This window comes from Lissotriton vulgaris, chromosome 2_1 (genome assembly GCF_964263255.1).
Source record: "Lissotriton vulgaris chromosome 2_1, aLisVul1.2, whole genome shotgun sequence".
Taxonomy (NCBI): domain Eukaryota; kingdom Metazoa; phylum Chordata; class Amphibia; order Caudata; family Salamandridae; genus Lissotriton; species Lissotriton vulgaris.
Genome location: NC_141687.1, coordinates 184,581,230 through 184,725,408, shown reverse-complemented (window position 1 = coordinate 184,725,408; position 144,179 = coordinate 184,581,230). Strand labels below are relative to the sequence as shown.

Here is a 144,179-nt window from a genome sequence, read left to right as displayed (position 1 = left end):
GCCCCATATAATGCAATAGAGACACTCCTTGCCTTATAGATCTGCATCATATCCTTGATGCACCTATCACCGATCTTGGAGGCGAATTTAAATATGCCATAGGCGCTTTTTACCATCTTAGACCTAACACTTACTAAATCCTGGTACCAACTACCGTCATGTGAAAAAATAACACCCAAATAACAACATTTTTCCACCTGCTGGACTTTCACCCCTTCTATAAAAAAGGCGTGATTTTTGTTAGTTCTAGCCCCACAGATCATAATATGGGTTTTACTCTTATTGATCAGCAACTTCCTCTCCTTTATAAAATCAGAGAACCTATCCATCAGGCGCTTTAAACCTAGAGGGGTTCGTGAGAGGAGCACAGCGTCATCTGCATAAAGCAGAACTGGCACACTGGACCCATCAACCTGGGGGGCATCGGCCTTAACTGTCTTCAAGGCGGAATCTACGGCATTACTAAAAAGGGAAAACAACAACGGGGCGAGCACACAGCCCTGTCTTATTCCGCGCTTTACATTAAAATTTGGGGTACACTCTCCACTTGTCCCATAGCGTACACAGGCCTGCATCTTATAATATAATCTAGCTACAAGGTAGATAATTTCTTCTGGTGCACCAAGCTCTAACAAAACTGGCCATAGAAGGGAGTGGTCGACCAGATCAAATGCACTGCTTAAATCGGCAAAGCAGAGATATAAATTACCAGGCTTAGCCTTGGTATACTTGCCAATTAATTGATCTAAATTCAGGCATTGGTCTAGTCTCCCACGACCATTTCTGAAGCCGTATTGGGAATTCACAAGGATCCCCTTCTCATCGGCCCAGTCTTCCAATCTAGACCGCAGCACTCTGCTCATAATTTTCACAGATGAGTCGAGCAGGCTAATTGGTCGATAGTTACATGCTGCTGTCTTGTCCCCCTTTTTTATGAATTGGGACAATAATCGAGTCTCCCCAAGTAGGTGGGATTGCTGCTGTTACTGCTGCATTGAGGACTAAGGTTAGTATAGGTCCCCACATCAGCGGGAGGGCCTTGTAGACATCAATGGGGACTCCATCAGGCCCCTGTGCCTTTCCCCCCCTTACTAGCTTTTATACTACGCTCAACCTCGTCTAAGGTGATGTTTAGTGGGGCTACAGGCCAGTTCCTTTCCTCAACATTATTCGGTCCATTAGCTTGGAATATGACTGAAAAATGGGAAACCCAAGCATCGATACTGACATTAGATGAAAGCTGCAGAATTTTATCGTCTTTAAGAAAGGTGGAGTTAATGGTAGACCAAAACAGGCAGCTAACAGTAGAATTTCTGCTGTCTCTAGTCTATGGATGTGGGTTGCGGAAATTAAAAATATAGTCAAGGCGGGAGAATGACTCATGGACACCGAAGAAATATGTGAATTCTTGGTCAGTTGGGTTAAGTCTCCTCCAGGTGTCCACCCACCCCACTCGAACAGAGAATACTGGATTTTATGATTCTGAAAGCAGGGTTTGGCTTCCACAAAGGATTGCTGGCGTTGATGGACCAGCCTTGTGTAGTCCGGAAAGATCATAATATGGCGTGAGGTGTATGTGAGAGCCTTCTTAAGCCTGGCTTGTTGTAGGATGCCTCTGTCTTTGTAATTTAGAAATCTAACGATAATTGGCCTGGGACGGGCTGCGAGTGGTGGCTTCTGTAGGAGGGTTCGATGCGCACTCTAGTTTATAAAGCAGGAGGAAATTACATTGGGTGGAAGCCATCCTGTCAACCATTTGATTATGAAGTCCTCCATGTTACTACCCTCACAATCCTAAGGGAATCCCATGAAGCGGAGGTTGTTCCTATGGGCACTTCCCTCCGCATCCTCCAATCGTGTTGCCAGGCCCTTTGTTAGTGTCTCTAAAGTGGATACTTTCTTTTGAAGAGTGTTCACCATATCTTTCACCATCGAAATGTTGGTCTCTGATTCAGTAATACGTTGCACTGCATTAGGGAGATCTTGTCTGAGTAGCATGACATCAGAGCCATCTGCTCCAATTTTGGCCTCCAGCATATCCCTAGATTACGTGATAGCTGCTAATATGGCGCATTATCTGGCACGGGCGCTGCCAGGTCTCCTGGACTACGTGCCTGAGCTGTAGCGCCAGTGTATTTGTCCATAGTGCTTTGTTTGGTGGTGGCAGTGGGCAGTTTGTCCTTAGTCATTTTGTAGGCTGGTAGAGGGGCCACCGCTGGTTGCGTGCCGAAGTGTAAGTCAATGCCTAAGGCCGCGAGTCCCACTGGATCAGATTGATGTGTTGGCAATAGGTATTATTAGGGAGGGGGCCCCCCCACAATCATAAGCCGTACCAAGGCTTAGTCCGGCCACCTCCGCAACCGGGCACAACCGGCTCTCGCAGCAGGTATCTTCACACCCCGATGCCCCTGCACAACAATGACTGGATCTGTGACGTGGGGAACCACAAGTTCCAATCTCCGTTGGTCGGGGCATCCAATCGGTGGCGCCATTAAATGAGGCAATGTTTGGTCACGGCACGCGAGATGGGCCGTTGTTTAAAATTTATTTATATTTATTTATTTATAGTTTTATAGAGCGCGTAGTCACCCCATGGGTATCCCAGCGCTGAACCATGTTACTCACTGAGGGTGTAGTCAGGGGGATGCAAGATTAGGGAAAGAGTTGGGTTTTGAGTGCTTTTCTGAATCGAAGGAGGTTGGGTTCTGTTCTGATGCTCAGGGGGAGAGCGTTCCACTTCTTGCCAGTATTAACTGAGAAGCGGCGGCCACCCATGCGGGCCTTTTTCACCTTCGGGATCATAATGAGGTTTCCATGCTCCGAGCGAAGCGCTCTCGTAGGTCTGTAGGGCCTGATCCATTTGTTAAGTATGGGCGGGCCGGTATTGTGGAGAACCTTGTGGGCAAGACAGAGGGCCTTGAAAGCGACCCTTTCCCTAATAGGGAGCCAGTGCAGCTTCCTAAGGGCGGGTCTGGCAGATGATCTGGCCGGGGTGTTTGTTAGGAGTCGGGCTGCGGCGTTTTGGGCTTTTTGCAGGGTTTGAAAGGTGGATTCAGGGGCGCCCAGGTAGATGGCATTGCTGTAATCCAGCCTAGATAAAACTAGGCCCTGGATCAGCATGAGACGCGACTGGAAGGGTAGTAGTGGAAAAGGTTGATCGATTTTGTGGCAAGCGGTTCATGTCGCCTTCCGGTGTTGGTCTGGCAGCTTATACGACCTCGCAGAGGCTGTATATTGCTGTGGTGACCTTATTAATTTGGACTGTGTAGGGCTGCACATCACGGACAGCATACTCGTTGTAGCGGCCTGGGGCAAGCTGTGCTAGTCACCCTACGATTATCAATCTCTGCTCACAAGGCCGTAAAGCTGGAGCAGAATATTGTAGGGGAGGCATTTTATATCCTGTTCTGTGGGGCCCAGAGCCGTAAGAACCATGCCACCCCACTCCTCTAAGGGTAGCCCAGGCACGGCCCGATCTCAACCAAGGAGGAGCGATAGAGGAAGTGGGGGGAAGGGGGGCATCACTGGTACCGTTGTTATCCAAGCCTGACCATGTCCCTCTGCCTGTGCCAATCTGGAGTTCTTACAGGGTGTGAATCACGCCTCCCTCGGGCGAGTGCCCTCGACACCAGCGCCACGGCCGATATGGCCGCCGAGTAGTGTAGGGCGTCGCTCAGAGCAGGTGGAGATATCACCTCATGCCCACCCACTTGTAGTCCCCTACAGGCACAGGATCCTGCATGTCAGGGGGGGCTACACGGCAGACGAGCCCCCGGCCGAAGGATTGAAATAAGGGCACCATCTCAGCCACTCCGAGCATCGCGGGCCGAGTCAGTCACACCACGGCCCGGAATGGCCGTCGAGGTTTGAGAGCAGTACAACAGACCGGGCACCACCGGTCGCGTCCCAGTGCACTCAGCCGCACGTTACCTCCGCCGGATGCCTTTCTTCAACGGCAACTTCCGGTAGTAGTGCTGCCTCTCTGGAGTACGCTGCAGCTCTTGTTCAACGGCTTGCCGGCCACTCTGGCGCACCTTCTCCTTGATGGCCGGGGATCACCAGGCATTGGCTTCACCCTTGTCGCAGGCCGCCTTCCTCCTCACCCTGATGGGCGACCTCGAGGGGTAGTCCAGGCTGCAGCGGGACAGGGCAGTAGCCTTGGAGGGTCGGGAGAGCAAATGTGAAAGCCGATACGGCAGGATAAATGAAAGATTTGTGGAGGGTTACAGGAGCCTCGCTTGTTGGTAAAGACTTGCTTTTCAAGGGCAAAAAAATAGTGGTCTTGGAAGAGAATACTGAAACTCTAATCAGAACTCATGAACTGTTTCTAAGACCCAAGCTTCTTGTGTTAGTTTGCACCAGTTGTGAACAAAGCGATGGACTCTGCCTCCCACTGCAGGTTGAGATGAATGAGATTTAGCTGTAAAGCCTGCAATGGGGTTGAGAGGCAAGCCACCTCTGTTGCCACCTCTGCCATATCGGTCTCTGCTTCTTCTTAATCTGGATGGAAAAAATGCCTTCCTCAGGAGCTGTCAAACCATCCACCCCTTCCTGGTTTAAAATAACCTCGCTGGGAAACTTAAGAAAAGGGCTGCCCTGTGAAGAAGGGTAGGCCTGACAATTATCCTCTTTTTGACTGTTGCGGAAAGGGTTCCCCATTCCTGATCTTGCCCTTACAAAAATGCTAGGAAAAACCTTCTTAAAGAGTTGGTTCTAATTCAAGGCCCTGAAAGTCTTGACAAACCTTCCTATGTCCTTCACAATGTCACCAAATAAAAGGCCTCCTGCAATGGGACCAGCTTCAGCCAAATTCATCCAGTTAAATTTGGGGTCAATGCACTCGGCCAAGATGGCGCAATACAAATTCCCTAATAAACAAATAGCCCGTTAGGCCCAGCTGGTGAGAATGTCTGGATGAGTATTGCATTCCTGCTCATTGGTGTAAAATGCCATTTCCAAAATCTTTGTGAAAGGGCCCACCAGGAGCTTTCTAATACCTTCTTGGGATCAGAAGTTAATTTCCTCATGAATGTGATCATATTCAGATCTACATCTTTGGTCTCAGACACCTTGCCAAATAAAGATAGCCTCAGACATTCCACCAGCAGGTGATTCCCCACCGCTTTTTCAAAACCTTCCTGATGCTAAGATTGTATGAGACACGTAACGTCACCCGACTGACGAGCCCCAATCAAGCCAAACAGGTCCTTGGTTGCTTGTGTTTTGGTTCAGGGAGGACCTGGCCTGGCAGTTTAGGCTGGACTGGAGCAGGGTCAACACTGATTTACATATGGCTGAGTCTAAACTTAGGTGGCATGGTGGGATGGTAGGCAAAATATACAATGGGTGTGCAGGGCCAGACTGGGATCCAAAACCGGCCCTGGCAAAATGCTTGACCGGCACTCCCTCCCCCCCGGGGGGTTGTGGGTGCCGCCAAGCTCTTTGCCAGGGCCGGTTTTCGGTCAATTTTGTTACAGGGCCGATTTGCTGCAAAAACAGCCCTGTAACAAAAACGGGCCCCCAGGGACCCAAACCGGCCACCACCCGTGCGGCCCACCGGGCGATTGCCCGGTGCCCGCTATCGCCTGTGGCCTGTGGGTTTGAATGCTACTCCAAGCTACTCCAAGCAATTGGCAGTGGTTAGACTTATTGTAAACATTCCTCCCATCACTTCTTGTGTGTTTGGTCTATCCTATTTGGGCACTCTGGAGGACGGACAATGGTGGACTGAACTGCATATCTTTTCCCCTAATGTTAATGGAACTTATGGTTGATATTATATTGTTTTCATTAGCTGCTGTTTGAGTACGGGAAAGAAAGAGAAGCATAATTTGCGCCTCCAATCCTGACATAAAATTGACACATCACACTAATGAACAGCTTCAGATGACTCTGGGGAAGCTGTACACTCCTCTCGCAAAGTCAGAACATGCAACAGATATGAAGGCAGATGACGCCTGATCAGGAACTGTTGGAAACAGCTAGTTTATCTAAAGGAACTGATAAGCTTTGAAATTACAGAGTACTCCAGCAAAACAGTGAAATAAAACAACAAAAACCTTTTTCAAGTACAGTCTTACCAGGAGTTGCAGTTGTCTACTTTTTAAGCTTGAATTAGATCACCTATGTGATCTGCTGAAGGACAGAATGTCATCTCTTGCTACAGAACTAAACAGCATAATTCAGTAGGAGACTATTTCGATCTGAGCAAATTTGCATCTAAAATTGAGGAGAGGAAGCAGTTTTTTTGTCATGCTCTCAGCATTCTTTGTGGTGTAGGTATTGTAAAGTGACATTAGGTGATTTTAAGGGACGGTAGCCTGATACTATCAGACTGCTATCAGGATCTTCAGCAGAGCACATGGTTATAAGGACTTCTATAAGGACTACTTGAGATCTGCCAACCTGGCCTTTTGCACTGTACCCCGGTTCAATCTGTCCCGGTTGGGATGGCATTCTTTCGCATTGTTGGCTCCGAGACTGTGGAACTCCCTTCCCAAATCCCTCAGGGAATACTTTTGTGTTTGTGTTCCACAAAGTCTTGAAGACATGGCTATATTAAGCTACATTAAGTTGACAAACTGGTTTCTTTATTATGCTTAGGGATGGGAAACCCTTTTTGGGTAGCTGTGCACTTTACAAGACTATAAAATTAAAAAATTAAAATATTAAACTCAATAATCATAAGGACCATGGACTGGGTGTGAATTAATCATTTTTTGGAAAATCGATGCCGGTGAGGCCAGGACAGTGACATGGGTATTGCACCTTTTGATTACTATTCCAGGGCAAGCTTTTGAACTTGACAAGAAAAACGTCATAGAACGTGCGTCTGCAGTCTTCAAATCACTATTGAAAGTACAGGATTGAACCAGCCATGGAAAAACTCATAAAAGCATTCCCTATGTTGTAATAAATAGTTTAAGTTATGGACACGTGTTTATGAATATCTATTTTTTATTGTGATGGAGACAGTATTGGAATCTTCATCTCATCTCTACAACTGTGGCACATTATACATGCGCAGTGGCGGTAAAACAAAATACAGCTATTTATTTGAAATTCTAAATGGTGTTTTAAAACAACTGTTAAACATTTTTTTTTTACAGAGGAAGCTTTGGGTGTTTCATGAAAAATGTCACCGACTTCACGAAAATGTAATGAGCTGTACTTCTAGCACAAGTCTGTGATGATTTTAGTGTACATAGACACACGTCTCAAAGAAGCAGGTGATGGACCACAGTCTCCTTACGTTCTTTCCCACCCCTCCATGTAGACAGAAGCGCTTGGTGGACTTAAGGGGCAAAAGCGACGACTGGGTTTAAGGGTCTACTGGTATTCCCTGACAGGAATCGAGAGAAGGGGGCAACGTTGCAGGGACAGAAGGAGATCAAGGCTTTCATCATCAGACTGTTGCTTCCATTTCATCTGGCAAGTATCATGTATTGCAGTTGACTAAGACACTCCCACCTGTACATCATGGTACTGTGTGAGGTGTAACTCCCTAGCCTACAATGCTCTGCAATCCTTGGCCAGCACAGAATGATGAACGGGAACAGCATGAAATCATAAGCTCTCCCTCGGGCTAAGCGTCCCTCTACCCACTTCTCTCACTACATCTTTCCATCTTTTCTCCAATATCTCCTCCCTATCGGAAAGCCCAGCTCGGGCCTGCAGTTTGTTTTGTCCTACGCAGGACGTGCTGATACTTCGAGGTAACATCATTCTTGAGCAGTTGGGAGTTGAGCTGCAGCATGACAGATTGGACGAGCACGTGGTTCAGCAGCCCGTCAGCCCTGCTGTAGCAGCATGCCCACTTCTTCTAGCATGGTTGCCACTGACTGCTTGCACGACAAGGCCTCCCAAGAGGGAGCGTCCTGCTAGTGTCAACCTGTGATGGAATGGGAATATCCCCTGTGTGAAGTGGCATGAATACTTTCGCTGAGACCTGTTCCTGGTAATACTGAGGTCCTCTGTTCTGTAACTTGGAGGGGTTCACTCCCTTATGCACATAACCTGGGTGAAACTTATACATCGGTGTTGGCAGCATACAAAGTTTTGTGAATTATTAGTGTGACCAGACTTTTTCTCTTGGTCACGGAGAGTGTGGTCTCCTGACCACTCTAATGTAAAGTTTGGTTGTGACCCCAGATCTTTGAGCTGTCATTCTGTGTGCATGTTGAATGTATGTATTTATAGAGTGTGAGACAAATGAGTGGTAGTAGGAGTTTGTGTGTGCTAAGAGTCTGAGTACTGGGACCATAGAGTCTATTTTTGATGTCCCTGGTTGGGGATGACACAAGATGGAGGATGGACATTGCTTCCCCAGAGAGTGGACTTACATTGACTACATTCCTGTACCTGGAGGGTGGAGTCCCAGACATTGAGGTGAAGTCGATAAGATAGGCTTCCCTTTAGCAATTCAAAGAGGACCTTATTAACAAAGGGCAATTGATTAGTTCTTCCTTAGCACTGCCATTTGTTAGATGGTAGGGGTCAGGACTGCAGTTTCCGTTGCTCAAGCTGAGGACGTTTCTAGACAGGGGCCTGTTCTTTTGTCTGCCCCTGATTACTGCTTCAGGAAGGCTGATGACTGCCTTGTGCCGAGATGTTACACTTTATTATGCCATTGTTTTGAATATTCTGCTTGAAGATATCAAGCATGCACTCAAAATCTGATTCCAGCAGTTGAAGAGGAATGGATACAGCTGTCGCATAGTTGCAATTGCACAATAAGTCATGTCCTTATGATTCTAAGCAACACAGCAAATGCATCTTTCCAAATACAAACATTATCAGTGGTTCAAAATCTACAGATCAGGATTTATTTGACCATGACCTGCCAAAGGGCAAGTTTTACAGTTCTTTCTTCCGTGCACACACAGCTTTGTATTCATGTGAAGGACAACCACTTAGCACTCCCCAGCTGCCTAATACGTCTGTCTTTATTTCCAGCCTATGTGGAGCAAAAACAGCAACCCTATTAAGAAATACACTAAATTTGCAAAAGCTGCAGGAATTTATTCTAAGAGCTCCATAATTGTATCAGTTTTGTCATTCAGTGTCTAAGGGAGTGGTGCTGCTATTACTGTCCATTCAGCCAGGAGTATGTGTTTCAGCCAAATCTGTGTTCTTGTCGGATTTATGGGTCTAGGATGGTGAGAAACATTGCTTTTAAAATGGGTTCTCAACAGGCACAGATGACAGTTAGCCTGCTAACCTATGTAGTATGTGGAAAACCAAGAACACATTATTTTTAGGGGAAGCTCTTTGCAGAAACACATAGGGCCTGATTACCATGCCGATCGGAAAGCCTCCGACCGCTGGTCGGAGGCTTTCCCACCGACATGGTAGGTTTAAAGTCAGACTGCCGTATTATGATTATGGTGGTCAGAGTTTAAACCCGCCGGGGAACCGGAAGCGGTTCAGATGGGCTCAAGGAGGCCACTCGGAAAACCCTCATAATCCCAGCATTTCTGCCACCAGGATTATGATGTCGGTTTCCAACAGCCAATCCATGTTGACCTTTCTGATATAGATTGACTGTCAGAAACTGACTCTGGGGTCCCCCTGGCCCTCCGTATTTGACCTATGGTCGGGCGATTCCTTTACACGAGCTGAAAATTCCCCCTTTGCTTTTAAACCAACTAATCCTCCTACACAGCGAGACATGGGTGCAAGTTAGGCTGGGCACAGGCGATTACCTAACAAGGAAGATTCCAACAAACACAGGTTTAAAACAGGGCTTTGTACTTGCCCCAATACTTTTTAATCTTTTTATGGGAGAGCTATCTACGTTGTTGAATGAATGCAACTCGCATGCACCAAAGCTAGGGGGCTCACAGATCTCAAATGTATTCTACGCAGACGACTTGTTACTCATCAGCCGGACCACTGTTGGCCTCCAGCGGCTGCTGGACATTACCTCAAGATATTGCGCTGCTAACAGGCTTACTATCAACCGTGAAAAATCAAAAGTTATGTGCATTAACCTTCCTAAAAGGAAAGCAACACGAAACTGGCTATTGTCATCCAGAAAGCTGGAAATGGTCTGTGAATATCGATATCTGGGGGTCATCATAGACCGCAAGGGCAATTTCACGCCGCAATTTGAAGCCATAAAAAGCAGAGGGTTAACCATTGCGGCGGCACTTAGAAACTTAAAAAACACGGTTTCTGGCCCAAGCTTACTTCCTCTCATAAAGGTGATACAGGCAACGTTAATCCCAGCCATCACTTACGGCAGCGAATCTACGAGAGGGAGGGGCGCTTCTTTAGTAGACAGAACAGTAGAAAAGGCGCTTCGTATGATCTTCGGCCTTCCAAGGTATACATCGCCTGCCCAAATGAGATTAGAATTTGGGTTACAAAAAGAAGAGCTGGCATGCAAGGGAGCCTACATAAAAACCTGGCATAAAGTAGGCAGGGGAGACCGGAAAACCCTAAATGCTCTCCTGTTGAAGGAACTTCAAAATAAAGAAACTTGTCCGGCAAGGTGGTATTTGGAGGCCCCCATCGAGGACCTTGGCTTACAGCAACTTTGGGAACTTCCAGGCTCCACAGCAGTCTTCAAAAAGGTGGTCAACAAGACAGTTCGCTAGGAATCACTGCTGAAGGACAAAGCCATCCTATCAGAGCGGGCTCACGGCTGGCTTACAGTCAGAGGCGTAGCTAGAGCTTGTGGCGCCCGGGGCTATCCTTTAGATTGCCGCCCCCCCCTGGGGAGGTGTTGGGGAAAATGGACGGCGAGCACCTGAAAGAGGTCTGAGAAACAGGTAGTATCGCCGCTAAAGTTACCTCAATCATGCAAGTTACATGCACATACATGACACGGTGCAGGTCTAGACAGCCCCCGTCCTCAAAATAGTGCCGCCTGGGGTGAACCGCCCCCGCCTAGCTACGCAGCTGAAGGAAAAGCAGAAGAAAACCCAAAACATACATCGGTTCTACCTACCCTGTTTGTGACATCTCACGCATAACATCACATCTTGTGCAGAACCCTTGTCCCCTGTCTGCCCCGCCCATGATCTCAGCAATGTCTGCAGACCAGTCCACCACACTGGGTTTGACCACGATTCCTCTGGCAGCACCTTCAGGATACTACAGGTGAGTCCAATGCAGCTGATCACTAGACTAACTTGAGTTCTGCAGTTGGGGCAGTACAAGGCCGGATGAGGGAGAAAGAGGGTTGGGAGGGGCAGTAAGGTAAAAACAAAGCTGGAAGGACAAAATATGTTTATTCTGGCCCAAGTTTCGACTGTCTTCACCCCTAGTTAACTATATAAAATAAAGGCACACTGTATGTTCAAAGATAAATCCAAGTTAAAGTAATTGGTAGGAAATGCATTTGTTTGCATTATGATATTTTATTGATTAATTCAGTCACTACAGATGAGTGTAACCAGACAGTAAAGGAATAGATTCCTGGTGGTGGTGGGTAAGGAGTAGTGGTTAACGACTTCTGTATTTAAAGTGCTACGATGTCCCAGCCTATGACTTAAAGCACAATGAATATGCAACTCATTATTTTAACACAGTATACAATGTTTTTTAAGTGTCACATTTCGCTGTGGAATGTCTTTCATAAGTCACTGCATCAATGGAAATGTCACATTAGCAATGCAAATACTTGGCAGCTATGATATTAACCACCTGCGCTACCTCACACAAATGAAACCTGCCACTAGATGAAACTCCCATCTCTCTCCAGCAGGTAAATTAATCACAGGTCAGGTTCAGTAGCAAAAATGTGCCCTGGGCTGCGAAGGCCGCTAAGATCCTTAGGTTGGCATAGCTGCCAAGGTTTCAGATTGCCTATGTGGGACATTTTCTTATTTGTAATGTAATTATGAGTGACATTTAACGACTAGGAGTGACACTTTCTCGTGAGCAAAGTCAAGCAATAAAGACGAGGGAAACGCATACATATCAGAAATTACAACCATTTGAGCAACAAGAAACTCTAAGAAAATCTTATAACGGCTACAATGCACCAGGAATGGAAGGGCACTCTGAGAACCAACTGTATCAAACAGGACGGTGAAGCCAGACTGCCTGCAAACGAGCCTCATGTTCAATAACGCCCACATCTGCGTAGTTTTCAGATTGCTTATGTGTGACATTTCAGTGGTACCAGTGTACCTATGAGATTCAACTGCCAAATGTGTGATATTTAAGTGACACTTTTGCATGAGTAAAATCAATCCCTGAAGTGCACGGAGAGACATAAAGATCAGAAATTAGACTTTTGAAAAATGAGAATTTCTAACAGCAGCTTAACCCCGCTCCCACACTCTCACAGACAATGTCCCCATTGCACAGATTAGTAAATGCTCTCTCGCTGGACTCACCTTTCCTATGAGAAGTCTTACCTGCAGTGCAAGACTGAGGCAGAGAGCTTCTTTGGTCTGTGAATTTGGACCGGAGCGCAAGAGTGCTTGCTGGCAGTGCTCCTGTCCTGTGTAAGTGGTGGCAGCTCGCAGTCTCTGGTTTGGTACTTTGCGTTTACTTTCAAAACCAAACAACTTGCCCAAGTGTTATTCCAGCAAGTGGAAGTAGAGCCTCAACATGGACTTTGTTGTCCCTATCAGCATTAATGATATAAGTCCATTATGGTTCATTTATCCCTGTCCCCCCCCCCACACCCCTAGCTACTCCGATGCTTACAGTTCAATCGTATACCATGCCCTCGCCTCAAACTTATCTGCAGATAGGCTTTACTAAAAAAATAAAAGAAGTTCCTGAAATTTCGCCTAGGGCTACTGCTGTCACCGGCCCACTTACCTCCATGGTTACGGCCACACCTACCAACAACATGCGGACTTTGTGGGAATGGCAAAGAAAACACAGTCCATTTGATCACTATTTGTAGCAAACTCATCCAAGAACAACGCTTCTTCTTGCGACCACTTTTTAACATCCGTAAGATACGGACCTGCAGGCAAGCAGTGCTCGCCTGCTTCAAAGGAGATGATATCCAACTGAGCTGCCGAATGGTAGAATTCCTTGAAACAGCTGAGGCCCGCTTCAAAACCTTGAAGGAAACAAACAAAATCTAGTAGTGGCGTAAAAGGACTAAAGGATGAGCCCTACGGTACCCCTGAAGACCAAGCTCTAGCGCGACACCTTGACTCTCCCTTACATCGACTATCACGGACTACACAACAGGGACATCCCGAACTGTTATTATAATTTAACCATTCTCTCTTGCACACTGGCACGCATCAAGGAAGAATCTATTGCATAACTTTTTATGATAAACAGGACGTTCAACATGATGTTAAGCTTATTTTAATTGTGTTGCTGCTACCTCACCATGTTTTTTTTTTTATGGACGGAACCTTTGTTTTAACACGCTCAAATTTGACTCATGTTTTATTAACCAAATTTTCTTTCTCCTATATTATAAAGGTTTTAAATAACCATGCACAATAAAGTATCTCTCTCTCCTTCCACAAAACGGTGCCTCCAGCCGATATTGTAATTAGGCCCATAGTCTGAATTCTCTATTACAGCAATTGACACTCAGCATAGACATACAAACTACAGCTAGCTTGTTTGTAGGGTACCTTCACGCATTGCTTTTACACATTCTAAATCAATTTTATACATAAACCCATTTTTTATTTTTATCATAGCCATTACCATTCTAATACACTATTCTTTCTCCAACAATGCAGTTTTTATTTTCATTCTGTTCTTCCTGACTTTTTCTGATATATTTTTATCATCATTACTATAATAAAAAGACACAGTGCTCCAGTACAGAGCTTGCCATTTTCAATGTACCCATCAGGTATGGTGAAGTGATAGGCTTTGTGAGCCAATCGTACCACTTTTTGAATGCTTTTTATGTCGAGCCTGGGCAGTGCATGCGCTGCTGCGAGGCATGGGGTACTCAGGTATGGACTTGAAGCTCTGCCAACTCTCAGGCAATATCTGCCATTGGCTTGTGTCATTCCCCTATTTACAGCATGTGAGCACTATTTTTTTAATGAGTTTCTGCTTTTGTAGAAACATGCTTTTGCACAGTGGCACCATCTTTTCTTGCACCACTCGTGGGATGCTGCTTGTTTTCTTTTGTTTCTGGAGGCAGCATAGGAAGGTTCTGGTTGCACAGCTGCTCCCACTGGCTTTCGATTTCAAGCGCATTGAAAACAGGACAATTATTTAAAATAGTTAAATATATAAATAAATATAATTTAATGTTAAAAATATGACAAATAAAATATTTATTTAAGTATAAAATATTTTAACAACTTTTTTAAAATGTAAAAATTAACATGATTACATTTCTATTAAAATATAACTAAACTACTTTTAATTATATAATTACTTTGATTATTAGGGCATAGTATTTTTTTTACAGTAAGTGAGAATTAATTTTTTTTAAATTACATTTTAGAAAAAGAAAGAATTTTAATTATTTTTTCAGATTAAAGATTGAATTCAAAATTAAGTTAGTAGTGTTGTATTATTTCTTTATTTTGTTATACAGTTACATTAAAAATTATAAAATTATTTGACAGTAATATTTTATGAAAATATTATTACACATTTTTTGAGAGATAAAAAACTATTTTACTTTTATTCTTACTTTGCCATAGAGAGATTCTGCAGTTGGGGTAGAGATCTCTGTATACTAAAGTATAGGAAAAACGAAAAATGTTTATTAGGCTTGGTAAAATATTATTATGTTAAATATTATTATAAATTAATTTTATACATGTTAAAGGTCTAGTGTCTAGCAAGTGAAGCTTCAATAAATCCTGTCAAATGCCTTCTCTGCATCTAGTGAGAGAAGGATCATCTGGGTATTGTCCCAAGTACCACTATCCAGTATATTAAAAATCAAGATAGTCTCGTACCTGGTTGGTCAGCCTTTGATGAATCTTGTTTGATACAGTGAGATGATGGTCAACCAGATAGACATCTGTGAGCATGGTAGTAGGAATTTTTGTGCAAATTGGGAGACCACACTTTAAAAGAGCTCCCAGCTGGTTGAAGCAAAACAACTGGGGCTCTATTTTGGGTTCCTCATTTCTAGGTGTATCTGCGCCTGTAGAAGAAGTTGAAACCTCTAGCCATATGAAAACCAATATGTCACAGAACACTTTAAGAAAGAAAGGCGGGAACCCATTCTCTCATGCGCATTATCATTTTTGAGGTTTTCAACAACAGTCCTGACCACTCTTTCTGAAAAATTGTTGTCAAGTCCCTCTAGCATCTCTGGTGGGATTGTGGGGAAGCTAAAGCCCATCAGATGCGTGCCATGGAAAGCAGAGTTGTGGAGTTCTTATTGATAGAGGGAGGAGAACACTTAAAGAAAAAGTTCATTACACCCTGATCAAAAGAATGGACTGTCTGATAAGCATCTTGGACAAATTGTATGTATTTGAAGGACTTGTCTAATCTTATTTGTTAGTCTGTTTTACACCCCTATTCATTTTATTTCCGTTTTTTTTGTTCCAGGGCTTTTGTGCTGACTCCTTAGTGAAACGGGCTTCTGATTTCATGACAAGACCGGAGGCTAGTAATATGCATATTACTTTTATTGCCAGCTCCTTGCAGCACTTCAAAGTATTACACCACTAACATCAAAATTCTGGAACTTTAGAATGTCCAACAACATATATAAACCCTGTCACAGCAGCCATCTTCCTCTTATCTGCAATAAGGTAAGGATGCTGTTCAGAGAGTATTTTTAAAATTTGCATTTAATTATTGTGGATTTGAGTGATGAGGTGTTATGTGTTTAATTTGTATGATAAGCTAAGAATGTTATTGATGTGAAAGGATTGAAAGAGGTATTTGTTTGTCTTTTCATATTGTAATTTGTGTTAAATTAAGGTTTTAGTATACCTAATTTATGGGTTATGGTTAATTGTCAGGTAAGTGCAGTTTTTTTCAATATTAGCTTAGTTCATAAAAAAAACGGAGTTAAGTTACCATTGCGCCGCAAGCGAGCGTTGTGCTTCAGCTCGCGTAGTGGAGACGGTCTGTGCATGAAGAGCAGGCAAAGTTCTATCTCGGGCAGCTCTGAGTTGTGTGGCGGTAGAGTAACTATAGGGTATAGAGCTTATTTGGCTATATAATTCTTGAGTGGCTTGTGTACAATAGTAATTGACAGTGAATTACGGAAGCTAGTTTGTTCATGTTCTAATATCACATGGGTTGTATGACAGGTCCATCCAGAGTCAATAGTATCATGACTGGTCCAAAGTCTGAGATGATTTTGGTGCCAGTATTCACAGTTGTAACATAATGCACCAGTGCTGACATGATGAAAAAAAGTAAACAGTGGGGGCGGGCGGATTAGGGGCACTTAAAGGCATTCAGAAGGCATGCCTAGTCCCTCTCTCCAGAATGGGTTGAGGGCCATATGTCAGAAAGGTTCAAGGCAATCGGGCCGACCAAAAGTGATGGTGAGTCCACGGTCCAACGAGTAATGTCATGTGAGTGAGGATGTATGGTTAAATTGAAATTTAACACTATTATGTCTTCTGCAAATCATGCTGATGAAATGCCAGTAAAAACATATTTATTATCATTATCATATATAAAGAAGATCGCATAGGCTCTGTGCTTTGGTCAATGTGGCCTCCAGTCCTACACCCAATATTCTCCCATCTCTATCCTCATTTGTGGCCTCTACTGTGACATGAGTACCAACACTCTTGCCTTGAACTGTGCCATGGAATGATGATGTGGAGGGCAAAGCTTTAACTTGAACCTAACAGCATCAGGGGCAAGTAGGTATGTTTCAGAAGCAGCACCGTTACCACCCCTTTGGTATACAGCCTAATTAGTGACCGCTTTCTCTTAATGAGAGAGGACAGGCAAGGGATGGTATGCAGGGCCCCACAGCACATGTGGTGTGCGGCTGCCCAGGGACTGGAGGGGGCTTAGAAGCGCCCATGCAATGCCAGTAAGATCTAACAAAATAAAGTAAAGCTACTCCTGCTGCCTGTCAAAAGCAATGTGATGGGCGGGGCCAAGAGGTGGGGGAGGTACTAAAAATGAGGTATGTATTTATACATGGTTTAGGAACCATACAATGCTCTTACAGTATCATTTTATTCTACTACTAGCAGCCCGCCCCGGCGTTGCCCGGGGGCAGAAGGGGGCTGGGGGCTGCATTTGGAGTGTTTGTGTAATCCCGGCCGGGCCCCCCGCCCGCCCCGACATTGGTTGTACCACTGCCCGCCCGCCTGCCTCTCTGCCGCCTCCAGACCGCCCCAGCATTGCCCGGGGGCAGAAGGGGGCTGGGGGCTGCATTTTGAGGATTTCTTTAGTCCCGGCCGGGCCTCCCGCCTGCCTCACGCCCGCCTCACGCCTTACATCAGCAAAACTCCGGACTTAGCCCCCACTCCCGGGCCCCCGCCCGCCCCGACATTGCCTTGCCTGGACCGCCTCCCGCCTCGCCTTACCTGAGCCGCCGCGCCACTCGTCACTCCTCGCCGCACGTCGGCCCTCGTCCCGCTCCTCCCCGCGCGTCATCACGCAGGTGTACGTCGCGGCCAGCGCTTGTTTTAGGGGACTACTTTTTAAAAAAACTTTATTTTTTTAATTTACGTTTATTTTTTAATTTTTGCAGCCTATGTCCATCTACACACCCTGTGGTTTACAACAATGTATTGGGTGTGTGGATTGACGCTGTGGTTCCCGAGTTTACCTTGCCACAAGGTTTCTGTTCTCTCTTTATAATAGTAGTATAGATTTATACTGTACGCATTATATTTTACAAACAGTTTTACTATTGTAGCCGTTAATTTCTTATGTTTGAGAAAGAAGACTGTTCAATAAAACCTTTTATTGAAAACGCCCGTCTTTCTACTTTCTCTGCACCTCTAGTGAAACTAAGCATGCACGATTGACTGAGTGAAATATCTATCTATTGTTTCCACGACTCTGAAGATACGTTTTATCTTGGGAAAACAAAGTTGTCATGTTTATGCGATTGTCAGAGACTAATCCCTTCTTGTGAATTCGAGAAAGTTTCTAGTGACCTCTGAGCTAGCTGGCACACACAATTAAGTCTAGTATATTCGTTAGAGACCTAGTCGACCTCAGTCGACTAGGTCTCTAATCTCTAATCTAATCCCAAATCTATAGGATATATTATTCCAATGCGCAGAGCCTATTGGGAATATAGGAAGTACACTACATGGCGCCCAACGTTTGGTAAGGCACTAATTTAACGCTAGATACTAGAGTAACTCAGTCTGGCTTTTCACAGAGATCCCTTTATCCCGTAAAAACTCCAATAGACGTCTGGAGTGGGTTAAAGGATAAAATATCCACCATTAAACTGAGTAGGACAAAAAATCCTATGTATCCGTTTTTGGTTTTGTTCAACGTTGAAGGATACAGTGTTCCAAAATATTGTGCACCTTATCTTTATTTCCTTGATAGCTTCTCTGCAAAACTTGCAACAAAAATGCAAGATAGCGACGAAGAGAGCAGTGGAGCTGCAAGAACTGCAGCCCAACCGATTTTAGACGTTACATGTCTCCAACAAAATGACCCGGATGCTATAATCATCCCGGAAAACGTGAGAAAAACCATAGCTATAAAGCTTATAGAAAATGGCCTTTCACAGAGAGGTGGTACAGTTATATTTGTCATAGAGGCACATGAATATCGGCAGACAGAGGTATTCTATTCATGGATTGTCTTTCCACAGGCAAATCCAACAACTCATGTGTTCCTCTTCTACAAGATGGAGGAACATCCAACGGAATACGTTCCTTTCAAGGACGTTGACATTCCACTAACTTACCAAGAGCATCAGCTCTGGTTTAATGGCGCCCTACAACATCAAAATCACATTACCAGGCTCGGTCCACTAGGTAGACCAGGAGCTACATGTCCGGTACTAGCCAGCTATACACCACATCCTAACATTGAAAGAATGACAGATGTCGTTTTTTTAAAAACAAATAAAAACATGTACTTGTGACACAGGATAGCCGCCGCATCTCCTCCGTCCTCTTCTTCCTGACTCCAGTCCAGCAGCAGGATGCAGGAAGCACCCGGCTCCCAGCCTCTCGATAGCCAATGACAACGCTGAAATGCAGCGTTGTGATTGTTTGAGCGCCGTGAATTGACACTCAGCCAGGGAATGAGGGCTGGGGCACATTCTCTACGCAGGCTGTAATGCAGTCTCCATGGAGAAGATGCGAAGTGCGCATGAATGTTGTGTATCATTTTAGGACCCTATTGTAAGTTTTCCGATTCATGCCCTTATATAGGTATAAATCACCATATCCTTATATAGGCATAGAAATCATAACCATATTTAGGCATAGCTCATGCAGTCCAAATACGGCAGGGCTACTTCCACTAGTTCCGAAAATCCACAACGATTTCTTGGAAAAACCCGCCTTTAGCAGTGAGGGACTTCCCCTTGTTTGAGTATTGATTTATCCAAGAACTGATGGATTTTTCAAAGAACTGAGACTCTTTGATGACGTTATTATGTCAAACTGTACGTCAAAGTTGGCACCTTCAAGGTATAAATATGCCCACACTCGCCCAAGCAAACACACAGTGGTTTGGAGCAGTTCGACTATCTACTTGCCCGATGCCCCCTGCTACAGCAAGTGCCGAAGGAAGCCGACCCTCCAGCAGACGCACTGAGAGAGAAGCTGTCTTTTCTCCTGCCGAGAAATCCAGCTCCAGTGTTCCCAAGCTACCCTTGTGGGTTGTTGGGAAATCGAGTCCTGAGCCTGACCTTCTCCATTCTAAACTAAGGTACGGAGCTGATTAGACCCTTAGAGAAATCTTGAGCAGATTCTTGGCAAAAGAATACTACATTTATGCTACACCTCACTTACATCTTCCCTCGTACTAAGCTTAGGTTAGGTACCCCGAGGTAGGCGTATTTTAGAAGCACCAGTTGAGTACTTTTAGCCTCTGTTATGTATGTATGTATTTATATATGGTTTAGGAACTATACAATGCTCTTACAGTATCATTTTATTCTACTATTTATAATGTACTAATATTTTACAAACAGTTTTACTATTGTAGCCGTTAATTTCTTATACTTGAGAAAGAAGACTGTTCAATATAACCTTTTATTGAAAACGCCCGTCTTTCTACTTTCTCTGCACCTCTAGTGAAACGAAGCATGCACGATTGACTGAGTGAAATACTCTGAAGATACGTTTTATCTTGGGGAAACAAAGTCGTCATGTTTATGCAATTGTCAGAGACTAATCCCTTCTTGTGAATTCTAGAAAGTTTCTAGTGACCTCTGAGCTAGCTGGCACACACAATTAAATCTAGTATATTCGTTAGAGACCTAGTCGACCTCAGTCATACGTCTAATCTATAGGATATATTATTCCAATGCGCAGAGCCTATTGGTAATATAGGAAGTACACTACATGGCGCCCAACGTTTGGTAAGGCACTAATTTAACGCTAGATACTAGAGTAACTCAGTCGTGCTTTTCACAGAGACCCCTTTATCCCGTAAAAACTCCAATAGACATCTGGAGTGGGTTAAAGGATAAAATATCCGCCATTAAACTGAGTAGGACAAAAAATCTTATGTATTCGTTTTTGGTGTTGTTCAACGTTGAAGGATACAGTGTTCCAAAATATTGTACACCTTATCTTTATTTTCTTGAAAGCTTCTCTGCAAAACTTGCAACAAAAATGCAAGATAGCAGTGGAGCTGCAAGAACTGCAGCCCAACCGGTTTTAGACGTTACTGGTCTCCAACAAAATGACCCGGATGCTATAATCATCCCGGAAAACGTGAGAAAAACCATAGCTATAACGCTTATAGAAAATGGCCTTTCACAGAGAGGTGGTACAGTTATATTTGTCATACAGGCACATGAATATCGGCAGACAGAGGTATTCTATTCATGGATTGTCTTTCCACAGGCAAATCCAACAACTCATGTGTTCCTCTTCTACAAGATGGAGGAACATCCAGCGGAATACGTTCCTTTCAAGGACGTTGAAATTCCACTAACTTACCAAGAGCATCAGCTCTGGTTTAATGGCGCCCTACAACATCAAAATCACATTACCAGGCTCGGTCCACTAGGTAGACCAGGAGCTACATGTCCGGTACTAACCAGCTATAAACCACATCCTAACATTGAAAGAATGTCAGATGTAGAACTGTTAGCTCAGCTAAAACAATTAATTAAAATACATAGACAATTTGTACAATATGTCATGTGGACTTTAACAGTCCAGCCTGCTATAAGAATTCCATAGCACACCTCTCATCAGAGGAACACAAACAAAATCACACCACAGACTATACAGTCAGTAATCGGTAAGTTGCCCGCAAAAAGGGAACAAATTCCATTCTGGTTAGCCCAGAAAATTACTCAAGTAGAGGCAGTATTTCCCGATAGTGCACCTCATGAGAAACACAGGATTCTAAAAATCTGTTTACCAATGGGGATTGCACCACACGTAGAGGACTGTGACACTTGGGGTACAGTCTTGGCCTCAATCTACACAAAAACACATGGTGTCCCGTCTATGGCGGTAATACCAGACGTTCTGAGACAGATTCAAAATGAATACGGTCCAGAACCAGCCTTGAATCTTGGCATGAAATTACTGAAATATTTCAAACAGGTCTCAGCTATCTTATTAGCTAACATTAAAGGTGAAGCAGCATCAGTGGCAATCCGCCAAAAATTAAAAGAACTCGATATTACTGAGCAATCATATGAACTTGCCAGAATTATTGAAAAATGCTATGAAGAACTCGGAAGAGATAGTTCAGGAGGGAAACCTGTAAAGCCTGAACTAACAGAAAAACCTGAAAAAGTTTTTATCAAAAACAATCTAACTATTCCTAAAAAGAAATGGGAAAATAGTAGACAGTCACTTCCTAACGAGAAGCGCTCTCAGTCAGGAGGTAGATCTCCTCAAAAGGAACACTCTGAAAAGAGATATAACCTTAGAAATAGGGATAACATAAGAAAACCTGATAGATATCAAGATACTGTTACACAATCCTCTCGTACCTTTCAGACTTCCTCGCAGAAATCCAAAAGAAGAGGACGATCAGAACAAAAAGAAGAACGCGTGAAGTCCAGAGACGATCAACACGTCTCAAACAATAAGAAAACTCAATTCTCCAAAAAGAAGGTAGCAAGTATTAAAATCAGACATGCCGAGGATCTTGAGGACACAATTCAAAAAGGGGGGAGTGGGCCCAGACAATGCTGGACAGCGCAGCATAGGTCACCATAGCTCGCAGGATTCTGAAAGATCATCTGGAGACAGTGGATCTGAATGAATGCATTCAGGTTGAAACTGCTGACACCAGGGTTAGTGTACCCCATAAGTTATTTGAAGTAACACTCCGAATAGAGGGGGATATAACTAGGAAGATAAAAGCACTCTTTTGGGAAAAATTATCTAAAGGTTATGACATCCTCTAGCTGAAAAAGACTGGCCACCTGAATTTGTCAGGGAGTGCCCACATGGCAAAGAGATCATTATGCCAGCCTTCTCTAATCATATTCCTATTCATAAAAAATACACCTATGCCAGAAAATGGGCTGTGGCCCAGGCTCCAGCATTATATAAAAATCATGTGGGACAAGATGAGGATTCTCCTCACCATAAAATCCAGTTGAAAAATCAACCTACTGCTCAAAGGCAGTATCCAGTAAAGCAGGAAGCTAAAAAACAAGTCAGGGAGATCTTAGATCAACTTGAATACCAAGGGGTGATTGAAACATGCACCTTGTCAATGAACAATCCTTTGTTTCCTGTCTCCAAACCATATTGTTTAGATTACAGACATTTAAACTCTTGTTGCAAAACTTTTGCAGTACAAAATGCACACAGTGCAGCACTAATGAATAATATAGGTCTGAAGAAATATAAAACTACTTTAGATATTTCAAACGGTTTCTTCTGTCAAAACATTGCACCAGAAAATAAGGTTTTACAAAAACCATGCCACAACAAGTCACGTATTGCCAAAGCTAAAACGTTGACCACCATTTCAGACCTACTGGCTTTGCCAATGCTTGTTGATTATTATTATGTTCCCAGCATCTTATTGAAACTGGTTACACTGATTTTCTAATATGAATATTTTGGCAAAATACTAGCATGCATCAACACATTTTACTAAATGATGCTGCAAAGAAATGGTACCTGACATTTTACAGTAGTTGAGCAAAACATATTTTTTCCTACTTTCATTTTTTAGGGACATTTCATATTGAAAGCAAAGAATCATTAATCTTGCTTTCAGGCTTCTGAAAATATGTGCATCTAATCAGAGAGCATTCTGGGATCATTATGCATAGCCTCATATTGCTAAACTTTGAAACCATGTGTGCACATTTTTATACTGGAACCACTGTCAGTAGTGCAGTCAGAACTTACATTTACTGAGATTGCTCAGCCTAATAATAAAGGCTCTCAATTATTGAACCATAAATACAAGTTTGAACAGCATTAACATATGCACACAAATATTAACTTAACTGCAGGAAGTGCCCTTCCTTGAGCCTTAATGTGGTACTGCAAACTGGCAGCCAAAGGGTCTGTGCTTCAGGGGGTTGGGCCTGCTTGTCCCAAGGACAAAATGCACATTAAAACTTGTTCCCCTTGACCCCAAACAATATGTCCTGGGCGTCGGGCTATAGGAATTCCACATCCCTGACTGTGACATGACTACCAACACTCTTGCCTTGGACTGTGCCATGAAATGATACTGTGGAGGGCGAAGCTTTAACTTGAACCTAACAGCATCAGGGGCAAGTAGGTATGTTTCAGAAGCAGCACCGTTACCACCCCTTTGGTATACAGCCTAATTAGGGACCGCTTTCTCTTAATGAGGGAGTAGAGGCAAGGGATGGTACGTAGGGCCCCACGGCATATGTGGATTGAGGCTGCCCAAGGACTGGGGGGGGGGGGCATAGAAGTGCCCATGCAATGCCAGTAACATCTGGCAAAATAAAGTAAAGCTACTCCTGCTGCCTGTCAAAAGCAAGGTGGTGGGCGGGGCCAAGGGATGGGGGAGGGACTAAAAAACATATAAAAACACGTACTTATGACGCAGGGTAGCCACCGCATCTCCTCCGTCCTCTTCTTCCTGACTCCAGTCCAGCAGCAGGATGCAGGAAGTAGCAGGAAGCACCCTGCTCCCAGCATCCCGATAGCCAATGACAACGCTGAAATGCAGCGTTTTGATTGTCTGAGCGCCGTGAATTGACACTCAGCCAGGGAATGGGGGCCGGGGGCATTTTCTCCACGTAGGCTGTAATGCAGTCTCCATGGAGAAGATACAAAGTGCGCATCAATGTTTGGCCAGACCAAGAGGTTCGGCCAAAATGTCAAGTGCACTTAAGAGTGGGCAAATCACTCCTCCCCTGCTCCTCTGTCATCGTAGCAGTCCACCCCAAACGCAAAGCTGCAACAGAAGGCAACATACAATAATAATGCAAATTTATAATTTTATGTTTCCTTTACTACACTGCTGCGAAGCAGTGGGCGACGCTCCTCTGCCGTAGCGGAGGAGCCGTTACGGAGTTCTGGATTAAGAAATAGGCAAAGAAGGCTGCAGCATATGGGCCCCACTCCCTTTAGGGTGCAGCAGAATGCTGAGACAGCGACGTGGACCTTCCTGATTTAAATATTGTTCTGTTCCCCTGAATTATTACATTATCATTGCAGGGACTCCTCAATGGACTTTCATCCTAATGCCTATTGCATTTATGTATCAGTCTCACTGATGTTTCCTTGCAATATGAGGACCATTCCCTCTGCATAACTATTTCTTCTTGAGGGACCGGTTCGCGTCTATGTATTCACTATTTTTTACACTTCGAAATGTCTGATTTGAATGAATGTATGAGTATGTGTGGTTATGAACCTGAATGCCTGACGTGGTCAGCGTGTGTGGTCTTGGGATGTGTTCTGAATATGATTTTATTAAGCAAAATTTAAATTGTCTAACAAATAAATGTTAAAACAACAATAAAAACTTTTTTTGATACTAAAATTTGAATGTTGTTTTGTTTTGGTCATATGTTAGGGCATGGTTTGTTAGTTGACTTGTAATCAGTAACTTATTAAAAATTTTTTACCATGCAGGTAGCGAGTTTTGTCCTTTTGAGGGCACTGCATCACTTCCAGGTAACCCATAGACGTTTGTGACCCAAGATTTAAGACCCAAGTCTATCGCAGAGTTACATGGCACAACATCACACTCAATAATATTGACCCACACATATCCCAACTCCACAATATCCTACATATCAGCAAGGTAACCGTATGTAAGGAGGCATAGATTTACTATACTTAACTCTATACATACCTAATTTGTTACCATGTTGGTAGTCAATAGAAGTGCAGGGGCCTATTAGAAATGTCATTAAATATGACTGAGCACCATTCTCGGCTTGTTGTTGCAGCAGACTTCTGTGAATGATGTCTCTGATATGCATTTTGCAAAATGCACAGATGCTAGTGCACACATGCCCTTTCTTGACCACTTCCTCTGCCTCCTCTTGCATTCAGTCTGGGCAAGTTGCTGTCTAATGAAGTCTCTCGTACCCAACTCCATGACAGCTACATATAGAGCAGATGTTTCCATTTTTTCTATGTTCTGTACCTCTGAAATATTTAAGGTAATTAGTAGAAATCCACAGATATATTCTTACACTTCCCAAATAATGAAAGAAGAATAAATAAATATGTTACAGTGACAAAATATAAGCTCATTTGTTTTACAAATATGAAGTTTAAGAACATGGGACTACATTTACGAAGCATTTTTGGGGGTGCAAACAGCCCTATTTACAAAATCAGGCCATTATTTTGCAATCACAAAAATGCCTTTTCTTATGTAAACGATTCAGTAACAAGTTACAAGTAACAAGTCACCAAATCGCAATTGGGGTTTGCAGTGCAATACTGATTCGGTATTTGGAAGGGGGTGTTTAGGGCGTCCCTTCAAAATAATGAATCCCAGTGGTATGTATTAATAATTTGCACCGAATTCTGGTCACAAAACAATTTTGTACCACCGCCTCAAAAGAGGTGATAAAACATTCTCAGATGGGAGCGGTCAGAAATGGAGCCCTTTCACTTTTAGAATGCTGACAAAAGCATTTTTAAAGAGTCACTGCCTACTCTTAAACGCAAGTTACACTTTTAATTTTTTTAACGCATCTCATTTTCTTTAACCCCTTCGACGCTGATGACGAGCTGGGCTCGTCATGGCGTAGCCTCCTCGCACGCTGATGACGAGCCCAGCTCGTCACGTAAAGTGCGTTTTTTAAAAACCCAGCGTGCGAGCGGAATTCCGCTAGCGCGCATGCGGTTAAAGGAAAACGGGTTGCATTTAACCACATGCGCGCTGCTCTGATTCTTCTGGAATGCTGACTTTTTAAAAAACCCATTGTTCATGACGAGCTGGGCTCGTCATCAGTGTTTGAGGAGGCTACACCATGACGAGCCCAGCTCGTCATCAGCCTCGAAGGGGTTAAAAAATGGCTTTATTTAAAAGCAATCATACATATGGTGATCTGCTGATCTCAGCAGGCTTGCATTCCTGTGATGGATTTCATTCCTAGTGGGTTGCAATTTGCAAACTACCTTGTTAATGTTCATGAGGAAGGTCGAATTGTGATCCACTAGGAATCAGTAATAATATGCAAACAGATCAATTAGTACATAGATTCTTTTGCAAATTACCTCAGGGTTCTCAAAAATATTGCCTACAAATTGCAACCAGTATTTTGTGACCAGTTCTTCGTACAACTGGCCCATGAAGAATACAAGCATGCCTCATGCTGGTGCTGAAAAGCCGACATCGAATTCCACTGTACCCTTTTCCATACTGTAGTGGACTGGTCCCACTTGTTCTGGTGCCATAAGTAGATGCTGTAGACGTGAACAGGTAAAAGCAGAAGTAGTTTTATTAAGTTGTTAGATGTAGATTCAATAAGCCCCACCAGGAGCAGCCTCCTAGCTGGTCAGCCTATCCTCAACAGACAGCACTCAAGAACCCAAGCATTCCACTCACACTAACATTCTAACCGGAACACTCACACTGGCTGAGCAGCTAGATGCAGAGGAGTAAAGGAACATATATATAACCTGAGGATACTACACATACACTAAGGATTAATTGATAATATTTAATACTATGGTTTAATCCATCCTCTCTCTACAGTAGTCTTAAATTGATCTTGTGTTGCTGATATTATTTTGTGTATAATCTATATAAATAGAAATGCTGCCTACCCAAATATCAAATACATTTATAAAAACTGAGTTGTGCTTCCATTTATTTCATGCAGGCAGTACTTATTTCAAAGCTGTATTTCTATTTCCGATGTAATTTTTTATTCAGACGCACAACCTGATGTTTTTGGTTTGAAAGAGGCCCACACATGACGATAATATTACTTTCCATTTTTACAAACATACTCGGTTATATATCATGCTATAATTTTCAGTCCTGATTTTCAAACTAGTATTGCAAGATTTAACAGATGAATGTTATCATCAGTATGCATGTGTTAGTATTTCAGGCCAGAAAAATTCTCCATGAACATCCAGTTTGCAGGACAAAATGTGAAACTAAGGATACATGTAGAACTTTGGAAAGATGCAAATCTTCTATTTGATTGGACCATGTACAATAAGCCCTGATGGTAAATGAGAGTTTCCTTTAGAGATGTATAGACTTTTGAAGTTTGTGATTTGCTATGTTGCAGAACAAATTAAAAAGTGTTATGCCCTGCATAATTGATTAGCATAAAAAATGGTGTAGAGTAGTCTGGGGCTTTATACTCAGATACTTTGGGGACTGGTTCTTTAAAAAAGGACTACCTTGGTAGAGGTATACAGTCAAAATATAGAGTTGTTATTATCGATTTGCATTAATATCGATTAAAAAATATAGAATGGACAGAATTTCGACTGGACAGAATATAGACTACAAAAATATTGAATAGGATAGCATTAATATCGAATTAAAAAATACAGAATGGACATAATAGCGAATGGACAGAATAAAGACTACAAAAATATAGAATGGACAGAATATAGACTACAATTTTTAAAGTGTTTTTTATGTTAGTATATGTTTGAAAAGTGTATATTTACTTTATTATTTATATTAATTTATTTTTATGGTATTTAATTTTTGCGTAATATAATTCTGTAGCGGGTTGTGGGTTTATAGGGGAATAGGGTGGGAAGTAATTTAATTATAATTAATTAAATATGTTAATTTATTTATTGGTATTTATTTTGAATTAATTGTTAATTAATTATTAATTGGTAAATAATTAAAATATAATTGGTATTTTTTTAATTAATTGATTAATTGATAATTATGTTAATTTTAGTAATTTATTTTCTGTAGCGGGTTGTGGCTTTATAGGGGAATAGGGTGGGAAGTAATTTAATTATAATTAATTAAATATGTTAATTTATTTACTGGTATTTATATTGAATTAATTATTAATTAATTATTGGCAATTAATTAAAATATAATTGGTAATTAATTAAAATTAATAGATTCATTGATAAATATGTTAATTTTATTAATTTATTTTCAGTAGCGGTTTGTGGGTTTATAGGGGAATAGGGTGGGAACTTATTTAATGATAAATAATTAAATATGTTAATTTATTTATTTGTATTTATTGTGAAATAATAGTTAATTAATTATTAATTGGTAATTAATTGAAATATAATGGGTAATTAATTTTAATTAATTTATTAATTGATAATTATGTTAATTTTATTCATTTAGTTTATGTAGTGGGTTGTGGGTTTATAGGGGAATAGGATGGGGAGTAATTTAATTGTAAGCAATTCTATTTTTTAATTATTTTTTTATTTTATCAAATTTTTTATTATTTTCTAATTGTTAATTAATTTATTATTAATTGGTAATTAATTTGTATTAGTAGGTAATTATTTGTATTAATTAATTTTTATTTGCATTTTTAATTGATTAATTAATATATTATATAAAGGTGTTAAGTATTTTAATTAATTTGTAATTGGTATTATTATCTATTTTATTTTTATATGAAGTATTTACTTTCCCTACTGTTGCACTCACTGGAGTGGGAATAGTAATTTTTAACCTCCTGCTATCCAATGCTTTCCCTACTGTTGCACTCACTGGAGTGGGAACAGTAATTTTTATACCTACGCTAACCAACGCTTTCCCTACTGTTGCACTCTCTGGAGTGGGAATAGTAATTTTTATCCCTATGCTATCCAATGCTTTCCCTACTGTTGCACTCTCTGGAGTGGGAATAGTAATTTTTACCTCTACGCTATCCAACGCTTTCCCTACTGTTGCACTCTCTGGAGTGGGAATAGTCATTTTTACCCCTACGCTATCCAACGCTTTCCCTACTGTTGCACTCTCTGGAGTGGGAATAGTCATTTTTACCCCTACGCTATCCAACGCTTTCCCTACTGTTGCACTCTCTGGAGTGGGAATAGTAATTTTTACCTCTACGCTATCCAACGCTTTCCCTACTGTTGCACTCTCTGGAGTGGTAATAGTAATTTTTACCCCTACGCTATCCAACGCTTTCCCTACTGTTGCACTCTCTGGAGTGGGACTAGTCATTTTTACCCCTACGCTATCCAACGCTTTCCCTACTGTTGCACTCTCTGGAGTGGGAATAGTAATTTTTACCCCTACGCTATCCAGCGCTTTCCCTACTGTTGCACTCTCTGGGGTTGGAATAGTAATTTTCTACACCTACGCTATCCAACGCTTTCCCTACTGTTGCACTCTCTGGAGTGGGAATAGTAATTTTTACCCCTACGCTATCCAGCGCTTTCCCTACTGTTGCACTCTCTGGGGTTGGAATAGTAATTTTCTACACCTACGCTATCCAACGCTTTCCCTACTGTTGCACTCTCTGGAGTTGGAATAGTAATTTTTACCCCTACGCTATCCAATGCTTTCCCTACTGTTGCACTCTCTGGAGTGGGAATAGTAATTTTTACCTCTACACTATCCAACGCTTTCCCTACTGTTGCACTCTCTGGAGTGGGAATAGTAATTTTTACCACTACGCTATCCAACGCTTTCCCTACTGTTGCACTCTCTGGAGTGGGAATAGTCATTTTTACCCCTACACTATCCAGCGCTTTCCCTACTGTTGCAGTCTCTGGAGTTGGAATAGTATTTTTTACCTCTACGCTATCCAACGCTTTCCCTACTGTTGCACTCTCTGGAGTGGGAATAGTAATTTTTACCCCTACGCTATCCAACGCTTTCCCTACTGTTGCACTCACTGGAGTGGTAATAGTAAATTTTACCCTTTCTGCTAACCTACGATAAAAATATTGTAATTTTTTTATTAATATTACGTATATATATATATATATATATATATATTAACAAATCAATTTGTAGGTTTTTATTTTTACTTACATTAATTATTTATTAATTTTAAGGTTATTTAAGTATGTTTAAGTTCATTATATTTATTATTTCATTAATTTTTAATGAATTTAAAGCATTTAAAAAAATTCGATATTTTGACTAACTATATTTTTTACATCAATATTTTTGATTCGATATTTTTGTACTTACCTGTTTGGAGATAGGAGGTCGATATTTTGGCATTCTATATTTTTACCTCGATATTTTGGTCTGTCGATATTTTGGCATTCTATATTATGTCAGTGATCCCTTTGCTTTTCCCAGAATGTTCTAACTCCCTTCGTTCCACCAAGTAAAATATCCATACTTTTAGAATGAACCTGGGATCATTTACAGGACAATAAGCTGGATAAAACTTGCAAAACACTTCACATTTCTCCAAAAGGTTATACATAGCAAATAGCAATGAATTAAAACTGGGGCCGTGATTATGAATAGAATGGAGCGGTATAGAGAGGTATCAACAAGTGGAATACAACTCCGACCAGGTACAACTGGCCCAGTTTTCCTGCACCTGGATTTCCCAGGCGCCACAGCACTGGCCACAATATTACTAGCTGGAAAATCCAGACGGTAAAAGGGCAACAAGATCAGTCTGGTTTATAGCAGACGGTACAAGTGAAGTTATCGTCTCTGGAATTGCAACTCCACATGCAGAAAATGATCTGCATGTGATTCCCCATCCTAGGGACAACAACTCAGAATAGGAATATTTAAGTATAGACATACCAGCCAGAATTATTAGTTCCGGCCACTGAGTATTCCTGCACATAAATCCGCCTTACTCGTAATTGGGACCATAATGTTTATCTACTGGTTTCCTAAATATGTCCTTGGACAATGTAAATTAATTTTCTTATCAATGGTCTATTGCAGATTTTCCCAGGAATTCAGTACACGGTCAAGAAATCAGACAGATCATATGTTCTGATGAAAATAAATGGAAAGCATGCGTTTATTTTATTTAGCCGAAATCCAGAGTTTCAACTGGTTTAACGTCTGTGTCGAACATCATAGTGATCTAATGAATCCCTAAACTCTTATTCAAACTTTCTTCTGCTACCCAACCAGGAATCCTAAATCTATACGAAACACCATTCTCTCTTCTGACATTCTGGGAAGCTATGGAGATCCGCCTTTCAAAATCACATCTAACACTATTTCTCAAATGTTCTCTTAACGCCATCTTGTTATTGCTTAGGTTTTATTCTCTAAGTTTATTGTACAATGCTCAATTGCTTTCCTACTATAGACGTTCTCCAGTCGTATATACACAAATAATCACAGATAAAGGTCAGTGATTTCATTTGGGACAAACTTTGACTCCAATAACCTTTGACTGAAATTCATCATTAGACAAGACAGACATCACATTGGTAAATAATCTTTATTTTTAAATGCTTTTTTTGAGTCTTATCACAAGGATTATGAAGATAGGAATCTCTTTAATGCCTTCTGTACATCCCCTGTGAAGACAAATAGAGTGCCCCCTCTTCTGGTCTTTCAAACAAAGAGCATATATTTCACACCGAGGCCTGTGTAATTTCAATTTTTTTTATTAAAAGTAAATGGGACCCATATTGCATTGGAATTTTAAGGAAGTCATATTCATCTATGACCCTTAGTTTATTCTGCTATTCAAGGGGAGCTACTACAACACCTCTGATCTGCAATAGGTAGTCCAACAAGAGAGGGGGACTAAGGGCTTTTAGGGAGGTCCAGCATACATGCCCTGGTTAGACGTCCAAAGAAAAGGGTATGCAGTTCCTGTTGTGGGAAGTATGAGGAGCAGGACAAGGGACTGGAGAGATCCCTGACTACACTCTGGTAGTGTTAATGGGAAAGGGGAGGGACTGGCAAGTACTTCCTTTCAGAATGAGGGCCCTCACCCACCCAACCTGCTGGGTGTCATGCTTCATCAGCTGGTCGGCGCTGTAATACACGACGGGGACCCTATGCAGGAGCTCTTTGGCGGAGATCTTTTATTCTTTGCCGTATGGGGCAGTGGGTTTAAGGGGCCTTTAAAGTGTAGGAGTGCAAAAAGGCGTTGGTGACTCACTTCAATAATGCTGCAGAGTGTTGCGCTCAATCTCAAGTGGTCGAATTGTTTCTTGCCAGTTTAGTCAGGATGATCTAGCGGCAACTCCTCAGGACCTAAAAAAATAGTAACTCTACACTCAAAATGTAATAGCACGGTGTTGTTCTAGCCTATTGAAAACAACAAGTGGCACCAAGAGGTAAAGTACCTGTTGATGCGGCAGCCAATCTGAAATGAAAAACAAAGAAATGAAAGCAGGAACTGCATACCCTTTTCTTTTGACTGCAATAGGTAGTGCCACTGCACTGCTATGTCATGATCCATCTGTGGATAAGAAACATTTATTCAAGATAGGCAGTGTGCATTACACTGCAATTGTCATTCCTGCCAATTACTGTTCCACTGCTGGAGTATGCATTTCTTAAGAGCAGAGTTCAATCCAGGCTGAGATTCAGTACAGTACACAGTGTCATGGACAGTGTTAACAATCTTTTTAAAGGCATGGGCTGCTCCTCATGCAGAGGACAGGGTGAGAGGAAGAGTGTTTGTGCCCCGCTCTTGCCAACAGGCATCTAGGAGGGGGAACAACTTGCCTTGGAACTCTGCCTGGAAGGTGTAGATGTGTATAAGCTCATGGGGACTGTTAGCATTGTAGAAGGACAGCTCTCCCCTCTCATAATCGAGGAAGATTCCCACGCGATGTGGCCGGCTTGTGAGGGGCAGCGTGACACGGGGATTGGTGAAGGCCTCATAAATCTTGCCTTCCTTTAGGCCAATGACCCAGATGCCATTCTCAGGAGACTTTACTAGCTTGCCTTTGCGGCTAGTGGTGCCCTTCATGATGCCTAAGCGCCACTTCTGCTTGGCGCCCACAATCACTTCCCAGTAGTGCTTGCCTGTGGAAAAGCCTTTATTGGCCAAGACGCAGTTGCTATAGTCAAAGCGCTCAGGGTTGCTGTCCCGTCGATTGTAAAGGAGTCTGCATTGCACCACAGTGTCCCCCTTAGAAAGGTCAAGAACTGGATGGGCCGTCATAGGATCCAGCTTAAGCACCTCTGGAGCTGTGGAAATATAAATTAATGGGCATCATTAAAAGGGGTCAAATAATACATTTAGGTCAAATAATACAAATATATGTTATATTGTTTAGCATATGCACTATGTACGGACTCACAAAGCCTATTTGTATATAAATTATGAATTCATGACAAGAATGAAATAGTTTATTTCATGATAGGTACATACATTTCTCATCCCACCTGTAGTATGGCTTGCACCATTGGGGGTCTTACAAGAAGTCCTCACATCCAACATTTCCCATAACAAGGCATCGTAAAGTATAGAATTTATTGTGTGCCTGCTTGCACTAAGCCTGTGCTCTAATTTATGCATGCAAAAGCAGAGACGATTGACTGCATGCATTGTTCTAGTCCATCTAATGCTTCCTGTTAGCTGGGCTGTGGATAACTCTTCTAGGGAGTGCTATCTGAATGTTATGTAATATGTTCTGCTAACATGATATCAAGCTAGTGGCAGCCGACACATACACAAAGTGGAGGGGTGGGGAAGAGGGACGAAGCATGGGTGGGAGTGCGAGAGAGTGTGCGGGGGAGGGCGGGGGAACATAATAAGAATAAGAATAATAAAACATTTTTAAAAAGTTAAACTTACCTGCAGTCAAGCGCCTCCTGCGTCGCGCCTTGGTGCTGCATCGCGCCTTGGCCCAGCAGACACTGCAGGCTAGTCACAGACTCCCTGTCCAATCACGGGGATTGGCCTGAACAGGCAAGAAAGATACCCTGCTCAGACCAGGGAGTCTGTGGGGTTTCTCTAACTCGGCTGTTCAATAGAGCCGGTTGGAGAAACCTAAGTACGCCTGTGAGTTTTGGTAGGCCTGAGACGACCGGCCAAACACACATGAGCACTTAGGGAGAGCACTAACGCTCGTCCTCCCCTCCCATGCCTCAGCCCTGGCCCTCCCTGCAAACGCTGGCTGCAGTGGCTTAAAAAATAAAATGATACTGAAATATCGTTTCATTTTTTTTGCTGCTGGCTCTGACGCAGTGGTGCGACGCTCCTCTGCCATTACGGAGGAGCCTCCCCTGTATCTGGCAGTCAGCCAATGCTGCCAGAGCCGACCTAAAAAGCGTTAACAAAAAATCATACTTTTAGCAGAATCTCATGAACGAAATTGGAAAGTTACACACATTCTTGCCTTGACTGAACTTTTGTTAATAAGCAGAATGTGTGAGATGGAAAATATTGTTTGAAGTAGATGCTACCTTAAAGTAAAATAAACTAAGATGAAAAGCAAGAAGATATAAATTAATTTACAGAAGAATAACAAACCAGAATTCCAAGTACTCTGGAGCTTGTTTGTGATATTGTGTTTTTTTTAACTCTTTCGTAAGGAACGTATTTTAAGAAAGTAGGCTGTCTCTGCCATAAACACTCAGAAGTCCATGACTTTCCCCAGGCCATGCCTCGGCAACTGGAAAGCACAGGAGAGAGAGTTCCCAGGAATGGGGAGCTGTCAGTCAGCACCTGTGCTACACTTTGAATTTCAGTGTCTGCTCGGGGGAGCCCTCGCAAGCCCACAGCAAGATGGCCACACTCTAGTGCAGCTCTGCTGGCCTGGACCCCAACCCGTCAAGAATCCAGGCACAAACGTGAAATCCCTATATGGGAGCGGGCGGCAGAACTCTGTAAATGAGTCTGGCACCTCTGTAGGTGGAAAAATGACCGGAGAACATCCGGAAAAGTGTCAAAAGATGACACAACAACAAGCAATGTGGTCTCCCAAAATAGCGGCTGCTAAACGAATCCCGCAGTGAAGAAGTTGAAAGGGACCTGGCCGAGCGGGGTGAGCTGTGGTGATGAGATGCAGAGGAGCTGGCTGTCCGAGCTGCCCTGCTAGCGTGGCCATAGCCAGACGTGTGAAAGCTGCAGTGGTGCAGGAGAACCTGCATTGTAGACGAAGGAGGCCGCCCTGAGTAACGCCGGGACGCGGCCGAAGACCACAGCCAAACGAAGACGGCAAAACCCACTCCTGGTGAGCGGCGAAGCAGCGAAGACTTACAATGTGAGCGCTGCACCGGGCTGGTGGTGAGGCAGAGAATGTGCAGCTGCTAACTTACTGCGGCTACAGTAAATGTAGCGCCCGGGGTGGATTCCCAACCACTGTACCTTCACTGCGACAGCTGGCACTGACGGGTTAGCCTCCATGGGGGCCGCCGGAACTGTGACCCAGGAGGAGGCCTGGAGCCCAGGTACGCAGCACACTTGGCTGGCACTGGCAGGGAGGTGAGGGTTGTGGAAGTGGCGGTCTTGGGGGGTGCTCTCTGCTAGAAGGGCGCTTTGAACACCGGCCCGGTCCCCAGAGAGGTGAGGGGAAGCTGGACTCCTTCCTGTAGGGCACGGGCCAGAGGCCTTGTGGCAGACACCGCAGAAGCTGCACCGCTGGGTCCCATTGCTCAGAATTAAAGCACACCAGCGAGCCAGCAGGAGTGAACCCCAAGTTGGTGCCTAGAGAATCGTGGATGTGGCACACCCTTGTCTGAGGCAGAATGCTGCCTTTCTACATCAATTCCACACTACAGTGAAGTGTTCCACAAAGCAGGAAGAGGGGTAGGGATATCCTACCAACCATGGTATTGGCTGCTAAATACCATAGGAAAAACGGACTGCCAGCAGTCTCAACTCACATTTGAGGCGAAGAAAATACCTAAACATACACAGCACGCACATTTGACTCGGAGCAGGAACTACCCTCAAAGCCTGGGACAAATCTGGAGGCGACTCTGCTAGCTATGCAGCAAAGCTTACAGTCCATAGACGGCAAAATTGATGTACTGAACGCACGCATGGACAACATGGCTTCTAAGCTCGATAAACAGGCCGCATGTCTTACGGAACAACGCATCTCGGGGGCTGAAGACGATATTCAAGAGCTAAACATGTAAACAGCTAAACATGGATAAAGTTCTAGCCACCATCCAAGCATAAAACGAAGATCTGGAGGCAAGATCACGGCACAATAATCCGAATAACAGGCATCACGGAGTCCACTAATACAGGCTGCCTGGAAAACTACATCGAAGGTATGCTAAGAGACATTTTTTGAGCTGTCAGCGCTATTAATAGTGGAGCGAGCCCACAGACCGCTGCAGGCGTGCCTGCTTATGGCCCCCCCAACCCTAGAGGCCGATTATTGCCAAACTCCTGAATTACAGAGACCGGGACATGGTGCTCCGCCTTTACAATGGCAGTACAGGCAGTGAGGAGAGAGCTTGGCCCAGCGAAGAAAAAACTATAAGCCTTGGGCCTCCAGTATGCCATGCTGAATGTGGAACATGACGGCCGTCACACTATGCTAGCTTCGCCCAAAGCATCTATGGACTTCATTAAAAGCATTGGATGTCTTTGTCCTGAAACCATAAGTAGTGGGGCAATCACGACGGACACCGTAACCTTACAATAATTTACAGACTGTAGTGGTGGTCTTAACCCGGTTACCGTGGCGATTATTTCACCACAGTGCGGGCGTTCAATGGAGTAGGCGGGGCCGCATCGGCTGTTGGCCATTCGCAACACCAGTGAGGTAGTGCTCGCGACTGCCAACGGCCGACGGGAGCACGGAAGGGGTTAATGGTAGCACATCACTCCTTGTATATAATAAGAATTGAAATACAGTATTGGTGCCCCTCAAGGTTAAGAACATACACCCCACTACCTCAGGTGTCAGCCCACTGTGGTTCAAATGAACCCAGTGTAAGTGTCAAACATGAGAATAAACCTCAGCACTCTAATCAGTTCAATATTAATTCCTGAATAGTTCTCCTATTCATACGCAGATCAATTTAGGCAAAAAACAGTATTTGACTGGCTATTCAATTTAATACATATGTGAAAAACACAAATTTGGCAACCAATTTAGATGCAGAAAATTACAGTAACATTATATTTCAAAGATGGAGGGCATAATGCAGTGATCCTCCTGTAGAGCGTTGAACCGGACACCGAAACCTAGCGGCTGGGTCGCGAGGCAAGAGAAACATGCACAGAAAACGGCTCACGAAGCTGAGTCTGGAACTGAAATCCCCGGTGTTGGACACTGACTGTGCAAGCATAGAAAAAAACAGTAGCAGAGCAAAAAAGCTCAGGATGGCCGTCCAAGAAGATGGAGAGAGGACATACAGTAAGACCTACCGCATGCTATCACTCACAGACTATCAATTAATCAATCAATATTTGCTTTATTCGATTCAAGTATTAAATCATAAAAGCACAAAAAGTATCATTAAACATTTAAAAATAAGCATTGGATCATATACAAGTTTATGAAGCTAATAGCTGATTAAAATCCATTACAGTTGCCATAGATATGAAATAACAGCCAGATTACAAAGTGTTAGCCGCATGCTCAAATAGTAACAAAATCATCATGTGAGTAAGATAGTTTCAACAGGAGTTGGACCTTGCATCAATGACCTTGTTCTGACCACCCTTTTCAGATATTTTACAATGTGACTAGTGACATTTTCATCAGCTAGCGATTGAAGCCTTCTGAGTGCGGGTCGACATTGCCTCAAACCTAGCATCTTCAAATAAGGCACAATCCATCTTCTCCTAACCACAGTATAAAATCTCTGCCTGTAACCTACGCTACCCCCAAACTGCAGTGTGCCTGTCGCCCTAACTAATCTAAGAAACCCCCCCCCCAAAGAAGGAAAACGGAGGAGGACACCAGGTCAGGCCCCCGGCCCGCCCCACCCCCCGCCACATAGGTTCCCTGTGTCCACACAAATTACAGAGTTTTAATATCAAAATCGTCCGATTAGTGGAATCATTATTCGCCAACTTGCCTTCCGTACCCCAGTAACATAAGTGAAAATCCCGCACAGGCACCAGACGGAACAATCATGCAATTCTCAACCCAGACCCGCCCGATCTAGTGTATGGATGCGATCCGTTTCATTTACTGCAGCTGTAAGCAAGTCAAAGTACCAAACTGGGTCGAGGAAGTCATTCTGGAGTCCGGCAGCATACAACAAAGCACTGTGAAGCCCATCACCACCGACATATCCAAGAGCCATCAGGAAACCCAGTTGTTGTCGCACGGTCGATAGCACAGGGTCTGGGAGAAATAAGAGAGACGTGTCCTGGCTCCACCGCAGCTCCTCGTCAGAGGTCGGAGGGGGGACAACACTGATTAATATTCCCGAAATTAATGCCTCCATCCGACCCTCTGGTTCCGCCATGGACACCGGGCGCCGCTCGTTATGCTGTGTGCCTGGCTATCTTGGGCAAACAAGCCGCTTCTTACATACTCCCGCACCGTGAACTCCAGGGGATATTCGGCAGCCATCTGCCAGTCCGCATCATGACCCACAGCCGCCGAAGACCCATCTACAGTAGTGAGGTCTGCCTTGCATAAACCTATCCCCGACACAACCACATCAAAGCCGCACTCCAGGGCTTTCATCTTCCGACACAAGAAGGAGTGTAGTTCCACAATAGCCACCATGATATCGCCCAACTTTATTTCCGTTTTCTCTCCCCCATTAGTGGCCCCCTTCGCGTCCGTCGGAGCTCCATCATAAGAGACAGATCTGTCCGGAGCATCAAATCGGACCATGGTGTTGTCTCCGGCGGGTCGAGTCATGATCGTAGCTGGGCCCCCTTCAAACGCCATTGCATGCATTACCGCTCGTATTGTAGTATGGAAGAGATTTTTGATGATGTTTTACTTAATTAGATTGTATTTTAATGGATTCATCAGCAGTCACATACAAAAATCTATAATGAAAATATTGCTTACAGTTTATTCAAAAGTCTAATCTCTCACTTTCTGAAGTGTTAATTGCTAAATCGATCTTGTCACTACTTTCAAACGTTGTAGTGTTGCAGATCAAAGCTGACTGGATGAAAGGGGAGTAGCACAGGTACAGTTGCTGAGTGATGTTGCAGCAATGAGGTACACCGATACCAGTAATGTGCCTCTTCTGAGTGTGGGATGTCCCTTTATTACTACTGTGTTTGTAAGGAACATATGTTCAGGGCTGCTCTGTGTTTGGGTATCCCATGGGATCAAAAGCATTCGAGGCACAAGAACATGGTCCCCTGAAACATCTTTTTGACAAATACCTTGTTGCTTCCCAAACACCAATGGGTAAGTAAAACACTTACTAAATAAAAGGGTTTATCTTGTCCATTTTTCATCACCATCATTGCTAACTGCGTTTTAGCCTTGTTCAAGAGCCATAATGGAAAATAAAATGCTCTTCGCCCATCCTATGTTGGTCTCTTTCGAAGGTTCCTCCCCTTTCTGCCACCATAAAAGGCTCCTATATGCCACCCCTATCCTGAGTTGCTCCAAGCTCCATGTGGTCGAAACTTATGGAGTCGGAACAGATTGAATTTAGGATTGTGATGAGGAAGACCAACTTGGAGTATTGAAGATTACCTAAGTCAGTGTGATCACTGACAGTTCCCATTCAGACTTATTTATTTCCATCATTTTGCCCTTTCAGACTCTGCTAATTCCATTCACTGTCTTGATCAACTTTTTCTATTTTTTTATAGAAAGTGTAAAGCATTTTAGCTTGTGTAGAAATGCTAGAAATGTCTCCATCGTACGCCCCTCCTTTATCAAATGATAATCGAGCTGATGCATTTGTCCCTTGACTTTTTATCTTATTTCTGCTAGTCCAAATATTGTTTTCAAAATGTAAGATAATCAGACCTTTTAAAACCCAGGTATTTTAGAGCGGAATTTTGCAACAGGACTATCAAAGCAAAGTCCACAACAGTTTGCAGCATTAATTTTCATTGGAAGTGACATCAAAGAGAAGTGGTATATCTAAATCCCGTGCACACATACATTAAACAAGCTATAGAAGTGTTATTCAAAAGCAAATTGTACAGTATTCTTCGGGATGTCTTATTTCTTCATTCTGTTGGAAAATGCAGCCAGCCGACACATGTTTCATCAGGGAAAAGTGGTCCCCAACTCTTCAGGGCTGAATGGATTTGCCAGAATTCTGTGATGTCCCATGGCCGATGATAATTCCAACCCAGTAGGGCACGAGTACAAGATCTATTTTGGATTCCAAGATGATAAGACGTCAAGGGGCCCATTAGGATGGCGGGCGGATTGCCCCCGCCAGGCTGGCGGTAGCCACCGCCGGCCAGGCGGGGGTAATCCGCCCACAATCCTCACTGAAATGACCCCCTCGCCACATTAGGATGGCTGGGGGGTCCGAGGCGGACAGAAAGACCATCCGTCGCTTTTCGACCGGGGCGGAAAGGGTTTAATATGGTGGCGGTGTCTGTTTGACACCGCCAGCCATATTAGTATGGGCCCAATCTGATGCCTTTCTGTGGCAGACAGGCGGTCTTCACTTTGGGGTTCCCTTGCGGGCACCCGGAGTGAAGGCGAGGTGGGGGGTGCACACGGGGGGTACCTGTGGTACCCCCCAGCATTTGCATACACAAAGCGGCATGTACCGCAGGCACCGCAGGCACCGCATTTTTAGCATTGTGGCGGGCAGTGCTGAGAGCACCACCCGCCACAATGTTAAAAATGCTGGATGCCCCCGCCACTGTGGCATGCGCATCCTAATACCCCCTACGGGACCCCCGCCCTTATGGCGGGTGGTCCCATTGTCTGATAGGATGGCGGGGGAATAAGTCCGCCCGCCATCCTAATGACCCCCCAAGTGTCTGGAAGGTGGATCAGCAATGTGGCGTAATCAGAGAGCCCGTGATACATCTAACCCGGCGAAGCTCAATCTTGGTCAATTATGCGTAGTGAGTGTCCATAAACAATCTAAATAGGTATGCGAAACAGCCAGGCCCGCCAGTAAGTAGTAAAAGTAAACCAAAGTCCTTAGAGTCTATGAGCATGATTAATTCCCCTATTGGGTGGACAAGGTACAGTTCAGGCCGAACACGTGTATGTGTTTGCCATATCCATTTGGAAAGAGAGAAATGAAGGCGTCCTGGCGGCACCGGTTCCTTCGTCATAGAGAAGTGGCTTTCAGAAGGTCACTGTTTATGGTCCAGCCTCTTACAAGCTGCAATTTTTGCCATTTCAGAATAAGAACACAGGTACCCTGGTCAAACAATCTCTGACGTGTGAGAAGAAAATACGTTCAACGCTGCTGTTGTTATGGTTTTCTTTGTTCTTACATTTGCCATCTGTTTAAAAGCCCAAGATGAACAAGCCCAAGATGAACAAACGGTAAAGGACTTTGCATCATGTCACGATAATAACACACTGCTATTGTGATGTAATCTCTGTAATCTGTAATATGAATTACATAACAAAATCAACCTTGCTCCTGCGCATGCAATGCTCTTAACATTTAAGGTATGACCAGTATGCATGCAAAACTCCCAAATCAATCAATCAATCAATCATGGAAATTTGTATCGCGCGCTACTCACCCGAAAGGGTCTCAAGGCGCTGGGGGGGAGGGGTCCGTTACTGCTCGAAGAGCCAGGTCTTGAGGAGCTTCCTGAAGGAGAGGTGATCCTGGGTCAGTCGAAGGTGGATGGGGAGGGAATTCCATGTCTTGGCTGCTAGGTAGGAGAAAGATCTTCCTCCGGCGGTGACCTTGCGGATGCGCGGTACGGTGGCGAGGGCGAGGCTGGTTGATCATAGCTGGCGGGTGGGGGCGTAGAAGGTCAGGCGGTTGTTGAGGTAGTTGGGGCCCAGGTCGTGGAGGGCCTTGTGTGCATGGGTGAGGAGCCTGAACGTGATCCTCTTGCTGACTGGGAGCCAGTGCAGGTCTCTCAGGTGGTCGAAGATGTGGCTGTGTCGGGGGACGTCCAGGGCGAGTCGTGCGGAGGCATTCTGGATGCGCTCGAGTCTTTTCTGAAGTTTGGCTGTGGTTCCGGCGTAGAGGGTGTTTCCGTAGTCCAGTCGGCTGGTGACGAGTGCCTGGGTGACCGTCTTCCTGGTTTCGGTGGGTATCCATCGGAAGACCTTGCGGAGCATGCGCAGGGTGTTGAAGCATGATGATGAGACAGCGTTGACTTGTCTGGTCATCGAGAGGGAGGAGTCCAGGACGAAACCCAGGTTGCGTGCGTGGTCCGTTGGTTTGGGAGTGGTGCCCAGGGCAGGGGGCCACCAGGCGTCGTTCCAGGCGGAGGGTGATGATCCCAGGATGAGGACTTCCGTCTTGTCTGAGTTCAGTTTCAGGCGGCTGTTCTTCATCCCCTCGGGGACGTCTTTCATCCCTGGGTGCAGGCTGGTTCTGGCGGTGGCGGGGTCGTTGGTGAGGGAGAGGATCAGCTGGGTGTTGTCGGCGTAGGAGATTATGTTGAGGTTGTGTTTGCGTGCAATGGCTGCGAGAGGGCTCATGTAGATGTTGAAGAGGGTTGGGCTGAGTGATGATCCTTGTGGTACGCCGCAGATGACTTCGGTGGCCTCGGATCTGAACGGGGGGAGTCGGACTCTCTGGGTTCTTCCGGCGAGGAACGAGATGATCCACTGCAGTGCCTTCTCTTGGACTCCGGTATTGCTGAGGCACTGCACTAGGGTGCGGTGGCAGACAGTGTCAAATGCTGCGGAGAGGTCCAGGAGGATAAGGGCCGCCGTTTCCCAGTTGACGAGCAAGGATCTGATGTCGTCAGTGGCTGCGATGAGGGCGGTCTCGGTGCTGTGGTTGGCTCGGAAGCTGGACTGCGAGGGGTTGAGGGATCCGTTCGTCCCAAGAAAGACGGCCAGCTGTCTGTTGACGGTCTTCTCGATGACTTTGGCAGGAAAATGGAGGAGCGAGATGGGGCGGTAGTTCTTGAGGTCGGTGGGGTCTGCAGTTGGTTTCTTCAGGAGGGCGCTGAGCTCGGCGTGCTTCCAGGTCTCCGGGAAGGTGGCGGTGTTGAAGGAGGTGTTGATGACGACTCGGAGTTGGGGTGCGATGATGGAGTCGGCCTTGTTGAAGACGTGGTGGGGGCATGGGTCGGTTCGTGATCCGCAGACAGTATATACCCCACTGTTTGCGGGTGATCTTATGCACTACTCTACAGCTACATATAAGTTGCCTGTTATAACTATGGAACATTGAAACCAATAAAAACAGATTTGAACAAAAAATAAATGTGAGAAGAAAATACGTTACTTATCTGTAGCTTTAGTTCCCCAGTATTGGCATGTTTCATAGATTCACATGTTTGAATCATTTCCCGTCGTCGAACCCAAAAATGTCCACGGACTTGATAATTCTCGCCTTGATGCCTATTCTAATCATGGGGTCCCACGCTGCAACTCTGAGCAATAGCTGCTTAATCTCCACTACGGCGGCCCACCCACTGCGGGAAGCCTGGCTTTCACCTTGGGGATGCCCAGTAGGGGTTATCTCACAGGGAAAAGCCAGGACGGGTTCCCAAGGCAAGCGCCTTGATGCCTTTGGGTGATACGTGTGCTATATAAGTCGCAATACATTTACATTTTACATACAGTAAATATGTAAAGCTTTACAACATATATTAAATAGCCTATAATGGCTAGAAAACATTCACTTCATTAACTTATTTACATCATTTATAAAGAACCAAAAATCAGCAGATCCGGTGAAAACACCCTCTATAACTCTCTCCACAGAGGCATAATTAACTTTAAGACCCTTACGAGGATTCCCATATGCTGTGAGCAGTTGGTCTGTTTTCCTGATTTGTTTAGTTCAGTGCAGACAGAGCTTAAGATCCAATGTATGCAACAATCTTTCAGCTGCTGTTTGCAGATTCGGAAAGAATGTCCTCAGGACAATAGGCTCCTTTCAATGAATATCCATCTGGATAAATTTGGGATTGATCCTGAGATCCACACTATTATCCTTGAACTACAGAATAGATTGGTATCACACTAACTCTTCTTGCTGATGTAATGCTGGTGGTGTTGTCTGTGTGACTCTATACTGAAGACCCTCTTATCCGGGGTAGGAATACTAGGAGACTCAATGAAATGGCTTTAGGTTCTAACAAACATATATGCATTAATTTTATGCAAATCCTGTAGGTGAGCGCCCCACCCCTCTAGGGAAGTATCTGTGGTAATAACGAATTTGGATATCTGAGGTAGGAACGTTAATCCTGTCAACAGATTGGCATCCCTCGAACTCCAAGATAAAGTTTCTGACATGTGCGGAGTGATCTGAATTACGTCATCGAATGATCCCAACGTTTGAATCCATTGCTTGTCTAACTCTTGCTGTAGAGGCAATTCTGAGCCAGCCAAATGGTATTAGGGAAATGGCAGAGGACATCATACCTAGAAGTGATTTGAATAGGCAAACCGAAAAGCAGACTTCCTTTTCAGTAGCCTCTGCCTCATTAGTTTGAGTCTTATTTGCCTTTCCTGAGATAAGTATGCTTTGTCTCGAATTATAGGAAGAAATGCTCTCAGGAACATTATTTTCGCTGAAGGATTTAGCGACTATTTTTGGTGATTGATGGTAAGACCTATGTTGTTGACCAATGCTAGACAGGCTTATGTTGCTTTTATCGCCTGCTAAGAAGTTGGTGCCTTTATCATCCAACTGTTGAGGTATGGAAATACCTGGAAACACATCTGCCTCGGATGAGCTGCAAAAGGAGCTAAACATTTTGTAAAAATATGGGGAGCTGATTTCAGCCCAAAAGGGAAAACTTTGAATTAGTAATGAGTGCGGGACACTCTGAATCTAAAGAAGTTGTGATGTCTTGGGTGAATGGGAATATGAAAGTAGCCATTCTGTAGATCCAAAGTTGACATGTTATGTCCATGATTGAGAACACGCAGGATGCCCTGAAGAGTTACCATGCGGAAGGATTTTTTCTCTGGTACTTTAGCTTCTTCAGGTCCAAAATTGATTTCTTCTTCTTTCCTATTGAGAAGAATCAGGACCAGAACCAATTTCTTTCTGGGAGTGAGACACTTACTCTATCGCTCCTTTTTTGAGCATGGTCAGTCCTTTCCATCGGAGCAGATGTAGATGAGGTAGGGGTGCTCCTTTTGGCGCACTCTAAGGAATGACCGTAGGTAATTAAGTCCAGAACCAACCTGTCTGATGTTATCTATTTCCATTGGTGTAAATAATTTTGAAATTTTGGCACTAATTTGTTGATGGGATGGAGACGATGTAACAAGCACCCTCAGATTGTCACAGTTTTCGATCAGTGTCTCTGTCTTGAGAAGTTTGCTTCCTTCTTGGAGCTTATTTCGTATAAGCTGCTGTTGCTGGTTGTCTAAATTGCTGTTGCGGATATGAATGCAGATATTGTTGTTGAAAGGGCTTATATTGTCGATATCTATATGTTTAATATCCTCATCTATATGGAATTACCCATCTTCAATCAATCAATCAATCAACAAAATTTGTATAGCGCGCTACTCACCCGTTAGGGTCTCAAGGGGCTGAGGGGGGGGGGGGCGGGGGAACGCTACTGCTCGAACAGCCAGGTCTTGAGTTGTTTCCTGAAGGAGAGATGGTCCAGGGTCAGCCGTAGGTGAGTGGGGAGGGAGTTCCATGTCTTGGCTGTCAGGTAGGAGAAGGATCTTCCTCCGACGGTGGATTTGCGGATTCGTGGGACGGAGGAGAGGGCGAGGCTGGCGGAACGGAGTTGGCAGGTGGGTGTGTAGAACGTGAGTCGGCTGTTGAGGTACTTCGGGCCCGTGTTGTGGAGAGCCTTGTGTGCGTGGCTGAGGAGTCTGAACGTGATCCTCTTGCACCTCGAAAAGGAATCTTTCTCATCTGTAGAGTACCTAAAGATTTTGCAGTATTCTTTTCTGCTTTTCAAACAATGCTTTGTCATCATATGGCATGTCCATTATTTTGATCAGAACTTCCGGCCTGAATGATGTGACTTTTTAGTTCAAGTTTTTTTATTAGTTAAAATTGAAAAAGAAGCAAAAATTCTGAAATATAAACGATACAAGCAAAATCCAAGCAATGCAAGATACACATGAAATACAGCTGATTACTGCTAGTTGGCGCACCGTGTTGATGCGATATCCATAGCACAGTCTATCATTACTATCATTTCTAAGGAAGTTCTTTCTCCTTCCTGAAAATCTTCTTTGCTTCTCCTCTTACATCTTCTGGCAAGAGAACTATACTTTGTATTTATTGTTCGCTGTACAATTAATTAAAATCATTACAGTAAAAGCAATCAAAATTTTACAGTAAATAGAAAACATTGACATTTTTTGGTAAAAAGAATTTGCCGCCCGTCCCCAGTTCTACCACAATCAGCTTTCCCCAGGATTTATAGATGCTGAGATGTGGTTTTTTTGGCAGTTCGAAAGCTCACATTGTTCTATAAGGATGGATAACATTGTGCAACTGTAGCAGATGCCCATTGACCTTAGGACCATATTCCTGTGAGGCTCTGTACTTGGGGGGAGGGAGGGGGTGATCGAAGTCCGGAAAAGCGTCAATGCAGATTCGAGACCACCTCGTCATCGTTCCTTGGGTTTGTAGAACATTGCTCCAGAGTTTTGCTTCGCTCATAAGCCGTTTTAAGGCGATCCTGATGCTGTAGATCAATTTCCCCAGTCTTGCTAGGGTCAGTGTGCTAGACTTGGAAAAGCACATAGCCGACGCTTCGCTATAGGATTTTATTCCATAGATGGTACAGATTGGACGCAGTAGTCGCCTTTGATCGTCGTTGAAATACGGGCAGCAGCATAAGAGGTGCAGCCACGATTCCTTCTTATATAGACAGAGTCTGCAGTTTGTGGCATCTCCCCTTCACGCCCATGCCGCATTGAAGACCACAATTCCTAGAGTGATTAGTCTCATGGACAAGATTTTACTTCGGGTTGATGGAGTGAGAGCATCACTTAGGTAAGCCTAAGCTTTGCCTGCTATATAGGAGCTGGTCAGTGGGTTGAGGTGTGGACTTGAACGGAGGGATTTACAATCGAGGTCGAATGAGATTTTGCACACTTGTTTATTTATAGCTCTTTTCCAGGTGATCATTGGAATTTCAGGCTTCGATATGCTCTCTTCCACTATGTTCAATGCCTTGATTGCTTTATGCAGGGCGATGTGCCAGAGCGTTCGTGACTCTTCGAAGATAGCTCACAGTTGGTGTTTTAGTGAATTCGCTGGGGCCCTTAAAATCCTGAGCTAAAGTTTTATAAAGGCCCCCTGGCACATCAAGTCGGGCTTTGCCATGCCTAGTTCCAGCCTTAGCCTTGCATTCCTTGCTGACCTCGGAATTTGGAGCACAGTTGTATATACTTTAGATTGTGTTGAGTTTAAGCTAGTATGCTGTGACCCGGGAAGGCAAGGTGGCCATAACTGATTGCTGGTAGAAGTTTCGCTTTAGAGCTTTCAGTATTGGGCCGGCAGTAGGGCTGATCAGGTGGTGGTTTAATTGCCTGAGAAGATGTATCACCATGTTGGCCTTAATACCCTGGTGTTTCAAGTGGGCCTTCGCATTCACCCGTTCCGTCAGCCAGACACCCAGGTATTTGTATGACTCTACTGTATTGATATGCAAATTGCCCATTTGCCATTGCGCTTTCTTTTTCTGATGGGAAGTCCCGAAGATGACAACCTTGTTCTTTCCTTGGTTCACTGTCAGATTATTGATTCTGTTGAAGTGATTTAGTGCAGTTTAGTGCACCTTCGTGTGGTCCATTATGGCTGTGTCATCGGCGTGTTGGAGCACCGGCAACCTCAAGTTACCTAGTCTTGGTGCTACTAAGCAGGCTCCTTTTAGAGCGTCCCCCAGATCCGCCGTGTATAGGTTAAACAAAATGGGTGCCAGCACGCACCCTTGCTTCAGCCCATTCTCTGTGAATATTTTCGAGGACCCTGTGCTGGTGCTGGTTTTAACCCTTACTGTGGTTCTGTGGTTCGCGAACTGGGTTCGATGGTTCCGAACCCGTTCAACAAAGATTGTCGGAAATAGACGATTTTGGTGTCAGCAGACCGCAAATGGTGAGTGTTTTCGTATGAATCGATATAGGAGAACACTCTGTATTCGAGGATTTAGTTTGAACCCTCGGGTTCCATTTTGTATATGGCAGCCATTTTATGTGGTTGCCCTAACATAGGCCCGATGACTGTGGCCGAACGAGTCCTTGAGACACGTACGCCTTAGCTGACTTTTGGGTGACCTGGCCGAACTGACTCCTTACCCGAGGCTGACCTCGCTGAGCCAGTTCCTTGTTCAGCAGCTGGCCTAATAAAAATCAAAGAGCAGGACATGCCCGAGTTTATGGTACACTGCTCCCACCTTTCTATCTCCTTTCCAAAATCACATAATCATTGATTTGGGTTGAAGGCTTTATGATGGGTTTGTCCGGCTTGATCGAACAGGAAACTTGGGAATGTGCGTGGTCACTTCTGGTGGGCTGGACAACGGAAAATGGGATTGTCTGAGATTGTCGTCATTTGCTACTTTCGAAATGTTACTCTGTCATTGGTCAGTTCGTATGCACCGAATGTTAATTAGAAATGTTGCCTGAGGCTTGATTTTTGACATAAAAGACCATGCTTCGCTTATTGAATTTGTGCAGTCTCTGTCGAACCACCCGTGTGTGCTTCGTAGATCTCTGTTCCTGGTTGCCGCCAATAAACTTTGGTCTTTGACGTCATCAAGAAGTATCCCGTGTCTCTGTTTGCCAAGACAGGGGAACTCGAAGGTTTCAGGCGTTCTCCCTGACGCCGCTGGGTTCTAAAAACCCGGTCCTTCAGTTGGCGCCCAACGTCGGGCGACTTCAGCGGTACCGGTCCAAGCCAGAGGTTCGTGAGAAGCTTTGTGTGAAAATTCTGGAGGAAGGCAAGCCACTTCATCGACCCCTGTATGTCGTCGTGGTCTGAAAGTCTTTGCTGCAAGGTTTCCCGCTTTCCGACGGCTACGAAGGACTGCTGCCCTGACTGTCGCCCTGTTTTGGAGCCTTAGACATTTGTAGAGCGAGACGATTGATGGATCTTCTGGTGACGCCATCGACATTTCAGTTAAGTATAAGCGGAGCGTCTCCTAGTCCTTAGTTTGTTTGGTATCCTTTAGTGGATCGCTTTGATTTGGTACCTGCAGGCCCCAAAGCCAAGGGATTCGTGTATTCACAAGACTATCATTTTTCCCTTGTTGTTTGAAGCTAGACTAGTGAGCAAGATGCCTGGTTTTAGCAGTTTCAGACATTTGTTTAGTTGTGGTATATCGAGGGATTCCCGGTTAGAGGATTCGTATCCGGTTCCTCCGATCGGAACTCCTACATACGAATTGTATGTGAAACATGGTGTGGGCCCTATTAGTTATAATGAGATTTGGGTAAAATATACGAAGAGCGACGCTGTCCTACAGTGGCCCCATTACGGTAGTTTTGAAACTGAGATTCTAGATAACCTCGAGGTGAAATTGTTCAAGAAGAAAGCCAAACAGAAAGAGATGAAATTAGTGAAAAAGAACAAGGGAGAACGAGGTATGTCAATGGTGCAAGCTGCCATTGCGTATAGAGATAATGAAGAAGAACAGGAAAGTGAACAGATGCTTAGAGTGAAGAAGTTAGCGGTAGATAGATGCTACCCAGTCTTGCCGCCTAAAGAGCAGAAAGACGAGTTAGATCTTGTGAAAGATCTTTTGATGTCGCATCTGTTAAATTCACCTCCACCCTATGCGCAGAATGCTACGGCACCACCACCACCAGTATTGGCTGTGCAACTGCCGGGTATTTTGCCTCCTGCGATTCCTCTACAGCCAGCTCTTCCGTTGGCTACTGTTCCTGTGGCGCAGCCTCCTCATGGGCCGCCACCTTTGCCCTTTTCTACGACTACTACTCCTATGCCTGTCCCTAATACTTCTTCAGTTCCGACTTTGGATTCTTCTTCTACTGTTTCGTCTTCCCTTATTCTTCCGACTACTCCTTCTCCTAGACAGCGGATGACTGCTGCCTTTTCTGGTTTCCTAACTCCTTGGTTGGGACAATTGGGTATGTCTCCTATGAGTGAGCGTAGACAGTCGCGTAGTCAGTTGCCTGATACTGATGAGCGAGTGGTTTTGGATCACATGGCACGTAGATGGGTTATGTACACGTCTCAGTACGATCTTGAGGGTATCATGGATGCTTTTTGGCAATGGGAACCACCTAAGCAACGGTATGTTTTTGAGATCATGTGTGCGTTTCTCCATGACCAATGGATGAGTGATGTGGGTAAACCCCCTGAAGAGTTGTTTCGATTGCGTTCTGAGTTCGCGAAAGGGACGATTGTGAGTTTCCTCGACATCGAGAGAGCGGTGTCAACGTTGTTGTCATTTCGCAATAATGCTTCTCCTGAACGGCTGTTAGAGTCTGATTCGTTAGTTGAGAGGAAAGCGCGCCAGTATCCGATGCGAGAGGTTCCTCCGGTTTGGAGACCTGCTGATGCAAATGCTCATCCACCTGTTGTTGCGCACTTTCAGCGAGTGTGGGTACATGTTCCTTGGAAGCGTGCTGAAGTTTTAGCACTTAAGCAGACTTTGTTTGATCGTGGAAAAATCCAGGGGGATATTATAAGGAGCTTACGCAAACTGTGAGTTCGTGCATCATGAATTTGGCGGACATAGATATGTTGTTTGGGAATGTTGTTCCACAGCCCATCTGGAATGTCATTCGACATACGGATCATGATAATGAATTGGGTGATTCGTGGGTTAATCTTGTTGCTGCGAATGATAGACAAGTTGGAGGTGCCAAGCCCGAAAATATTATTACAGAGCTCCCTGGTAGGATAATTAATTTTATGAAGACTTTGATGCCCGAAGTACGTGTTAATTGGGACAAGTTGTCTGCGTGTAAGCAGAAGAAAGATGAGACTGTGTCAGATTTTTTCACGCGTTTCGAAGAAACGTTTGTCGATCATAGTGGGCAGGATATGGCTACTGAGGGTGGCCAGAGGTTGTTCGTTCACAAATTTGTGCACAATCTTCTTCCTGAGTTATGCACTAAATTGAAGGATTCTGAGAGTGCTTGGCTTGTTTCTACATCGGCGCAGATTTTAGCTACGGCCCAGTACTATGAGAATAGACGTAAGGACGAGTTAGAGAAAGCGGATAAGAAGACTAAGGAATTGAAGACTAAAGTTCTTCTACATCAAGCTTATCCACCCTGTGTTAATAATCAGCGTGATTATCAGTAGCCTCAACAGTATTCAAGAAACTCGCAAAGACAGGAGTTTTCTCAACAGCGTTTTCCGTATGGGCCTAATCAGTGTGCCTATTGTAAAGAAGAGGGCCATTACAAGAATAGTTGTCCGGTTTTGCTACAACGACTGAATAGTGCTCCTGGTGTGGGTGATAGAGGTGCACAGCAAGCGCCTAGAGGTAGAGGTCGCGGACAGAATGTGCGTCTTTTGCCTCCGCAGAATTCGATGAATAGTTTTGATCAACAGCAGAATTCGTCTGGTAGGACAGCACAGTACTACGTAGATGATTATTATGTTGAAGGTGACGAAGCAAATGGTAGTGATTGTTAGGACAGCCATGGACAAAGTGAGGGAGTTGTTTCAGTTCTAGTAGATCAGAGTGGACCCTATGTTGAAGTGATTGCATCAAGTGTGTCAGAGCCTTTTCTGCTAGACACTGGTGCTACGAAGAGTTCTATTATGCATTCTAAACTCCCTGGCGCACCTTTGTCTGGCTTTAATAATGTTTCTGTAAGTTTTTGTGGCGCACCCGTTATGAATCCGATTTCTGTTCCATTGCCCATTTCTGTTGGTCCTCGTAAGTTTGAAGCACCCCTTCTTTTGACTACAGGTTGTAATGAGAATTTGTTGGGATTGGATTTGTTGAAGAGATTGTATGCAACTTTGTATTGTTCTCCGGCAGGAGTACATCTTACCTTGGGTGAGAATGTGATCTCTCCGATGTATGTATCGAAAGATTGTCTTCCATCGGAATTGTCTTTGTTACCAGATTCACTGTGGGCTACGGGTCCGAATGATGTGGGCCTGTTAGATATTCCCCCATATGTTGTGACGCTGAAGGCGAATGCTAAGTTACTGCGCATTCCGCAATATCGTATCTCAAGTGATGGTGAACGTGCACTTTTGGCGATCATTTATGATCTGATCGACAAGGGCGTGATTGAAGAAACGCGAGGTAATGTGTGTAATAGTCCTGTTTTGCCTGTCGTAAAGAGAACTGATCCTTCACAGCCTCCTGTATATAGATTTGTCATCGATCTTCGTGAAGTGAACAAAATTGTTGTTCCACAATTTCCTGTTGTGCCTGATATCACCGCTTTGTTAACTTTGATTCCGGCTACAGCCACGTGGTTTTCGGTGATCGATTTGAAGAATGCTTTCTTCAGCATCCCGATTGCCATGGAGAGTAGGGATATCTTTGGATTCAGTTTAGGAGGATGAAGTTTCCGTTTTAAGCGCGCTCCTCAAGGCTATTGCGAGAGTCCATCGATTTACAGTCAAGCTTTAAAGACACAACTTGATCTGTTGGTTCTACCTGAAGGTGCAGCCCTCATTCAGTATGTTGATGATTTGTTGGTCGCTGCCGATACTGAGGAGATTTGTAAGGATGCCACTTTGTCATTATTATGACATTTATCTGATTGTCATCACAAAGTTTCTCTCTCGAAATTACAATTCTGTCGACAAGAAGTTACCACCTATGTCACCTCTTATCGAAGGAGGGAAGGAAACTGACCCCAGAAAGAATTCAGGCTATTGCGAAATTGAGTAATCCTACGACACAGAGAGAAGTACGTGTGTTTTTGGGTATCACGTCGTATTGTAGACAGTGGATTCTTAATTTTTCTTTACTAGCGAAGCCTTTGATAGCTCTTACTGTCAAGGATACTCCAAATCCTATTCCTTGGACTGATGAATGTCAGCAAAGTTTCTTTGAATTACGCAATGCGTTGTGTTCAGCTCCTGTGTTTGGTACTCCCGACTACAGTAAGCCTTTCACATTGTATGTCCACGAGAAAGAGGGATGTGCATTGTCGGTTTTGACTCAGCACTTTGGCGATAACGCCCATGTGCGTACTTTTCGTCGACTTTGGATCCTGTAGCTAGAGCGTTGCAGAGTTGTTTGAGAGCCACAGCAGCAGCGGCTGTTTCAATTCGACAGTCTGCTGGTTTGGTTATGGATAACCCGTTAGTGGTTATGGTTCCACATGCAGTGGATACCTTGTTGAATCGTACCAAGACACAGCACTTAACTAGTGCTCAGTTGTCAGGGTATGAGCTTACACTGTTAGCGAGTCATGTGCACATCAGAAGGTGTAATACCTTATTCCAGCTACATTGTTGCTGATTTCGCTTGAGACAGATGATGATAGTGAAAAGCACCATGATTGTTTTCTAAGAACCGAAGAAGAGACAAAAGGGAGAGTGGACCTTCGGAATACTCCTCTTCCTGATTGTGATGATGCTTTGTGGGTTGATGGTTCGTGCTTCAAGTTGCCGAATGGTGATATGACTGCAGCATATGCTGTGACGACTTTGCATACGATTGTTGAAGCTGCACGTATCCCACATAACTCTGCACAAGCGGCTGAATTGATTGCACTTACGAGAGCATGTGTGTTGGCGAAAGGAAAACGAGTGAATGTGTACACGGATAGTCAGTATGCGTTTGGCGTGGCTCATAGCTTTGGACGTTTGTGGCGTGAACGTGGATTTTTGACATCGCATGGGACGAAGATCCAGCATGGGCAACTGGTGAATGAACTTCTTGAATCTCTTACGTTACCATTGCAAGTAGCGATTGTGAAATGTAGTGCCCATAAAAAGGTTTCGGATGATGTTGGTCGTGGTAATGCGTTTGCGGATGAAGTTGCGAAAGAAACTGCTAGAAATATGATGAGTCGAATCTATGTTGCGGGTCCAGCGAGATGGGTTTCAGAAAAGAGTATGTGTGAAGATACCATTGAGAGCGTGAAATCGATACAAGGTGAAGCCACAGAGAAAGAGTTGAATGAATGGAGAGAAAGCAAGGGTAGATTGGATTTGAATGGTTGTTGGACTGATTTGTCAGAGCATCAGAGATGGTTGTTGCCTAACGCGTATGTGCTTCCAGTTGTTACAATGGCTCATGGAATGGCACATATTAGTGTGAAAGGGATTTGCAAGTTGTTGGCCCCTGTTTGGCAGAATGTTGGAATTCCCAAATGTGCAGAAAATTTGGTCAAGAATTGTATGGTGTGTTTGATGCATAATCTTGGTAAGGGAACTCCAACACCAGCTGGTCATTTTGCTCCTCCTACGTACCCGTTTGAGGCTTTGCAGCTAGATTTTATCCATATGGAGAGATGCAACAACTTGAAATATGTGTTAGTGGTTGTTTGTTCCTTTTCTAGATGGGTAGAAGCTTACCCCCTTAAGGACAATACTCCCTTGTCCACAGCAAAGGTCTTGATAAAAGAATTTTTCCCCGAGATTTGGAATGCGAGATTTGTCTGGAGTGATAACGGGAGTGAATTTGTGGGTCAAATTATGAAGAGAGTGTGTGAGGGTCTCGGGATTAGGCAGAAATTCCACGCTGCAAATCACCCCCAATCAGCTGGTTTTGTCGAATGCTATAATGGCACTCTTAAGTTAAAATTGGCCAAAATCCAAGAGAGCACTGGTTTACAATGGCCAGATGCCTTGCCATTAGCACTTTTGTCCACAAGAATGACTGTGCCTTCGCGAATGGGTTTGAGTCCGTATGAGGTTGTGTTTGGTCGCCCGGCAAACATTTGGGGCCTACCAAGACCAACGAGGTTCAGTGACCTCGAGCATCCTGTATTGCTTGACTATTTGCGTGAACTGACAACTAAAATGAGTGTTTTACGCCACTAGGTGCATGACAGTCTTCCACAAGCTGCAGAAGATCCAGGACACTCTATTGAACCTGGGTCTTGGGTATTTGTACGTAACTTTCAGCGGACCAAGAACGAACAGCCACGTTGGACAGGGCCCTACCAGGTGCTCCTGTCAACAAGATCTGTGGTCCGAGTACAAGGCAAACGCAACTGGATCTACGGATCTCACACTAAGAGGGCACCTTTGCCTTTGCCATACGATAAGTGGGTCCAGGAGGGACTTGCAGATTCTGAAACAGAAGTTGTCCCACGGTTCGTACCTTTTCAGCGATGCTCGACTGATTGGAACAAACTCAGAGAAAGAGAGCGACAGGATTTTGCAAGCATCAGTACCTCCTGCAGATCGATTGGACACTACAGAGCCTCACCTATTGTTCGCTGATCAAGAATTAGCTGGAAAGAGCCGCTATAATTTGAGACCGAGAGTTACGGACAAATAAATAAAGACTAATAAAGTTTGATGATTTTTTTTTGTTTGCAGGTTAACTCTCCACCAAGGATCTACTCATTTTTGTTTTTCTTGAACCGCCATCCGGTTCTGGCTGCTAGGGTCGCGGTTCCTACCAGTCTTGGGAGTGCAAGCCTGAGACACTAGGTTGAGGGTTCTGTTGGCTCAGGGCAGCCTTCCTGGGTTAGCAGAGGCATTCCTGAGCAGAATCAACATACCACCGCGGGCAGCACATTTAGTTCAGGATGGATTTCTTTGATTTGGAGAGACCTGTACAGACACTGATTTTTAGAATGCGAATATGTAAAATAATATCGAAGAAAAGTTTTTTGATACCATGTGTATTTTTACTATTGAGTTTAATGATATTTATAGCTGGTTATGTAACATTTGCTTTTAAAATGACGTTTAATCCCACTGTGCAACCTACACCTTCACCTACTATTTCTTCTCATTCTTTTCATCCTTTGCCTGACCACGAGGTAGTTAGACGATTGGAATTTGCTAACAATTCTTTCATCCAACTTTTGCATCAACATCAGTTAGTGATGAACATGACAAACTGTTGGATTTGTGGTTTGATGCCTCATACAACCGATAAGGGTATTCCTTATTTAGTTTTGCCCTTTAGCCTTAATGGTTCGATTTGGGCTTATAGAACGATATTTATCTATGCCCATAGCGTATATCCCCTACGTTCACCGAAAGACAATCCGAAGAATAGTGCTTTAGCTAGAGGCATAGTCGACATGGTCAAAGGGACTAATGCAGTTGAGACTATTCCGAAAGATGAGAAGCAACCATATAGTGGTTGGGACGTTACTGGATATGGAGTTAGTCTGAGTGTTAACCAGCGAGCGACAAGTTCTCCACCGATTTGGATAGTGCCCCACCAGGGCTACTATTGTCTGCAGGGTAATGGCAAGAATCCGAAGGCTCAGTTAGGGAAGAGTGTTTGCGCTGAGACTTATGTATTTGTGTCTCAGTCTTCCCCAGCGTTCCTAGCTGCTAAGGGTACCTACTATGTTTGCTATGACAAAGCGTATACATGGTTGCCCCCCGACTTCTCGGGCACATGTTTTGTTTCCTTTCTGTTACCTCCCACTTTTACAGCTGCGGCAGATTACCATAAGACGAGAATTGCTAGAGGTGTCTTTAGTCAAGAAGACACTGCAGGACAAGAACTGGGAGATTTCTTTAAGGGTTTTCTGCCGTTCTGGAGCCCTATGGCTAACAGTAGGAATATTCGCCAGTTGACAAGAGTGGTTGAGTCCACCATAGTCGAAACTGCCGGTGCCCTTGGTAACCTGACTGCTGAGCTCCAGTCGGATAGACTTATGACACTCCAAAATAGAGTTGCCCTTGATGTTATTCTAGCAGATCGAGGTGGAGTTTGTAAGCTGATTCAATCGAGCTGCTGCGTTTTCATTCCAGACAATGCTCCATCAGTCTTCCAGGCCATTTCCAAGCTTGCGGTTAGCCAAAAGGGAGTGGGAAGATGCCTACTGGTTAACCCTTAAAGAAGCCAGCCTGAAAAAAGATTCTAAATGTTTTTGGGACACTATAAGGGCACGTAACAGACCAGACAGTGATCTGCTAACCTGCAACATCCCAAGTCAGGTGTGGGAGGATCACTTCTCTAAACTCTACTCCTGCCATGACGGCTCCAACGGGAGAGGGCCTGTTATAGCCCCGCCTACCACAAACTATGCATTCTGCCCCACCGACTTCGATTTTACGCTAAAGGAAGTGGAATACGCAATAAGCTCTATCATTCCACAAAAAGCGGCCCGACCTGATGGGATTCCCGGGGACCTGCTAAAATCGGATAGCGCCAAATGGGGTAAATTGATTCACTCCCTCCTTGTTGCCATCTGTAGGGGTGCCCCTATTCCCTCATCGTGGAAAGGGGCGGAGGTGGTCCCCATCCATAAGAAAGGTTCGAGGGATGACCCATCTAACTATAGGCCGATCAGCTTGCTAGACACCAGCCAAAAAGTCGTCGGCAAAGTCCTGTTACTTAGAATCCTAAATTGGGTCGAAGAAAATAAAATCCTTTCCGACTTCCAGGCAGGCTTCGGAGTGGGTACTGGAACGATTGAGCAAGCATTCAGGCTCATGATGGTATATTGGAAGGTTGTGGTTATAGGCAAGGGCAGTCTTTATCTCGCGTTTATCGATTTAAAGACTGCCTTTGACCTCGTACCTAGGGACTTACTATGGAAAGTACTTGCTGACATGGGGCTGCCACATTATCTACTATCCCTATTAGTCAGACTACACCAGGACAGCTTTGCCCAAGTCAGGTGGGGCCCTGGAGGGGAGAAAACGGGCAGTATTCCGGTCGAGAGAGGAGTCCGCCAGGGATGTGCTCTGGCTCCCACCCTTTTCTCTCTCTACATCAATGGGGTGGTCGAGCATCTCCTCAAACATCCATCTGACGAGCCATCCCTGGCTGGCGAACGCATACCGACCCTCCTCTTCGCGGATGATACGCTTTTAATCTCCAAAACCCCAATGGGACTCCAGAGACTTTTGGACAATTTCCAATCATTTTGTACCAAACGAGGTCTGGTAATAAACACAAACAAAACAAAGTACCTTGTCCTCAATCCACCGAAACAACATGTGCGTTCCCCCACCCTAAACGCTGAGCTCCTGGAAAGGGTAAAGGTCTTCGATTACCTTGGGATACGCCTTTCGGACAAAATGGACTGGACACCACACCTAGATAAAATGCTGTTGAGCCACAAAAGGATTACAGGTGCCCTTTTGAGAGAGCAACGTTCCAGTACAACAAGGCCTATAGGAACAGTCCTTGAGATTTACACAGCTAAAGGTGTTAGCTCTGCCCTCTATGGGGCGGAACTTTGGGGCTCTTCGTCCACTGACGCTCTGCAGAGATCCGAGAACAAATACTGCAGAGAAATAATGTCCCTTCCACAAGGCACCCCGACACTTCCTTTATTCATGGATCTTGGCTGTACCCAAATTGGCAAATCGCGAAATTTCGCCCTTTATTACTATGGGCCCGGATTTGGCGGGTAGAACTAAGCGGATATGCCAGAGGCCTTAAGGAAATCATGTCATCACCAAGCTGGTATAACATCAAATGGCTAAAAGACATGAAAAGCTTATTAACTAAGTTGGGTCAACTTGAATCATGGCTAAGTAGAACTTCACCCCCAAAGCAAACACTTAAAAAGCTTTATTGGGACTGGATTTGTTCTCAAAGAAACTCTAGCACCTCCCTGGGCAGGCTAACAGAGGACTTTCTGATGTTCAAAGACTCTCCCAGGCGGGAACTGTACCTGGATGCAATTGGAAAACCCTTTGATAGGGCCTTGTATTTCAGATTTAGAATGGGAACCTTACCACTCAACACCTTCACTAAAAGATGGAAGTCTTGTATGGAAATGTCTGAGCTATGCCCATCGTGTCTTGTTAAACCGGAAACACTAGCACATTTTATGTTTGTGTGCGGCGAATACGCTACTCCAAGGAGGGTCTGGCTCAAAAACCTATGCCGTCAGCTGGGGACTAGGAGTCATGATGTGGCAATCAGGATACTTATTTCGGACAGTAGCGTACCCTATGCTTGCGCCCTAGCCAAATTTCTATCTTGGGCCTGGGCTATCCGAGCCAAAAAGCTAAAACAATCTGTTTAATTCTTTTTTTTAGAAACATTTCTTAAACTGAAAATGCTGCCATAATTGTTTAACCTCTAAAACTTAACCAACCAGTTTACTTGTTTAACTGAACAAGCATTTTTTGAAACTATTGTCCTTTCTAAATGTTTGGAACAGAGATATAAAATCTTTTTTAATTTATTACTGTTGTTCTTAACTGTAACTTTTTATATACTGAGCTGCTTTTATGATAATGACTTTTATCGAAATAAAGCTTTTTGACTTTGACTTTGACATAAGATCTCCGATTCTGTCCATTTGGACAAAGGGGATTGGTCGTTGATGGGATGGTTATGGGGATTGATATTCACTTGGGGTTGGAAGATTTTGATGGACATTGGGATGGTCTTAGCAATCCTTTTCATGTTCTGTCTCTGTGTAGAGTGTGCTCCAGCTATTTGTGGCCTTTGTGCTACTTCAGGTGCAAGGAGACCTGTACAGAGAGAGGTACTAAGTAATAGGATGATGCTACAGCAACATATCAATGATCTGATGAATATAGATCCGGATTCAAATTAACATGGGTTTGGGTCTGTTGCCTATGTAAGGGCAAAAGGAGGGTCTGTGGTTCCGTGGTTCGCGAACTGGGTTCGATGGTTCCGAACCCGTTCAACAAAGATCGTCGGAAATAGACGGTTTTGGTGTCAGCAGACCGCAAATGGCAAGTGTAGCTTGTCTGAGTGTTTTGTATGAATCGATATAGGAGAACACTCTGTATTCGAGGATTTAGTTTGAACCCTCGGGTTCCAATTTGTATATGGCAGCAATTTTGTGTGGTTGCCCTGACATAGGCCCGATGACTGTGGCCGAACGAGTCCTTGAGACACGTACGCCTTAGCTGACTTTTGGGTGACCTGGCCGAACTGACTCCTTACCCGAGGCTGACCTCGCTGAGCCAGTTCCTTGTTCAGCAGCTGGCCTGATAAAGATCAAAGAGCAGGACGTGCCCGAGTTTATGGTACACTGCTCCCACCTTTCTATCTCCTTTCCAATCTGTTTCTGCCTTTCCTTTACGACATAATCATTGATTTGGGTTGAAGGCTTTATGATGGGTTTGTCCGGCCTGATCGAACAGGAAACTTGGGAATGTGTGTGGTCACTTCTGGTGGGCTGGACAATGGAAAATGGGATTGTCTGAGATTGTCGTCATTTGCTACTTTCGAAATGTTACTCTGTCATTGGTCAGTTTGTATGCACAGAATGTTAATTAGAAATGTTGCCTGAGGCTTGATTTTTGACATAAAAGACCATGCTTCACTTATTGAATTTGTGCAGTCTCTGTCGAACCACCCGTGTGTGCTTCGTAGATCTCTGTTCCTGGTTGCAGCCAATAAACTTTGGTCTTTGACGTCATCAAGAAGTATCCCGTGTCTCTGTTTGCCAAGATAGGGGAACTCGAAGGTTTCCGGGATTTCTCCCTGACGCCGCTGGGTTCTAAAAACCCGGTCCTTCATTACCCAGGTGTCCTCATAAAGCGATCTTATTGCCTTCAGTAGGTTTGGCGGAAGGCCCCAGTTTCCTAACTTCCACCATAATCTTCTGCTAACATCTTTATCGAATGCTGTGCTATAATCTACAAAGCAAGAAAAGAGTGAGGGGTGGTTCTTCCGGGTTGCCTGGGCAGATAGGTGGGTCAGTGCCAGTACATTGTCGATGCTTGTGACCTGAAGCCAGTCTGGTACGGGGGGCATAATGCTATTTTCCTCCACCCACTCCTCCAGATCCTTTGGTAGCAGGCAGACGTAGGCCTTGGCCTCAAGGTCAAGTAGGGCAATGAGCCTATACTTTGATGGCTTTAGGCGGTCTCCTTTTTTTAAAGATAGGGACCAAAAATGGAGCCCCTCCAGGCATCAGGCGTTGTTGCGGTCTGTTAAGTGTATTTGCATAGGGGAGTTAATATTGCAGCCCAAGAGATATGTTTTACTATCTGACTACATTTGTCTATCATACCAGCCAAAAATAGCAAGTGAATTGATGGCACGAACAATAGTAGCTGACATAGTGGAAAAATGTTTTCCAATGTTTTTAAAGCGCCGGCCTTCTCTATCTGGTATTATGGAGATGGGCGTAGATGGATTCTTGGACCCACATTTGAGCTACTTGCATCACCACAAAATATAGTTTTAGATGACTAATGAGGCATGCTAGAAAGTCTTCTGGTGCTTTATTTTTGTATCTAACCTTGGTAAAACTGCAGAGACTAAAGTATTGTTCTTAATTATTTCAACACCTTCCTTCCAAAATAAAATCTACTATTGGGATTGCCTTAACTGATTTGTTTAGTAGGTTCCTTTAAGTTATATAAAATAGATTTGACTCCTTGATAAAGTCAGTGGCAATTGAAACCTTTTTTAGCACTTTCCATCAGATTATGAAACCCTCCAATGTCTTCAGGTGCAGAATCTAATGGTTGTGGTGCAGACCGAGATGGCACTGGAATTAGATAGTTGTCCCATTCCATGGGTGTTAATTGGTTGTCAGGGATTTCCCCTTCCTCATCTGAGACTGGCACTCTGACTAAGTCCTTTCCTTAGGGGTTAGAAATCCAACCCTTGCAACTCTGGTGGAAGGGTTGAGTGCCCCAGATAACGTATCAACCTGTAAGAGATCAGATCAATAACGATACCAAGAATAATGATTAGTTTTCAGAATACTACCATCCCTCTCATTAGCTCCCAGTGGGGTCGTTAAGGGGGATAACTGGTGGGGCCAATGCTCCAGCTGCAATTGTCCTTGTCCCCCTTGTCCTCCACTACATTTGATGTGGTGGATTAAAGCCTAAAGTGGGACTAGGGAAAGGGGGCAACAAAACAGGCACCCCCTGCCACAGTCAGCACTATTTCTCCCTGCTGATGGATGGATCAGGATGTCAGTGGCAAACTGCGTAAGAGGCGCATATGTCACAGCACAGGTTAGACTGCTGACTGGAGAAACAGCCTTTACAATGAGGTTTTTACCTCATTGTGTTTTTACCACACATTTTTTAGCACGCATATCTTTGCCACGTGCATGCCTTTACGAAGGGTCTCCCCCAACAAATACATTGTTTTTATATATTAAAACCAATGTGTGGTAATGGCCTGCATTGTAAAAGCATGTTCATGGTAAAAACATGCATGGTAAAAAATGCGTGGTAAAGGGATGCGATGTCTTTACCTGCGATGTGCCGTCTTACAACCGCTGACTGTAACCACATTGGTAAACATGTCAACTGCACTCCACGCTTTTAAATATGCTGCTGTGGCCACCGCAGCTAACAGCTAGGCGTGGGTGCACAGAGACTAGCACTGGGATGTGGTTTCCCAGACTTTTCACTGGTAGACGGCGACTTTGACCTGCGCACGCCCTGTGCAATAGCTTCTTAGGAGTATGGCGATTTTCCACCTCTTGCACTTCACTCCCATTGACAATCAGACAGCACAGGTGAGCGGCTGCATAATTTCTAGGAATTCTCTGTGCCAGCAGCACTGCTGAGCCTGATTGCAGGGTAGGAGATCCTGTTGGTGGTTAGTCTGCAGGTGTGTGCTGATGCAAAATCAAGTCAAGTCACAGCTACCTCCAATGGAGGTGTCCGGGCCCAGAAAACGGATCTTGCAGAGGGCGAGGTGAGAGAAGGGCTACATATTAGGAGCAGGCAAATAGCCAGATCTTCAGCGCTTTACAAAATGCTTGTTCAGCCTCTGTCTTCCAAAGGTGGACCAGCATGGAGTTCCACAAGGATGCGGTTCTCACTGAAAAAGCTCTACCACCAATCCTGGTTTTAGAGAAGCGAGGGATCCAGAGAAGCTGGTGGAGATAAGACCTCAGGGGCTTGCTTGGCAGTATTTCCGGAGTCTCTGATGCAGGTAAAATGAGCCCCTATCCCTGGTTGCTCTTAAGGCGATGGTGAGTGCCTTGAACTCTATCCTTTTTAGGAACAGGCAGCCAGTGAAGGCTCCGCAGGTGGGGAGAGCTGTGGTGATGAAACTGCACATTCCTAATAAGTCTGGCTGCCGCATTCTGAACAACCTGCAGTCTTTGGGTCAGATAGACATGAAGACCCAGGTACAGGCTATTAGCGTAGTCTACCTTGATGTCACCATGGCATGGACTACAGTCTTCCGACAGTACATGGGGAGGAATTGCAGAAATTTCCAAAAAGCTTTTAATTTCCAAAAGCAAGACAATAAGACTTGGCAAATCTAAGCTTTACAGGAAAGGTGTGTATCATATTTGGAACCAAGATTCCTAGCAGCCTCAACTGGAGTAGGAGGGGGATTCAGCGCCGAGGGCCACCAGAGAGCGGGAGACCTAGGTGAAGGTTGGTTAAAAAACAGCAACTCGGTTTTATCAGTATTTAATTTGAGGCAACATTCTGTCATCCAGGTGGAGATATTGACCAGACAGTTCTTGAAGTTGTCGAATGCTGCTTCTGAATGCTCTTTGAAAGTGGCCACTATCTGAGTATCATCAGCTTAGGAGCCCACTTTCACTCCCCAATGCTCAACAAGAGAAGCCAGCAGGGCCAGACAAACATTGAACAGGGTGGGACTCAAGGGGTTTAGGAGGGGAGACATGGGGGCGAAGAAATACTTGCTGCGACTGGCCCTCTAAGAGCAAGCGGAACCAAGCCAGCACAATGCCCAACACTCCCAGGTGCTTGAGTCTATCCAGTAAGATTTGGTGAGACACTGTGTTGAATGCTGCGGAGAGATCCAACAGCACAAGCATGGCTGAGCTACCCTGATCTATGGCTTCATGTACAGTTTCTGTCACTTCCAATAGAGCAGTCTCTGTACTATATCCCGATCTAAAGCCTGATTGGGAGTCATGCAAGCAGTTGTTGGACTCAAAAATGTTAGATATTTGCTTCTGAACTTCCTTCTCAAGGATCTTAGCCGGAACAGGCAAAAGGGAAATAGGCCTGAAATTCATGAGCTCCAATGGATCAGTGTCCGCTTTTTTCAAGATAGGCAGGACGTAGGCCGCTTTCCAGATGGCGGGGTAGATACCTGTCCACAGGGAGCAGTTCCATCTAGGGTTCAGTTGCCGACTGAGCCCATCAGTCAGCTGTTTAAAAAACTTCACCAGGCAGGGATGTCCAGGTGAACCTGATCTACATTTGCCCAGTTCAAGCAGGGATGCAGCAAGGAAAAACAGGCTGAACTCATACCATCACCTCGGGGGGTCAGGAGTATGTTTTGGAATCGTAGGTGTCCCAGCTGGGGATAAAAAGGAGTAGATGGATTGCACTTTCTCCTGAAAAAAAAGAGATAGGTCCTAACAAAGGGGAGCTGAGGGAACCATAGTACTATCCAACGCCATAGGTGTGATAAAGTCATGGACAATCTTAAAAACTTCTTTGAGTGAATTGTCGGAGGACTTAATTTGGCAGGCCATGTAATCTCTGATGGCGTTATGTTTAAGCTAATGAGATTTTTTTAAAGCTGTTCGGTAGGCACACTTGTATGCTTTGCGCCAGGCGTGCGCCCGCTTCTTGCATGAGCTTTTCTCCACCTGGAGATCAGCAGTAAACCAGGGGGCAGAGGGTTTCCTCCTTGCCTATTTCGATGTCTGAATTGGGGCAAGTTTGTCCAAGGCAGAAGTAATCCAAGAATTGAAGGAGCATGCATCCCTACAGGGGTCATCTGACAGATCAAGTGGGTCAGCCTGTAACATGGAATCCATAATCTTAGGGGAGATCTTTCTTCATACAAAGAACTAGCTTTATTTAACCATGTAGAGGTAGTCCAGCTAAAAGGAACTAACCAATGGTCTGACCAAGTAAGAGGGAGCAGAGCCTCCACAGTCATAGTGGGATCATTAGTAAAGATAAGATCCAGCATGTGTCCAACTTTATGGGTGGGAGTGCACACCTTCCGAGCTAGATTCATGCCACTAAGAGTGCCTGCCAACTGAGAGGCCAAGGAGCTGTTACTGTTGTCCACATGAATATTGAAGTCTCAGAGGACATCAAAGTTGGTAGATCTCAGAGACAGGTCTGCAATGGTACCATATTGCTCTAGCTGTCTATAGACCAGCAACTCTGCTAAGGACGATGCCGGGGAAGTTTTAGTGCAGAAAGACAGGGCCTCGATCATCCCAGAGACGTCTATTCTCTTGCTGGAGATTTCCCAATCATCTCTCAGAATTACAGAGAGCCTGCCCCCCACACTTTTGCCCACCCGGTTAGAGGTAACAACCTGAATACCCCCTAGTATTGCCGGGAAAATATCAGGATTGGAACTTTCGTTTAACCATGTTTCAGTTAAGAGCAAACATGGTTTGCACAGGAGGCTACACCTACCGCTATTGACGCCGCCACCGGAGCCAAGAGTCACTCACCTTGCAGCTCCCTTGCTGGGAGGACGCCGCCACCGGAGCCAAGAGTCACTCACCTTACAGCTCCCTTGCTGGGAGGACGCCGCCACCGGAGCCAAGAGTCACTCACCTTACAGCTCCCTTGCTGGGAGGACGCCGCCACCGGGGCCAAGAGTCACTTGCAGTCAGAATCGCGCCGCCGCTCCGGGACTACAGTTCCCGGCAGGCACCGCGGCGGCGCGCAACTGTGACGTCGCGCCAGGAGGCGCTTATCAACAGCGCTTGTACCGGCGGAGAGGGGGAGAGCACAGGAGGCTACACCTACCGATATTGACGCCGCCACCGGAGCCAAGAGTCACTCACCTTGCAGCTCCCTTGCTGGGAGGACGCCGCCACCGGAGCCAAGAGTCACTCACCTTACAGCTCCCTTGCTGGGAGGACGCCGCCACCGGAGCCAAGAGTCACTCACCTTACAGCTCCCTTGCTGGGAGGACGCCGCCACCGGGGCCAAGAGTCACTTGCAGTCAGAATCGCGCCGCCGCTCCGGGACTACAGTTCCCGGCAGGCACCGCGGCGGCGCGCAACTGTGACGTCGCGCCAGGAGGCGCTTATCAACAGCGCTTGTACCGGCGGAGAGGGGGAGAGCACAGGAGGCTACACCTACCGATATTGACGCCGCCACCGGAGCCAAGAGTCACTCACCTTGCAGCTCCCTTGCTGGGAGGACGCCGCCACCGGAGCCAAGAGTCACTCACCTTACAGCTCCCTTGCTGGGAGGACGCCGCCACCGGGGCCAAGAGTCACTTGCAGTCAGAATCGCGCTGCCGCTCCGGGACTACAGTTCCCGGCAGGCACCGCGGCTGCGCGCAACTGTGACGTCGCGCCAGGAGTCGCTTATCAACAGCGCTTGAACCAGCTACGCGGGACGCGAGCGGGACGCCCGGGGCGAAGCCCGGGCAAAGGGCGGGCCCTCTACGGCCCTCATCGGCAGGAAGAGGCAGGAGCAGGGCCAAGAAGGCTGCCCCAAAACACTCAAGTAAGTGATACACTCCCTTCATCCCTGTAAGTGCCTGGGATAACATATTGATTTAAAACCCTACGGACCTGCATTGCTGCAACCTTGTAAAATGTCTAAAGCGAAAACATCTTCATCTCCACTTAATACAATAGACAATTACATGGTACAGAAAGTTGCCAAAATTAACCAGGACAGGAGATCATCTCTGGGTCTTAGCTATTCACCAGACTTGCTTATTGACAATACGCCTCTACCTACCCCAGCTCTTGATATCAGCAATGAGGTGTTCCAGACTCCAGACAACAACCCATTGACCCAATTACTAGTAGCAATCAATGAACCGGCTCCCGAAAGTACAACTGACATTGATATCATTACTCTAGAAGAAGAAACTCCTACACCGGTCCCAGCTCCTAGAGTAACAAAGGGAGGGGGAAAGAATATACCAAAAAGGGGTGGTCTTCGATCAGGTAAAAAGCGCCCTGATGCTTCCCCCCAGGGGAATACTGGGGATGATACTAGGAGTAATGGGGGAGGAAAGGTTTATCTGGTGAAGACCAATTTAAGAAGCTGCTGAATGCCATAGATAATAAAAATAAAACTATTACCAAACCACTCCTAAGCAAAATTGACCAGCTCACAGAAGAGGTTACTAGACTGGGGGTACTTTTGCAAAAAACAACAGAAGAAAGATCAAATACTGCTTTATTAAATCCAGTTACAGCTGACCCAAAAACCACTAAAATTGCACCTGGGTCAGATTTTTCTGCAAATACTTCCCAGAATACCATGTGGAGGCCTGCCCAAGGGGGGGGGGGGGATCGGGAGTCCCAAACCCAGTTACCATTGTTGAGGATTCTACAGGGCCCAGCTCCAGAAGCACAAAAGATCTAGATAATATAGAGAAGGGGCATCTTGAATTAATAGTGGAAGCTTCCCCACTAATATTGGTCCTAGCAAACGTCCCTCAACTAGAACCAGGGCAAGTAGAGAACATCCCTTCTTTGATAAATAAATCACTCCACTGGCTATCAAAGAACATGGCTTTTAAACCAGGAGGCAGGGACCAGTTGGCACAGGAAGTAGTAAAAGCTAGAAGGGTTGAATGGATCGGGGATGGCATCAAAAAGTTCAAGGGGGATTGTGTGGTGCTACATTTCTCAGATCCAGAGGTTTTACCAAACATTCTAGCTAATATATATCCCCCCCAGCGTAGATCCACCGAAATAGTGCCACTAACGTTGGATTTCTTTTATATAAAAAAGGGAAACATTCTCAATCCAACAATGCTGAAAACGAAATGGAACCCTGTAATAAGAAAAGCCAAAATCCCTGAAAATAAAAATAATTGGGGCATCTCGATCGAAAACAGGTTCTCTGCCCTTTCAGGCCTAAGCCAATGTGATTGACTGGAAAAATCGAGGAGTTTAGGGAAAACTAAGATTGTAAAGGTTAATAATGGAAATACTAGTACTCTTACAACATTAGGAACAGATTGTTGTGAGGGCAAGACACCTAACCCTAGAGATCATGCCTTTAATGCAGTAGAGAACAACTTACCAGTCGTTCATACTAGTATTAGTGTTGTTGAAGTTATTTCTCCACCTCGTGCGCTTCCCTCTAACCTGACTATTCCCTTAAATAGGAGGAATATGGAAAGGGAAGGTAGCATTAAGTTCATTTCATGGAATATTGCGGGTATCCAACATAAAATAGAGACTCCAGACTGGTGCGAGTTCATCGACCGTTACGATATCGTGTTGCTACAGGAAACATGGGCAGTGTCACCAGTTTTTCGCCAGGGCTTTCTAAATTTTTACGTGCCCGCGAAAAAGAATACCAAGGGACGCCCTTCTGGGGGTCTAGTCATATGGATACGCCAATCTCTGCAATGTACCATCAAGCAGAGCCATATCACTAATAGCGACCTACTTTCTATTGTGCTCACCTGGGTTGACGGTCACAAGCTGGCAATATATAATATCTATGCAAGGAGAACCCAAGGGGGCACATTCTCTGATATAATAGGTGCTCTAGATAATGACTTAGAGATGCTACCTACGCAGTACACTATCTTGGTGGGTGGAGACCTAAACACAACATTTGAACCTTTAGGCTGTGAGGATAGCGATCTGACACGAGAGGAAGATACCAAATGGGGAATTCCCCAGTTAGACCTTCCGTTGGTAAAAAAGTGGACAGAAGTAGCAATACAGGTTAAAAGTTTATGCCTATCCAGAGGACTGAGGGCAGCCAACGGCCGCACTCCTTCTGACCTACAGGGCAGGCATACCTTTACATTTTGGTAGACGTTAGAGGTTGGAGTAAAGTGGTCGATATGCAGGTCATTCCAAGGTTGGAGAGCGACCACAACCCCTTGTCTTTGCTCTTTAACATGGAACACAGAGTAACTTCAGAAAACCCAGCTAGGAACCTCACGACCCTAGATGTTGTTCCATCTAACAATCTCCGTCACATTAAATGGATAACTTTGGTAGACAACCCAGAGGATAGGCAGGCCCTTGAGGGGTTAGTTATTGATGAAGTAACCAGACTACAGGTTTTAATGAATGATACAAATTTTAATCTACGAATTGAAGAGTCACAGCCTAAGTTTTTTGCTAACATACAGAAGCTATTCTTTAAAACAATTAAGAAGAGGAAGGGCACTGGACCACCCATAAAGAGGGGATGGTACGACCAATCCTGCAGAATAGCGAGACAAAATCTCAGTATAGCACTGAGATCTAAAATAGGAGTTTTAAATGCTAGGGACGAATATAGAAAAACCCAGATTAAGGCAAAAAAACGGTGGGATGAGAACCTTTGGCTAGACCTGAAGAAAGCATGTGTTGATAAACACCAGAAAGAGTTTTGGGCCATATTAAAGTGGGGCTCCGGGGGAATAGCTGATTGCCCGAAAAATCATGTAGCAAAGGAGTCCTGGGTGGACTTTTTCAGACCCCAATATGCAGACAATTCAGGTTCGCAAACTGTTTCTCCTCCAGAAAGGGTATTTTTTACCAACGAACTATTTTCATTGAAAGATGTACATGAGGCAATGGATGGAGTGACCAGAGGTAGGGCGCCAGGAATCGATGGAATACCGGCAGATGTTTTTTTATCGGACAGGGACAGCTGGTGTAAATACTTTGTATGGCTTGGAAATGCCATTGCACAAGGGGCAAAGATACCAGCAACATGGAAAGGAGCGGAAATAATACCAGTCTACAAAAAAGGGGATAAGGCTCTACCAAGTAACTAAAGGCCCATCAGCCTCATCAATTGCGCCTAAAAACTGATGGGCAGGATGGTACAAAACAAGATACAAGCTTGGATAGTTGAGAAGGACATCCTCTCCCCATACCAAGCTGGTTTCCGCTCTCTAACTAGCTCTGTCGATCAGGTATTCCACTTTTTAACTATATACTGGAAAAATGTAACCCTGCTAAATGGTCCTCTGTTTGCTGTTTTCGTTGACCTGAAGTCTGCCTTTGATTTAGTTCCCCGTCAAAAACTTTGGGTTGTCTTAAGGGAACTCGGAATAAGCCCTGAACTACTAACTTTGCTTGTAAGGTTGCATGAGAAAATTATGCCCGGATTAGGTGGGGAGCCCAGGGAGATGTCACGTAATCCTTCCCTGTTGAGAGAGGCGTGAGACAGGGCTGCGTCCTGGCCCCCACCTTATTCTCTCTACATCAATGGCATAGTTGACTTTTTGAAGCAACTTCCGACGGATGCTCCACTATTAGACGGGAAGCGAGTTCCAGTACTAATGTTCGCAGATGACACCTTGCTGGTCTCGCGGACCCCCAGCGGTTTACAAAAGACAATAAACGCTTTTGGTGACTTCTGTCGGATTCGGGGCTTGGAAATAAATACAACAAAGACTAAATTTATGAATTTGAATCCCACTAAGAAATTCAAGGGGAAAATGGTTTACAACGGGGCTTTTTTGGAATAAGTGGATGCTTTTACCTACCTAGGCATCTCTCTAAATGCTAACATGAACTGGAGATCACATATGGACTCTGTAGTGCTAAAATTTAACCAGCTGGCAGGGGCAATAGCGCCAAAAGCACAAATCTTCATTTACAAAACCAATTCAGCCCATAATGGAGATTTATGGTATGAAAGTGCAGGGTGCATGTCTTTATGGATCAGAATTATGGGGTTTCACCAATTTGAACACTTTAGTAGTTGCAGAAAATAAATTTCTACGGCGCATAATTGGTGTTCCACAGAGTACCCCCTCGACCCCACTCCATTACGATCTTGGGAGGAAAAAGATCGAGGATATGGTCAGACTGCGTCCCCTCCTATATTGGAGGCGCATAAAAACTACTCCTGAGTTGAGTCATTACGCAGCTGCCCTTTTGGATGTTGATAACTCTGATACTTTCCATAAAGTACTTTGGCTTAAAGAAGTGAGGAAACTACTTCAAAAACTGCACCTTGAACACTTGTGGTCTGCAGTAGACCCAGATGATTTTCCATCAAAGACTACATTGAAAAAATTGTACTGGGACATGATAAACAACGCTGCATTGACTTCCAATCAACCATCTGTCCTGACATCTCAGTTCTTGGAAGTTAAAACGATCCCAAAATTTGAACAGTACTGGGATTTGATCTCCAAGCCTCTAGATAGGAAACTGTATTTTCAGTTTAGAATTGGCTCTTTACCTCTAAATGCTTTCACGGTCAAATGGTCTCCTGATAATGAAAATACTTGTTTTTATTGTAAAACACATGTAGAGGATATCCCACATTTTCTATTTGGATGCCCCCTATATGCTGCCCCAAGGAATAGATGGTTGAAACCAGCATGCAGAAATTTGGGTACAAGGAAATATTTGGAGGCCTTAAGGATTTTAAAATCAAATAGTGCCCCTAACCTTGCAATTGCTGTAACCAAATACATGGGGTGGGCATGGATAATACGCACGCGCACTTTAAAACTCTTATGAATTATCTGAATATCAAACCTTTCTTTTTAAACTTTGTGCTGTGTCCCTATTTTTAAAAAGTTGTGCATTTTTATTGTGTTATTCGTCAACAAAGTATAAACTGTATGGAATTTAATATGTTTTTAATTATTTTAGATTAGTATTTATTCTGTTTAGCTTAGGGATATATGCTTTTATGACAATGTTGTCGAATAAAGTATTTAAACTTGAAACTTGAAACTTGTTAAGAACAGAAGGTCCTAAGAGTTTGACTTCAGTGCCAGTCAGACCTCATCAGCGTGTTTTGATAAAGATCTACAATTTACCAAGTAGGCCTTGAGTACGTGGCTTGTGGACATATGATATATTGAGGGTGACTTTCGGGGGAAATACACCTGTTACTCCACCCCTCTTTGTACCTCAAAGAAAAGGTGCATCTGCTACATTAAGGCGTTTGACCTAGCATGTCCTGGCAGTCCAAATTGGTATTGAGGACGATACAAGGAGGACCAGGACACCTAGTTGTGCTCAAATTTAAAATCTGCTCCCTTGTCCAGGTTGATCTATTTGCTGGGACAAAAGATGCAGTGTGGCTGGCGCTGGCCACGATCCAGACACACGCATATGGGCTTGCCTTAGGTGCGCCAGCAGCTCGCCTGCTGCACGCATCCGCCACACGGGAGCCATTAAATAGAGGTTATTGAGGTCGGGCTGAGTACTAGACCGCCAACCCAAGATGGCGCCCGCAAGTGTCTGCCCCGGGGATCAAAAGATGGCCGCCACACAACGTGGGGACTTCGACTCCACTGATGGACGCAGGAGCAGGGGCAGAGAGAACCCACCGCCCAGCAAAGTCCAGGTAAGAGGGGAGAGGCTGAGTATGACTATGGCTCCAGCACCCTAACGGCTAAATAAAGCCTAGCAGCAAATCGAATAAAGTTTAGCAGATACACAACAGGAAAGAACACAAATGGAGAACCCAAGTTTAATATCTATAACAAATGCTAGGGCAGGGCAGAGCATCCTAGCAGCAAGGGAGCACAAGCAGACGAGGAGCTCCGAGCTGCTACACGTTTTGTGCATGGCTGATGTTATATTGAAGATTGCCTCATTCCCAAGGTACTAACTTAATACATAATTATTGTACGTGCACATATGGTCCTTGAACTTTGTATTTTGGCTGTGCTAGCTTTTTTAATGAAACGCAATGACCATTGTACAAAGTTAATATGGAGCGCTGAACCAACGGTCTGGCTTGGCTGTAAGACACAGAGGATGAGTAGAGTCATCAAATATTTGACATAAACCATTTTACTTTAGTACATTAGATTATATTCATTGAGTAAGTTGCATTTATGATATGCGATAGTTTCTAAACAAGAACTTAGAAACATTCATGAGTTGCACATTTCTGCCTTGACAACGATGCCATTAGTGACTCAAGATGAAAGCCATGTCTCTATTATTTTAGTTGTATGTTATTATAAAAGACCAACATTATAGCCTATTTAACCATATACAAGAAAGATTTTTCTACAGCTAGAGCGACACCCTGAACGTAATTACTTCTAAGAGATCCCAAATGTGATGATCAATGCAAAGGAGGCACAGTGGAGTAAAGCAATTGCCTAGGATCACACTGTTTCATCAAGATCAGGGGAATGAATTGAACTGTGGTTTCCTGGTTATAAATAGCGCAAACCATCTAGTGGGTGGTTTCTTCTTCTGTTCCCCATTTAACACCAAGAGATAATGTTTTGTGTTTAATTCTTTTAGGAGCTGAATTAATAAACATATAATTAGTGTCACATGTTACATGAAACTGATACAAGAAGTATTTCTAGAAGATAGGAAAGACAGGACATTCTATTTTGTTAGTGATATCACCAGCTTTCTCAAATCATCTGAATGTTTTTTTCTCCCTTTGAACTCCTTTACAACACTAGATCGCAAATGATTGATTGCAATCATCATGACTAGTTATTTATATTTAAATATTTAAATATAACTCCATGCGCTGTAAAGCTGCACTAAAGTATTTACGCTTGGTATAATACTCTCGTGCCAGACAGCCGAGGTCTGTTAGAATTTGCAACAACGGATTATTGGAGATATAATTTATATGAGCATATATATATATAACCTCTAACAGAGGGGAGCCGAAACGTTATGAAGCCGACAAGCAAAATAAATACCTAAGGAAGAACTGAATTTTGGTCCGTGCTTTGCTTTTCATCGCATCTGCCAATGCAACTGCTGCGCGTTGGTAACTGAGGTTAAGGCATATATATATATATATATATATATATATATATATATATATATATATATATATATATATATATATATATATATATATAAAGTTATAGTTAGAACCTAGTTTCCATAGGAAGCATTTTTAGATTTTCTAATAACTTTGGCGTAGGTTGATGAATCTTCGCAAAATTCTCTCCAAAAAAATTCTATCCAGGTCAGCTCCTATCCTGAAAGTTTGGGGTGATTCGTCAAGCAGGAGCAGAGAAAAAAGTGGGGTCCCAAAATGCGTTTTCCCCATGTTAATTTCCATAGGAAATTTTGAGACGGGCTACAGCCCGAACTGCTGAATGGAATTACCCTAAATTTGGCAAAAAGGTAGAGCTGGGTTCAGAAAGCGACCTTTTAAAAAAAAAAAAATGGTGTAACTCCGTTCAGTAGTTTTTTAGGAATTCAAAAAATAAGAGTAAAAAAAACAATTTCCCATAGGAAACTTTGGGCAAGGCTACAGCCGAAACTGCTGACTGGAATTACACCAAATTTGCCAAAAAGGTATGCTTCAATCAGAAAGCGACCTTTTTTTTAAATGGTGTAAATCCGTTCAGTAGTTGCTGAGAAATTAAAAACATAAAAATATCGATATCTAGAGGCACAGTGGATCCGCGCACCCTCCCGACCACGAGCTTTATTCTAATTTGCTGTCAAACTCCAAACCAGGAAGTGTTGGCAGCCATCTTGTGACTCTGTAAGTAGGGGAATTAAGTCACCTTGAATCCTGAGGGTCGGGTGGGAAAGGTCCCTGGGGCACTGAAAAAATGTGTGCGGGGGCTCCAACCCCCCCACACTGCCCGGGGACCGCCACCTCCCCAGGGCTTGATTTAAGACTTGGGGGCACGCAGCCCCCCCCCCCCGCAGCCCAGGGAATCGCCACCCCCCGGGGTTAATTGTTAAATGTGTGGAGGTCAAAGCCCCGGGGACCACCACCCCCGGGGCTTTTATAGTAAATAATTAAACCTGTGTGGGGGGCTCAAGCCCCCCCACATGCCCCAGGGACTTCCACCGCCCCGGGGCACTAAGATGCAAATGTGGGGGTCCGTTATGGACCCCGAGCCACAGGGAGCACCCTCTGGGGCTCTGCAACATTGGGAGGGGGGCCGCGCAGCCCACCTCCTGGAGCCCGTCATGGCCCTGGGGACCACCCCCTAGGGCCGGCTCCTGCAGTGTCCTGTGGTGCCCACCCCCGGGACACTGCTGTTTGCTATGGTAGGGCGGGAGCCATGCGGCTCCCGCCCTGTCATAGCAAACTGTGGTTTGGATTTTGTAAGGGAGAGCAGGTTTCCTGCTCTCGCTTACAAAATTCAAACCACATTGCTTTTCCACAAGGGGAGCTGCATGTCAGCATAGCCATATAAAGCCATAGGTTTCAGGGACGTTATAGTTAGTTGGACATTTCACTCGTACAAAACCATAGAAATTCCCCTGTTATAGTTAGTTCAGCTAACTATAACTTGCGCCCCCGCAAATCACTGCTGATGACGTCACATATTACATCATTCATGACATGGTCAGTGACATCACTGATAACATCTCAAATGACATCACTGATCACATCATCCGCGTCAAAATCTGATGCACCTCCTCACACTCGAATATAACCTTTGATACACCCACTGTAAAATACAGACTACCATTCTCGAAACCCTCAACACACCAATACCAGTTGTTTACACATGCACTCTTGAACCCATACAGCCAGTGAATCAACCACTCACACATCTATGCATAGAGACACACACCTCCCACCCACCCACACACACACTCAGTCTCCCATACAAATACTCAGGCAACCAATCAATATCCCATACAGACACTCATGTAGCTACTGATCAACACATGCAGCAGCTTCCACAACAACAGAAATACTGATGCACACACTCAAACAGTTTAGTCACTAACCCATGCATTCAGTAAGACACATTTAATCACTCACTTATACAGTCAGTCACGTACCTACTAAATCCTTCATCCAGACACTTCTACACCCACTCATTCTTCAATACACCATGGCATATATATATAAAACATATTTAAACTTTACAGAAACACACAGTCACTGGATGATGTCATCAGTGGTGTTATTTGAGATGTCATCAGTGATGTCACTGACCATGTCATGAATGATGTAATATGTGACGTCATCAGCAGTGCATTGCGGGGGCGCGAGTTATAGTTAGCTGATAGTTAGCTGAACTAACTATAACGGGGGAATTTCTATCCTTTTGTACCAGTGAAATGTCCAACTAACTATAACTTCCCTGAAACCTATGTTTTTTTCAGTGAATATATATATGTATACATATATATATATATATACATACATATAACACACACACATATATATATATATATATATATATATATATATATATATATTCACGCATACCATTCATGATTACCCATTTCATGAAGTAGTGTGGCTCACTGGTTAGAGGCGGCAGACCCGAGAGCAGAGGACGGCCCGGGACCAGGGTTCGATTCCCGGCGCGGCAGGTTTCTGGACCAGGGTCAGCGGACTCGATAATTCTCTCGCCTCGGTGCCCACTCTGATCAGCGATCACACTCGGCAACTCTGGGCATTAGCTTGCCTCATCTTCACTAACGGCCCCACCAGACCGCCGGGGATGCCTGGTCTCACCCTGGAGATACCCATTAAGGGACCATCTCTCAGGGAAGCCAGGAAGGGTTTCGCAGCGGTCGAAGCGCCTTGGGACCCTACGGGTAAGTAGTGCGCTATATAAATGCCAATACATTTACATTTACATTTCAGGTGACCTCAACAGTTGTATCTATGTGGCCCCTTGAGACACCACTACTCAATGCTCTCTCCTCCAAGTACCCAGTGTGCCACCCATTGCCCACTCATTTTAACTTGGGCACATCTTAAATATTGTCAGGAAATCTGAGACTCACAATGTCTGAATCTCAGTGATTAAGATACACCCCTGTCAGGAGGCAGTCCATGCATTACCCTTTAAAGCCATGACTAATACCCTGGGTGCATGTAACATGTCTGTCAGCAGGCTCGACCATCACCCATTTAAGGCTGTGGATAAATACTTCCAACATAGAGATAACAGCAGCCACCTACCAGGTAAGATTCTGCGGAAGAGGCGTTTCCAAACGGTAATCTTGAGGTCATCATGCCGAAAGCCTGGCTTGAATGACACAGCACTATAAGGGACATCTGAGCGGCGCTGTTGAGGAAGCTGTGCCCTGTGTGTCATGGGTACAGAAGAGAGAGGTTGTCAGTAGTATCAGTTTGTGCGGAACTCTTTCTATGCCTTGTCCTATTGTCATCAGAATTGATACCCCTTCAGCACAAGGTAGAGGGACAGTCCTGAGCATTTCTCACTATAAATGACTCCTCTGATCAGTGGTTCCTGCAGTGGGACAGTCCATCACAAACTGCCTTTCATGTTTCATACAGATCATAAGTTACTTTCTCCACACACTAGCTGGGCATGACCTGTTTGTCTTTTTTCATCACCATGCTATTCTTTCTTTTTTGTTTGAGTATCAAGGACAACATGAATCATTGAAATTAACTCAATATTTTCTCTCTTCGAAGGCCCAGACCATCCTTCTGCCATCTTTTCAAGTCTAACCTTAAATCCATTAGCTGTGGTGACACACTGGGTTCAATCCTTTGGTTACTCTTATTTAACAAGTACAAGACCCCACTGGTGTGACGTCTTCATTCAGTGGGAGTCCTTTGCTGCTTGTATGCCGATGACCTTGCAATCAACCCAAAATACACTATACTCATCCCAGAACCCCCTTCTTTTCTGTGCCCTTTCTGGGTGACTGTTAATTCCCTAAAACTGAGTCCAGCCGAAACTAAAATACTAATCCCAAAAACCATCAATAAATAGAAAACTTCCAGCTGGCCTGAAGTAATGGGACATCATTCTTCCCTCTCCAAAGTCATACACAATTTAGGCTTCTCCATTGACTCGGATCTCTAGCTGGAACATCACATCTCTGAAGTAGCCAGCGCCTGCTGGTGCAGTTTTAACTACTGAAAAAGATCCTGCCCTGTATAGCCTTAACCCACCATGCTCACCTCGACTATGGCAATTAGGCAATTCATGTTACTTATGTCTTTCTGACAAACTGATATGATATCTACAATTGGTATACATTACAGCAGCCTATCTCATTACAGTCAAGATCTCATTAAACCCATCCTTCCATATCTGCATTGACGTCCCATTAAAAAACAAAACATATTTAAATCCTTAACAATTGTTCCTTGTACCATTCATGTCAAAGCCGTCATTTTTTGGACTACCAGGTTTCATCTCCACCACCCGCAAGGGGTTCTTCTAACCAAAGTACAGTTTCTGTTAAACATTCCTAAAGCTACACAGTAAAGAATGGGGATACACTATTATCAGTCATAGCATCTCGAGAGTAAAAATAAACTCGAATCACCCTGCATTTCCCTCCATCATTTAATCTTTTTTGTTTAGCACAAAATACCCTTTTTTGTACTAAATGATTTTCACAAGAGGTCTTCTTTTGTTATAATTACGTACATACACCTTGGTGTACAAGCGTTTTAGAAATCATACCATGTATTCATATTCCTCTTCTAAGGACATCAGGAATCAACTCACTTGTAGTTTTTCCCTCTTCACTCCAGCCTTGTTCCCATCAGACCTATGCTTCCCCCAAAACGACCAGTCATCTGCTTTATTCCCATTACCTCTCTGCTTGTGAAAAGACTGCAACATCCCCATGACTACCCTTTCCTGCTCAAGTTATCCCTTTGGTACACAGTCCCATCAAATGACCAGAGTTCATGGGCCTACATTCAAAATGGCCCCCATCCGGCACAACCACCCCCTTCAACCCTCTACCCTGTGTATGGAGGAACATAGACTCATGAAACATAGCTCACCTTGAGGCAATGGCGGAGTATTTCTGTAAGAAGAAATAAATCACAATAGTGTTAATAATTTGCTTCTGTGTACCCCATTTAATATCATAATTAAGATGTTATGACATACTAATGACTAGATGAAGTATATTCTTTGCCTTAACAGATTAATGGTGCCTGTCAGTCATAGACAGAGGTGTAACCTTACCGGACTATGGAAGTAAGTTGAGGAGCAGCTACTTGGCAAAAACCTTTGTTAACTGTAACGTATGTGCTTCCTATATATATCGTAATGGGCTCTGTATCTCTTGAAGTACTTAATCCTCAATCAAGAGTGATTTGTGAATATCAATAGAATAGTCTTAGATGAAGCATCTTGGTGTGCAGGAATCTGGAGGAAGGTAGCTCAGGGGGGTTGCCCCTGGAATTAATACACACTTCCCTGTAGAGAAATAGCTCAGCATGTTTTGGTTGATTTACAATGTTCAAGGCAATGTGAGAAAGACTGTTATGGGTTCTCCTTAAAGTGATGCCTTCAACAATGACAAAGTTAATGGCAGTGAATGGGATCAGGATAGAAAAGCTCAGATCAATGTTGGTGAATGGTTTCCGAGCCAAAAAGCTCAGGTGATGCAGTCACTGTTACTGAATGCAATCAGCTTACAAAAGTTCAGGTGTCGAAGTTAATGTTATTGAATGAGATCAGCATAGGACAGTGTGGGTGATACTATTAGTTAGTGGACCGGATCATTACAGGAAAGCTCAAGGTGGCATTGTCAATATCAGTATATAGGATCAGCACAGTAAAGCTTTTGGTGATGCTGTCAATGTCAGCCAATGGGATTAATCGCTGAAAGCTCAGGGTGTCCTTGTTAATGTTGTAAATGGGATAAGTAAAGAAAACCTTGGGGTAATGCTGTCCATGCCAGGGGATGGTATAAGTACAGGAAATCTTGAGTATCGGTTAACGTGAATGTTCCCAGAATGAGATTTTGGGCTCTTGAGTTGAGATTTCCGTTCGCTCTCTGAGGGATAGCAGGGATGTGTGGGAAGGCGGAGCTAAAAGGAAAAGGCAGTATAAAGGAGACATATTAAACAGAAGTAGCAGCACAGACTGGAATATCCATTTGGAGTATGTTAGACATAAAACATTCATATTTACTTAAGTTTGGTAGAAGGTTAATTGCAAGCTATTGGAACCCTTCACCCTGGGGAGAAGTACGAGGCAGAGGTCTACCCTCCCACCCATGCTCTTTGCCTTGGTGCTGGAGCAGATGGTATGCAGGGTCAGGAGGTATACCTTGGGGATAGCTGGGGTACCTTGAGAAGGAAGAAACTATGATAGACACTGATGATATTTTACTGTATGCAGCTGAACCTGTGATTTCTGTATAAAGCACCTTGTATATCTTTAAAGTGTTCAGACAATATTCGGCTTCCATATTAATTGGGACTAGTCCATCCTGTATCCCTTGGCTTCTTGGGATCTATTTCCCCACAGCTCCTCTCCCTTCAGAATACTATGAGGGCTTGGTATTTATATCCCGAAGAATTCCTCAAATGCAATCTGAATGGAGCCTGGTAGAATGCCAGAACGATGTGCAACAGTGGAGGATATTACCACTCTCACCCATGGGAAGGGCCACTCTGTATAACATGGTTATCCAGCCAAGATTTCTCTATTTGACCTAAAATACACACTGAGTGCCAAATGTCTTCTTTAAAAAAAAAACCAGATTAAACTATATGTAGTCTATCGTGGAGTGTAGGTCTTCCAAGAGCTCACCATCTATATGTGTGTGTATATTTTGGGGGTAATGCACTCCCTAATATATGCCTGCACTATAGGAGTTCACACTTATGATGATAAATGATTAGACATTTTGGTCTCAGTGGGAGCCAACTCTAAGGGTTAATAGGTATACTCTAGGTTAACCTGGTTATAATTCACTACTATGTGGTATCAACGAAGTTAGTGCCAGATGTAGGTAATCCAGATTTACTGACTCTAAAATACCGAATTTTACCTATTCGGTATTTTAGAATCGGTAAATGGGATGTAGGTATTTATTCGGTAAATTTTACCGAATCGGTAAGATTCGGTAAATACTGAAACAGTATTTACCGATTCGGTAATTCCAATTCATTCCTATGGGCTTGGAGGCCCATAGGAATGAATGGGAATTACCGAATCGGTAAATACTGATTCGGTAAAAGGGGGAACACATTCAAGGGTGGCAGGTGGTCACTTTGACACCCTGTTGCACCCCTGAATAGCGCATGGGTGCACATGTGGCACACATACATGCCCTCAGGGCATGTATGTCTGCCACATGGCACTGTTATAAATTGCAAAAAATTGCTTTTTTTAGGGTTTTCGATATTTACCACCAACTTGTAGTTGGTGGTAAATAACGAATCCTGAAATGGGAAAAGCACTCATTTGAGTGCTCCCTACATTAAGGATTCGGTAATTTACAGAATCAGTATTTTAAGAATTCGGTAATTTACTGATTCCTTAAATTACTGATTCAGTAAATTACCGAATCCTTCAATTTGGCCTCCTACATCTGAAAAGCCTAATACCGGTCGGTAACAGCCGAAATTCAGTCATTTCGGCCGTTAATGACTGATCTCAGATACTTAATGGTGCACACAGCTGCTAGTATTAGGATATAGAAGGGAGCTACTAGGAAATTAGGGTGGGAATATAAGTTGTCTGCTCTAACTCCATCATAGAACAGTAGGGGACTTAAAGACCTAAGACGACTATAGGGATTCGGCTGATGGGACATGATAGAGCTATCCACTCTGGTAGAGGTGTGGGGGTCAGGTGCCTCAAAAACCTGTGAGCAGCTCTAAAAAGAATATAACATGCGGGACATAGAAGCATCCCAGTACTTGTAGCTTGAGCATACTCTGGGGTGCATATGCATTAGACACAAGGGATGAAAGTGCACCTGTAAGCAACGTTAGCATTCTTTGTGACCTAGGGTTTAGGGTGTTGTGGAAAGACAATTCCAGACTACAAGCGGCGGTTCCTCCATGGGAGCTGAGGAGCGCCGCCCCCCCACTGCTGCACAGAAACCTGGAAAATAAAAATGGTAATGAAAAGATTTTATTACCATTTTATTTTTCCGGCTTACTGCTGAACGGAGAGGGCAGGGTGGAGCCAGTTTGTCATTGCTGCTGATTGGTAGCAATGTCGAGCGGCCCTTTCAGTGTAAATTGCACATGTCAGTTTGGCTGGATGCCTTTCTATGGCTAAATCAACATGTGCAATTCACCCTATTCAACCCAGCTGTCTTAGACAGCTGGGTTGGGGAGCAGGCGCAGGCCTTCGGTGATCTTCGGAGTGCTGAGGAATCCTGCTTCAGCCAATCTAGACACTTCTCTCATGCAGCATGAGAGCAGTGTCTTGATTTTACAAGGACCTGTGGGAGCCATAGGACCTCGCGCTCCGAGGAGTTTGGAGCCGGGGACTGGAGAACACAGAGGACGTGCTGCAGGCTCAGGTAAGTGAAACTTTTTTTCCATATTTGTTTTTTTTATAAATCTTTTTATTATGAAAAAAGAATAAACAAAACATTAGCATCAGGTGATCAACATATAACATCATTGCATGGTTTGGAGTATCATTTGTGCAGAATCATAAATCACAATATATACAAATTTTGGGATCACGGGGAAGCCTGTGTTTCAACTACCCTTTGTCTCGTCGGGGGTGTACACAAGTCACAGCGATGACTATTCCAGGCTCCCCAGATCTTCCCCCATTTCTCCGGACAACCCCATGTCACATATACTGCCCTTTCACTAAACATACACCAGTCTCGATCCTGGGTCCACTTGGTAGGCTGGGGCGACTGGCAGGCTCCCCATAATTGAGCATTGTTATGCTTCGCCACAATATATGCTAACGTCACACACTGTTTCTGATACCCATTCAAATCCGTGGGTTCCCACACATTCAATATACATCTCCGGGCCTCCGGTTGTATCCCCTCCCCCAGCACTTCTGTGATCACATTGTGTATTTTCATCCAATATTTTTGTATCTCTTCACAGTGCCATAGGATGTGTATGAAAGTGCCCAGTTCTCCACAACCTCTCCTACAGTCTCCACTCACCGCTCGTCCCATGTGCATAGGCCCTGTGATATATGATCTATGTAGGATCTTAGGTTGCACCAACCTAAGCCTCATCTGAACCTCAACCACTTTGGGGGTGAAAACAGCCTCCACCCAATGTTCATCATCTAACTCCAATCCGTCCGCTCCCCATGCTGTTCTAATGCTCCCCATTATTATTTACAAGCTTCCTATATATTAGGGAGATGTTTTTTTTCTGGGATGTGACCGTCAAGTATTCGGTCCTCAAGGGGAGAAGCCTCCGGAAGCTCCATATCTCTAGGAATGCGGGCAAGAAGGGCGTGTCTAATCTGCCGATACCGAAAGTGTTCATTATTATTCAAGCTGTATTGCTTTTGGAAAGATTCAAAAGTCTGCACACAGCCCTTCCCCCACACATCTTTGATCTGACTAATTCCGATGAGGTCTCACTTATCGAACCCCTTAGACTTCCACAAGCTACTGAGCCTCTCTGAGCTAAACAGGGGGGTGGCCATTGTCAGTTTCCCTTCCCACCCCAAACTTCTGGTAGCCGCGAGCCAGACATGTACGGCATGCGCTGTCGGGCCCGCCAATATGAATCTTGCGGGCTTGGCATACAAGGCTGTAATGATATCTCCAGCTGGTGCCTGCCCGTGGTCCATAGCATAGCCAGGGTCTCCCGGAGGGCCATAAATCATATGATTCACCGCCGCAAGATGCGAGGCCCAGTAGTATTTCTTCAAGTCTGGGAGAACGATGCCCCCATCATACCACTGGAGCGTCAGCTTGACAAAAGTTATGCGGGGCCTGCCATCCCAGAGGAGCTGCTGCTGAAGTGTCTCGATCTCCCTGAAGTAAGCAACAGGCACTGGACCCATTGTGTTTTGGAGAATGTACAGGAACCGAGGCAAGGCCATCATCTTTAATAACACCGCACTCCGAAGTAATGACAGGGGGAGAGCCCTCCAGCGTTCCACATCTTTTTTGAACCGACTCAAGGGGGGCTCCAAGTTGTTAGCATATCTAACCTTCGGATGTAGTGTTATATATATGCCAAGATATTTAAATCCCACTAGTTTGATCTTTATAGGGCATAACTGCGGGACCACAGGCAGCTCACCCGATATTACAAATATTACCGAATTTGTCCAGTTTATAGCAAACCCGGAGTATCTGCCAAATATGTCCAGGACATCCAAGAAATTACTCGGGGACGCCCTGGGGTTAGTGAGATATAGCAGGATATCGTCCGCATAAAGCGAGATTTTATCCTCCCACTCTGGTGTCCACCGCAAGCCACGTATCGACCGGCCCCACCGGACTCCAAGCCGCCAGAGGCTCCAACGCCAGTGCAAAAAGAAGTGGAGTCAACGGACATCCCTGTCTCGTGACCCTTCCGAGGGTAAAATCAGCTGACTTACAGTTATTTACGATCACTCTGGCCAAAGGAGCGGCATACATCAATCGAATCCCCCAATAAATTCCGAGCCAAAGACCACTTAGTCAAAACCACAGATAGATAAGCCCATTCAGCCCGATCAAATGCCATAGTTGCATCCAAAGACACCAGAACCGCTGGCTCCAGTATCTTACGGGAGCCACCCAGAATCCCGTGGAGTCTCCGCAAGTTTAGGGCTGTGTTACGACGCGGCATGAAGCCAGATTGATCGGGGTGCATCAGGGTTGTAATGACCTTGACCAACCTATTGGCGAGTAATTTCGCCAATATCTTGGGCTCTGCATTGAGGAGCGAAATGGGTCGATAAGAGGAAGGGGATGTCCTAGTCTTGCCTGCCTTATGAATTACCATAATATTCGCCACCCGCTGGTCTTATGGAAGTTGTCCCATTTCTCTACTTTCTAGAAACATAGTACGGATATGCGGAGCAATTTTATAGGCATTCAATTTATATAGCTCTATAGGCACCCCATTAGGACCCGTTGCCTTCCCAGACTTTATATTTCTAATTGCTTGTGCGATTTCATCATCCGTCATGGAGGAGTCTAAGTACTTTCTATTGTCCTCCAAGAGGTTTGGCATGTCTATATCTCTGATCATTTCGCCATGTTCAGCCTCGGTGAAACCATTCTCAGAGGCATATATTTCTGTATAATACTCAGAAAAGGCATCTGCCACTGTCTACGGATCAGTAATTCTATCAGGTCCCGACCTTTCTAGCTCCGGCACCAAACGAGAGGTCCGCTCTCCACGTTTTAACCAAGCGATTAACTTACCGGCATTATCTCCGTGTTCGTATACTCAACTTTGTATGTCATTGTTTTGAGATACCGCCCTATCCCTGGAGAGGCCCTCGTACTCATCTTTTCTCCAACCCCACAACTTCCGCCTCCACCCTGGTTACCTCCGCCTGGTGTTTCTTCTTTTAACCTGCGATCAAGGAGAGGACCTCACCCCGCAGCACTACTTTATATGCCTCCCACAGAGACTGTGCTGAGTCAATGGTGCCCACATTCTCCTGAAAATAGTGTTCCGAAATTTGGTGTATCTCCTTTTTTGTGGCTGGGTCCTTCAAGTGCCATGCATTAATTGGAGCAACTCTGCCAACAGCTGGTTGCCCGGTCTCAACCTGTAACCACATCGGGGAATGATCTGAGATGCCCCTCCCTAGATATGTTGCCTCTCTAATTGTGTTTGCCATAGCCGCCGGTATCAATATGTAGTCTAATCTGGACATAATATTGTGTGCAGCAGAGATATGAGTGAAGTGTCTTTGAGTCAGATTACGCACCCTCCAACTATTAATCAACCCCAGCGATTCGAGGAAGTCAGGGAGCCACTTCTGTGATGTTGTATGAATCCGTGCCGGGAATCTATCTATTCCCCCATTGAGTACTGCATTGAAATCTCCCCCCCAGCACCAGGAGACCCAGGGGCAGGGTTAGAAAGACGGCACTCAAATCTTTAAAAGTATCTGATTGGAGGCCTGGCGGTACATATATGGACAAGAAAGTAACCGTACTACCTCCTAGTTGCCCCGAGACACCCACATATCTACCCCTCTGGTCCGACCATGTAGCTTGTAGTTCAAACGGAAAAGAATTTTTAATGAGGATACCAACTCCCCTAGACCCGGATGTAAACCCAGCATGCGCCACCAGTTCATATCCCCCTTTATGAAGGGCCATGCACCGATTCCCGACAAGATGCGTCTTCTGCAATAGTCCAACTTCCGGGGAGTGTCTTGTAATTAGCTGATTCACCATCCCTCTCTTGATCTTGTCACCCAGACCATTGACATTCCAGCTCAACCCTCTTCTCCCCGATCCCTGACTAGTACGAGACATTTACCCCACACCACTAGCATTGAATTGCAAAACTGCCACCTGATGCAAAAGAAAAAGGACAGAGTGAAAGAAAATTGCAACTATAACTGCACATAATATCAGTCCTATACCAAAGAACCCCTTCACATACAGCCCCCCAGCCCCCTCCCTGCACCCCTGCATATGGCTGTCGCCTATCCCCAACTAGCAGTGTGCCCGTCGCCCAAACACTAATCTACAGATTAACTAAAAGTAGTAAATGGAGGAGGACCAATAGAAAACCCCCCTGTCCCCTCCCCCAACATCCGAAGACATTCAGGTCCAGGTCATTCCACGCTAATTCCCATTAGAATTTTTTTTTCAGTGGAACCACCCACCATAATACAAACACATGCAATAACTCCCACAGTCTTATCTATTCACATTCCCGTTGTTCGGCTTCTCCTCCACGGTCTTGGTCTTCCGATTCGCCTGCATACTTGCTGTCTAACCAGTCCGATGCAATCTCAGGGTTGTCAAAAAAAAAAACAGACTTTCCCATTGAGTTCCACCTGCAGGCAGGCCGGGAACATCATAGCATACTTCAGTCCCTTGTCCCTGAGTTTCTTCTTTACCGGCAGAAAGCTCAGCCTCTGTTTCTGCACCAGCTGAGTAAAGTCCAGGAAAAAGGAGCTCGTCGCATTTTCATATCGATGGGGGGATCCTGTTCGAGGCGCCTGGAGGATCGCATCCCTGTCACGAAAATTCAGAACCCTCGCAATCGTCGGGCGAGGAGGGGCTCCGGGCCTGGGCCTTTCCCCCGACACTCTGTGTGCGTGCTCGACTGTGAAGAAGTTACTCAGCCCCTTGGGCTTCAGGTGATTCAGGACAAGATCCTCGACAAATAGATCCGGGGTTAGGCCTTCTGACTTTTTGGGCACTCCAAGAAGGCGAACGTCCGCAGGCAGTTGTTACGCCGAGCCCTCCCCTCAAATTCGTCGAGCTTGCGATCCGTCAGGGTTCTCAAGTTCTTCAGGTCTCTCACCTCTTGCTGCAGCGACACCATATCATCAATCAGGCTAGCGGTCTTAAGCTCGGGCGATTTGACTTTCTCACTGGCCTTAGAGAGATCCGCCCGTATCAAGTTCACCTCGATTGTGACCGTGTCTAACTTATCATCCAGAGCCTCAATTTGTTGCCCAGGGACGTTTGGACCCTATTTATAGCTAAGAGCAGTTATAATGGGACCCCTCAAAATTTAAAGTACAGCCGGGGAACAGAGGGAAAGAAATAGGGCACATCAATAAGAAAGGTGTTTCCTCAATGGCCACAATTTTTCAATACAGGTATAGATCCCATTCTTAGTATTAAAGGTGACAGATTCACGACATACTTTTTATTTTCTTCAAAAAATATATGAAGCTTTTAATGTTTTATTTAGCATTGCTTTCAAGTTTTTGTATTTTTCATAGTATTTAAATTCATAAGAGACATATAATCACAATATTAACATTTCATAAATAATTTCATGGTTCATACAAAGAAAGAGAAATATTTTTTTTAAACATGACAATAACTATATGCACAAAAAAGCAATTTATACAAATACATGTGCCCCTGATATCACACAATCAATCACAACATACTAACACATTCATACCCTCATTACATTCACTTACACAACATCTGAAAAAGGAAGCTGAGTTTTAATTGGCAGAGAAACCCCTGCCAACTAGTGGGTCTCAAAACTCAGTATGAGACCCCGCACTATGTTCTGGGGGGGACCCCTTGGGCATGGTATAACGGTCACATTTATTGGATTGAATGTTCCTGGGCCCTCTGGAGGTCCTAGAGGAGGATTTTTCAGTGTCTGGCTTGGTAGCCATTATAACGCTGTGGCCGTGTCACTAGCAGACAGCTCCCAATCAACGAGGCCGAGCCGTGGCAAATGATTCATCCCCCCAGCAGCAGCACAAACTCTTACTTGACCCCCACCAGCAACAATCAGGAACGGAGGGATCAGCGGGGTTAGCGCATCCTCCGCATCTCCAATTAGCTGCAGGGCTCACCCCACAGCAACTCCGGGGGGGGGGGGGGGGGGGGGGGGGCAGACACACCACAGCAAATTCAGGCAATGCGTGTAGAGGAGTCTCCTGGGCACTGATTTCCTCAGTCCGTAGTATTGTGCATTGAAGCTGGGTGTTAACCAGGCTACCTCTGCTCGCCACTCAGCCCATTCAGTGGGCACCACCTGTGTGGGACCTGCACCATCTCACCACACACGGTCACTACGAGGCTGCTGGTATGTATCCAGGAGGGTCGGCACCCCCAACACACCGTCCACAGGGCCTCTGTGCCAGGGTTTCCCCCCACACGAGTCGCGACGGAGCACCGTCGGTACAGGCCCACTGCCGATCTCTCCCTCTGTGTGCCACTCAAAACCAGGGGGGATGCAAGGCTCCGCAACTTCTTATAGGCAGCATCCCCGTTTCTCTTATTACTGCCAGGTCCGTCATAGCGCTAAACTCGCATCGGGGGAAGTTCATGGGGCCGGACCGGCAACTTCCGGTTTTCGGCCCCAGTGTTATTGCACTCAGCGCCGGACCCCTTGGCAACTTGAGTCCCCTGCCTCCAAGGCTTGTAGGCCGCGGAGTTCAACACGGCGTAGCCTTCTTGCCAGCGCCACAGGCAGCCCTTGAGACCAGCTGGAGTTGCCGCTTCAACGGATCCTTGCAGGGAGCGGGTCAGGACTCAGGATTGGTGCCAGGATGTGGAGGCTGGTATCGGAGGTCGGCGGAGCCAAGCCCTCACGCGGCCATCTTGGTCACACGTGTGGCTCCTCCCCCTTCTTTTTTTTCTTCCATATTTAAATGTTTGATTATTTGTTTGCATGTTTTTGAATTGTATTTATGTCAAACCACCATTTTTGTGGGTCACCAATCGCACCTGCAGACTATGGGAAACCTCTGAGTAACCAACTCTGGTGGCATGGCACTGAGGTATGGACGGGTGCATTCTTGCCAAGAAATAAATAGGTGAAGGCTGATGATATCCCAAAAAGTATGACAAAATCTGGATCAAATTTCACAGCTATTTATAGGGGCAGAAAACATGTTGCTATATAAGACTATGCTTTTGCCAGGAAGCATTAAGTGGTTAGTGAATGTATACTGTTTTTGTCTCAAGGAGGCATGTGGCTAGTTGTTGGACATATAGTACAGCTAACAATATTAAACTGTTAAGTGTTCCAAGTGATGTTTGTTGATTGTTATGTGAAAAGTTGTATTAAGCACCCTGAAGAGAACCCAAACTGAATTAAATCTAGGAGGGAACTATTGCCCATAAAACCAGGTCTTCAAGGCCTTCCTATACTTGCAGTAGTTCATGCATCTTGTGCAGTGTTACTGTGAGAGTATTTCATAGTTTTGCTGCTACCACCAGAGGAAGCCCAGTTAAATCTGGGTACTGCTACTTAGCATGCCTCAGTAGAGTGAAGGGCACAACTAGAGACACATGGGGTAAACATGTTGCTGAGATATAAAGGCCTGGTGCATTGCATGTCTCCATGAACATGGCTGGGGGATTTAAAAGCAAGCCTCTTCACCGCCAAGATCCAATACAGCAAATTCAAAGCAAAAGAGGCAGAAGAATGCTGGAATAGACCAAGAGCCAGTTTGGCTGCGGTATTTTGGATACTTTGGAGCCCATCAAACACACCCAAAGATGCACCCAAAAAAAGAGAATTACAATAGTCCAGATGACTTTGGTAGCTGGACCACCACTTAAGGAACTGACAAAGAAAGAAGCCACAAAGTTTTCCTCAGCACCTGGAGTAGCAAGAATCGTGTGGAAGATAAAATATTAAATTATTGTTCATAAGAAAGACACAATTGTAAATAGAAACTCAAGTTATTTACTGACTTAACTGGAACAGGGGAATTAGGCCAGGATGAAGGACAGAAATTGGAGGGGAGGTGTCAAAAAGATGGAGTATGATTAATCTATAGCATTTCAACGGAAGCAATAAAGCAACTACAATGAAATACATATTTTGAAGTTCAAGTCCACTGAAACAGCTAAGGAAAGATGGATGTGGTATATCTTAAAGGACATATGCACTGAACACTCATGACTCAGAGAATCAGGGACACGTTCTTCTCTAACCTCACAGTGTCAAAGGTAACAAACTCTACAATACAGGAATCTATTCTTTGCAAAACTGGACCGCACAGTAGAAGGAGTGTAGAGTACAAGCGGCAGCTGGATAGGTGGTGTATTCATCAGTCGTGGCCCGTGGAGGGTCGTGAGCAGCCATAAACAGGTTCAAAGTCCATCCAGCAATAAACATATTTATTGGACTAACAAGAGTATACACTAGCAATGGGGAAAGCATGTTGAATTTAATCTAGCTAATCACATTAAAGTGCATTTGTCTTGGGACCTCTACCCATCTGAGAGAGGGCTGTATGCCATGTTGGAACCGTAAAGGTGTCTTCAGGGACAACACAATTGGCAACTAGCTCCCCTTAGCCCAAGCCGTGTTAGACAGAAGGTATTAGTCCTCTGAATATGAAGGGGAAAATGCCAGTGCCCTCACACAGCCTTAGAAGATGGACCTACCAGCCATCTAAACAAACATGCACACGTACCCACACACCCACCCACACAGATTTGGCTGACACCTTAGGTAGAGTGGTAAGGAATGAGCGCACTGCACCTCTTTTGTCTGTAAATCACACTCCTTGTGATTTTCATGAGACCAGAAGGCCAGTACTTTGTCCATGAGGCTTTGGACTGGCCAGCCTGCAACCAACAACATATAGAGAAGCACTATCAAGTACGAAATATATACCACGGTGGCTATTTAAAAAGGAATACTGCAAGTGAAGGATTTCACCAGATGTTAGTATCTGGATTACAACTTGACCAGATAACTACTGATGGCATCACCACAATCATCACCCACTAGACAACGTCATACTAGGACAGCCTAGTATGCTACAATGCACATCGTGTGTATTAAACAAACCAAAGCCAATGAAATAGCGGTAGAAGTACAAGTGAAATGTTCCAGAAACAACACAGATGATAAGCAAATAACTACAGGGCCCCTGGATATATATGGGCTCAGAAGGGTACTGCCTGGGGGTGAAGGTGTCCATAGCAGTGAATGGACTTAACAGATGACAACCCAGTGTAAAAGGTATCATTGGGTAGTGAATGAGATCACCAGAGGGTACCTCGGAGTGAATGCATCTATAGCAACGTTTTAACAGGAAGAAAACCTACAACAGAGTTTTATCTGGATCACCCCTAGAATCTGGAACTCTCCCACCCCAACCCCCGTAAATAAGACTTACTCCCATCACTACCTCCTTCAAGTAAAAAGTCAAACTCCTGTTAATGAACAAATTCTTGGTATAAATCATTAGAATTCTGCCTCTTGAGATTATTGTTCTCTTATCCCGTATTGCCTCATTTACTTGTAAAGCACTCTGAAACCTGCAAGGGTCATGTTCGTGCTATATCAAACTTAAATTAAATAAATAAATAGCAGGAAAGGAACTCAGCAGCTGACAGCCCATTGTGAAGAGTCTATGGCCTCAATAGATTCAAAAGGGGCCAACTAGGGCTGAAAGTGTCCATGGTCGTGAATGGACTCAATAGGTGACACTCTCTGTCTACGACATTGAATGTGATCGTTAAGTGATAACCCAGAGTGAACCTTTAAACAAGTAAATGGGCTCAGCTGTGCTTTCAAAGTCAATTATGAGAAGAGAAACACATTTACATTTTCACTACAGAATCTACAAAGCAGACCTCAATTAAGCCAAGAGATTTCAAAAGACCTGTTGCATTTTGAAAGCAACATGTCTAGCCACAGAAAAATGTAAAGCATTAGCAAATTTTGTAACCCTGACTTCGTCTTCTCTGGCATCATCCATACCCAGAAACTTTGTGATTTTCTATCAGACCACATAATCAAAAAAGCAAATAATTGTGAATCCACTTTCTTATGCAACTGGTTGTTCATGCCCACAGCCCTCGAACCCAAATTGTTGTGACCAAAACCTGTCCCTTCAAGCCTAACTTAAAGAAGCAACGGCTTGACCTGACAGAGCCTGCGAATATCCAATGGACCACCTTGCAGACAAGCTAACTGAATAAGATATTTTTGCTGACTCCGAAAACTGGTTTGCTACTCCGTACCAAATTGCTACATGAAAGGAGCATGTTTTATGCTTCCTCGTATCATGTATTGATGGAACGTTGAGTGCCCAGTATTCGTATGTCTTCTTCTGACTGAGGGTTCGACCTGGAGTCAGTTGGAGAATGAGCAGAGGTGTCCTGCAGACTATGGCAGCAGGGCTCCTAATAAAGTACATGGATCTTATCTTCTGAGCTAAGACCATCTTATCTACACTGGCGACGAGTGGTCACACAGAACCTCAACATGCCAAACTATTCTGAACTATCTCTACCGTACCTCAACTCTCTAGGTGACTGGTGGTGCTGGGGTGTGATTCTTTCTACTTAGTCTGAATCAGTTAGGATTACTAGTTATCAGGGTATGGTTAGTTCTTCCTTAGCCAAGATGGTCATGGAAAGTTGATCTAAGTGGCTAATTGTCCTGTCGCAGAAAGACCTGTTGGTCAGATCTTGGTGCCCTCACACACCTGTTGGGGTCTCATGCTTCATCATTGGCCGCTCCTCGTCAAGCCGGCGCTGCAATGGTTGACAGGCCTGGGGGCTCTTTGTCGGAGATCTTTTGATCCAAACCTGCAATGTAGATGAATGGATGTGAGGGGGCTGACTAGCAGTGTAACTGTGATGTAAGTGATGTACATGAGTGGTTGAATAAAATAGGCTCAGGTATCCTAAAAACAACATTTTATAGAGGAAGGATACTCTGTCTAAAATAAAAACAGTGGCACTATCTTGTGGTCGTAAAGTAGCAGGATAGCTTTGAGTGTCAGGTGGTCAACATATTTTGTGCCTCGACAGCCCCAAAAATCGGGCACCACTTCTTCAGGACCAAAAAGAATGAAGTGTGCCTCAAACTGAGGCTTTAGGGCTCCCTTCTAATAATGGATGACCTATCAAAGTTTTACCAGCCTACCACTAAATGTATGCTGGCCTTTGGTTCCACCTCACAGGAGGCAGATTCATGCTCCTTAGGAAAAATGGTGGGTCCAGATCAAGTTGAGGGACGCTTGGTGGTGGTCGGGACTTTGTTGTCTCACCTACCCGCCTCCATCGTCAGTGGGAATTACACAACCCCATCACACAGCTTTTCTGCCATTCTATAGGAAGGAGAAAATAGACCAACCTTACAAGCTAGCATTCCTGCTTGGGCGCTCACCACTAGTGCAAGTCAGCTTGTGCATTCTAAAACCTCAGTGCGCTTCTTACTGCTTGCATGTCTCACCAAGATTCTTGGTTGGTAAGGGAGGGACATTTTCCACTCCATGCGATCAGTCGCACTGGGATGCTCTGTATGAAATGCAGTGGAATACTGTGCTGATATTTTGTGACGAAGCGGACTGCATTCCTTGCGCAACTGTTAATTCTTTAAAACATATCTGGGCACTGCAGTATCTTTCATGTGGTTGTCAGTTATCAGGTTGATTGGACTAAAACTCTTTAAAGAAAATTAGCTGGAAGAAGTCCTGATATGTTCTGCATCATCCTGCTGACTAGACTGTTAACTTTGTCAGTTTGACAAACTTTGTAGTATGGCTTATAGGTCCATTGTCGACATTTGCTAAGTTAGCAGGAGCTTAGCTGCCATGAGGTTGCTTTTGTGAACAACACTGCATGCATATATTTCGCCAGACCCTGTTTGTGCCCTTTTCACATGAGAACTGTCTACCCTGCATGTTCTCTGCTGTGCTCTGAGGTTTAGTCTGCACACGCTGTTCAAGGTTAAACAACAATGCCCCTTGTTGTTCAGTTCTGGTCAGTCCCTCGCACCTAGACATAACATGCTACACACAGATGCACTATTGGGAATCGTGTGCTTTAATATTGCAGGCGCAACAAGTATTGAGGCACTTGGAGAGACACCTTTCCTAAGAGAAGAGCTGTGCTTGTCCTGAGATGTGAACAGTGCATCTATGCCTAGAGGTATGGGGTTCTGCTGACAAAGCCTAGAGGTCTTCTTTTTTATAATAAACTATCTCTTACCACAGGGAGGGTGATTAGGTCGTTCAGTCCTTTTCCACTGTTTTTTATAACATGATATCCCTGTTTGTATTCTATGGTATTGTAACAATGCTGACTATATCGTGTTTATGAATTTTGCTGCTAGTATTGGCTCGTGTACTGCACCATAGAGTGTGTTAGTTGAAATAAACATTTTAAACTATACTGTGTCACCGATTACTTGCATTGTGGACAAGTACAAGTGAGTGAGCGAAAGAGTGTCTGGCTCCCGCGGTTCCCAAGATAGAGTGACGTGTTCTGGGTTATCTAATCATTGGTAGCTTTGCTGTAGACGGAGAATAAATGAGACACTATAGCTAGTCCATTGGGATAATGTGGTAGGTTGGTACACCCCTATTCACTGAGGTCCTGTTTTCCTGTGCAGAGTTCTGTATATGTGCAGAATCCCCGCAAAACTTCTTCCAAAACGAACAGGGCACTAGTTCTTTTGCTTTGCTGACTAAGGATGAGCATCCATATATAAAATGTCATTCTCAGTAACAAGTTTAATTATTCTGTATTAAAAGTGGATTCATTTTTTTTTGCCATTATTGCAAAGTGAAAGTAAGAAGTATAACAAGTACAAGGGGAAAAATTAAGAATACTTAAATTCTTTTAGTTGTATATCTCTCCCAGCACAGGGTAGCGCGGGATATAATTGTTGTCGATGGGGTCTTCTTGTGGTAAAGACAACTGAGACTGGAAAAATCTCCTACATGTGCCCTTTTTATGACCACTGATGGGAGGGGTGGTTCTGCAGAGTCGTGGGTAAAGTAACTGAGACAGTTGGTGCACCATTTGACACAAGTACATATTAGATAACCTCAGGCCTCCAGCTCTGCACGCCACATGGCGTTTCGAAGGTTGAAGAAGTGGTTTCATTTTAGGTCATACAAAATACAGTATTCAGTGGTCCTGGTTATTAATGTTCTTGTGTCAATCTGAAAGAGTAACATCCCCAGCAGTTAATATACGTCAGAGCAACCACCATTTTTACGACCCTGTCCCCATCCTTATAGCTGTAGCAATGAAATCATTGCCCCCTTTGTCTAGCAGAGTTTGCAGACTGTTCTCAACCATACGTACCAGGCCCCTTTAAAGTAGGACACCCAAGTATTTCAGACTCAGTGGTTTCCACCGAAAACTGCACTACTCTGCAATTGCCTTGTGCAATCCCCTCAAGATCTGCAATACTTGACTCATCTCAATTTATTCTGTATCCTCAAAAGGAAGAGAAGAAGTCAATGAGAGCAAAGTTTCAGGGTCTTTGACGATAAGAGGGATATTGTCCTCATATAAGATTTTGGAGAGACAGCTGTGTAAAATCACTTGATGGGGCGTGGCTTGGACGCCGATCGGGATGGCGGCGTGAGCTCGCAGCTCCGCGCGGAATCCCGCTAATTCTCCTGTTTTTCGGGACCCTAGGCGACCCGGAGACGACGTTCCTGCCCTCTGAAGTGTAAGGGGACAGCTGGACGTAATCGGCGAATCGCTGGGGGACTGCTGGCCCCGAGGAGATCGAGGGAGAGGCGGCCGAGGTGTAGTCCGGGGTGTGAAGAAAATGGCGGCGAGGAGGTCGGACGGTCCCGAACTTCAGCCCTGAGTCCGGCTGTCGCCGAGCAGAGAGGGAGCCTGAACCCGGCTGCCCAACGCACTGGGATTGGCGGCACGAAGCCCTGAGACCGGGGGACGCTGCCCGATTCACCCAGGAGATCAGGGGTTCTCGTCGACCACCGCCCTACGACTCATCCTCCCCCCACAGGCCCAGTGGGGGTGACGGAACGGAGCTCGTCCGCCTGGTCATTGCTCCTGAGACCATTGGCGGTGACATAGCACTGCCCGGTGCCCGGTGACCGGCACGGACCCACGGGGGAACCCGCAGTACGGGTGGCCGGACTTGTGACGCAGCGCCCTGACATGGCGGCGATCGGAGGGCCGATGCCCGGGAGCCGCGAGGGGGACTCGGCGACATCGACCCAGCTGAATGAGAGTTCCTCCCCGGAGCTTGACCAGGAACAGCGGCTGAACCGGCGCTTGGATGCCATCCTTGAGGCGATCACCTCCACTAAGGAGGCGTTGCACAATGACATTGCCCAAGTGGCCACGGGCCTGGGGCTGCTACGCGCGGATCACGCGAAGCTGGCGGATCGGGTCAAGGATCATGACCAACTGTTGCTGGACCTGAAGCCATCGGTGGTGACCGCGGAGCACAGGATTACAGACATTTTGGCCCGACTGGACACTCTAGAGCGGAGGGCGGAGGATGCCGAAGGCCGCAATAGGCGGAACAACGTGCGGGTCGTAGGCCTGCCGGAACGGATTGAGGGGGAGGATGCGGTGGCCTACATGGAGAACTGGTTCCGCACTGTGGTGGCGCCGGAGGGGCTTACTCCATTTTTCACTCTGGAGCGGGCTCACCGGGTGCCCGCTCGCCCGCCGGGGCTTGGCCGCCCCCCCCGACCAATGGTGGTGCGGCTCCCCCACTACAAGGACCGAGACCTCCTCATCCAGCGGGCCAGGATGTCGGGCCCTTATGAGGTGGAGAACAGCAAGGTAACGATCTTTCCGGACTATACGCAGGCGGTCCAGAAGGACAGGGCATCGTTCCTTGCTGTGAAGAAGGAGCTCAGGGAGGAAGGCATTCAGTACTCCTTGCTCTACCCGGCCAAGCTGCGGATTATCATGGATGGCACCACACACTTTTTCCAGACTCCGGACGAAGTTTGGCAATGGCTTGAGTCGTACAGAGCAGGGACGGATAGGACGCACCAAAGTCGGCGAGACCAGCCCAAGCAGCCCCGGGTGCGGCAGTCACAACGCATCAGGTCCCGCAACAGGCGCCAGCGGGAGAAGCGGGAGGCTCAAATGGCGGCGGAGAAGAGGGATGCACTCGCGGCGACGGCGGCCATTACAGGGTCGCAACAGAACAGTGAACGGGCCGAAACGGACTCGGGAGGAGAAGACAGCAGAACAGGAGAGGAACTTTCGGAGGCAGAGAGCCAGAAGGGGCCGACGGTGACCCCACAGACTTCGGATACTATTTTCTGCGGCTGAGATAGACTTGGGACTAGATCGGGACTTCATGGTAGGGTGATATCCTGTCGCTGGAGGGCGGGTTGCCGGGTGGGGGAGCTGAGTGTATCGGAGGGGATGAAGGGCGGGACGCGGGCTCCGCTAGCTGGGGTTGGCGGCGACTCACCCCCCCTAGGCCCTTAAGGTCGACTGTGGTGGAGACCACAGGGTAAGTGTGCGAGAAGTTGGATCAAGGTTTGGATGGGGGCGGCCATTGGGTTCGTGTGCTCTGTCCTGGGGAGTGGGGTTTGGGGAATGTTTCAGTTTTGGGGTTGTTTGGGGGGGGGCAACTGCATTGGGGGGGTCATGGACCGTTGTTGTTTGATTCGGACTGTACGGAATTGGAATGGGGACATTACCTAATTTGAAATGCCTAACGTGGAATGTCCGGGGGCTGCGGACTATGGTGAAACGTCACAAAGTACATGCATACCTGGTACGCAGGGGGGTTCAGATAGCTATGCTCCAGGAGACTCACCTCACCAAAAAAGAGTGCGCTGCCTTGCAGAAAAGATGGCGGGCCAGGTTTTTGGCACCACTTACTCAGCGTATGCCAGGGGGGTCTTGATCTGGGTGAGGGCGGGGATACCCTTTCAAGTGCTGAATCAGGTAATAGATCCGGATGGCAGGTTTGTAGCGGTGGAGGGGAGATTGTATGGACGGGATGTGGTTTTCTGTTGTGTTTATGCACCGAACACTGACCAAGGCCGATACTTTGATAGCCTCTCGGGGTCCTTGGCCTCTTTCCTGGCGGGTCCGATAGTGCTAGGGGGGGACTTCAACTCGATTACCGATGTGGCTTTGGACAGGTCCCATCCCCCCCTAGTAGACTCTCCTGTGCGCAGGCTGGCCGCGCACAGGAAGGACTGGCAAGAACGATGGGGGTTGCTGGATGTCTGGAGGGAGAGGCACAGGGGAACCAGGGATTACTCCTTTTATTCCGCTCTCCATGATTTACATGTCAGAATTGATTCGGTGCTTTGCGGGAGCTCCCTAGCCCCATTGATTACCCATGCTGAGTACCTTGCTAGGACGATATCCGATCATAACCCCCTGTTGGTGCATATTCAATGGCAGAGGGAGCGCTCAGTAATACCAACATGGCGGCTTCGTCCGGAGACGCTAGAGGATTCTGTGTTCGACGATGCGGTCCGGCAGGGCATTGATAGTTATTTCGGTGCGAATGAAGGAACGGCGACGAGTAGGTCTACTGAATGGGATGCAATGAAAGTGGTGGTGAGAGGGGTGTGCTTGGGCAGGTTCTCGAATGCTCGAACGACTGTGCTGAATGACTTAATGAAAGCGGAGGAAACTTTGAGGGACCTGGAGCGCCGCAGGCCAACTAGGCCAGGTCTACAGGCCCAGTTATTGGAGGCGAAGGAAGTGGTAGCCGCGGAGACGGAACGTTTGAGATGTTATGACTATAGGCAGTACATTATCAGGGCACACGCAGAAAGGGACAAGGTGGGTACCCTCTTAGCCAGATTAGCTAGCCCGGAACTTAGGGGTTGCCCGATTCTCAGCATTACTAACGCGCAGGGAGAGATGGTGTACTCCCAGGCAGCTGTATTGGACCGCTTTAGGGGTTACTATGAGGAATTGTACCGGAGTCAGTTGGGAGTGGGGGTTCAGGACATCGTGGAGTACCTGGGGGAGAGGCCGCTTCCGGTCTTGGACGAGGACGACGCGAAGGACCTGGGTAGCCCGATCACGCTTACGGAAATTCGAGTGGCTATCAAACATATGGCCCGTAACAAGACGCCCGGGGTGGACGGACTCCCAGTCGAGTTCTATCAGCACTATGTAGACGCTCTGGCGCCCAGGCTGCTGGTGGTGTATACGGAGGCCTTCGAGAAGGGGGCATTGCCTGGCTCCATGCGGGAGGCCTTGATAGTACCACTCCTCAAGCCTGGCCGGGATGCCGCGGACGTGAGGTCTTATCGCCCGCTGTCCATGCTGACGGTGGACTATAAGATCCTGAGTCGCATCCTAGCCACTAGATTGGCCCCGCACATGACGGGCCTGGTGCACAGGGATCAAGCCGGGTTTATACCCATGAGGAGCACGGCGATGAATATCCGCCGCCTGGTGGGAATAATGGACGCCATCTTGGATGGGGAGGGAACGCCGGCGGTTCTGTCCGTGGATGTCGAGAAGGCCTTCGACAGTTTGGAATGGCCTTTCTTGGATGGAGTGCTGGAGCGGTTCGGCATGGGCGATGGGTTTCGAAGGCGGACGAGGGTCTTGTATACCTCGGCGACGGCGAGAGTTCGATTGGGCGGCTTGGTATCTGCCGTGTATCTGGTGGGCAGGGGAACACGACAGGGATGCTCTCTCTCCCCTCTGTTGTTTGCCCTGGCGATGGAACCCTTGGCGGTCCATGCGAGGTCAGGCGACCGATACGCGGGAATAGTGAGTGATGGGCAATGGCATTATATATCGCTCTATGCAGATGACCTGCTCCTGTACCTAGCTGACACTTCGGGGGCACTGGCTGGAGCGATGGATCTGCTGTCCGAGTTCGGCCGACTGTCGGGCCTTAAGGTCAATTGGGCAAAGACCTGCGTGTTTCCGCTGAGAGCGGGATCGCCAGCCCCTAGCAGCGACTTGGGTGTGGCATGGGAACCCTCTTGCATCACCTACTTGGGTGTCCGCATTTACCACTCGGCTGCTGACCTTTTGGAGGGTAACATTGGCCGTTGTGTCCGGTCACTGCGGGGTAGCTTGTCTTTCTGGTCGACCCTCCCGCTGACAGTCCTGGGCAGGATAGCATTGTTGAAAATGGTGGCGCTCCCCCGCTTCCTTTATTATTTCCGAACGCTACCTGTCTGGATTCCCCAGGGGGTGTTTAGGGAACTGCGGTCACTGATTATTGGCTTTCTGTGGGGGCATGGCCGTCGCAGAATAGCCTTGAGCACGCTACTTCGCCCCAAGCTGGAGGGGGGCATGGCCGTGCCCGACCTTGAGCTGTATTATCTGGCGGCGCAGTTGCAGGTCCTTACGCAGAACGTAGCCAGGGTGTTCCGGGGGCCGGAGGAAGACCGGGGTCGGGGGATACAGCGCCACGTGCTGTCGTACATCATTATGCAGCAACGGCTCGAGTTACGGGCCCTCACCATGGAGGAGCGGACGCTCCGGCTGTGCTGGCAGAGGAGCCTTCGGAGAGCGAGGGCATCGCGGCCTTATGCCCCGGAGATCCCGATCGGGATGTTGACGGCTTTGCCGCACGGAGGGGATTGGTCCCCGTTGATGGACTGGGAGGACGCGGGGTTGCAGGTGGTGGGTGACTTGTATATAGATGGGGCGTTGGCGCCGTTCGACGTGCTCCGGGACCAGTTCGGACTGCCTGAGGGGGGCTTCCTACTACACGCGGCTGTAGTGGCTGCCATGCAAAAGCACTGGAAAGAGGGGCTCCTGGAGCCCGCGACGACTATGGCATGCCAATATGTGGTGATGGCGGCTGGTACATTCAAAGCTGTGACGTGCCTCCATAATAGGATGCTGAACGAAGGGCTGGAACCACTCCATGGGCTCAAAGCTAAATGGGAGGGGAGCGTTGGCCGGCCCATACCGGATACGGCATGGGGCCATATCCTGCGACGCACGTGGAAGGGCACCAGGAACGCACGCTTTCAGCAGGTCCATTTTTATGTGCTCCATAGGGCCTATTTAACTCCAGAGAAACTACAGCGGCACTTTCGGGTGCCGGATGCCTGTTGCCCCCGGTGCTCGTCCCTTGGGGCGGACATGGACCACTTGTTTTGGGGGTGTCCACAACTGGGATCTTATTGGGCGGAGGTAGGGGAACTCCTGAATGAAGTGACTGACAGGGAGGTAGAATTCGACATGGCGGCGTGTTTATTGCTCTGGTTCCCGCATACTAAGCACACCAAGGTGACAAGTAAATTCATAGATCTGGGCCTGATATTGGCTCAAAGGGAAATATCGTGGCACTGGAAGGCCAGGGGGGGTCCCTCACTGCGTAGATGGAAGAATGAGTTGCTGCGATGGTCTGACTGCGAGAGCGTGCTCCGGATGAAGCAAGCAGTGAAGTTGGGGAATGAGAAAGCTCTGGATGCGGCGCGTGCATGGGAGTTAGTGGTACAGGCTCTGCGTGATGCTTTGGTTGAGGATGAGGACGGCGAGGACTAAGCCGCTGGACACCGCGGGGCGAACACAGAAGTATCTCACTACGCACTGGAGTGGAACCATCCAGTTCAGTAGAGCAAAGCACACACCTTAGCAGTTGCCAGGGGGGGGGGGCGTTGGGGGGGTTAGTTGTAGAGGGGCTTGGGGAGGGCCGGAAGCCATTGGAGGGTTGCTGGTGGAGGCCTTGGAACTACTGGGACAGGGGGTATTGAGTGGCGGGCAGACTGATTGGGTGGGACGGCCTGGCACGAAGGCCCGAATAGCCTAGAGTAGGCCCCGACGGGGGCAATTACGTTGATTCCACGGAGATGGCTGACGGGAATGTTGTTGCGGGTGGGGGGGTAAAAGCAGATACGTAAAACGACCTTCCGCCAGGGTCCCAATGGGACGTACACTGTGTTGTGTTCCTCTCGAGCGATCTGATATGCCGCCCGGCCTCCGGGATGCGGGCTGAATGGCTGTGTACAACTGTGAACTGTCATTGGACGGGGGGAGCCCACAAGTGCACTGGCTGTTTACTTTTTCCTGCTGTTTATAACTCTGCAATAAAAATATAATTTAAAAAAAAATAAATAAATAAAATCACTTGATAATTTCCAACACCCTGATTGCCTCCACCAAGGGCTGCAGAGCAGGAAAAGGAGCACAGAAAGTGGTCAACCATGTACCATTCCTCAACGTATAAATAAGGTATCCAAGAGAAAGCCTTTAGTCTATATTATACCGATGGATCTTCATAGAGTCATCTCATCTTGGCCAGAATGTTCAGGCAATGTGGAAGAGAAACCCCCACTCACTACAAACGCTTTTTCGGCATCTAGCAAGACCATGATCCGGTCATCAAGGTCGTGCTTCACTAATCACAATACGTTTGAGAGGAGGTATAAGTGGTTTCTTGGCATGTGGCTAGTAACAAATCATACTTGCAAATTGTTTATCAAACTCAGAATAACTTCTTGTCAGATGGTTGGTTTTTATCTTGGCTTGTATCTTAACATCTGTGCTGATGGCTGAAATGGGCCTGTTGTTGAAACACTGCAGGTGGTTGTTGTCTGGTTCAGGGGTAATTCATTATGGGGTCCACCCAGGTCTTCTCCTCCCTGAAAACCTCCCAGAAAACTGGGGAGATCAGTGTCTTGTTGATCCTGTAAAACGCACCTGGCAGACCATCTTCACCCAGTGCATGACCAAACGATTGGTACAACATCATCCCTTCAAGATCCTAAACCGTGACTTCTCCCTCCAGTAGTGCTCTCTCATCTTCTGTCAGAACAGGGAGTCGTACCCCAGCCATGAAGTCAGATTCTGTTTGAGACAAGTTAGGGCACTCGGAGGCGTAAAGGCACCAAAAGGAGTTTGCGAATGCAGTGCTAATTTCAGTGGGCTGTGTGATAAGAGAATCTAAATCTGATGGCATATATAGGTGACTGGAATTCCATGTGTCCAAATTGGGATGCTAGAAGAATGTCCTCTTCCTAGCCCTGTTCATAATTGCACTGCTGCAGTCAGGTAAGACCATACTCTTCCTTTCTCATAAACAGGGGATTAAAGTTAAATTTTTTCAACTCCAGGTTCCCTCTCAGTTATGGTGTCTCGTAACTGGTAGAGGAGGCTCTAAGGGGTTCTGATCTCCTTTTGTAGGATGGCTTGAGTCTCTTGTTTTGCGTTTGAGGAGAACACATATCAAATCTCCTCTCAAAACAGCTTTCTCTGTGGCCTCATGATTGCACCAAGGATACTGAGTCCTTGTTCAGGGCAAGATAGTTGTGAAGTTTCTCCTACAGGAAGAGTTGTCTGCAGGAAGTTTAGACCTGGAGACATTCATTCACCACATCGTGGAGGTGTCAAGTGACCCAAATCTAAGGTCGAATGCACTGGGCAGTGATTCAAAATCCCACCATCCAAATAGACATAGGAAATTAAAAAAAAGTCAATTATTTAGCCCAAGGATGTGTGATGTGTTGGGGTCAAACAAACCAAGGTCTTATACAACGATATAAAGCAGTGGTTCTTAACCTGTGATCCAGGGATCCTGGCAGAGCCGCAAAGCCTATTTGGGGGTCCCCAAATGCTTAGAAAATTAACTAATATTGACCAATTTGTGAAGTGTATATAAATGAAGAACTAAATTTGAAAGTTGGACATTTTAGAACATTATGTAAATGTGAAGGAATTTGAAATTGGAGGCTAAAAATGTAAATAGTATCCTTAGAATTATTTGTGCGAGCAGTACAAGTGCATCAAAAAGAATAAAGTAAGGACGTTGAGTGGACTAAGCTGAATTTAAAAAAGTTCTAACCTTCCTATTAAAATTCTATTTCTCATTGAAAAACATGTATTTGGGAATTAAATAGAATTTTTTTGTTTGTTTGATGATTGCCATTTTCATTATTTTCTGTTTATTGTTTTGTTTTTCAAATTATTGAAAATACATTTGCCCAGCTTCCAATAATGAATTAGTGGAGGTTCTTAGATTCCAATTATGATTCGTTGGGGGTCTCCGGCTTCCAGTAATGATTAAGTGGGGGTCTACAGAAGTGGAAAGCCCCATCATAAAGGATTGCCCTGTTCCTCCCATTTCCTGTCAATGCGATCCTTCCTATCTACTACTGAACCCATTGCTAGGTTCCGGTTGCCCATCAATACTATGTTCACAGGCTCAAATTTCATGAGTAGTTTGAAGGAGGAGGATAGGAAGGCATACCTGGAGTTGTTCGGAGCATAGATAAATCTAATGACTCGCAAAGCCCCCAAAGTATTGATCTTGCCGATGACATACCTCTCCATTGGGTCAGTCCGACTCTTCAGCACACTGTGTTTCAAAGACTTACGGAAGAGGATAGCTACTCCACACCTTTCAGGAGAGGAAGGATGGGGCACTTTGCACCATACTACTGCTAATTGCCCTGTCCATGCACCTCCTTCTTGGGTTGTGGGATAAAGATCAATGCACGGTGCAGCTGAGCTAAGAATGCAAGTGCAAGAGGAAACCTGACCTCATGGGAGGGGCTTGTGCCCAGTCCCGAGTACTTATCGATATGTACAGGGGTGGGCACCTTGCTTGTATGGGTGGTAGATTTTGTGATGGGCCCGAGGAAGGATGCAAGCCATGAGCACCACAACTTCCATCCAGCTTCTGCGACTGGAGCTGGCACCATCTTACCTGGTTCACCGTGCCAGCACTGTAAACACCAACCCTGTGTAAATAAACTGGGCAACCAATCTGCTTCATAAGTCAATAACAGTTGTCCCAGGGAAGTCCGGGACTGATAACACATCACTCTGCCTATAAAGGGAGACTCAATCTGAGGCAGTGTCTTGGCAATCCTGTCAGATGGGAATTCTATTAGGTTATACAGCATAGCCCAGTGATTAAGCGTTGTTCCTGTTTACCTTTACTGTCAGTTCATGTTCTACTAAGGATCCTTGGATTGCAGAAGCTTTGACGTCAAGCCTTTGTCCCACTTGTCTTTGATGTTTACTTCACCATAACAGTGCATCCGTTAAGAGGGTGTTTCTCAACAAACCAATTAAGACTGTAAAAAGCCCTTTATTTTTATTGTGCATTTGTATAATGTGAAATGGAAACTCCTTGTTGATAAGAGGTGCTTTCGTGTCGGCTCTCATAGTCCAAGCATCAGCTTTGTCTTTGCACCTTTCAAAGGAGGCTATCAGTAATTGATTATTAGAAACTATGAGGTCCTGCTGACTTCCACAAAAATGTAAACCTATCCAAAGTCTAAAAGTATTGTGCATTAGCATTTACTCCAACAGTTAGGGTGAATGCTTCAATAGTTCCCGTAAAGAATGAAAAAGGCTGTGGAGGTTAGACAAGGACAGAGTTAGAGGGGAGGATGAGAGGGTGGTGAAACGGAAGATGCCTAATGCCGTAGAAACTGGTAACAACAAATTGCAGAAGGTGAACTGAGGTTATTTTCAAGGACCAAAAAAAACATGTTCCAACTGTAACATAGTCAAGTGATGGGGAGTGTGGTGGAAGACCAAGAATGATTCCAGTAAGAGGAAGGGTTCACACTGTACAACATAAGGAACAACATGAGTATACATGGGAATGTTGAAACCCTGGCATACCAGCATGCACTACACCCATGCTGCAGTCATTCCTTTAGGCTCACATCCATCTTCTATGTAAGATGACAGCTGCGTTTAAATCTTCTGCTACCCTAAATGGTGCCCTTTGTGTGGTGGTTTGTTTTATGTGAAGTATGTCAATGGTATCTGTATGTGAGCTACCTTAATTGTGAACTGGTGACCTACTTCTACTAATAAAGTTGTTTGTATTATCACTGGCACAGACCCATCTTTTACAACCTTCCAGCCTGAATGTGCTGGTGGAACAGTTCAACGAGATATTAAAGAAGGACTGACTTCAACAGGCAGTTGGATGTTGCACCCATGCAAAGAATGTGCTAAAGGCTACTACTTTGACCTACCATACCTATATTGAACTATCAAGGTTGTCAATATCTGTACTACTTATTATGATATAATGTGGGATTCCATCATGGAGTGATGATGTGCAGGAGAGCTGCTTGTGGGGCTTTTTTATTGTGAACACACCGGCCTGCCTATTTCAGTGTCGCTCTCCATTTTACTTCCGGAGGAACCAGATTTCAAATGCTTAGGCAAAAGATAGCTTTTATTGAATTATCTCCAGGATAGCTTAGGAAATTGAATGCCTAATGGTCACAAGAAACCAAGCAGATCTTTATCTTGAGATTAGAGTTGATGCAAACTGTAAGCTAAATATAAGTACTTTAAATGTAGAAAGAAAGTTAAGGTGGTGATTTCACTATGGGAATGTAGCATAAACACTAGTTTGATTTTAAGTTCTTTCCTGCTTCTGCAGGTTACGAACTACAGGAGGACATTGCCCATGTGGTCAATAAAAGGTGATGGAATACAGAGAAATCTGTGGACGCAGGAGCTCAGCATGGGCGAATTTTGCGGATCTCGCGTTCGTGGATTTTGCGGATTTGCGAACTCGCAATCCGCAAAATCCACGAATTCTCGCGAATTTGCGGATTTTTTTTTATGTTCGCACGGGTTTCTGCAAGTTGGCGAGGGTTTTGTACAATTTCACAAATTGCGAAATTGTACAAAACGCGTGCGAACTTGCAGCAACCCATGCGAACACGAAGAGAAAGAAGCTCCTGGTCACAGGAACAGCACGGGGATTGCGCTCATGAAAGTCAAGGATGCAAAGGCCTCTACCCAGCATCACAGCTGATTTTCCACGGTAGATTTGGGAAGAGGCACACCTGTCCAGCCTCGAAGACGCTCATGATTGTTTTTGGGCTAATGAATGAGTCACTGAATTTGAGCATTAACTAGTTCGAGCGACCATGATTTGCGGATTTTGTGGTGGGGGGGGTGCTTCCATGCGAGTTCACATGCCTCTTGTATGCATAAAAGGTCAGAGAAAGATCGGTTCAGCAGCTGAAGAAAAAGAAGCTCCTGGTCACAGGAACAGCACGGGTATTGCGCTCGTGAAAGTCAAGGATGCAAAGGCCTCTATCCAGCATCACAGCTGATTTTCCGCGGTACATTTGGGAAGAGGCACATGATTGTTTTTGGGCTAATGAATGAGTCACTGAATTTGAGCATTAACTAGTTCGAGCGACCATGTGTGTGTTACTATGCAATCGCCCTGAAGGGCGCAGGGGTCCCTTGAGTGACCTGTAAGGCTGTGCTGCCCTGTAACTATTTTACAATGGCGCCAGCAAGCTGCCAGCGCCGTTGTAAAATAGTTACAAAGTTAGCTTGCACAGGAAGCACCTGCTTCGTTTTATCTAGTGGTTCCTGTGCAAGCTAACTTTGTAACTATTTTACAACGGCGCTGGCAGCTTGCTGGCGCCATTGTAAAATAGCTAAATGAGTGTGGGTTCAACTTTTGAACCCGTTACGTTCGCGGGTTTTTTTTGCGGATTTTGCGGGAAATCCGCAAAATTCGCGGATTGCGGATTTCCCGAAAATCCGCAAAATCCGCGAGCGTAACGGATTTCACGCTCATGCTTACGCAGGAGTCATAATGATAAAATACGCTTGTCCTTATCCAAGCACATGTTTGCCATGTGCAAGCATCCAGGGTGTCAAACTCATTGAGAGACATCTTGCACACCCATTGTTGAATGTCTGAATCACCAAGAAGACCTTAGTGGTGGCTATGATGTTGTAGGGTCCCACAAAATCATTGCACTAAGCATGTTGATATATGCTCATCCATGTATTTTGCCATACAAGTCAAGTGTTTGAGTGTGTTGTTGTGGTGCATGATAATATCGTATAAATCTTTATTCGGTAAATTGATCACCATAAAAGACAACAATATACATTTTAAAATACATTTCATCAAATTATACTAGCAACAACAAGGGTTGACCATACTTAAAATACGACTGAGCACTGACATAATTAATAAAACCACAGACAAAAAAAAAAAAAAAAAAAAAAATACTCCAGGCACTCAGAATTAGCAGCTTCAAACAACTCCACTCTAGGTAGGTAGAGGCCTTGCAATCATTCCCAGAGATCTTGATCTAATAATCCAGGCACTACCTAAAAACTTTGCCACCCCGCATATCAATGGGGTAGATGATAGATCCGATGTAATCACTCGTAAGGCCGAGCGATGGCACCTCAACCCCAAACCTTTACATACTGGTTTCAACCAGTTTTTCCGCGCCACTTTATACGCGGGGCAGGCAAAAAGAAGATGGGCCACGGACTCTTTAGGGGCCGCACAGCCAGGACAAGATCGCAAGGGGCCGCCCTGGTTGGACCATTTTGAAGTAAATTCGCGTACCGGGAGGGTACCGTACCTTAATTTTAAAAAGAGGGCCCTGTCTAGAGGCTTAGTTATCAAGTCAAAGAAGGGTTCAAGTTTCCTTACACTCTTACACTCCAGAAAAGACTCTGTAAGTGAACCCCCTGTTATACCACGTGATGCTTCAGCCTGAACCCAATCCCAATATAATTTCTTGATCACCATTTTGGGCGGGGGCGCTTGAGACTCCCAAATATCTCTCAAACCCAATTGGGAGACCAATAGCCTCAAATTTTTCAACCAGCCAATTTTACACCCAGAGTCGAGTAAAATTAGCTCGTCCAGTACTTCAGCATATTTGGCCAACTCCTTAGTCCTTCTCAGGCGGACCCAAAAAAGCAATGGTCGCAGCCTCACTATATCCTTTAGGGCACGTCTTCCAAGGTCTAACCGCAAGGGGATAAGCGGGGTGGAAACAGGGAGTGCCACCACATCTCTCAAAAACTTATTTTCTGCTAAGGTTAGCTCATTTACATTGTCGAACCCCCATAATTCGGAGCCGTACAATGCAGCCGGGAGTATCTGGGGACACTGGTTTGCTGATTGATGCCCGGTACTCTCGTAAGATCACCCCCGACACTCTTTTGTGGCCCAATAGCATTTTCGCTAAGTGATCCTTCCAGGACATTCGGCTATTTAGCCGGACCCCTAAATAGTCGAATGCCTCAACCAACTCCAAGGGAGTCCCATTAAGCAGAAAATTGTTTTTAAAATTTTTTGCGGGTGAAAAGGCCATCAATTTGGTTTTAGTGGTGTTGATGGTTAGGCCCCTCTCTGTACAAAAGGAGGAGAAACGCTGGAGGAGTTTGTGCAGGCCTATCGGGGATTTAGCTATCAGTAAGGTATCATCAGCAAAGAGCAGGGTCTGGATCTTTTCCCCCGCCAGGGTTGGGGCATACGTCTCTTCTCCTCTCAGATGGTCCACCACTCCATTCACAAACAAGGAGAAGAGAGTCGGAGCCATGACACACCCTTGATGGACTCCACTCCTCACAGGTACCCTATCTGTCAGTTGGCCCTGTGTACCCCATCTGATCCTAGCGTATGTCCCCTCGTGGAGTCTTACAATTAATCTTAAGAGTGAGCCAGGAAAGCCCAAACTTTCCAGAATCTCCCACAGTTTAGCACGGGGGACCAGGTCGAAGGCCGTCTTGAGATCTATGAAGGCCATATATAGGCTCCCCTTCTTGATGGTAACTGCCTTCCAATAGATCCCAAACAGCCGAAAGACCTGGTCCATCGTGCCCACCCTTTGGCGAAATCCGGCCTGCAGATGAGAGAGAATGCCTTCCTCCTCCATCCACCCTGGCGATAATGACCCTGCCAACCACTTTCTGGACTATGTCTATCAGACTAATCGGTCTGTAGTTGGCAGGGTCATCTCTTGCCCCCTTCTTGTACACTGTGACCACCTCGGCACCCTTCCATGAATCTGGCACGGGGTGTCCCTTTACTAACAAATTCATTATGGTGGCTATTAAATTTGCCCAGGCTAGGGGTTCAGCAATCAAGAGGTCCCCAGGGATCCCATCCGGCCCAGCTGCCTTTTTGGGCGTCAAATGTTTAATTGCTGCCACTACTTCGGAGGCCATAAATAAGCACTCTGTCTCCCCGTCAGGGTCCCTTCCCTCCCCACAAGCAACCAAAGGGCCAGATGTATCTTCACTGCCGCCATACAGAGATGAAAAGTGATTGAACCATTGCAGGCTGGTTATATGGGTTGCTAAGGGCTGGGATTTACCCTGCCTAGCTCTATTGATTAAATCCCAGAATAACGTCGAGTCCCTCCTGCTGACGGCGTCTGTTATTTCCCTCCAGTACTCCTCCTCCCACTCGCGCTTTGCCAGAGCAATTGCTCTCAAGTACTCCCTCCTGGCCGCTCTAACCAAAGTAGGATTCCTTGAGAGCAAGGCAACTGACAGACTTTTCCTCTTCCCCCTGCAGTCCGATGAATACCATGGGTTGCTGGATATGGGGGGAGTCCTATTTGATCTGGGGGATTTTCCTTTAGAGGTGAAATAAAGACTCACTTGATCTATCGTGCCTTTATATGCAGAATCTAGTTGTAAAGAAAGGCACGGAGGGCTAGCAACCACCCGATCCATTACTTCCAAGTCCCTGTACAGGGCTTCGATGGTAAATTTAATGGTCTCTAGTTGGTCTGCGTTTAACTGAGCCTTGTCCCACTTCAATCTACGATTATTTTCATAGGGGATGATCTCTTTGGTTAGTTTCAACGGTGCACTCATCCCTTTCTCTTTAATTTTGCCCCAATTAAACTTGCAGCAAAGCGGATTATGGTCACTATCCTGGGTGGGTACCACCTCCATATCAATAAGGTCCATCCACATACTAACACTCATTAAAATATAATCAATTCTGGACGGGGCCGATAGCCTGTTAAAAGTCATTGCACCTAATATATCAGACCGGGTCCTGCCATTAAGGGCTCTTAATTTGTGCTCCCTAGTGAGGGCGTTCAGTTGGATTGCCCTAGCAGACCATTTCCGGATGGGGGGTACCGTCAAGGGGGGGATAGACCACCTGGAGTCGTCCTCCTCAGTACCTAGTGGATCATCACCAAGAAGAGGTTCGAACGTACAATTAAAATCGCCACCCACCATAGTTCTGGCTGAGGGAGGGCAATTAGCTAGAGCAGAATCAAGGCTCAATATGGTTGCCGAAGTATTATCCCCCGCAGCCCCTCTAGCGTACACATTAAAAAGTTCAAGCCTAATCCCCTCGATATGACCCCTGGAAGAAAGGTGCATTAAATCATTACACTGTGTGTCATTAGAGGCCATGTCCCAATCTAGGTCAGTTCTTATCCAGACTAAAAGGCCTCCTGCTGGTCTACCTTTCCCTCTACTTATCGCAGGGGAAAAGAAGGTAGTGTAGCCAGATTTATCAATTGGTATCAAGCACCAAGTTTCTTGAAACAGGCAGACATCGAACTTCTCGATGAATTCATGCCATTCAGGAATGTCTCACTTCCTTTTTAGCCCGGCTACATTCCAGGAAATCAGGTTTATTACCCTAGAACCCTTGTGCACTAGAGAGTGCCCAGCCGTGATCTCCCCCCCCGGCTCCATTCCCACACCTCTATATTGGCGGCTGTTACTCACACAACAAAATTGCCTGTCGGGTTCAGAACAATCAACAACAATAGACATATCCGGGGCATCAAAATGAGGCATATTCGAGTGGATGACATTAGAGTCATCTATGGTTATCTCCTGGGAATTGTCACAAATAATTCCTCCTTGCTGGGGATCCACTCCATGTCTACCGCCTCCCTCCTCCATAGGTGGTAAGCATCAATCGCAGTCCTCCAGGCCACTTAGCTGTGAAAACCTATTGAAAGTATCTAAGGGGGTGAAGGGTCTAAGATGCTCCATTGCACCATTGTGGCTTGGGTGATGTCTCTGTGGAACCGTAAACCAACCAGACTGACCATTAGGGTAAAGCTGATGCTGGCCAAATACCTGATGAGTACTATTGTAACCAAACTGCTTGGGCCATAGGGCATAAGGCTCTTCCCTATGTTTGGGGGGGTAAGGAACCGGCCTCGGGTAAAAGTAGGTTAAGGGCCTAGGTGTAATAGAGTTTCCTCCTCCTGCATATGGCCAGTTTAAAATGTAGTCCACTGCACGGGGGTCTCTAAAATTGACCACCACTAGATCCCCGTCAATATCTTTCCTAGTGTTACCCAACCACGGGATCCTTCTAACATGTACAATATCTCCATCCACATTTGGGGCTATAGGCCTGAATGTCCTCAACCAGTGAATTATTTTATTTTTCAATTGGCCATAACCTTCCTTCTTATTGTCTGCTAATGGAGGAACCCCGGTCATAACTACTACATAGGGCACCGCCTGAGGTGGAATTTCCACTTGGGGTACCCTAGTAAAAGTACCTCTGGTGCGTCCCCCTTCCCCCTGTCTCTCGCTACTGTTTACTGGGGGAGCCTTTGTCATTGGCCTTTGGGGGCCACCTTCTGTCCCAGCTACAGAAATGATCGGGTTCATTGTAGGATTTTCTTTATGTATAGCAGGCGCCGCCTTTCCCTGCTGCTGAGACGACTGTTTAGACGGCTGGAGTAGAGCAGAGGGGGTAGCTATTGGGGGTTTTACAGTCTCGCTAGACAAGACCCCAGTACGAGGTGTTGGTTGTGTTCCCCCACTCCCCTGAGCCCTAGACACCGTGGCCATACTATTTAAGGCAGCCTCTACTAAGGTCAATCTATTTTCGACTTTCCTAAGACTCTCAATCACAGGTAGCAACAGAGACCTCAGTAAAAGTTCGAAATCCCCTACAGGTGGAGGAGGAGTCGATGAGTTTGTAAATAAGGGCCCCTGACTGTTAACTAAAACTGCTATAGTGGGGACCTCAACAAGCGGAGTAGCCACCATTGGTGATGCCTCGGGTTTACAGTAGTTGCAACTTCCATGGTAGCCCTTACATGCGGTGAAGATAATTTAGGGCCTTTGCCAAAGTCTAAATGGGAAATTTTAACTTTGCCTTGTTTCGCCCTTAATTTCCTCCTTTTTTTATTTGGTGGTGGGCCATGTATCTGTGCAACCGCTAGTTGCTTGGATTTCAATGATTTAAGCTTCAGGGGAGCAGCAGTGTGGCATGAGATCTGGGTTGGGGGGTCAATCACAATAGGATCAAGGGACATACCAGGCGAAGATGTGCAGTCACGCAGTAAAAGTGGGAAGCCTTCTTGACTAACGGTTTCCCTCCCAAGGTCAATTAAGTCCCCCTCGGTGAACAAGGATACAGACGCAGAGTCAATAAAGGATCTGTTTTTCAAGCTTTCGATTGAACGCCTCCGCTCAGCCCTGCGTTCAGCCATGATCGATTCCTTCTCCCCCTCGGACAGTACCTTGGGAAAGTAAATGACTAGTGACCCATTGCGAAGTTTGCCCTTCTTCCCAGGTGACCCCCCATCAGGTAGGGTAGCCATTAACTAACCTGTAACACAAGCCTACGGAGTGGGTTTTAGAGAGTGAGCCCAGCCCGGCCTGCTCTGGCCTACGAGGGCCTCAGAGGGCCCGCCCTTTGCCCGGGCTTCGCCCCGGGCGCTCCCGCGCAGCGGGATACAAAGGTTTATATGGGCCTAAGGCTGTAATAAGCTGGGCGGGCGGTCAGGGAGAGCGGGCCAGCTGATAGGCCGGAGGATTGCCGGGACTCCTGGGAGAGCGAGTCCCGGTTCCTTCGCTCGCAGCCCTGTCGCACGCTCTCTCACCCAGCTGGCTCCTGTGACTCCTCGGCTCCGGTGGCGGCAACAGCGCAGCGGGACCCGCGGAGCGGGTTCCGCAAGTAGTGAAATTAGTCTCCCAACGGCAGCAGGAACACACACAGCAAACAACCCCAATGTCAATAAGAGGCGGGGATTTTTAAAGGGTGAGCTGGGCGGGGCGGTCAGGGAGAGCGGGCCAGCTGATAGGCCGGAGGATTGCCGGGACTCCTGGGAGAGCGAGTCCCGGTTCCTTCGCTCGCAGCCCTGTCGCACGCTCTCTCACCCAGCTGGCTCCTGTGACTCCTCGGCTCCGGTGGCGGCAACAGCGCAGCGGGACCCGCGGAGCGGGTTCCGCAAGTAGTGAAATTAGTCTCCCAACGGCAGCAGGAACACACACAGCAAACAACCCCAATGTCAATAGGAGGCGGGGATTTTTAAAGGGTGAGCTGGGCGGGGCGGTCAGGGAGAGCGGGCCAGCTGATAGGCCGGAGGATTGCCGGGACTCCTGGGAGAGCGAGTCCCGGTCCTTCGCTCGCAGCCCTGTCGCACGCTCTCTCACCCAGCTGGCTCCTGTGACTCCTCGGCTCCGGTGGCGGCAACAGCGCAGCGGGACCCGCGGAGCGGGTTCCGCAAGTAGTGAAATTAGTCTCCCAACGGCAGCAGGAACACACACAGCAAACAACCCCAATGTCAATAGGAGGCGGGGATTTTTAAAGGGTGAGCTGGGCGGGGCGGTCAGGGAGAGCGGGCCAGCTGATAGGCCGGAGGATTGCCGGGACTCCTGGGAGAGCGAGTCCCGGTTCCTTCGCTCGCAGCCCTGTCGCACGCTCTCTCACCCAGCTGGCTCCTGTGACTCCTCGGCTCCGGTGGCGGCAACAGCGCAGCGGGACCCGCGGAGCGGGTTCCGCAAGTAGTGAAATTAGTCTCCCAACGGCAGCAGGAACACACACAGCAAACAACCCCAATGTCAATAGGAGGCGGGGATTTTTAAAGGGTGAGCTGGGCGGGGCGGTCAGGGAGAGCGGGCCAGCTGATAGGCCGGAGGATTGCCGGGACTCCTGGGAGAGCGAGTCCCGGTTCCTTCGCTCGCAGCCCTGTCGCACGCTCTCTCACCCAGCTGGCTCCTGTGACTCCTCGGCTCCGGTGGCGGCAACAGCGCAGCGGGACCCGCGGAGCGGGTTCCGCAAGTAGTGAAATTAGTCTCCCAACGGCAGCAGGAACACACACAGCAAACAACCCCAATGTCAATAGGAGGCGGGGATTTTTAAAGGGTGAGCTGGGCGGGGCGGTCAGGGAGAGCGGGCCAGCTGATAGGCCGGAGGATTGCCGGGACTCCTGGGAGAGCGAGTCCCGGTTCCTTCGCTCGCAGCCCTGTCGCACGCTCTCTCACCCAGCTGGCTCCTGTGACTCCTCGGCTCCGGTGGCGGCAACAGCGCAGCGGGACCCGCGGAGCGGGTTCCGCAAGTAGTGAAATTAGTCTCCCAACGGCAGCAGGAACACACACAGCAAACAACCCCAATGTCAATAGGAGGCGGGGATTTTTAAAGGGTGAGCTGGGCGGGGCGGTCAGGGAGAGCGGGCCAGCTGATAGGCCGGAGGATTGCCGGGACTCCTGGGAGAGCGAGTCCCGGTTCCTTCGCTAGCAGCCCTGTCGCACGCTCTCTCACCCAGCTGGCTCCTGTGACTCCTCGGCTCCGGTGGCGGCAACAGCGCAGCGGGACCCGCGGAGCGGGTTCCGCAAGTAGTGAAATTAGTCTCCCAACGGCAGCAGGAACACACACAGCAAACAACCCCAATGTCAATAGGAGGCGGGGATTTTTAAAGGGTGAGCTGGGCGGGGCGGTCAGGGAGAGCGGGCCAGCTGATAGGCCGGAGGATTGCCGGGACTCCTGGGAGAGCGAGTCCCGGTTCCTTCGCTCGCAGCCCTGTCGCACGCTCTCTCACCCAGCTGGCTCCTGTGACTCCTCGGCTCCGGTGGCGGCAACAGCGCAGCGGGACCCGCGGAGCGGGTTCCGCAAGTAGTGAAATTAGTCTCCCAACGGCAGCAGGAACACACACAGCAAACAACCCCAATGTCAATAGGAGGCGGGGATTTTTAAAGGGTGAGCTGGGCGGGGCGGTCAGGGAGAGCGGGCCAGCTGATAGGCCGGAGGATTGCCGGGACTCCTGGGAGAGCGAGTCCAGGTTCCTTCGCTCGCAGCCCTGTCGCACGCTCTCTCACCCACTGGCTCCTGTGACTCCTCGGCTCCGGTGGCGGCAACAGCGCAGCGGGACCCGCGGAGCGGGTTCCGCAAGTAGTGAAATTAGTCTCCCAACGGCAGCAGGAACACACACAGCAAACAACCCCAATGTCAATAGGAGGCGGGGATTTTTAAAGGGTGAGCTGGGCGGGGCGGTCAGGGAGAGCGGGCCAGCTGATAGGCCGGAGGATTGCCGGGACTCCTGGGAGAGCGAGTCCCGGTTCCTTCGCTCGCAGCCCTGTCGCACGCTCTCTCACCCAGCTGGCTCCTGTGACTCCTCGGCTCCGGTGGCGGCAACAGCGCAGCGGGACCCGCGGAGCGGGTTCCGCAAGTAGTGAAATTAGTCTCCCAACGGCAGCAGGAACACACACAGCAAACAACCCCAATGTCAATAGGAGGCGGGGATTTTTAAAGGGTGAGCTGGGCGGGGCGGTCAGGGAGAGCGGGCCAGCTGATAGGCCGGAGGATTGCCGGGACTCCTGGGAGAGCGAGTCCCGGTTCCTTCGCTCGCAGCCCTGTCGCACGCTCTCTCACCCAGCTGGCTCCTGTGACTCCTCGGCTCCGGTGGCGGCAACAGCGCAGCGGGACCCGCGGAGCGGGTTCCGCAAGTAGTGAAATTAGTCTCCCAACGGCAGCAGGAACACACACAGCAAACAACCCCAATGTCAATAGGAGGCGGGGATTTTTAAAGGGTGAGCTGGGCGGGGCGGTCAGGGAGAGCGGGCCAGCTGATAGGCCGGAGGATTGCCGGGACTCCTGGGAGAGCGAGTCCCGGTTCCTTCGCTCGCAGCCCTGTCGCACGCTCTCTCACCCAGCTGGCTCCTGTGACTCCTCGGCTCCGGTGGCGGCAACAGCGCAGCGGGACCCGCGGAGCGGGTTCCGCAAGTAGTGAAATTAGTCTCCCAACGGCAGCAGGAACACACACAGCAAACAACCCCAATGTCAATAGGAGGCGGGGATTTTTAAAGGGTGAGCTGGGCGGGGCGGTCAGGGAGAGCGGGCCAGCTGATAGGCCGGAGGATTGCCGGGACTCCTGGGAGAGCGAGTCCCGGTTCCTTCGCTCGCAGCCCTGTCGCACGCTCTCTCACCCAGCTGGCTCCTGTGACTCCTCGGCTCCGGTGGCGGCAACAGCGCAGCGGGACCCGCGGAGCGGGTTCCGCAAGTAGTGAAATTAGTCTCCCAACGGCAGCAGGAACACACACAGCAAACAACCCCAATGTCAATAGGAGGCGGGGATTTTTAAAGGGTGAGCTGGGCGGGGCGGTCAGGGAGAGCGGGCCAGCTGATAGGCCGGAGGATTGCCGGGACTCCTGGGAGAGCGAGTCCCGGTTCCTTCGCTCGCAGCCCTGTCGCACGCTCTCTCACCCAGCTGGCTCCTGTGACTCCTCGGCTCCGGTGGCGGCAACAGCGCAGCGGGACCCGCGGAGCGGGTTCCGCAAGTAGTGAAATTAGTCTCCCAACGGCAGCAGGAACACACACAGCAAACAACCCCAATGTCAATAGGAGGCGGGGATTTTTAAAGGGTGAGCTGGGCGGGGCGGTCAGGGAGAGCGGGCCAGATGATAGGCCGGAGGATTGCCGGGACTCCTGGAAGAGCGAGTCCAGGTTCCTTCGCTCGCAGCCCTGTCGCACGCTCTCTCACCCAGCTGGCTCCTGTGACTCCTCGGCTCCGGTGGCGGCAACAGCGCAGCGGGACCCGCGGAGCGGGTTCCGCAAGTAGTGAAATTAGTCTCCCAACGGCAGCAGGAACACACACAGCAAACAACCCCAATGTCAATAGGAGGCGGGGATTTTTAAAGGGTGAGCTGGGCGGGGCGGTCAGGGAGAGCGGGCCAGATGATAGGCCGGAGGATTGCCGGGACTCCTGGAAGAGCGAGTCCCGGTTCCTTCGCTCGCAGCCCTGTCGCACGCTCTCTCACCCAGCTGGCTCCTGTGACTCCTCGGCTCCGGTGGCGGCAACAGCGCAGCGGGACCCGCGGAGCGGGTTCCGCAAGTAGTGAAATTAGTCTCCCAACGGCAGCAGGAACACACACAGCAAACAACATAATATCATAAATGAGCCCTTGTGCACTCTGTTATATTATTCGTTTTTAGGTGTTCCAGCAAAGGCCTTCTGATTCTACTCAATAATATGTATACTGTACTTACTTTTAGGGGCTAACATCAAGTTGTCTTCGTCAGCATTTGCATTGTTGTTCCACCTACAACAGCCATTTCAGAGATTGGCTAACTTTACTATGAGGGAAGGCATTCTGTCTTTTCAGGTAGGAATCAATCAACAAAGTAGATCCATTTAGTGCCAGTGACTACTAAGTGTGATTTTTAAGATCTACATCATATTTTTGCTATTGGCCTATATTTTCTTTTAGATTGAAGAAGGTCCCAAAGCTTCTCTAACAGTAAAGTTTTCCAAAAGTAGAACAAAACAAGATAAGCATTGACAAAGTCAAAAAGCTGGCAACCAACACCAGACCTACTGACTTTGCCAATGATTGTTGTTATGTGATACTGTGTGCCAGGATTTCTGTGTAAGTGTGAGGTTGTGGAATGCTGGACGCCTGGCATCCAGTGATTAAGGGCTCTAGGGGAGTATGATGGGTGATAGTTGGAATTGGCAAGTTAGACATGTTATGTGGCACTTGAGCAAGCAACTGTTGACAGAATAAAACCTTCTACATTGTTGGTGTACCCGAAGGAGAAGGCCTGCTCATAAAATGAGCTTGAAGGGGGGTGACTTAGACACCGATAGTGATAGCCACACATCGGTGAGGCTCTGTGATTCCTCAGCACCTGCTCTCAATTAATCAGGTACAACTATTCTAAAACATATCAGTGGGAGACAAGCGTGCAACACCCATTGGGCTCACGGGGCTTCAGCCCCCCCATCATGTGTGTCAGCCCGGGTTGACACAGCTTTGCGGGCTGCCAACCATCTAACTGCAGCCGCACCCGAGTACGTAACAGGTCTTTAAAAGACCATTTACTTGTAAATTAGGCTTTTGTTGTGTTTTCACCCCTTCTTTCACTCACTCTGTCTATGGTTGGAAGAATAGCTCCCCCTCGAAATATTTTACAGCCCCCTGCCCCCCCCCCGAAATTTGGCTCTAGTTGCCCACCTGGTGGGAGACATATAGGCTGTAGGGACAACAGCGAAGTTCAGTCCAGACTAGTGCGGGAGCCGGTGGAAGAGTGCAACCGAGATTGGAGTTGCAGCCTGGTGCAACCAGAAAGCCCCGGGCTCGACTGGTGAGCCGCGCCTGGTCGGACCTCCGGCAATAGAAGATCCGGACGACCGCATTGCATCGGCCGGAGAAGCTGTGGCTGACTCGCACCCCAGAAGAGCAGGCAAGTGTGCCCCTGGGATGGGGGACTGGGAAAAACAATAACTGAACCGGGAGCTGTAAGGGCGGTGGCCAAACAGAAACTGGCCCATTTATAGAGAGGTGCCGGGGAGGAACTGTGGCCAGACGGGGGCACGCCGAGGAATTTAAAACTAAGGAAACCACCGGCTAGTGCAATTCACGGGCTCACCGGAGCACAATAAGTGCATGAAAGAGGGGAGCAGAGACATAGAGGAAGAAGCACTGGTGCAGGCGCGAGACAATGGCGGTTGGCCCCCAATCAAGAAGAATGGCGGAGACTTAGGGGGAGAGCCTGACGGCCTATAAAGTGCACAACCGCTGGGGGCGGGCCGCGAACCTGAATGATAACTCCTGGGTCACAAGTGAGGTAAGGCTAGGATCACCCTAACGCAAGGATCTACCAACAATCGTGGCGCAGGAAATAAACAGAGGAAGACGAGATCAGAAAAGAAAGAAAGATCAGCCATTCTGAGTGGGCGGCCTGGCGTGAGCGGTAGACGGGAATCCGGCAGCTTGAACCGCAGCTAAAGAAAGGAGGCAGCGGTGCCCAAAAGACTCCAGTGGAAATAGATATTGGCGGCTCTGATCCCAAGATCATTCACAAAGCCCTAGTACACAGGAATGGAACACCACCAGTGGAAAAATTAGTGCAACAAGCAGCATGTTGGGGCAGAGGTAATCGGCCTATTATTTGGAACTTGAGCACTAATGCCAGAGGGTGGGCCTATAATCAATCAGAGGCAACCAAGGCCCGGGGAACTGGTCTAGGCGGAAGAAGAGTAGTGTAAGAAGGTGCCCAGTTACTCGCCAATAGTGCAATGCAAGAACCCATTGGGGTTGAGAGGCATAGCCAGAACGCAGGAGGCGGGCTGTATTCAGTTGGGCCCTCACTGGGATTCAAGACACTGGTCATAATGTCTGGCGGCAAGGGATCAAAGAGCACACTCCAGACTAAATTGGACAAATTTGCTACCCAGAAACAGGCCGATTCAGACACAGCCTTTAAAGGAAGCTCGACGATGAAGTTGGGCTCAGTCAATGGGGACCCGATGTTAAAGGGCATCATGGACGCCACTGCAGGCGTGCATACGTCTCTGGAACACAGAATGGACTCGATAACTAATGAGGTGACACTAATAAGGGCAGATCTACATAAAATGAGCGAAAAAAACAAAGCCATGGAAGTGGTCACCACAGAGTTAAGTAGCGATGCAAAATAGATGCGACAAGAAATAAAAGAGCTCCAAGCCACAAGTAAAAGGACAGAAAGCAAACTAGATGACTATGAAGGTCGGTCACAACAGAATAACACCAGAGTAATCAGAGTTACGAGAAAGCGGAAGGAACGGCAGCGGATCTCTTAAAACCACAACCACTTAAAACCAAAGAACCTGTCCAAATTCTTCACAGTAGAAAGAGCACACAGGATCCCAGGAGGTAGACCAAACCGGGAGCTACCCCGCAACCTCTGTTGGCAAGACTTTTAAACTTTAGAGACCGAGACATTATACTACAAACCGCCAGTTCGGACCCCCTATCAAATATAAAAACAGTGAAATATCCTGCTTTCCAGACTTCATGATCAATGTGCAGAGGCAAAGGAGCACCTTTGAGGACATTAAAAAGCAACTCAGAGATAAAGGTATCCGGTACTCGATGCTGTTTCCTGCGAAGCTCCTTGTTGATGCAGAGGGTAGGGCCTGGTTTTTTTACACCCCGGAGTAAGCGGTGGATTGGCTGGATGGATGGATACCGGCAAAAGATCACAACTCCTGACAAGGAAAGGAGAAACCTCCCCCCAAAAAAACGCCCCTACAGGAGAGGGCGGGGAGGCTCACCAGTGAAAACGTACCTGAGGAATAGCATAGACTGCTGGGGGTCCTCCGGGCGCAGTTTTGCAGTTGGACTGTGATGATCGAGGAACGCTAAGTGACTCTATCAATGTTGTTCGATCTACTTATACTGATATGTGTGTATAAAATGCATAGATAGTGGGTGCTGAGGAACCCGATCCACCCCCCATTACTTACAAATAGTTTAGACTTAGGGCGACAGGCACTCAGCATGGTTGGGGATATGGGCATTTCTGAGCCCAGGAACAGGAAAGTGGGAAGTTGGGTTTTGATAATTTTGTTGTATCAGTTAGATGACAGAAATACACTTCACGCGACAGGTAATGGGAGGGACACAAGTGGGGGGTGGGGGGAATTGTCCTGTGCCCCACACAGGCCAAGGACCAGCTCCATGAATGGGTACAATCGCCTTAACATTGAGGAAATGGTCACTGAGGTGAAGGAAATCAGTAAACACAAACATGGGCTCATCAGGGGACAAACGGTTTAGGCTCCTTGTCTTGGAACATAAACAGTTTGGTGGACAAGCTTAAAAGAGGAATAGTGCTGCAATTTATAAAACGTCATTCCCCTGAGGTGGTCCTACTCCAAAAGACGCACTTAATTGGAAAAACACTTGTAAGGCCCTAGCTAGGTGGGGCTACCAACTAGTGGCGCACTCAGGTTTCACCTTTGGATTGAGAGGAGTGGGCATCATGACAAAATGATCCTTTTCAATAGCGATAGATTAAACGCGGACCGATGCATTGGGAAGATACGCTGCAGTGTCAGGGAGCTGGAAGGGTGTAGCACACACCATTGTGTCGGTGTATGTGCCCCCAGGCCTACATGTGGTGGCATTCAGAGATCTTTTCAATGCCATGCTAACATTCGCAAAAGCGAAGGCTACACATGGGAGGAGACTTTAATTCAGAAGTATCGGGACGTCTTGACTGACATCCCCCTGAGATATAAGACCCACACAGTTGATCCTCCCCAATTTACTGGAAGCAATGAGACCTGTAGATGCATGGCGAGTCCATCATCCCACTCAAGCACAGTACACATTTCACTCAGGGGCTCAAAATAGTCTCTCCCGAATAGACTATATCCTCATCCCGGCTGAAAAGGGGCACATTAGGAAATTCGTCATTTGGCAGGGGGTATATCGGACCATTCTCCAATATGGGCACATGTGGTGGTCGTGAGAGGACAGGTGGGAAGAATAGCGCCAAATAACCCCTGGCACCTGCGAATCCCAAAGGTTAAAAAGAAAATCACCCAAGAAATAGAACATTACTTTAAGGAGAATGAGGGATCGGTGGGATCAGCTCAGACACTCTGAGTGGCCTTCAAAACAGTTGCACGGGGACATGCGATATCTAAGATTGCTGGGGCACGTAAGGAGAAAAACGCAGAACTTGTCAGGATAGAGGAGGAAATCCTGCAACTAGAAGGGAACCTAACAAGAACTGGAATGCAGGACACGACATACATTCTCATCCTTAGGAAAGAAGAATATAGAAGCGTGGCTCCAGCCATTGCAAAAACGTTAAGTTGAGACAAACTCGGTAGAGTATACGAGCTCGGCAACAGAGCTGGGAAATTGATGGCATGGCTTGATAGAAGGGAACATGCAACCCGCCAGTTACAGAGCTACTAGTAGACACTGGAGAAACTCTTTCAGATACACTGGAAATAGCAGACAAATTCGCTAAAGACTATTGCTAATATATGAATCTTATGCTATTCAACATGAGGAAGAATCGAGGGTCCTATTGTCGGAAATGATACTCCCGATGCTATCAACAGATGATAAGGAATTACTGGAAAGGGACCTCATGAATGATGAGGTCTCCAATCCGGGAAGGCGATGGGTCTGAATGGCCTCCCAATTGAGTTAACAAATTAAAATCCAACAAAATTGCCCCTTACTCTAAAACTATGTATGAAAAGAGCCGAGAGAAGGGCTAGCTTCCTCAAGACCAGAGAATAGCCACACTGGTCATCATAAAAAAAGAAGTTAAACCCAAAAACAAATGCTCCTCATATCAACCCATCTCGTTGTTGAATGCCGAGGTAAAAAAATTAGCAAAATTGTTGGTGTTCCGTCTGATTCAGGTCATCTCTGGATTGGGCCACCCTGACCAATTGGGCTACATGTCGACCAGCACCACATCACTAAATCTTCGCCAACTTCACGGGGTCATGGGAAGGGTGGACACTTTGAAAGAAGATGAAGTGGTGGTATCCTTAGATGCCACCATGGCGTTTGAAACCATTGAGTAGGGGGGGACATTGGAAGCCCTAGCAGCATGGATCTGTAAAGACCCCATTATCAGGGGCTTAAGATGGTCGGATGAGTGGGAAGACCCTATCTCCCTTTACGCAGATGATATTTTGTTGTATCTGGCGTCGCCTGGGAGATCGATACACAGGTTACTTAATGTATTCAAAAATTTCGGCAAATATTCGGGTTATACTATTAAGTGGAAGAAATCACTTATATTTGTCCTGAGGGGGAGCTTTCCATCCCTTCCCAATGGTTGCAGGGTGGAGGAAGCCACAGAAGGCTTTAAATACCTAATTATTTATTACCAAGGATCCGTAGTTGTTCTATGCCCACAATCTTCTGCCACCGCTACAGCGGCTAAGAAACTATGTAGAACACTGGAAGACTCTCCGTCTATCATTATTAGGTAGAGCAGCAATGTTTAAAATGATGTTTTTACAGCACTTCTTATATGCCATGCACAACTCACCAAATCCTGTCCCCACAATTTACTTTGCGGCCATAGAAAGTGAACAGAGGGCGCTACTTTGGGTTAATGGTTCGCCTTGAATATCATTCCCAAAGCTAATGGGAGGGTGGTATGACGGCAGAATTGGGCTACCAGATATTAAGAAATATTATTTGTCCCCCCAGTTGGCGGCCATCAACCATTGTACCAAGATGACCCAGGATATAAAATGGACAGATGGCTCTTACCGGGGGGGAACTTATGTAAGGGCACTTTATTCAAGGCCCACAAAACCACAACTGACGGGAACCACGAGACACTCTGTTCAAGTGTGGCATATGGCTCATAGGAGTTTGGGATGGACAAACAAAATTACACAAGCCACCCCTCTGTGGGACTCGGAACAACTGGGTTCACTTAGGAAGAATAAAGGCTTCAATAGTTGGGATATTATAGGAATATCTCGGGTGGACGATCCATGGAGAAAAGGGGAAGTAATATCCTCTTTGCTTCTGCAACAAAAATATGAATTGGCAAATACAGAAAGATTTAGGTACCTACAGGTGCGGCATGCTCTGCGAGCAGATATCCCAAGGGGGGAGACACCCCCCCAGAGGCCTCGCCGCTGGAGGATAGACTCTCTGACGAATATATGCCTAAAAAAGGATTATCTATGACATACCTAAAATTGATTAACCACTCCCCAGGCCCCCCTTCCACAACTCCGTAGAAAATGGGAAAATGATTTATCGGAGCTAGAAGATGACTGGCTAGAGGCATTGGCCTCGCCCAGAGAAGTCGCAATTTCTTCTAGACTAAAATTTGTACATCTAAAAATTCTACACAGAATATACTTCTCAGGGCCTGCACTTGTTAAGATGGGATACACGGAAGACTCTAGCTGCAGGTGGCAGTGTGGCCTGGAAGGCACGTTTCTACATATAATGTGGGAGTGCACCCACATCAGTGGGTTTTGGAAAGAAGTATTCCAGAGTATGGAGGAAACTCTGGGAGTGAGACTCGTGCCTGAGGCAAAAACGTGCCTGATAAATATATGGGCGCCTACAGACCTAGGCAGCAGAGAGAAAACAAGGGCCACGTTGGGTCAGATGGTTGCCAAGCGGAACATCGCAAGAATGTGGGGGGCGCAGAGGGTACCAACACTAAATGAATGGAAGAAAGACATGGATTGGTGCATGTTCAGGAAACAAACTGTATGTATCCAGGGGCTGCCCGAAAAAATGGACACAAATATGGGGCAAATGGAATGAATATAGAGGGAATATTTGTGCTCCACCCTTTCTTCCTCCCCCGCTTTCCCTTGAGGAGCCAGAGACTTCTGAAAAAAGTGACAGACTGACAGATTAATGTACCAAGCACTGAGTGGAAAAACTGAGTTTCCCAAACTATGATTGTCGTAGGCTCAGTGCACAAATTATGTGATGTTTATAATGTCATTAAGCTGTCATCAATATAAAGGTATATAAAAAAAACAATGAGCTTGAAATAAAAGTAGGAGTTCGAGCTTACCCGAATGAAGTCTAAGTTGTTCTCGTTGTTAAGGTTCTCCAATGAGCCTTCAATGTTTTCAAAGTACTTGAGAGTCTCTGTGATCTGTTGAGCCTGGGCTTCAATGGAGGCAATGAGGTTTGAGCTCTTCCTCGCCATAGTCTTCAGGAAGTGAGCCTCTTCATCCTCAATGTACTTATGAAGCCCCTGGAACTCTTTCTGGATCACAAACTTGAAGGCATCAGACTCGTTCTGTAAAAAAAAAAACAGAGTGTAAATAGCTATGATTTCTGTACTTAATATCGGTCTTCGGCTGGACTTAAATGTCCCACTCACATATTTTAGCCATAGAACCCTTGAGTTAACTTGATCTAAAAGTTGAAATAGTAGAGAGACAAACTGATCTTTGAGTCTAACCTCAAATGTCCTTCTGAGAGCTATAATATAAAGTTACCATACTTTTTCCGATGTTTCCCTCTTAAGCAGCCAGTGTTTAGATACGAAATCTTAATATTGAACACATCCTTTATGTTTTGAATTAATGTTGTCCTGGTACACAAACAAGAAAGGCAATATTCATGAACACAACTGTAAATGTTTAGTCTCTCTCACACTCTCTCTCTCACCTTACTTTTCTGCGCATTCCTTTCCTGATTGTGGTGTTGAGTGAGTACATTCGAACGTTTGGAGGGAAGCATTGAATAAAAGTAAACACAAATTTCAAGTAAAGCTAAAGCCATGGCTCATAGAGAACACATTCCACTGTAAATATTTGTACTGTGGCAAGCCAGTCATGACAAATGTGTTTTCTTACTTGTTATCTTTACATCAAGGACAACGGCAATGTCAGGGACACAGCAGCAAAAGGATCTGGGGCCCCAGGCCTTCACATTGTTTTCCGCATGCTGCTCCAATGCTGTGACTCACTTCCATTTTCTGTTTATCACACTGAATTTTATTGCAACATTTGTATAAAGTTACCTCTACGAAGTCCGTCGATGATTTGCAAACAGAAAAGTTGACACACTAACCAAGTGTTGCAAAAATTTCAATCAGGATTTGTTTATGGCAAACGGCCCAACGCTCGAAAGAAACAAGGTCCACGTGTTTCAGCACGGATGCCTTGATCGTGATTTAGGGAAGTGTTCTTGCATGTCAATAATCTTTCCTGTATTTTTTTATTATAACATCTGGTGACTGATCTCTAAGGAGTTGGTTAGTGAATTTCCCAAATTCACACTTGGCCGCTAAAACTCGTATTGATGCTACATACATGTCAATTGTTTCAGTGGCCCTGTGCTCTCTAGAAAATAATGTATGTGTCCTGACAACCAAGTTAGGTGGCTTGGGGAAATATTTTTGTAATCTTTTGACAGTTTCTTCGTATTCATCAATATATTTTTCATCGTCATCAGGTGTGAATGTTGGAAGATGCTCAAACATCTCTTAACCTTACATGCCTAACTAATGTTTCCACTACCATTTTTTCCAGTCAGGGTTGAATTAAAACCATTAATGGCTCCAAGAAAAGCGTTGAAAGCACTGAACCACTCTCTCCATGCAATGGGCGGTTCTCCAGGTGATTGTAGAAAAGGCAGTGGAGGATGTATGGATTGATTGCATGACCTAAAATTAAATCACAACCTTAATAGCAATCCTTGATATTTACTTCTGGAGAATAAAGAGTAAATTCGATTTACCAACTTAAAATGGCCACTAGCTGCAGTAAATCCATTTTAAGATGGCTGCCAAAACCACTGGAATTTTTTTGCAGGAATTTGTTGTAACATTGTACTCAAGACTGGATTTTGACCTGCGATGATGGCTGTATCTCTTTGATTCGTTGACAAAGCAACTCACAATGCCCTACTGTGTTCCCCCCCTCGCCTACCAGCCTTCAACTCTACATAATGAACCTTGGAACGTTTGAGTTTGTTAGCCACGAAGTTCAATACCCCAAAAGTGAAGACACAACATGTGGTCATGCTCATTGTGACCTTCTGCAAATCGGGACTTTGTGCATACTGCCAGTGCAGAAAAGGACTAAATAAAAATGCTCCATCCCAGGGCTTCCATATCGTTTTAGTCCGGGGGAATCACCAAGTAATCAGTTCTGGACTTTCATTTAACAAACAGATGGTGACAGTCGTGCATGAAGCAATATAGCAACACTACTCCAACCGATTCAGTCCAGTCTGTCCGCACATTAGTCCAATTCTGTGTATTACAGTTCCACCCTACAGAAGACATGGAGTACCAGTGCTGCGCTCAGCATGAAGATATTTTCAAATGGGTCCCCACAACAAGGAAGGATTCTGAATAGGCATGGTCATTTCAATTCAAGTCAAAAAACAAAAAGACTGTCAATTCTTGAAACCTCCTGGTCTCCTGCTCACCATCTGAACCAAACATGTAGCAATGGCAGAGTGCATGAACATGAGTTAGCCACTCAGGTACAGCTATGCCCTTACGGACTTGTTTAAATGGACAGCTTGCCAACTGTTTCCAGCCCTCCACCTTAATTTATAACACTTTACGAGACAATGCACTTAAATGTGGGTTGGATGTCAATTGGCGGCTTGCAAGACTTCAGTATATCCCCTTCAACCTGAACCCTTTCAACTCATTCCACGGCATTTGTCTTCTGGTATTGATGGTGGCAAAGCACACAACTATGCCTGAATATATAGCAAACAAAAGACAACTCTGGTTCATGGTAAACTTCTTTCCCTACCCGTATGGACAAAATCGTTCACCAACAGAGAGCTGTTAAAACCCAAGTGGAGAAGTAACACCCTAAAGAACAATCTCTCAATAAATAGGACAACTACCAAAGAACAAAACAATCAGCACCTAATCGGACACTAATAAGACCCAAAAGAATATTTAGTAAAACCTCTAAGAACGAATTATTCACTAAGGGACACGAGGGGCACTCACCGCAATCCGGGTTTTGTTGTTTATGAGGCGGCTGACCTGCTCTTCCAGGTTATTCTTCTGTGTCTTCACTTCTCTTATCAATAGGGAGAGTTCCTCCTGGAAAGGCACAACAAACCCTTGTCAAAAGCCCAAATATGCACAAAGACACATTCAGACAGACATAGACACACTTCATTCCATTTCTCATGCACACTCTCTTGGACTCTCTCCCTCTTCCCCTTCTGTTGAAATACCAAACTGTCCTGCTTGTAACATCATATACATCCACTGAGTAACCAACAGTTTACCATTGAGTCAGCTAATACTGTACCAAATCTAAGACAAACTACACAACCACCCATTGGGAGACAATAGACAGCCCACACCACATGGACACACCACACTTCCTCTGCGCCATTGATGGCTACCATTGAACAACACCCATTCCAACCAACAATACTCACTACACAACATCTTTAAAATTACAGTTATAATTTGCCTTTGTGGGAGAGAAAAACGCTCATAAGTGCCCATAAAGCCTGCTTACTGACACATCCAGGGAACCAAATGTTTACGGCGGACAAAGGGCTACCAATACAACATTAAAAGTCGTACCACCAGTACCACATTAATATACAGACTCATTCAGGTAATCTTCGCTTAAACATACCACATCACTGTGAGCATAACATTGCTTGGTAGCTATTTACTAGGCTAAAAATGCAGTCTAAAATAAGGAAAAACATTCGGAATAGGGTGGGCAATGGACAAGTAGATCAACAAAGAAAAGCAAGATCCTTCAGCACATCCATCCATAAACCTAACATTGTACAAAGATCTTTAGCTGCATCTAACTCATTTTAGGTTTAGAAGTCTTTCATCATATCCCTTCACAAATATAACACATTAAATTGATCTAGAGCCAGTTCTAAATCATTTTACATTTACGTTACCCAACACAAACTTGTACCAACCACCAGAGTGCCATAGAAATGGTGAAAGGTACTATATAAATGCTGACTACACCATAATTGAGTGGTTCAGGATTGAGTGTCATTGCCCATGGTCTATCCGTCGGACCTGTAGCCTGGCGGAGAGGGGATATACTATATTGAGATTAGAGATATGTGATCAGTTCTTATAGCTACCAACTACCATCCTTATGCAGAAAGGATAATCTTCACTAGGATTTTGTGGCTATTCATCTAGTCCTGTCTGTATCCCCTTTGCAGTCCTTTTTGACCTGACTCTTCTTAAGGTTAAAACAGAGACTAGGTTGGCAAAATGAGATAAATGACAGTTCTGACATCTACTAGGACTTGCAGATCCCAAGTTCCAAATGCTGCAAGTCATTCATCCCTCCCCCCAAGGTTGGCAAAGCTGATGATCCGGCGCCAGCTTGGGAAACCAGCGGCTCGAAGATCTCATCCAGATGCAAAGAAAGTCATCTGTGCTGGTTCACAAAGATCTGGTCGCTGTGTAGTTCAAGGTTTGGATGCCAGCCAATCAGGCTTTGGCTTCTTGTTTCCTTCCTCTATGGGGTCGCGACTGAGTAGTCCTGGCTGCCTGGAGGTGGGGGTGTTGGTGCTGGGCAAGTCAGGCTTGTCCTACTCCCAGCATGCACTGCGATTGCAGTTGCTACCTTTAGGTGAAACTGTGATATATCCACAAATGGCTGCCCCCAGCCAGCCGGAGACACAAAGAGGCCTTAAACAGTTACATCATTGAGATATAATTTTGTTGGAACTCAATTAGGATCCACTAAAATCCAAGTAGACACAACCTTGGTTTTCAGGTGGCCCTTGGAATTAGGTGACCACTCACACTCAGCCCATTTTTTTTTTAAAAACACAATCAGGAGACAAAAGCAGTAGCATAGCAGGAATACATGTGGGTTTACATCTTCATAGTCATTGAGAGGGTATACTTTTCTGCATTTTATGGATAAATCGGTCATCGCTGTGGCTGTGTAATGTTTTTATGAAATGTGGTAACATTTTCATGCTGTACGTTAAATCCTCTCAATTCTAGTATATGTTGGGGCGATCGTTATTTTGAAGTAGATATATTGCTCTACAAACGTAGTGCATTCACAATATCGACTACCAAGATATCCTCAAGATAAGTAAATGTGCAGTTAAGAATAGTAAATATACACTTGCCTATATATACTTAAACTGTGACGATATAATGGTGGTTTATATTCTGGCTGAAATCTTTTTAGGCTGACATTTCGACCGCTGTACAGCGACATGCAACCGTGGTGCAGAAATTTTACAAGTGCAAAGCCCGCCCTCTCGTTATCAACTCTAGAAAAGTACAAAGAAATGCAGGCAGTGGAAATATTTATTCATTCTTATCTTGTTCTCTTAGTGCAAGCACATGAGTCTGCTTTTCCATGGAGTCCACCTGGTCACATGAACGCTGTTGGGGAGGACAGCATAGGAGCTGGTGACCAGCTGCAGGTCTATCGTGGATATAGAATTTATAGATGGTTTATTTCAGGTGGTTGAATAGACTGGATCACAGGAGGCTGGTCTGCTACAAAGCGAAGGATAGGCACAGCTAATCACAGGCAGCCAACACTAAGCCAAAGGAAGGGGCTGCTGGTACGGAGGCCGGGACAGTTCTCCTAAGTTAGCGAAGAGGAGAAGGTGGGATCTTGCCTTATCACTTTGATTTTCCTCTAGGGAAAACTTGGCCTTTCTGTAACACTTTACATAAAACTTAATTACTAACAGGAGCGCCTAAACCATGTGTGATCTCCAGCAAACTAGTGGAGTTGCAAAAGGAGCAGATCAGAAGATGCAATGAATCCGGTGGCACCTCACGCTGGCTAGGTTTTGATTTCTTCAGCTGCTCAGGCCATGTTATGAGACTTTTGTAGTCCCTTCTTGAATTACCTTACCAACAGACACGTAAAATGGCTATGACCGAATGTCATATGTGAATGCTGGTGATATGCCCTCCTGCTGGAATTGCCTCATGTTGTCAAAGCACTATGCTTCCAGTCTTGTTTTTCATCCAAAAACCTATTGGTTCTGGGTGTTGTAGTCATAGGTTGTGTCCACGACCCAACTGGAGAGACACAACTACTGACAAGGATTTACAACAGAAATGCCCAGGACTGGAAACATGTCTCCGTGGCAACTTGAAGCAACATTGCCTCCTACTCCCCACCTTCATCCTGCAGGTGGGTGAGAGCCCCTCTTTTTTGGTCACTGCTGTATGTTCCCTCTTCTGTCACCCAGGATCACCTTCATCCTTCTGTAAACGCTATAGAGGAGTGCAGTCTGGTGTTTGATGTGCACAATCACCTCTTCTGCCATTGCCCACCCTCTGCTGTGTTATGTACTTCTGATTTTTTATGATGTCCTCCATGATCCCACAAAGCCTCAACTATACACTTCCATGGGCACTAGAGGTGTGTGTGTTCTGACGTTTTTAGTAACTACTCTTGTTCTCCTCTCATATGCCCTCCCAACAGCCTACCAATGGCCATCTTCAGATGCACAGAAGATCTGTTCACTCAGGTGGTTTTGGTTAATGCAGAATTATATATCATTCCATTATACCTTCCTGAAGGTTCCCTACATCCTTCTGTACACAATGGAGAAGGGTGTGATTTGGCATCGCCTGTGTATTATCTCCTCTCTTGAACCATCTGACCATCATCCAGTGGTAGACACTGAAGGCGTGTATGGTCTTGTATATTTGGTGAATGTTTGTTTTTTTGTGAATGTTCAACCTCAAACCTCTTCCCAGCTCCCCATAAATATAGGAGCATGAGATTTGTGTACTCGGGTGTTTTTAGAGCAGATATGTACATCCTTACCCACCCCAAAGCACACATTCATCTTTCCATACCATCCCCAAAGTCTCACCTTCATCCTTCCGTAGACGCTGGAGATGGGGGTGATCTGGTGTTGCCTGTGGCTGCCGATGGTACCGCAAAGCCCGCAGATGACCTGGCAGTCCTTCTCGCAGTACAGACTCAGGGGGTTGTGGTGGTCGGGACAGGACTCCTTGTTGAGGTCTGAGTCTTCCAAGGCTTGGAGAGTTTCGATGATGCGGGCCAGTGTCACATTAGGAGGCGAGCTAGCGCAGCTGACCTTTTGACGGCATACTGGGCACAGGAACTGGATGTCCACATCGCCGGAGAGGGAACTGAGGCAGCTCTTGCAGTAAGAGTGCCCGCACTGCAGCATCAGTGGCTCTTTGAAGACTTCCAGGCAGATGGGGCACATCAGCTGGTCTTCGAGGACGGGTAAGCTCATTTTACGTGCCATGCTGGCCCTTGGAGGTGGGCTAACAGGGACACTGGTGGAATAGGACCCTTCTTTTCTTCGTTAGTCCCCTTTAAAAGTTACTTCTGTATGGATTTGAGATGCAAATATCACTCTGGCCTTAGAATTAGAACCTCTCAGGCAGTCCCCGGACAGCTCGAGAACATTCCAGAATAAGAGAGTGTCATCTTGAATACTGATGTGCGGCACCTGTGCAAATAAGAGAAATTAAATAAGGTAGGGATGATGTCATATTAAATCTCTTGCTTTTGCTGGTAAATCCACAGGCCAGATTTCACAATTTGGAACCCATGGATTCACAAGTATAATAGAGCAAACAAATATGCTCCCCGCCAAGAAGTTGCAAGGACAACATAATGAACAATTGGAGTGTTCGCTGTAAGCCCTTCTGTAAAGATATATGTAATCCTGCGCATACACAAAACCTCTCCCTGATGCACAAATCCCTACACTAGTTACGTATTGGGCAAAAATAGGATTTTTGTCCCTAATCATGATTGATATGTGAGTTGTACTACCACACTCCACACCACTCTCACCTCTCCCCCCATGGCCCTTTCAAATGTTGTCAAGCCACACCTAGAGGAATTTCTGCAGGAAAAATACTGAACATTATAACTTTTGCAGTTTGGAATAGGTGAAGCATTTGGCATTACCTCATTATCCCCAATTCCGAGGTGAGGCTCTGCACCCAGTAAATACCACATTTAGTGGTATTAGTATTTACCAAATGCGGTCGTAACTCCCAAAATACAGTGGCTTGTAGAATGAGACCTTAAGAATCATTTTTAGTCCTAAATGGTAATTCCAACCTTGAACAATAAAACTAACCTGTAAAATCCATCACTAACCTTAATCCCATCCCTAATCCCTTCACTCAACCTTGAAGTCCCATTCTTCAGGGTCTAAAGCAGATATTAGCGAACAATAAACCATAATGCATATGTCCCAGCCATAAACAGTCTCACATAAACTCTAACCCCAAACAATCCTAAAACCACTACCCTAGAACATATGTAGGCAAGTATATATGTATGAGGTACAATGCCTGAGTTGTAGCTATGGTGTTTTCTATGTCTAAGCAGTAAATAAAATATGTTACATGTGTTACACAAGGGTGGTTAAAATGTATTGTCCTTATTTTTACGTTTTATAGTTTTGCTATAATAAAGCCAACATTTTATGTGCCACGCAGTGGCTTGTATGATTAGCCTGCGAGAGGCCTTCTGCACCACAGGTACGGGTGTTTAAACTACTAACTGATGCCTTACTGTGGCCCATTACCCACGCATGCATTAGGCCTACACTAGCTGATGTCAGGTATATGTGTCCTTCCTATGTACTACTGACAGTGTGTTGTAAATAAGATCCAAACTTTGCTCCAATGACTGGGTTGTGTGTGTTACTTCCTGGATGGAGGGTGGGGTGGCGTTATTGCCTAACTAGGAGGGCTGCTTGCTGGGATCCTGAGCACTGTCAAACATGTTCTAGTTTTGTGTCGCTACACTTGGCGCCCTGACCACACACATACACACACACACACCAATGGAGGGTGTTGGTAGACGTGGGATGCAGGGTCAGATTAGGAACAAAAGTAGGTTTGGGAAAAAAAGTGGCCCCTATTTGTGAAAAATGACCTTTCATGACACATTGCTTAGTAGCGGAAATAATTCAGAAAGAAATCTCTGCTAAATTAAGTTTTCTAAACTCGTGGAGTCAGTAGCATTGGCCAAGACTAGATGCACCACTAGACACACCATAATTCCACTGCAACTCACCCACAGGTCTCCGCTCCTCTTCTTCAGGCCTATACATTTCTCTAGTTCGGGTGCCTGAATGTGTTAGTCACCTGTTGGTGCCTTAGTCTGTGCTCCGCCCCAAAGATCTCAGAATAGCCTGTATTATGTCAGGCCTTGAGAAAGAGAATCATGCACATCCTTCGTGTCTGGAGGCTTTTGACAATCCTCAAGGAACCAGGGGTCTTCCTCTTTTGGTTGTCAGTGAGGAACTTCTCTGCCAGCCATGTATTTGGGGATTGCATACAACTTTGTGCATGATGTGTTTTGTATATTGGGTAGATACTTTATTTGAATCTGGAAAAGCTGCTGACATTCACTTCAAATGCCTTTCATTCTCTCCGTCTTGATACCCCTCTCTTACTTGCTGTGTGCACCTCTCATTCTCTCTAACATGTTTTGCCCCTTTCTCTATTTCTTCCTTTTTCTCTCATACTCTACTTCTTTCCTTCACCTTGGTATCTCGCATTGTACCTATGTGCTTCACTCAGTCTCTCACATTTCCCCTCTGTCTTTTTCTGTTTCTCTACAAATCCACCTCTCTCTGGCTCTGATTTCTCCCCTGTGGGCTCTCTCTTCAGTTATTTGTATATCCCTCATCTCCTTATTCAACCTGTCAATTTGTAACTCTCCTTGAAGTTTTATTCCATTTCTCTGTCTTGCAAACCTTCTTTTTTTTCCTGTCTTGCTCTCTCCTGTCAGCCTCTTGAATTTCCTTGTACTATACCTAATGTTATATTCTTATGTGTCCCCTTTATTGTTTTGCTGCATACAGTAATAGAACGTTTTCCTGTTCCTGGAGGCAGAGTTTAAACAACAGGAGAATCCACAGGTGGAATTCCCTTTACCATTCAATCCCTTTGATGAAGGAAATTCCAATGGTGAATTGTAATCTACATTTAGCAATACCTCCTGGAATATCAACAACCTCTAAACAAAGCCCTAGATTGAGCGAGAGAATTAGGACAGTGCATGTGAGATAGTAACCATCCTTCCTTTTTTCTCATAGACCAGGAAATGTTTGACACCCTCTACTGCCTTTCTCTCCTCCCCTTTGTCATTCACTTTTTTTGTAGTTTTAAATAGTGCAAACGCTACCTAAAGGTATTAGAGCGCTTTACATGGACACAATCTATTTTTTTAGGCACTGGGAGATTACATAAATTGCCCAGAATCACAGGATGCCGAGCCAACACTGAGACTCAAACCTGGTTCCCAAGTTACAAAGTTGGCAGCTCTGGCTGTGACGCCACATCCTCTACCACATTCCTGTCTCCCACTTTTCCACTTTCGCTTTCCATCTTTCTCTCTATCTTTAATGATTTCTGCACTTCTCGCCACTATCTTCCATCACTTCTTCCCCCTAATCTCTTTGCCCTTAGTCCATCCATCTGTCTGTATCTCTTGCACTCTTATCCTCTCTCCTCTACCTTTCCTTTCTTCCTCACTTCATTTCTTTTTCCTCTTCACATATTTGTGTCATTCTTCTTTACTCTGCTTTCTCACTTCTTTTTTTACAAGTAAGTAAGTAAAATCTTATAAAGCACACGAATTCCGAGTCAACTTGGCACTGGGGATGGTATGATGGTGGAGAAGCCAGGAGGGGCTTGATCACTGTCGGCCAGGGAAAAGCCAGGTTTTAAACTGACTCCTAAATTGGGATCGCTCTACATTGCTCTTCTCACTCAATCCATTTTGTTACTGTCTGGTCATGTCTATTCTCCCTTCCCTTTGTCGTTTTGGTCCTGAACACACGTGTTCACAGAATTGTTCAAAAAGAAAATATTTTGTGTTGTCAATTTTTTTTTTCTTTTTGCTCATTTTGGTTGTTTGCCTTATTTTTAATTTTAGTTCAGGGATGAACCCGAGTCCCCTCCAGGTTTTTAAGATGACAAGGTAGGAGCAGGCACCTGTGTCTCCTCGGTCTGCTGCTGGAGACAAAAGTAGAGCCTTTTAGATAGCCACCACGTGTAATCTGTCTCCCTGCACAGCCGTTTCACCTCAACCCAAGGTAACATTAGTGCTGTCTGTGACGCTCAAAAAGAGCAAATCACTCCCAGGTGCCTCACTGTCATGCTGAGAAACCTGGGACAGGAGACCCACCGCATGATGTGTCTGCTCAGTCTTGACGATTGTCCTACAGCACAAGGCAATGAGCCAGAAATTCTCTCTACTTGGTTGACATGAGCTCAAATCTTACCTATAAGGCCCTGATTACGAGTGGTGGCGAGGCGGTGCAAACTGCTGCACTACCGCTCCACCAAAGCTCGCGCTGCCTGCCAGATTACGACTTTCTAATAGTCTGCCCGGGGCATTATGGTCCAATGGCGATGCCTCTTTTAAAGCCGGCTATGACATTAAAAAAGGAACCGCAATGGGACGGCACTACAGGGTTCCTGCGCGACATGGACTCTAAAGTTCATCGTGTGCAGGAACCTCTGTGCATGCACACAAGGGGGCACATGCTATTACCCCCCTGTGTGCATCCACATATGTTTTCGAGGCACAGGGGGGCCCTGTCGAGCTCACTTTGTTTCCTCTCTGCCAGAGTTTTCATGACGGTGGAACCGCCATGAAAAGTCTGGCTGCGAGGAAACTCGTAATGTGCTTGGCGGGACCATGACGGTCCGCCAAGCATATTGAGGCCTCTGACCAGGGGCGGCCTTAGGCATGTGCAAGCTGTGCACCTGCACAGGGCCACCAAACCCCAGGGGCCACCACACCAATATATATCCTTAATATAGTGAAGTAGTGTGGCTCACTGGTTAGAGGCGGCAGACCCGAGAGCAGAGGACGGCCCGGGACCAGGGTTCGATTCCCGGCGCGGCAGATTTCTGGACCAGGGTCAGCGGACTCGATAATTCTCTCGCCTCGGTGCCCACTCTGATCAGCGATCACACTCGGCAACTCTGGGCATTAGCTTGCCTCATCTTCACTAACGGCCCCACCAGACCGCCGGGGATGCCTGGTCTCACCCTGGAGATACCCATTAAGGGACCATCTCTCAGGGAAGCCAGGAAGGGTTTCGCAGCGGTCGAAGCGCCTTGGGACCCTATGGGTAAGTAGTGCGCTATATAAATGCCAATACATTTACATTTACAATATAATAATCCTCTGAGGATGGATACATATTTGCGTGGCGGCCCCTGGCAGAGATTTGGCGGCTCCGGCTCTGTTCCACTTCCAAACACCCTGACCCCCCCCCCCCTCTTCACTGGCCTCCGCGCTCCGCCACGCCCGGACCCCCTCTTCCGGGGCCCCCTACCTATGCTCCCTGCCCAGGGCCACCATGAGCCTAGAGCCTGCTCTGACCGCCACTCCTATACCAGAGAACCATGGTTCCTTGGCAGAGTTGGCAGTCCCAGGGCAATCCTAATGCCCGAGCCGTAATTGGGTGTTCGGGCTGCCGGTGCGGCTACCGCCACGCCACCACAAGTCTGGTGGTCCTTGGACCTGCCAGACTCGTAATGGGGGCTTAAGGCTAAAGCCAGGGCCACTGGCCGTGCCGGGCATTGGGCGTTTCCCCGGGGTGGGTGGGGGCCGGTTTTGCAGTGGTGCAGCAATATCAACCCCAGTAACAAAAGCAGCAGGGGCCGGTCTGACCAAATTGCCTCGCCTGCTTTGGGTCCCCAGTACGGCCCGGCTGCAGCAGCCTTTGAGGTCAAGCGCCAGCGGCAAAGCCGGCCCAGGAAAATGAGATTTTATCTCCAGCTGAAAGTACCGGCCCACCAGCTGGCCTTTGCCTCCGGCCGCTGGGGGAATGACCAATCGCCCGCACAGCCAATCCGAGGCTGCTGCGATGTCTGCGATGCAAAGGAAATGCATGCCCTGGGCCAGCGTGCGTTTTGGCAACACCAGAGCAGAGATGGCAGCGCTGGTTCGGGCACATTCCTTAGGAGCACTGTACACACACACACACACACCGTGTGATGCCTACAAACAGCCCCCGGTCACCAGTGTGGCACCTTGCTAGGGAAAACAGGAGAGTTCGAGCTGCCAGCAATCCGCAGCGCTTGGAAGCAGCGTGCAGCACTTAGAATGCTTTTTTAAAGATAGACGTCTGGCAAATCTCCGCCACCACCTGGTGATAATTCTTTTGACATTGTAATAACACGTTTTCTCTTTTCCGAAATGCACATTTCGGGATACTGTATTTTTCACTACTCCGTTGGTACTAAAGGGAAAACCCCTCCCTAAGGACACCAGGGCCTTCGTTACGAGGGTCTCGTTAAAATCCCAAGCATTTCTCTATCCCACTAATTCGGAGGTGGGGAATTAGTGGGAACGACATCATTTTAGGGATAAGTCGAAATCAATGTTTCTGCACCAATTCCGCATATTTTACCGCCCCGGAGTTTTACCGCAGTCGAAATCTTCGGGCGAGGCGCCCACCCACGCTATGTATAATTCCGATGGGTGCGGTGCCAGACCCATGGGGTCTCGATGACGTTTTTGAGGGTCTTGCTCCTTAAGACGCTCTTGGATTTGTCACTCCCCTAGTTCTTCAGTGTGCTGCTGCCCCTGAGCAGCACCGCCGAGTCTCACACCGACCCAGCACTGCTTCACGAGGGGAGACTCCACGCCATTGTCTTTCTACAGTTTCCCACCTTCTCAGGTCTCTTCTGTATCATTCACGGCACTGAGTTTCTGAATGTCGTACTTTTAATATTTGTAAATAGCCACGAACCTCCAAATCTGCGCGCCTCTAAATAAACATATCCCTTCCTCTACAGGCACTGGGGTCAGCCTCACGCTCTCCACATTGGATTCTACACATGCTGTTACCGTGTTTCTTTCATTTGTTTGTGCCACACACTGCACTGATCTCAGTACACTGCACTTTTCCTCATCACAGTGGACGGATCCGAGTGGTTTATCGATGACAGCAGCAGGACATCTGGTCGTGCTCTATTCCTTAGATCCAGAGGGTGCAACCAGTGGGGGCGGGAACCTGCCCCACGAAGGAAGCAGACCTGCAAATACCTGAAACACTACGAAACGTACAGATACACTCAGAGCGCAACATACTTTTAGTTAGAAGCTAACCCTGGGGGCTCGGTCAGGTTCTGGAACACTTGGCTGCCGGTAGCTCCGAAATGTGTTGTCACTGCTTTAAGGGCATCATTCTATGGGAACAAAGTATACTTTAAAAGCCCATAGTGCTAAAAAAAAGCGTCGAATCGCCTAGATTTGATGGGGATTGTGTATACAAAAGAAGCAGACAGCTGCGGGTGTCCCCAGAACTTCCTTTACATCCCCCTCTGTGCCAACACCCACCAGAGAGCTGGCACGCGCTCACCTTGAAGATGTCCTTCTGGAACCTTCTTTGCCTGCTCGCGGGGCTGTTGTCCGCGCGCGCTTCCGAGAGGCAGCAAGCTGCCCTTGCTCCCAGAGCCCGGGGAGCGCGTGCTCCTTCACCTGAGGCCTCGGGGAGGAGATGGAAGCCACAGTGCCAGTGGGTGACTTGTGCAGTCAGAGCGAACCTTACCCAGCTCGCCAAGAACTGGCGCCTGACGGAGCCTTCTCGGCGGTGCCTCGAGCTCTTATCTCTTAGCGGGCCTCGTGCAGGTCATGTGGTCATGTGTGTGCATTTTAATGAAGTCTAACATATGCTGTGGTTGGACCGTGGGACGGGTGGGGGGGGGGGGGGTGTGTGGGTAACTGAAGGGGATGTGATGGGGTGTGGCGAGGGAGGACTGTGCTGCAAGGCTGAGGTTGGCTGCGACACTACGACGATTCCACTTCACCAACCTGTAGGTGGAACCCGAGGGAGTCACACATGCTAACACTCCATCCAAACATCACATTGAATACAAGAAAGAGAGAGGCAAGCTTTGTGACCGCAAAGCCCTTGTCGAATTCCCACTTGCTTGTTTACAGCGACATTTGGAGACCGTAAAAGATGCTGATTGTGTGTAAACTAAGATTTCATCATGAATCCATGTCACCAAGGATCCAGTCCTCGGTTATCGGTGAACAACCTAATGCATGCTGGTAGTTGTGGTCTACATTCCCATCAGGACAACCAATTGAGCTAAATCACTGGATTATAATAGACTGGAAAAGGACAGTCCAGGATGGAGTCATCTGGAAACATTAGAGTAAATACATGACTAACAGAAACAAAAGCTTCTTGGGCACAGAATGTTCAGTGGACACTGCTGCAGTCTACACGTACAATGACCAGTAACAGGCGGCCTTGTAATGAAGGAGTTGAGGATTGTCCATTGTACAATATTATTTCATTTATTTGGAAAATCCGTTATTTGCCCTCTTATAGATGGAGTCACCTCTGCATAAGGACTTCCTTTAATGGTGATAGAGAACTTTAACCCCATTCCTAGCCACTCTCCAGAGAGATTATTTTGAGTGGTGAGCAAGGAGTGCAATTCTATGGCAATTGAACCAAACCTTTCCTGTGAAGCAGCAATAACAGCTATTATTGTCCTCTCTTATTGGTGTTAACCACTGTTAAATACCCACCCTACATTTGTCGACCAGAGCTAAAGACACGTGTAGATAAACAGGGAAGGGAAATTATCTTGCTGTTACTGCCTGGCAGCATGCGAAAAGTAAGCCTAATAGCAACTGTTCATACAATCTGCATGCACGGGCACACAAATAATCCAGAAGTGGCTGGTGAATTTTTATAGTGGTGACCCAAAAAGTTGACTTCTTTTGGGGGATATATAATGAATCCTTATGATTCCCAAATATCAGCCAGTAGTTTTCACCAAGTACATATATATATATATATATATATATATATATATATATATATATATATATATATATATATATATATATATATATATATATATTCACTGAAAAAACCATAGGTTATAGACCATATATAGTTAGGAATTTGCATTTACAAAACCTTGAAAATTCACTGAAAAAACCATAGGTTATAGACCATATATAGTTAGGGATTAGCATTTACAAAACCTTATTTTACTCGCACAAAACCATTGAAATTCCATATATAGTTAGTTGCACTAACTATATATCGCGCACCCGCAATCCATTGCTAATGATGTCACATATTACATCATTCATGACATGGTCAGTGACATCACTGATGACATCACTGATGACATCTCAAATGACATCACTGATGACATCACTGACATCTCATTTGACATTACTGATCACATCACTGATGATATCATTTATGTGATAATACAATGAACATCTTCAGACTCTAATATAACCTTAGATACAATCAGTATAAACAGACACTCACAGACTGTCACTTATCCATGGAGTTACTCACACACCTACTCAGTCATGCAAAAGATTAATCACACCTCCATTTCCTCAACTATACAGTTATACACACCTTACTTATTCAAACATATACTAACACATATTTACTCTCTTATACAATCCCTGATACAAGTTCACAATGATCGATACAGCCACTCTCACATTCACTAGCTCTTATGTTCAGTTATTTATATATGTCAACTCTCACATGGACTGTGTTTTACATATGTACTTACTTTGACATGTAGCACTGAGATATCCATTCACTCACTAATACACTCATGCAGTCAGTCGACCGCCCATACAGCTGTTTCCACATGCACTTTTGAACCCATACATTTAGTTAATCAACTGCTCACACATCTATGCACAGAGTCATACACCTCCCAGCCACCCACACACATACTCAGTCTCCCATACAAATACTTGGGCAACCATTCAATAACCCATATAGTTACTCATATAGCTACTGATTTAAACATGCAGCAGTTTACAGAACAACATATATAATGATTGCCAAATTAAGACAGTTTAGTCACTAACCCATGCACTCAGTGAGACACATTTAATCACTCACTCATACAGTCAGTCATGCACCTACTAAATCCTTCATCCAGACACTTATACATCCACTCATTCTTCAATATGTAAGACATATTTTAACTTTACAGAAACATACAGTCACTGGGTGTTGTCATCAGTGATGTCATCAGTGAAGTCATTTGAGATGTCATCAGTGATGTCATCAGTGATGTCATTTGAGATGTCATCAGTGATGTCATCAGTGATGTCACTGACCATGTCATGAATGATGTAATATGTGACATCATTAGCAATGGATTGCGGGTGCGCGATATATAGTTAGTGCAACTAACTATATATGGAATTTCAATGGTTTTGTGCGAGTAAAATAAGGTTTTGTAAATGCTAATCCCTAACTATATATGGTCTATAACCTATGGTTTTTTCAGTGAATTTTCAAGGTTTTGTAAATGCAAATTCCTAACTATATATGGTCTATAACCTATGGTTTTTTCAGTGAATTTCATTGGTTTTTTAAAAGCTAATATCTATAGCTGTAAAATATATTCTTTGTTACGTGACGTATCACGTAGCCCGTGAGACGCCTCATGATGCATCGCATAACCGTGACGTATCGTCTCTGCAGCGCAAACCAAACCCGTAACGTAAGCGCGCCAGAGCACGCTTAAAGATATATATATATTTTTTTTACCTTAATTAGACAAAATCCACACGTGCACATATCACAAACGTTCCAAAAACACAATATGTCGGACTCCCATTACGCTGCCAGTTAGCTGCCCGGTTAACGTACCGGAAAGCACCTCTACCGCGAAAAATCGCAATATTTTTTTCTTTTGCCCCGCGGGCAACTTTAATAGCCCCCTCATCAATCCTAGGGGTTCACCTTACCCCTTTCCTTCATTTTCACCTTTTTTTTTTCCACCTCTTGTCTCTCGATCTCCAGACTGTTTACAATGTTAACAGCCAATCAGCTACTCCTCAGACTCCCGTTACGCTGCCGGTTAGCTGCCCGGTTAGCTGCCCGGTTCGCGTACCGGGACGCGTCTCTACGGCGAAAAAATCTGAATTTTTTTAAAAAAATTTTTTTGCCCCGCGTGGCTCTATAATATCCCCCTCATCAATCCTAGGGGGTCAGAAGGGGTCTACCTTGCCCCCTTTCCTTCATTTCCCCCTTTGTTTTGGCCTCCTCTTGTCTCTCGATCCTACCGAGAGACAAGATGGCGGCCGCTCCGGACTGTTTACAATGTTGACAGCCAATCAGCTACTCCTCAGACTCCCGTTACGCTGCCGGTTAGCTGCCCGGTTAGCTGCCCGGTTAGCTGCCCGGTTCGCGTACCGGGACGCGTCTCTACGGCGAAAAAATCGGAATTTTTTAAAAAAAATTGTTTTGCCCCGCGTGGCTCTATAATATCCCCCTCATCAATCCTAGGGGGTCAGAAGGGGTCTACCATGCCCCCTTTCCTTTATTTCCCCCTTTGTTTTGGCCTCCTCTTGTCTCTCGATCCTACCGAGAGACAAGATGGCGGCCGCTCCGGACTGTTTAGAATGTTGACAGACACCAGAGAGCCAATCAGCTTCGCATCGCAAAGTTCCGATACGCGAAAAGTACGCGAACCGGAGCGCTGCCCGGAGCGCTGTTACAGATATATATCTTGTTTAAAACGTTAATTTCTCAAAATTCACTGAAGCACATATATTGAGACCTAGCAAAGGCACATCGGGCTAACAGTCCCTACAATTTTGCCAAGTTTCGTGCAAATCCATTCAGCCGTTCGGGCTAAAAGTGAGTCCAACCGCCCTATGGAAAAATGAATGGGAAAAACGTGTTTTGGGACCCCCCTTTTTTCTCGGCCCCCCCTTGAAGAACCCCCCCCAA

The 144,179-nt window shown here is 46.0% G+C and overlaps 1 protein-coding gene across 2 annotated transcripts; it reads right to left on the bottom strand.

Moving 5' to 3' along the window:
• Positions 1–31,822: 31,822 nt before the first annotated feature.
• Positions 31,823–139,990, bottom strand: TRIM50 (tripartite motif containing 50). Of its 2 annotated transcripts, XM_086954705.1 has the most exons (7): positions 139,788–139,990; positions 132,270–132,881; positions 128,407–128,502; positions 125,488–125,718; positions 78,907–78,929; positions 77,092–77,216; positions 31,823–33,546 (listed from the first exon to the last, which is right to left on the bottom strand). In XM_086954705.1, exons 2-7 carry the CDS (start codon positions 132,672–132,674, stop codon positions 32,999–33,001), a joined length of 1,428 nt encoding a protein of 475 aa, XP_086810831.1. In that variant the 5' UTR covers positions 132,675–132,881; positions 139,788–139,990; the 3' UTR covers positions 31,823–32,998. The 2 variants fall into 2 exon arrangements, with proteins under 2 accessions (XP_086810831.1, XP_086810832.1); XM_086954706.1 differs by lacking the exon at positions 128,407–128,502.
• Between the last annotated feature and the right edge of the window lie 4,189 nt (positions 139,991–144,179).

What these genes read in the sequence shown, in the direction of transcription:
- TRIM50 (XM_086954705.1), bottom strand. Translation starts at nt 132,674, where the DNA reads ATGGCACGTAAAATGAGCTTACCCGTCCTCGAAGACCAGCTGATGTGC. An exon ending in ACAACTTAGACTTCATTCGG is followed by an intron (nt 78,930 to 125,487) that starts GTAAGCTCGAAC and finishes TTCTTCTTACAG; the next exon opens with AAATACTCCGCCATTGCCTC. An exon ending in TACTCCGCCATTGCCTCAAG is followed by an intron (nt 77,217 to 78,906) that starts GTGAGCTATGTT and finishes CATGACACACAG; the next exon opens with GGCACAGCTTCCTCAACAGC.